The sequence below is a fragment of the Thrips palmi genome, unplaced genomic scaffold, assembly GCF_012932325.1.
Source record: "Thrips palmi isolate BJ-2018 unplaced genomic scaffold, TpBJ-2018v1 HiC_scaffold_17, whole genome shotgun sequence".
NCBI lineage: Eukaryota > Metazoa > Arthropoda > Insecta > Thysanoptera > Thripidae > Thrips > Thrips palmi.
In genome coordinates this window covers 12,055,619-12,199,797 of record NW_023144626.1, presented here as the reverse complement: position 1 = coordinate 12,199,797, position 144,179 = coordinate 12,055,619, and the positions used below count along the sequence as shown (strand labels likewise).

Below are 144,179 nucleotides of genomic sequence, written 5' to 3'. Positions count from 1 at the left end.
TGAACTGCACATTCAGAACATGCTGGTTGTGATTGAAGTACAGCGTTGTGACATTTCTGTGAGTTTTTATGCTGCAACCTTTTGTTGTATTAACTGTGTCCTGGTCAATTAGCCGAAGACAATGCACATAGACGTCTATGTCAGTAGCAGTCGACGTTAGTCCTGCTAGATATGCTGCATAGCCTCCTGTAAATGAATATGAAACGAGTGAATAGTGTATTTAATCACTATTAATTTGAAAACTGTTATGTTTATTTTTATGGTGAGTGCATGGAAAGATATAATGAGGGATTAAGTGGATGTAAAAACTCACCGGCGATGAAATGTTGATGTGATCCTTTGCATTCGGGGCATTTGAATTTGTTGAAAAGTTAGAGGCTTCTATTAATGTGGATGGGAAATAGCTTCTTTGTAAGAGGGATTTCATGGAAATCGCCTAGTTTCGTCTTGTTATTCTGGCTGAGAAACGTCTTCAGCATTGCTGCGAGTTGTGGTTTTGGCGGAGGGTATAGGTCGTTATAGTTGGGGTTTTCTGGTGGTCCCTCAATCTCTTGCATGTCTTGTTCCATTGTGAGCTTGAAGTACTTTACGTGGACTTGGGTGGACTGGATTGAACTGCACGTGAAGACTGGCGAGGAATGGAGGGGAAGTACTTTACGTGGACTTTGGTGGACTGGATTGAACTGAACGTTCGTTTGGGTGTGAATTGGCCAAAAATCAGCTTGTTCACATTCAAACGAACGTGACATTTTGTCACGTTCGTTTCAACGCACTGTGGGAAAAAATCAGAGTAAATCCTGTAGTGATTAGTACAGCTGTCACTGTAGTTCAGAGTACAGGATTTACTGTACTTTTTTAACAGGATCTACTGTACTTTGTACGGGATTTACTGTACCACAGGAGTGGAGTACGGAATATCCTGTACCAGGTACAGTAGATACTGTAGCCAGGCACGGTAAATCCTGTGTTCTGAACTACGGTAAATCCCGGCAAAAAAATTAACGGGATTCGCTGTGGTTTTTTCGCACAGTGCGTGACGTCACGTTCCTAGAATGAGAGTGTGGCGACGAATGGGTATCGGTGTGTTGGTGTTGATTGTTGGTCAGAGAATGGCGATCACATTTAGCGGTGGGCGGCGCGTCGTACCAACACAACATGTGAAATTTTTAATGTACATAAAGGAAGGAGAGATGAAATGGGAATTCAAAAAAATGAGTTTGTTATGTTGAAAGGGTATTTTTTATTGAGTAGAATAGGCGGTGACGGTTATTTGAAAGGAGTAGTGTGATAATAGGACATGTAGTTTTTGTTGTGGTTATGGTTGGAGGTTGGTCATGATTTGTCGGTTGGTCATACCAACTGAATGAAAGTAAATTTCGTGTGGAAAGGGAAATTAGTTGTGGAACATGTTTAAAAGGAATGTTAAAAGTGTGTAGAAACGATATCAAAGAAGAAGTATTATTGTTTGCAGTGCGCTTATGTTGTTTAAGATATTCATTATCGGAGAAAGTTGTGTTGCTTGGGAAGTTGGTGGTGTGGTTGGTTTATGACAAATGAAGAGTGGAATTTGGGGGAATACCTTAGGCCATTAAACTGTATGGAAGCCTCTGTTTGGCGGAAAAACTTATTCGAGTCGGAAGAGTAATTTGTTGAAAGAAGTTGGTGTAGTGTCTGTTGTTGATTAAAAGTGAGTATGTGAATGTGGAATGTTTGTTTGGTTGTGTTGCGATATGTCATTTTGTGGTTATAGAATTTTGTATAAGAGGTTTGAAGGTTAAGGGCGCTGTTTGTGATGTTTTGTGGGATGTGTAATCATTACCTTGTTGTTTGATTTATTGAGAAGATATATGTGGTCGTGGAAGTAATTTGTGTTGTTTTGTTTCTCTGTGTGTTTAGATGTCGGGAGAGGAATTCAAGGTTGGGTTCAGTTCATTGGTGAGGGGTGATCTGTACCCCATTGTCAAATTGCAAAAAAACTGAAGCAACTTTTCATGGTCGTATTGTGAAGGGCATGAAAGCATTTGTATTAGATGATGATCTGGAATTGGTAACTCATCTGCCAAAAAAAATGGTGGATACCATTGATTTTAACATGCTTACTTCCATTAACACTAATGGTGGTGGTCCGACAAAATATTCCCTTTGCTATTATGGGACTATTGGGAACAAGGAGTATACCGAATACGTTCTTATAATTTCGAGTTTATTTCGAAAGTTAATGATGCAAATCATCACAGGTGAAAAGTACAACTTCCCCCTACACTGCGGGCTTGGGCACGACGTGGCATTCCACCATGAAGCAAGCCTCGGGTGTTGACCCACGGTAACCCGACGCCAGCCGTAAGCGGTAGTGTCCGTAAATCATGGTAGGCACGTTGGGGAACAGATAACTTACGGGCTTGTCATTCACCTCGTAAAAGGCCTGCAGAAAAAAAGACCTATGAAGAGAACCGAGCTGACGACGTAGGGAAGTGACAACCATTTTTACCCAGCCAACCCGAGGCCAAAATCGTACGAAATTTAAGAATTTTTGGCTGAACGATAGCGAACCCCACTCCGGTGATGTCGGAAAATTTTGTCTGTCCGCATTTCTTCTCCTAAACGGCTCGGCCGATTCTGTTAGGATTTTGCAGGGTCATTCGGTATGTCCTTGGCGCGCCACACACCAAAATTCAGCTTCCTATCTCATTTCATGCTCATTACCACCACAAACGACTCACTTGTAGAACGGCAGAAAAAAGGCAAGATTGACACATGTGTGGTGCTTGCACGGCATGTACGGTTATTTTTGGAATCGGGGCGACCAGACGAAATCAATGGACCTGGTTCCGACAATATTGGCCGCTCCTACGAGTTAGCGAAAACACGATATTGGAAAAAGGGAGTCGACTGGACTGACTTCAAAAATTAATGGGGGTTTCCTAGAGGTCTCGCCACGACCTTTTCAACGAAGGGTCGGAAGGGGGGGGGGGGGGTCCAGGAGCTCTGCAAACTGAAGTGTCACCTTCCGTAATTTTGAGAAGAATAAGTCATGGAAGAGAAAGAAATAGCCCGTTTTCTTTTGATGTGGTTGAGTCACTCACTGTGCACTCGGGCGCGCTCGAGTGCCGAGTGCGCGCGACTCGGGCGCCAAGTCTGCCGCTCAGGCGCCCGCCCGAGCGCGCCCGAACCCCAGCCAGGCCGGACGCCAGCTTGCCCAGACCGTAGCCCGGCAGCCGCGACGCGGAGCCCCTCGGACTGTGAGCGCTGTTTATCTCGCCCTAGATTCGTCAGGATTTAACATTTGCGAAAACAAACTGTATCAGTGCACTCATTGAACCTTTCCGAATCCATTGGTGCTAACCAAATTGGCGTCCGGTAAAAACTGCGGCTGCAAAGTGGTGTATGAGTGGCCAAGGCGGCATTGTCGGCCGCCGCCGACGGCACTTCCAGAGTGCTCTCCTCTCAAGGTCTGCCGCACACTTACCTCGTTACACTGTGGCAAAAAGGTACGGAAAATTCTGTTAATTTTTTTGCTAGGATTCTCCGTAGCCCTCTTATCAATATTATCCATAGGCTTTTACAGTACACTGTTAAAAATCCACTGTAATATTACAACACAATCACCTACAGTAATGCTGTTAAATAACAACAGTATTGTTTTGTGCCTGAACGGAAAACCTATCCAGAAACAGCACTGTCGTTTCATAACAATTTCCTTGTCAAATAACAACAATGTAATCGTCATTCAAAATAGTTGTGTTGTCGTTGAACAGGTTTCATGTTTAGAAACAGCCTTTTGGAATCTTAAAACATATATTGTTGTCAGGTTACTACAAGGGTCTTGTTTAGTAACAGCACGATGAAATCAACACAAATGTTGGGAAGACATCGTCGAAGACTCCAAAGAAGTATTGTTTTATTACAATGGAACTGTCAGATAACAGCACCGAGGGCTACAACATGCTTGTAATAAAACAAGTCGTGCTGCTATCAAACTTAATAGCATAAGTGCTGTTAATTTACAGCACTCTTTTTAACAGTGTATTCTCCGTAGGACCGCACAGTCTTCTCCGTAGGACCTGGAGATCACTGTGAAGTCGTACGGAGAATACTGTGCGGTCCTTCCGAAAATACTGTAAGAGCCTACGGAGAATACTGACAAGGGGGCCACAGAGAATTACCACAAGCTGTTCACAGAATTTTCCGTAGCTTTTTGCCACAGTGTTGAGATGTAAAGAACGTGCTTAAGTTACCGGTACTTCGGTTGTTCTCCATGCCTTACCGCCGGTATGAGGCAGGGTGTACGTGGCTTATAGCTGAAAACTTGGCGGGAAAAATCCGGGATGTTCTTTACGAGCATTGTGCAGCCGTGGTCCGGGAACTTGAAGACAAATGCGTTTTCCTTCCACATATTGTTGTTCCAAATATCCAGTGTAACATGCAGCTCAAATGAAAAAACACGATTTTGTTAGACCATTCTTTTACGTGCGTTAAATAATCGCCCTCATTCTGACATCTACCGACGAATGAGCCAAAATATCACTTTCCTTTCAGCTTTGTGCCACATTCGTTTGGCTGCAAAGGGTTCCCAACCAGCGAAAATCAGTGTACGCGCGTGAAAGAGTCGTGGCAAAAGTCACTGATAGTCGCAAAAGTCCGAAATTGACATAAAAAACACCTTTAAGGTTCTCAACAGCATCTAAGAATTTTAAGTCAGTGAACGCTAGTGAAAAAGCAATTTTGAAAGTTAAAAAAAACCGTTAAAAGGTCAAGAAGTGTTAGGGCAAAACAGTCTCAAAAAGTCTCGAAGAGTAAAAAAAACACTTTTGACTGATAGTGTACGCTCGCGGGCTCGGTTTGGCTTGTTTGGCTGTCAATCAGCAATAAATTAGCTTATTCGCATTCAAACGAATGGGGCACAATATTCAAAGGTACGTGACATTTTATCGTATTCCTTTCTACGTGGTGTCGTGTTATGCGCCAACTTGCGCGTAACTGAGCATGGATGTGGGCGTTGTCGCATATGGATTTGTGCGTTTCAGGAACTTGCTCAATTACTTGCCCAAGCTATGGCCAGGGGATGGTTTCAGGGATGCCCGTATCGAAGCGGGAACCAAATTGTTGCAAGTTGGAAAATGTGAAGTGTCAATTAGTCATTTATCTCCTTTCGAGCTTTTACTGCCCGAAGAGGTTCCCGATGGTCTTAAATTGTGTAAAGCATGACAAGACGATTTCATTATGGCAGCGTCTGAAGCTTAAGAAATGCGAAAGTTTTCGAATTATCAACGTTGCTTTTTGTTACAGAAGTAGCACAGGTCGCGTTTAGTCTCTAATTGCATGAATTGGCACTACGTGTGCAATATCGAACAAGCTATGGTCGGACCCTCTCTCGAACCGGCCAGCTCCTCACAAAGGCAAATGCATACGCCCGCCCCATATCTCTTTAAACTGTCTTCTTGAAGCAAAACTATCACGTGACGTTGTCAAGCGGTCTGTAAATGGGACATTTCTGACCGGATGCATCGCCGTAGTTTGCAGGTCCATAGATAGTCCAGGCAAACTGTTGAACAGATATATTCCGCACTCTAGCTGACGTTTTACTCCCAGTGTGAACGGATCTTTAAGTGACTAATAGATATGCTCGAATAATCGTGATAACTTACAAACGTTTGATCCGTCATTGGGGTAGTGGCGTTGGCCCACCCAGTTAAGCGTTGCACGTCCAGTGGCCGTGCTGGGTTAAAATGAGTCGGTTTTAAACTCCAGGACCAATGATAGTCCCCTTCGCACATATAGTACTTGTCGGCGTAAGCAATCCACGGTCCCTTGAGAAATAGAACATGATCAAAACACAAACAATGTCAGTGGTATTAAAGCAGGTGCACTCGTGTCAGTCAATTCTACCACATTTCGAGAAGAATAAACACTAAGAGAGATCCCAAAATTATCAGGCTGATCGAATAACGACGACATAGACTTTATATCCAGGAAAGGATTATATCATCGCGCAAACCACGTCTCTCTGAACGTAGACCGACACTGTTACAAAATTCTGAAAATTCAGACCAATTTTCTCGGACAAGAGAGAAGACAGAAGAGAAAATTGGACAACTTTCTTCCCGCCTAACATGGGGTTAACTGAGTTATAGCAGTCAAATTAATCCAACTCCGTTTCGAGGACTTCAGACTGAACGAAGGGACATTCCAGGGCCGATTGACAGTGACCGAAGTTGACCTTAGACGATTTTGCTCATTTTTGGCTCAAATGGTACCTACCCGTAGGTGAACATCCCCACAGAATTTCAGCCCTCTAGGTCAGTTAGAATGGAAACTGTGAGCAATCAAAGTTTTTGGCTATTTTGCTTAAGTCGTTTTTGACCAAATTGAACTTTTTAACTGACATGCTCCGGAATTCTTTTCTTTTCGGCCCTGAGGTATGAAAATTGGTACCCGCGAGTGAGGAATCCGAATCTGCTCGCAGAATCGACTCCTAAGCAGTCCATCGTTGATAAAAACGCACCCAAAGCCAAAAAATAACTTTTTCTTAGTGTTTTACAACCTTCAATTTTCTCCCCATCCCGGAATCCAAACTGGACCCGTTCTAGGCGGGAAATCATTCCTCAGACGACTACCTAAAAACAAGCGGCTCGAGTTACCGAGGGTATGGGTATGGTTTGTGCGCTGCAGTGCTCGCAACTTTGACAACTGCTGCATGTTCAATCCAATGAGATCTAATTAATAGGTGCGTCTGGCAGTCAGACAGACAAACTTTTTTTTGTTCAAAATTTGATTTCTGACAAGTTGTTCTCAGGACGTTTAGCTCTCTCTCTTGCGGTTCGTGAAATATGAGGCTAAGATGGTTTGGGACCGAAAAATATGTCTCTGGAGTACTATCTAGTTTTGATCGGCGCCTCTTGAAACGCCTTTTTAACATCGTCCCTCGAGACATTTTTCGAAGACTGAAAGTCGAAAGTGCAAAGGCCACGACCATCGGTCTCCGAAAAAAAGGTTACCAAGGGGTCGTCAACTTGCATAACTTCGTACACAAGCTATATATTACTTGTATATTGCTCTTATTACTGCTAATAGTCCACAAAAATTTACCAAATAGACTACTTAAATCATGGGTAGTATGAAAAATCGGCCTAAAAACGGTAATATGGGATATATATTACCATATATTACTATATTACTTCGTACACGCGCGTTGTGACTTGACGACCCCTCGTAGGTTACAGATAGTTTTGTGCAGCCATATTACGGATCGGATTTTGTTAGTAATACGGATGTTTTTGTCCGTAATTTACAGATTATTTTGTTGTAACATACGGATTCCTAAATCTTTGTAGTACGGACAAAAACATCCGTATTACAATCAAAATTCGATCCGTATATGGCTGCACAAAACTATCCGTAACCTACAAACACGCTATCCGTAAGGACTTAAGCGTGCAGGGGTATCGAATTCCGTACCGCGAAAGAGTTGAGTTGCTTCACTGCTCCAGCGATGTTCAACCCCACAAGTAATACGCAAATTACATTCAAATGTTTCAGTGATAAGCCTTTCATCGTGGTTTTCCGTTCACTTGCGCAGCCCTCTGCTCGACCTGTCACGACGCGTGCGTCAGAATGATATCAGTTGAAGCACCATGCGAATTCTACACGAAAGTCCGCAGCCAATGAGATCACATCCTGTTGTTTATTACCCTTCCGTGACATGCGGACACTGGAAGCCAAGGAATGTGACGTCACGTTCGTTTTTACGTGAAAACGGCGATGTTAGTTTGAGCGTGAGTAACGGTGAAAATTTACAGTCAAATGAATGTGACACACTAGACCAGCTCTTATTTTGCGAAAGTGAGAATTCCGCTGGGTTCCCTGACTCAAAATGACCGAAATGGTGAGAAAACTCTTAATTCGAAAGCCCAAGGTCGTCAGACTTGCCAAAGCCGTGCCCCAAAACCCTATATAAAGGCAAAACGCCAATTATTTTTTTTTTTTGATTTTCACCAAACTAAGTTTGACTCTAGGGTAAACAGGCCATAATACGGTCCTTTGGACGAAAATATCGTCCGTTTTGCGATATCTCGACTCCTTCATGCCCAAACGGCCTCCCCAACCGCCCGCGCGGCGTCTTTTTTATGCTCGCGGTTGGGGAGGCCGTTTGGGCATGAAGGAGTCGAGATATCGCAAAACGGACGAAATTTTCATCCGAAGAACCGTATTATGGCCTGTTTACCCTAGAGTCAAACTTAATTTGGTAAAAGTCCGAAAAAAAAAATTGGCTTTCTGCCTTTATACAGGGTCTTGGGGCACGGCTTTGGTAAGTCTGACGACCTTGGGCTTTCAAATTAAGAGTTTTCTAACCATTTCGGTCATTTTGAGTCGGGGAACCCAGCGGAATTCTCACTTTCGCAAAATAAGAGCTGGTCTAGTGACACACCCCACCGCATTGTCACACTTCGGGTGTGACACGCAATCAGCTGTCGAGCTGTCACATTACAACGAATGTGACCCATGGTACCCAAGAACACATGTCGTGTCACATCCACGTGAATGTGACATCCATGTACTGTCACATTCGTTTGAATGTGACGACATGCCCACTTTGTCACATTAAAACGAACGTGACAAAGTGGTGAATCAATTGTAGTACGACAAAACTTCCGAAATTTCTTAATTTTTTAATCCACATTTTAGTTGGTGACATTGAGCCCCAGCATAAAAGTTGGAACCGAATGCTGCTTTGATGTGCGATCAGGTCTCTCTGTGAGGCGATGTGTGGCGAGAGAGTCTGTCGAAGGCAGGCCAGCGCCGCAGGCCACGGTAGTTGTTAACGCCAGGCGTGGATTGTCGGAACTGGCGCAGCATCGCGAAGCCTGTTACGACAAGCCACTGTCTGGCGTACACCTACCTTGTTCTTAAGGTAGCCGCGTCCCAACTAAATCACTGCCGCCGTCGCCATGGAAAATGGCATGGGCTCTTAAGTGGCACAGAGCTTAAGAGGATATGGTACACCTCCCCAGAAGCGGCATTTCCAGGGACGCGCAGGGACCTCTTTCTAACGCCGTCCTGGCCACACCGTTTGAGGTATCGATATGAAACTTGACACACGGGCTCAGAAGGGATCAATCTCAATGACGGTGCGTCCAAAAAATTTTTTTAACGCCTAAGTTAGGCCCCAGGGCAGTCCAGTTCTGGTCCAACTTTCGTTCACAACAAGTCCTAAGAAAATAGGAATATCCAAAAAAAGGGCCACGGCACGTTGTAGCTGCAACTTTGCTCTATCCAGAGAACTTGTCCCCATCTGCGTGCGGTCAAAAATAGAGGTCAAAACCTGGTAGACGGCGGACCTCTGCACGGCGGGTTTGGAGCTAGTCGGAGAGAGGAGGTGCAATATTTGTGCCGACGAGCTGTACCGTCTCCAAGCCCCGCACATGTTGTCGCCGACTTTGTTTCACTGAATGGGGACTGTCGGGCTGCCCACCCTCACCCGAGAGGTTCGGCACCGTGACAGGTCGATTTATGGCTCTAGGCTGTACGGCCAAACTTGTAAAAGGGGACATTTTCTAGTTTTGAAACTTGTACGAAGAGGTTTGGCGGGCTATTCTGGTGACAGGCAACTAAAATTTCCGTTTCTACGACCATTTGACCCGGACCTGTTGAAACAATGACAAAGGTCAAAATTATCGTAGAAAATTAAAATTTGATTCGCCTGGCACAAGGAACACGCGCTGAGTGCAATGGTTCATGTCCTGAGAGTCTAGAGTCATCCGTTCAAAAATTTAACTCTCGGAGTACAAGGCCATAAATCGAGGCCGTCACGCTGCCGACCCTCGGCTCCGGCGCGTGAATGAGGAGGGGGCCAGCGGGGGGGCCGGCGCAGAGACAAAGCAGCGGGCTGCAGGCGGGCCGCCCGGAGGGGTGGGCGGGGGGAGGCGGGGTTAGTAGAGCTCGTCTGCGACAGTGCCTTTTCAAAACTTCGCAAGATGTTCAAATCCGCCGTGCAGAGGTCCGCCGTCTACCTGGTTTTGATCTCTATTTTTGACCGCACGCAGATGAGGACAAGTTCTCTGGATAGAGCAAAGTTGCAGCTACAACGTGCCGTGGCCCTTTTTTGGATATTCCTATTTTCTTAGGACTTGTTGTGAACGAAAGTTGGACCAGAACTGGACTGCCCTGGGGCCTAACTTAGGCGTTCAAAAAAATTTTTTGGACGCACCGTCATTGAGATTGATCCCTTCTGAGCCCGTGTGTCAAGTTTCATATCGATACCTCAAACGGTGTGGCCAGGACGGCGTTAGAAAGAGGTCCCTGCGCGTCCCTGGAAACGCTGCTTCTGGGGAGGTGTACCATATCCTCTTAACGTCTGGCCATCAAAGAGACGACCGGAGCGATGAGACAACGCGAAAAGCAGGTGAGACCGCTCACTGTCAGAAATTTCGGAAAATAAAATTGAAAAATCATGGAATTTTTCCGAAACCTCTGGATGGACCTCTCTGTAAAGCCGAACTCTGGGCTTTCTCCGGAAAGTCTACCTCAATAATCTTTGTCAATAAAAACTGTTTTGATGTTCGAAGCACAATCAGCACCAATTGACATTTCGAATGTCTCGAACACATTGGCGATGGTCTCAGATCCATCATTAGGGCCTGCCATCACCATGCCCATCCATTGTCATGAACACACAACAGGCATACGCCTGGAGTTTATTTTGTAAGTGTGATCCATAAGGAAAACACTGCCAAACTCTTGCATTGACTTGCGCATGCCTGATGTCTGGATGAACAGAAAGTTCATGCCGTAGTCTCCCCCTTTCCTCCTCGAATATGAGCATTAGGATCAGTGTCAAGAAGCTGTTAAAGAGTGTCACGGAGCAGTTCATCAGGTGTCTTCCCTTTACGACGCTCTTTCTTTAAATTGTGCTCTGAAAAATGAAACAAAGAAAAGAAAACATAAGGCAAATTCAAATTTTAGTCACAAGTCCAATCTCATAGCTGGTATTGAGTACCTCATATTTGCTAAGTCTCGTTGAGTTACTTCAGCACGACCACGTCCCAGGTCCCTCACTATTGATCGCACGACAGAAGGTTTGACCCCACCTTCGGAGGATAGCTTTGCTAAAGATAAAGCCTTATCATCGTTTTAATTAAAACGCCTAGTTTTGGGCAAAGCTTTAAAATAGGCTTGGTCACATTATGCTGAGTTATAATTTTGACGATTAAAGCCGTCTTGTTCGCAATGAGTTGTACCATTACAGGACAATCGACTTTCCAGGTTCTTCAAAAGGAAGATGAAGATTGTCAACTGTATACACAAGGTAGGTGACCGTGTGTTGTCGTAACAGGCTTCGCGATGCTGTGCCAGTTACTACAAAAGGCCATTCCGTTGGAAGGCCAGAATGACCTCCTTCGGTCGGGTGGAGGGGGCGGGGGAAGGGCGGAGAAGGGTGCCTCGCTATTGAGAGGGGGTTATATAAAAGTACAGGGCGGGGTCCATCAACATCTTGGCGTCGAGGCGGCCGTGTATGTTAGCAATGTCCATGGTTGTTTGTATTACCTCAAGCACACTGTTAAAAAAGTTATGAATTTTCAAAGCAATTTTGATGACAATTTTACGAATACGGATGTGAATTTTACAAACATTGCAATTTTCATAACTTGATGCGAAAATTCGAAACAATTTCGTAAAATTGACAATTGTTGGTAATTTTAAAACCATGTTCTGAAAATTGCGAATCTTAAATGTTGATTTTGAGCACACAATAGTAATTTTCCGAATCCGATTGTAAATTTCATAACTAGCTCAAGAGGCGTGGCCAAGGGGCGCTGGTAGAGTCATCAGTAGCTGACCCTCCGCCTCCCGTGGGACGTGGTAGCACAGCGGTAAAGAGCGTGCACCACAAGTCAAAGATCCCGGGTTCGAAACCCACTGATCAAAAGCAGATTCGGTTCAATAAATGGCATAAGGCCGCTTGGGTGTTCATATACATGAACACTTAGTTGTCCTTTTGCTCAACTGCTCTAAAATGACCTCGCAAACGCGAATATGAATTTTCATAACATGATATGAATTTTCATAACGTGATTGTGAAACAATTTACAATCATTTGTGATTTTAATTTTCATAACAATTGTTTGTGAAAAAAAATGCCAACCAATGTTATGAAAATTACAACTGATTTTTTTAACAGTGCACTGTTAAAAAAATCAGTTGTAATTTTCATAACATTGGTTGGCATTTTTTTTTCACAAACAATTGTTATGAAAATTAAAATCACAAATGATTGTAAATTGTTTTACAATCACGTTATGAAAATTCATATTCGCGTTTGCGAGGTCATTTTAGAGCAGTTAAGCAAAAGGACAACTAAGTGTTCATGTATATGAACACCCAAGCGGCCTTATGCCATTTATTGAACCGAATCTGCTTTTGATCAGCGGGTTTCGAACCCGGGATCTTTAACTTGTGGTGCACGCTCTTTACCGCTGTGCTACCACGTCCCACGGGAGGCGGAGGGTCAGCTACTGATGACTCTACCAGCGCCCCTTGGCCACGCCTCTTTTTTTTTTTAAAAAAAAAAAACAGCTTTAATAAAAATAAATAATTTACATATACACTTCAAAACACAGCTTGCTCATAAGCGGCTAATATAGACAACAGGATACGTGGACATAAAACAAAAAAACTGGTCGCTAAATTTAGGCGTAGAGAGAAGTACAATTTTAAAAAGGAGTACAGAGAAAACAAGAGAAGCACTAAAGGGAAAACACGTGCTGTATATTGTTTTGACTATGCCCTAAGGAAATTTATTGCGAGAAAACTAAACGAAGGTAGGACCAGCATAGGTAAAATAAATAGAAACAACAGGACGCCACAACAGAAGAAAAAAAAAAGGGGTGAAAAAATGCGACGGGGACAAATGAACGTTTACAAACATTAGCACAGTGACACAAGCATTAAGAAGAAACGGAGAACAAAATTGAAAGGGGATTGAAAACGGAGACATAAAACATGTGTTTGTACAACAAATATTTACAGAAATTTACAGGTTTGTTGAAAGAGAAATACCACGAGAGCTAAAACAGCATTGAGAACCAAATTAAAAGGGGGATTGAAGACGGAGACATAAACCATGTATTTGTAACACAAATATTTACAGAGATTTACAGGTTGGTTGAAAGAGAAAAACCAAGGGAGCTGAAACAGCATGAGAGAAGCCGCGTTACCAAATCAACCAGATCACAGAATTACATAGGAGAAAAAAAAGAAAAAAAACAAGGACAAAGGAAATTACAAGATTACAAAACATTTAGTTCACTTGATGTGCATGTGTAGCGCTGCTGCGAAGTCGGGTGGCCACCGGTGTGGAGCGGCCTGCACTTCCCGTTTGCCCCGCAGCAGGCATGCCGCGAAGCCCGCCGCGGTGGGGCGCTCAGCCGACAGCACAAAGTGCTCTTGAGCTAGTTATGAAATTTACAATCGGATTCGGAAAATTACTATTGTGTGCTCAAAATCAACATTTAAGATTCGCAATTTTCAGAACATGGTTTTAAAATTACCAACAATTGTCAATTTTACGAAATTGTTTCGAATTTTCGCATCAAGTTATGAAAATTGCAATGTTTGTAAAATTCACATCCGTATTCGTAAAATTGTCATCAAAATTGCTTTGAAAATTCATAACTTTTTTAACAGTGAAACCATTCTGAACGGCGTCATTTTCCCCAAGAAACTGCATTTTACTACATTGCCAATAAAATTCAATGTTCAACGAAATTGTCGTACAAATAAGTCTTATTTATGTTTCGTTCTGTGACAATCGGTGACAATTTACTTCGCGGTTGTCAAATCGATGTTTTGAAACGTTAAAATCGTTGAAATACGGTAAATAGTGTGTGTCTGTCACTACCTGCACCGGGGGCTCATTTTCGTTCAAAATTTGATGTCAAGGAAATGAAATCATATGTTTGAGCTGGTTCAGCGAAAACAACTTACTAAAGGTCCTTATTATTGATTAAAAGTGCCAGAACGATCGGCAGTGCCGTTTACTGGAAGAATGGCGAGAAAACATTTCGTAAAGAAAGTCGTAAAATCTGTGATTTTGGGTAATTATTTTCTTTGATTTTATTCTAGGTGCTAAAATATTTTGTTCAAAGTCTCACTCTCACTTGAACGTGATTCCACAGCACAAGACCTTTAGATTAGCCACCTCAAGATGTCTGAAAGTGCCATAGGGTGGCCAGGGCACCTCTGTGTCACTAGGTGCCCCTGTCACTAGGTGCCCCACCCTCCCTTACCGTTCGAATGATTGAGTTAGCAGGGAATGAACTGTAGGTACCAGCCCTACAGAAAAGACAAAACCAGCCGGCGGCAGAGAAAATTTTCGTTTCAATTACATTTATGAATACTAGTAAGAGTCACGGACTCCTGGGCCGAGCTTCCGCCTAATTTATGAGGACGATGTGAAGGTCCTAGAGTAATTACAATATCATAATAAGTACTATTAAATTCTGTTTAGGTCAAACTTTTTAAATTTATTATAAGCACTATTCAATTCTGTTCCAGTCAAACTAACTCAACTTAATTAACATGGTTTTCGGAAAAGTGTACTACCATGCCGAGAGAAATTGGTGTGTTCTTTAGTTGAACAAAATTCTGAGTGCACTCATAAAGGAATGTTGTGGACAAGGGCATATTTTCGACAACGTTTCAACAAGAATGAAGAATACATTATCAAAACCACAACAAAACACTAGTTAAAGAAATTCCAGCAGATCCGGTACAGCAATTCCGACCACAATGTAACAAATAAGATTTGAATAAACTAAAAAAAGGAAAACTGTTTTTATTTGCGCCTTATGCCTCACCTATTCTTTCTTGACTTTTGTACCAGGCCCATCCCATAACCGACCTTGAGCCTTTTCGAACACTCGTTCGCGCTAGTTGAAGCACTTGAAGCAATAGTAGACATCTCAGCTAACTTCTGAACTTTCTTATAGAACGCCATGTCAATGTCTGCAACAATAAAAGCACAAGATAATATTAACTAAAACGCAAAATCTTAATGCAATCCACATTACATGAAAAAGTAACAGGAAAAGTAGCGATATACACCGGCAACTTTGGCCCGTCCCGTACATTAGTGAGTTTCGCTAATGTTTAACCCTAACCGGCTTTGAACCTCAGTCTGGGGTCCAAATTTGTGTTATTTTCGTCATCAGCACCCTCAAAAACATCAGAAACAATGCAAAAACTCGAGTAAAAAGAATGTTCAAAATCTACCCCACTGGGATTTGAACCCGGGTCCAAACTTCTCCGATTCACTTGAAACTGGCACCGTTGGTTTTTTCTCGTCGCCCTGATTCCAAAAACACCCCTACATGGCCTCCTTGCTGTATCCGTTGCCGAAATCCCCTTCGAACCCATGTGGTAACACGACGGTTCACACAAATTTTTTCACATATTGAAGTTATACCTAATGTAATTTCGCATAGACAGTTTCACACAAAGTTTTTCACACAAATCTCTTTTTGGCTGAGCGATAGCGAAGCCTGTTACTCCAGTGCGGTTGAAAAGTTTTGTCTGTCTGTCCGTGTGTCTGTCTGTCTGTCTGTGTGTGTACACTACTCCTCCTGAACGGCTCGGCCGATCTGGCTGAGATTTCGCAGGGTTATTAGGTATGTTCTTGGCTCGGCACACGCGAAATTTCACCATCCTAGCTCAAGTGGTTCAGTTTTTATAGCCGAAAAACACCTAAAAAACGGCGAAAATCGAGTTTTCTGTCGGTAGACCTCTCCTGTCTGGATGAAAGGGGGGTCTGGGGGGGCGGAGCCCCCCAGCCACGACAAGTTGCAAAGTTACAAGGGTCAAGATCGTGGAATTTGTAGATGAAGCACCTCTATCTAGAATGAAGGGGGGTCTGGGGGCCCCCAGCATACAACAGTTCTGAAGTAACTGATGATGGACAAGCATTGTCTGCCGAAGGCAGCCTAGCGCCGCAGACGGGTATGTTGTTGGCCACAAAATTTTGGCCACAAAAGGGTCATCTTAAATGAACGAGCTATAGAAAACAAAAAGTTCTAAAAAATGGGCAAAATATTAAAATTATGAGCTCCGCGCTGACCCAAAGTGAAAAGAGGGAAAAGGGGAAGTGCCTACAGTCCAAAAAAGTCTAGTAAAGAGGCCCAAAGGAGAGAAAAACAAACCATTAAGAAGACCGAAAAAAAGACCTGTTGCTCACATGCGTTGAAGTCTCCAGAGCATCGGGATGCGAACCAAAGCGATCGGACGACTTTGGGCGGCTATTCCTCGGCTGTCTTGCAGCACAAAATTCCGAATTGAACGCCAACGAGTAATTTAGTACCCAAATTGATGAAATTTTACAAGCCCCGAGTTTTGTGCAGCAAGAAATTCCGTGTGGCTGGCCCCGAACTTGCGACATTTGCAAATCACAAAGCACGATCCAGCGACATTCACTTATTTTGCAGCACGATCCAGCGAGTTTGAGCGGCTATTCCTCAGCCGTCTAGCTGCACAAAATTCCGAATTCAATGCCAATGAGTACTTTAGCACCCAAATTGACGAAATTTTACCATCCCCGAGTTTTGTGCAGCAAGAAATTCGGTGTGGCTGGCCCCAAACTTGCGACATACGCACGTCACGCAGCGCGATGCAGCGACTTTGGGCGGCTATTCCTCAGCTGTCTTGCTGCACAAAATTCCAAATTGAACGCTAACAAGTAGTTTAGCACCCAAATTGATGAAATTTTACCATCCCCGAGTTTTGTGCAGCAAGAAATTCTGAGTGGCTAGCCCCAAACTTGCGACATATGCACATCACGCAGCGCGATGCAGCGACATTAAGCGGCTATTCCTCAGCTGTCTTGCTGCACAAAATTCCAAATTGAACGCTAACGAGAAGTTTAGCACCCAAATTGATGAAATATTACCATCCCCGAGTTTTGTGCAGCAAGAAATTCTGTGTGGCTGGCCACAAACTTGCGACATTTGCACATCACGAAGCACGATCCAGCGACATTCACTTATTTTGCAGCACGATCCAGCGACTTTGGGCGCCTATTCCTCAGCCGTCTAGCTGCACAAAATTCCGAATTGAATGCCAACGAGTAGTTTAGCACCCAAATTGATGAAATATTACCTGCCCCGAGTTTTGTGCAGCAAGAAATTCTGAGTGGCTAGCCCCGAACTTGCGACATATGCACATCACGCAGTGCGATGCAGCGACTTTGGGCGGCTATTCCTCAGCTGTCTTGCTGCACAAAATTCCGAATTGAACGCCAACGAGTAATTAAGTACCCAAATTGATAAAAATTTACCAACCCCGAGTTTTGTGCAGCAAGAAATTCTGTGTGGCTAGCCCCGAACTTGCGACATATGCACATCACGAAGCATTATCCAGCGACATTTATTTATTTTGCAGTTGCAGCACGATCCAGCGAATTTGTGCGGCTATTTCTCGTGTCTTGCTGCACAAAATTCCGAATTAAACGATACCGAGTGCTATGCCACCCAAATTGATGAAATATTACCTGCTCCGAGTTTTGTGCAGCAAAAAATTCTGTGTGGCTGGCCCCGAACTTGCGACATTTGCACATCACGAAGCACGATCCAGCGACATTCACTTATTTTGCAGCACGATCCAGCGATTTTGGGCGGCTATTCCTCAGCCGTCTTGCTGCACAAATTTCCGAATTGAACGCCAATGAGTACTTTACCACCCAAATTGATGAAATTTCACCATCCCCGAGTTTTGTGCAGCAAGAAATTCTGTGTGGCTAGCCCCGAACTTGCGACATTCACACGCACGTCACGCAGCGCGATGCAGCGACTTTGTGCGGCTATTCCTCAGCTGTCTTGCTGCACAAAATTCTAAATTAAACGCTCACGAGTAGTTAAGAACCCTGATTAATGAAATTTTACCAGCCCCGAGTTTTGTGCAGCAAGAAATTCTGTGTGGCTAGCCCCGAACTTGCCACATATGCACATCACGAAGCACAATCCAGCGACTTTGGGCGGCTATTCCTTAGCTGTTTTGCTGCACAAAATTCCAAATTGAACGCCAACGAGTAGTTTAGCCCCCAAATTGATGAAATTTTACTAGCCCCGAGTTTTGTGCAGCAAGAAATTCTGTTTGGCTAGCCCCAAACGTGCGACATATGCACATCACGCAGCGCGATGCAGCGACTTTGGGCGGCTATTCCTCAGCCGTCTCGCTGCACAAAATTCTAAATTGAACGCCAACGAGTAGTTTAGAACCCTGAGTAATGAAATTTTACCAGCCCCGAATTTTGTGCAGCAAGAAATTCTGTGTGGCTAGCCCCGAACTTGCCACATATGCACATCACGAAGCACAATCCAGCGACTTTGGGCGGCTGTTCCTCAGCTGTCTTGCTGCACAAAATTCTAAATTGAACGCCAACGAGTAGTTTAGAACCCTGATTAATGAAATTTTACCAGCCCCGAGTTTTGTGCAGCAAGAAATTCTGTGTGGCTAGCCCCGAACTTGCCACATATGCACATCACGAAGCACAATCCAGCGACTTTGGGCGGCTATTCCTTAGCTGTTTTGCTGCACAAAATTCCAAATTGAACGCCAACGAGTAGTTTAGCATCCAAATTGATGAAATATTACCAGCCCCGAGTTTTGTGCAGCAAGAAATTCTGTGTGGCTAGCCCCAAACTTGCGACATATGCACATCACGCAGCGCGATGCAGCGACTTTGAGCGGCTATTCCTCAGCTGTCTTGCTGCACAAAATTCCAAATTGAACGCTAACAAGTAGTTTAGCACCCAAATTGATGAAATTTTACCATCCCCGAGTTTTGTGCAGCAAGAAATTCTGAGTGGCTAGCCCCAAACTTGCGACATATGCACATCACGCAGCGCGATGCAGCGACTTTGGGCGGCTATTCCTCAGCTGTCTTGCTGCACAAAATTCCGAATTGAACGCCAACGAGTAATTTAGTACTCAAATTGATGAAATATTACCTGCCCCGAGTTTTGTGCAGCAAGAAATTCTGAGTGGCTAGCCCCGAACTTGCGACATATGCACATCACGCAGTGCGATGCAGCGACTTTGGGCGGCTATTCCTCAGCTGTCTTGCTGCACAAAATTCCGAATTGAACGATACCGAGTGCTATGCCACCCAAATTGATGAAATATTACCTGCTCCGAGTTTTGTGCAGCAAAAATTCTGTGTGGCTAGCCCCGAACTTGCGACATATGCACATCACGAAGCATTATCCAGCGACATTCATTTATTTTGCAGTTGCAGCACGATCCAGCGAATTTGTGCGGCTATTTCTCAGCTGTCTTGCTGCACAAAATTCCGAATTGAACGATACCGAGTGCTATGCCACCCAAATTGATGAAATATTACCTGCTCCGAGTTTTGTGCAGCAAAAATTCTGTGTGGCTGGCCCCGAACTTGCGACATTTGCACATCACGAAGCACGATCCAGCGACATTCACTTATTTTGCAGCACGATCCAGCGATTTTGGGCGGCTATTCCTCAGCCGTCTTGCTGCACAAATTTCCGAATTGAACGCCAATGAGTACTTTACCACCCAAATTGATGAAATTTTACCATCCCCGAGTTTTGTGCAGCAAGAAATTCTGTGTGGCTGGCCCCGAACTTGCGACATTTGCACATCACGAAGCACGATCCAGCGACATTCACTTACTTTGCAGCACAATCTAGCGACTTTGGGCGGCTATTCCTCAGCCGTCTTGCTGCACAAAATTCCAAATTGAACGCCAACGAGTTTTGCACCCAAATAATGAAATATTACCTGCCCCGAGTTTTGTGCAGCAAGAAATTCTGTGTGGCTAGCCCCGAACTTGCGACATTCGCACGCACATCACGCAGCGCGATGCAGCGACTTTGTGCGGCTATTCCTCAGCTGTCTTGCTGCACAAAATTCTAAATTGAACGCCAACGAGTAGTTAAGAACCCTGATTAATGAAATTTAACGCCCCCGAGTTTTGTGCAGCAAGAAATTCTGTGTGGCTAGCCCCGAACTTGCCACATATGCACATCACGAAGCACAATCCAGCGACTTTGAGCGGCTATTCCTTAGCTGTTTTGCTGCACAAAATTCCAAATTGAACGCCAACAAGTAGTTTAGCCCCAAATAGATGAAATTTTAGTAGCCCCGAGTTTTGTGGAGCAAGAAATTCTGTTTGGCTAGCCCCAAACTTGCGACATATGCACATCACGCAGCGCGATGCAGCGACTTTGGGCGGCTATTCCTCAGCTGTCTTGCTGCACAAAATTCCGAATTGAACGCCAACGAGTAATTTAGTACTCAAATTGATGAAATATTACCTGCCCCGAGTTTTGTGCAGCAAGAAATTCTGAGTGGCTAGCCCCGAACTTGCGACATATGCACATCACGCAGTGCGATGCAGCGACTTTGGGCGGCTATTCCTCAGCTGTCTTGCTGCACAAAATTCCGAATTGAACGCCAACGAGTAATTAAGTACCCAAATTGATAAAAATTTACCAACCCCGAGTTTTGTGCAGCAAGAAATTCTGTGTGGCTAGCCCCGAACTTGCGCCATAAGCACATCACGAAGCATTATCCAGCGACATTCATTTATTTTGCAGTTGCAGCACGATCCAGCGAATTTGTGCGGCTATTTCTCTGCTGTCTTGCTGCACAAAATTCCGAATTGCACGATACCGAGTGCTATGCCACCCAAATTGATGAATATTACCTGCTCCGAGTTTTGTGCAGCAAGAAATTCTGTGTGGCTGGCCCCGAACTTGCGACATTTGCACATCACGAAGCACGATCCAGCGACATTCACTTATTTTGCAGCACGATCCAGCGATTTTGGGCGGCTCTTCCTCAGCCGTCTTGCTGCACAAATTTCCGAATTGAACGCCAATGAGTACTTTACCACAAAAATTGATGAAATTTTACCATCCCCAAGTTTTGTGCAGCAAGAAATTCTGTGTGGCTGGCCCCGAACTTGCGACATTTGCACATCACGAAGCACGATCCAGCGACATTCACTTACTTTGCAGCACAATCTAGCGACTTTGGGCGGCTATTCCTCAGCCGTCTTGCTGCACAAAATTCCAAATTGAACGCCAACGAGTAGTTTAGCACCCAAATTGATGAAATATTACCTGCCCCGAGTTTGTGCAGCAAGAAATTCTGTGTGGCTAGCCCCGAACTTGCGACATTCGCACGCACATCACGCAGCGCGATGCAGCGACTTTGTGCGGCTATTCCTCAGCTGTCTTGCTGCACAAAATTCTAAATTGAACGCCAACGAGTAGTTAAGAACCCTCATTAATGAAATTTTACCAGCCCCGAGTTTTGTGCAGCAAGAAATTCTGTGTGGCTAGCCCCGAACTTGCCACATATGCACATCACGAAGCACAATCCAGCGACTTTGGGCGGCTATTCCTTAGCTGTTTTGCTGCACAAAATTCCAAATTGAACGCCAACGAGTAGTTTAGCCCCCAAATTGATGAAATTTTACTAGCCCCGAGTTTTGTGCAGCAAGAAATTCTGTTTGGCTAGCCCCAAACTTGCGACATATGCACATCACGCAGCGCGATGCAGCGACTTTGGGCGGCTATTCCTCAGCCGTCTTGCTGCACAAAATTCTAAATTGAACGCCAACGAGTAGTTTAGAACCCTGAGTAATGAAATTTTACCAGCCCCGAGTTTTGTGCAGCAAGAAATTCTGTGTGGCTAGCCCCGAACTTGCCACATATGCACATCACGAAGCACAATCCAGCGACTTTGGGCGGCTATTCCTCAGCTGTCTTGCTGCACAAAATTCTAAATTGAACGCCAACGAGTAGTTTAGAACCCTGATTAATGAAATTTTACCAGCCCCGAGTTTTGTGCAGCAAGAAATTCTGTGTGGCTGGCCCCGAACTTGCCACATATGCACATCACGAAGCACAATCCAGCGACTTTGGGCGGCTATTTCTTAGCTGTTTTGCTGCACAAAATTCCAAATTGAACGCCAACGAGTAGTTTAGCACCCAAATTGATGAAATATTACTAGCCCCGAGTTTTGTGCAGCAAGAAATTCTGTGTGGCTAGCCCCAAACTTGCGACATATGCACATCACGCAGCGCGATGCAGCGACTTTGGGCGGCTATTCCTCAGCTGTCTTGCTGCACAAAATTCCAAATTGAACGCTAACAAGTAGTTTAGCAAACAAATTGATGAAATTTTACCATCCCCGAGTTTTGTGCAGCAAGAAATTCTGAGTGGCTAGCCCCAAACTTGCGACATTTGCACATCACGCAGCGCGATGCAGCGACTTTGGGCGGCTATTCTTCAGCTGTCTTGCTGCACAAAATTCCGAATTGAACGCCAACGAGTAATTTAGTACTCAAATTGATAAAATTTTACCAACCCCGAGTTTTGTGCAGCAAGAAATTCTGTGTGGCTAGCCCCGAACTTGCGGCATATGCACATCACGAAGCATTATCCAGCGACATTCATTTATTTTGCAGCACGACCCAGCGAATTTGTGCGGCTATTTCTCAGCCGTCTTGCTGCACAAAATTCCAAATTGTACGGCAACGAGCAATTTAGCACCCAAATTGATGAAATTTTACTAGCCCCGAGTTTTGTGCAGCAAGAAATTCTGTGTGGCTGGCCACAAACTTGCAACATATGCACATCACGCAGCACAATCCAGCGACTTTGGGCGGCTATTCCTTAGCCGTTGCTGTTCATCCACATCAACCTCCACACCTCTAATTCGTTCTTTCAGTTGTTGAAGCAAGGTTGAGAATTCCACATCAGGGTCACCAACACATGGTGCACTTGCTACAATGCACACATCTTCAAAGAACTTTCTGAAGCCATTCGCAGTTGTTTCTTGAGCTAGCATTCCCATGCACTTGAATTACCCCAGCCTGGGGTAATTCCGGACGACCTATGGGGCAATTCCGGACGACCTATGGGGCAATTCCGGACGACCTATGGGGCAATTCCGGACGACCTTAAAATTTGACACCACCCGAGCTTACTTTCGCTTGTTTTGATGTCAGGCATGCTTTTAGAAGGCGTACAAGGACATTTGCTGCGAACTGAAGTGTTTGATTATTACTCAAAGCATATTATAAGGAATAGTTTCTATCAAAACCCCTAAATTGACAACACTGTTTTGAGTAAAGCTCTTAAACATAGCTGCAATACTATTTTTCGTTCTTTCTTTATCCTTCTTAACGGTGGGGATGCACGTCCACAATTTTGAACCCACTACCTTAACATTATGCGGGAAATTGAAGAAAATAATCGTTATTGTCCGGATTTACCCCACAGGTAGTGTAAACCTTTGATGTTCAACTGTAAGAAAACGGCGAGCCATACGAGCACTCCCGAAACGCCAAAGTAAAGTCCAATGACAATTTAATATGATAAAATTTTAGTCATGGGGCTGAACTTGATGGCAAGGTACGATAAGTACAGAGAAATACGGGGGAAAGATGCAGCTTTTGCCTATTTTTGATGGTACTCAAAATTCGTGAAGCGACCACAGCCAAACGGTTTGACCTCCTACCTTGGCGATTTGGAATTATCATTTTTAACTGATTATCTTCCTCTGTTAGGCGGGCTTTTGAGTTATCTTCACTCAAACCCAGTGAAAATCGAAGGGTCCGGAACTACCCCGTGTCCGGAATTACCCCACTCTCCCTTATTCCTCAGCAGTAACATTATCAAAGACAACAGACATTAACTGACCAGTTCCTCTTCCCTTTTTTTGCTGTTTCTCCTGGTGACGCCTTCTGTTGAGGAACGCCTTTTCGTCTCTTGTCTCTTAAAAGTTGGTTAATCCTCAAGCAGTGAGTCTTCATCAAAAATGTTGCTATTATAGTCACTAATTCTTTTTAAAAATCATGAATTGGACATAATTTTTCACTTTGAATGGTTTGATTGCAGATTTCTTCAGTCTATTTATAAGGGTCCAGATGTATTTGCTTGTTTATCCCATGCACAAATTGTCTCTGAATGTTTAAAAATGTTTTGACCAACTGTGGAGATGCATACTTTAAAGCTTTGGAACCATCATCATTGCTATACATGGCAAGAGGGCTTCTCTAAATTCTTCTCTTTTGTTATTGTTTGATCTGCGATACTTCTTGAACTCTCTTGCTGAGGTGAGTACATGGTCACTATTTTTCTCATCTGTTGTCAAGTAATTTTCACACAGTCTGCAATTTTTGCACTCTTTCTTTCCCAAAATTTTTCTAGCAAAGTAATCACAAATATAAGCAGGTGCTTGACGTTTGGTCTTGCAGCCTATAATTTTGTATTCAGGGAAACTGTTGTCTTCCCCCCTTACCAGAATGGGATCTGATGGCGGCTCAATATCCACCACAGTTGGCTCAGCTTCTGGCTCTCCTGTCTCTGGTAACAGAAATGCCTCATCATCAAGGCAGTTTTGTGCCTAGATCCTGATGAAGTGAGCTTATTAGCAATGGCTGTCCTGCAAGCCGACTGGCATTGCTGACACGTGGGATTCTTATTACATCCATTATTTTGTCTTATAGTGGAAAAAAATGTTCAAGAAAGTCTTGGTTTAACTGTCTCAAATTTAGATATTTGAATCCCAACTTTTCTACCGTACTCCACAGCCTCTGAAAGACTTTTATATCTTCTATCCAGCCGGAGATAGATGGTCGTAAGGGAAGGTGGGGCACCATGACCACTGGGGCACCATGACCAACCCCCTCGCTCTCGGGAACTACATTGGAACTACACGCAGCGTGTCTGCAATTCCAGTTTTATTATTTACACGCAGGAAAAGTTTTGCTGCGTGCAAATAATATTTTGGCTTTTATTTAAACGCTGCGTGTCTCCAAGACACCAAAAAATTATTGGCACGCAGGATTGTAAAAAGTCTTCCGACCAGCGACTGAGTCCGGCATGGCGGCTTGGTGGATGAGTGGGTCCGTGCTTGTACGGGAATTTTTTGGCCCGGGTTCGAGACTTCGCCTTTTTCTCAAAAAATTTCTGCGTGTAAATAATAAAACTGGGTCTTGCAGACACGCTGCGTGTAAATTACATGTGAATTTATTATAAACACGCAGCGTTGAAACAACACCGGTTTTCATTATTGACACGCAGAATTTTTTTGAGAAAAAGAAGAAGTCTCGAACCCGGGCCAAAAAATCCCCGTACAAGCACGGACCCACTCATCCACCAAGCCGCCATGCCGGACTCAGTCGCTGGTCGGAAGACTTTTTACAATCCTGCGTGCCAATAATTTTTTGGTGTCTTGGAGACACGCAGCGTTTAAATAAAAGCCAAAATATTATTTGCACGCAGCAAAACTTTTCCTGCGTGTAAATAACAAGGTAGGTTTACGCCAGACCGCGTCTTGTCTTAACAGGCTTCGCGATGTCTCGCTGCCTGTTCCTCCAATCCGCGCCTGGCGTACCTACCTCGGCCTGCGGCGCTAGCCTGCCATCGGCAGGCAATGGCTTCTCCGTCGTCGGTTACGTCTAATTTGTTGCGTGCTGGGGGGCTCCGCCCCCCAGACCCCCTTTATTCTAGATAGAGTTGCTTCATCAACAGATAACTCGACCTTGACCCTTGTAACTTTTTCACTTGTCCAGGCTGGGGGCTCCGCCCCCAGATCCCCCTTTCTTCAAGACAGAATTGATCTGCCTGCAGAAAACTCGATTTTTCGCCGTTTTTTGTGTTTTTTGGCTATAAAATCTGATCCAGTTGAGCTAGGATAAGGGAGAGTGGGGTAATTCCGGACGCTTTTTTTCTTTTTGGTCTTTGAGCTTGAATATGCTTCTTGGGTCAAATGTTATTGCAGGAGAGTAAAGTATGGACCTTTACCTTCAAAATGATATACATGAAAGCCAAATCTCAGCACCGGTTAGGGAGATATAGGCGCCTAACCAAAGCCCTGCACGTGTCCGGAATTACCCCAGGCTGGGGTAATTCCGGACGACCTATGGGGCAATTCCGGACGACCTTAAAATTTGACACTACTTGATCTTACTTTCGCTTGTTTTGATGTGAGGCATGCTTTTAGAAGGCGTTCAAGGACATTTGCTGCGAACTGAAGTGTTTGATCATTACTCAGAGCATATTATAAGGAACAGTTTCTATGCAAACCCCTAAATTGACAACAGTGTCTTGAGTAAAGCTCTTCAACATAGCTGCAATGCTATTTTTCGTTCTTTCTTTATCCTTCTGAACGGTGGGCATGCATTTGCACAATTTTGAACCCACTACCTTAACATTATCCTGGAAATTGAAGAAAATACCCCTCTTGTCCGGATTTACCCACAGGTAGTGAAAACCTTTGATGTTCAATTGTAAGAAAACGGCGAGCCATACGAGCACTCCCGAAACGCCAAAGTAAAGTCCAATGACCATATAATATGATAAAATTTTAGTCATGGGACTGAACTTGACGGTAAGGTACGATAAGTACATGGAAATACGAGGGAAAGGTGCAGCTTTTGCCTATTTTTGATGGTACTTAAATTTCGTGAAGCGACCACAGCCAAACGGTTTGACCTCTTACCTTGGCGATTTTGGAATTATCATTTTTATCTGATTATCTTCCTTTGTTAGGCGGGCTTTTGAGTTGTCTTCCCTCAAACCCAGTGAAAATCGAAGTGTCCGGAATTACCCCGTGTCCGGAATTACCCCACTCTCCCTTAACAGGCATTTGAACTTTTCCAGCTTTGACGACACCTTCATAAAGAAAAATGTGGCATGTGCGGCCTATTGGTGTGAGTAATCTTTGCACAACACCACCTGTGGCATCGATGGCCAGGACCACATACTCCTGACCACACAGTTTCCTGTAGATGTGGATTTGAGAAGGCGCACACTCTCAGCCGTTTACTGACTATTTCTCATTAGCAGACGTATTTCTGTAAGCAACCATTATACTTAGTATTTAGTTCTTAAATACTTAAAAATTTCTTTGTAATTTACTAAGAAAACGGTAATATCAGTACAGTAATTAGCAATTGCTAAGTAATACTGACCAAAAATACTAAGTATTATGGTTGCTTACAGAAATGCGTAAGCTAATGAGAAAAAGTCAGTAAAAGGCTGAGAGTGCATGGTAATAAACAAAAAACGAGACCTGCCCAATCTGATGTATGCTACCTGCATACGGTTGGGTGTGCCTCATTTTCTGAAGACTCTTCAGAGGGTCTGAGCCAGCACCAGAAAGTTGTAGTTCCTTGTCATTGGTGTTCTGTTTTGCTTTCCTCAGAACATCAGTTGAAAACAAATCAGGGGGTTCCAGGTCACCTTGGGGTCATTCCACGCCAAGTCGTCACGGTTTTGAGGGACATGTCGGCCGAACCCAGCAGTATTTTCAGGGATTGTTGGCCCTATGGGCCCATTGAAGGCCCGGTACTTTTTTCCCCGGAAAGTCGACAGGGGTCCTGTACACTGTGGCAAAAAGGTATGGAAAATTCTGTTATTTTTTTTGCCAGAATTCTCCGTAGCCCTCTTATCAATATTCTCCGTAGGCTCTCCGTAGGGCCGCACAGTATTCTCTGTAAGTCCGCACAGTCTTCTCCGTAGGACATGGAAGACTGTATAGTCCTACGGAGATCACTGTAAGGTCGTACGGAGAATACTGTGCGGTCCTACAGAAAATACTGTAAGAGCCTACGGAGAATATTGATAAGGGGGCTACGGAGAATTACCACAAGCTGTTAACAGAATATTCCGTAGCTTTTTGCCACAGTGATAGCCAGCGGATGATTGGCCCTGCAAGTCAGTACCAACTGCATCTCTTAGGTAGTTAGAAACCTTTTTTTGGTGTGTGGAACAGTCAGGGTGTTATTGGCTCGCCAATGTATTACGGCATCTTCACCCTCCTGTGGCTCCATAAAAATGGTGCCCACGCCTTTCGCCCCACACTCAGGACAGGATGCCTCCATCTTCACGTAGGCATCCCTTGTCACCTTCCTGTAGACTCGGCTGTTTGAAAACGAGTAAGGACAAGGAAGTTTGGTCTGCAGACTTATCTGTCTTATGACTATGGGCTCCCTTTTGAAAGCAGGCAGGACGTGGCGGTTCCTTCTTAAAGGCCTGCTGCTACGTGGATACTGTTAAACGATGGGTTTCATTTCATTCCACAGTTTAGAAGGAATAATGACTTTAAAAGATCTAGATGGATTAATTACTTTCTTTCTTCTTCTAGAATATGTCGCAAGTTCGGGGCTAGCCACGCAGAATTTCTTGCTGCACAAAACTCGGGGCTAGTAAAATTTCGTCAATTTTGGTGCTAAATTACTCGTTGGCGTTCAATTAGGAACTTTTTGCAGCAAGACAGCTGAGGAATAGCCGCCAAAAGTCGCTGCATCGCGCTGCGTGATGTGCAAATGTCGCAGGTTCGGGGCCAGCCACACAAAATTTCTTGCTGCACAAAACTCGGGGCTGGTAAAATTTTATCAATTTGGGTACTAAATTACGCGTTGGCGTTCAATTTGGAATTTTGTGCAGCAAAACAACCGAGGAATAGCCGCACAAAGTCGCTGGATCGTGCTGCAAAATAAGTGAATGTCGCTGGATCGTGCTTCGTGATGTGCAAAAGTCGCAAGTTTGGGGCTAGCCACTCAGAATTTCTTGCTGCACAAAACTCGAATATGGTAAAATTTCATCAATTTGGGTACTAAATTACTCGTTGGCGTTCAATTCGGAATTTTGTGCAGCAAGACAGCTGAGGAATAGCCGCCCAAAGTCGCTGCATCGCGGTGCGTGATGTGCATATGTGGCAAGTTCGGGGCCAGCCACGCGGAATTTGTTGCTGCACAAAACTCGGGGCTTGTAAAATTTCTTTAATTTGGGTGCTAAACTACTCGTTGGCGTTCAATTTAGAATTTTGTGCAGCAAGACGGCTGAGGAATAGCCGCACAAAGTCGCTGCATCGCGCTGCGTGATGTCCATATGTCGCAGGTCAGGGCCAGCCACACGGAATTTCTCGCTGCACAAAACTCGGGGAAGGTAATATTTCATCAATTTGGGTGGTATAGCACTCGTTGTCGTTCCATTCGGAATTGTGTGCAGCAAGACGGCTGAGAAATTGCCGCTCAAAGTCGCTGGACTGTGCTGCAAAATAAATGAATGTGGCTGGATAGTGCTTCGTGATGTGCATATGTCGCAAGTTCGGGGCCAGCCACACAGAATTTCTTGCTTCACAAAACTCGGGGCTGGTAAAATTTCATTAATTTGGGTACTAAACTACTCGTTGGCGTTCAATTTGGAATTTTGTGCAGCAAGACAGCTGAGGAATAGCCGCCCAAAGTCGCTGCATCGCGCTGCGTGATGTGCATATGTCGCAAGTTTGGGGCTAGCCACTTAGAATTTTTTGCTGCACAAAACTCGGGGATGGTAAAATTTCGTCAATTTGGGTGCTAAAGTACTCATTGGCATTCAATTCGGAATTTTGTGCAGCTAGACGGCTGAGGAATAGGCGCCCAAAGTCGCTGGATCGTGCTGCAAAATAAGTGAATGTCGCTGGATCGTGCTTCGTGATGTGCATATGTCGCAAGTTCCGGGCCAGCCACACAGAATTTCTTGCTGCACAAAACTCGGGGCAGGTAATATTTCATCAATTTAGGTGCTAAACTACTCGTTGGCGTTCAATTTGGAATTTTGTGCAGCAAGACGGATGAGGAATAGCCGCCCAAAGTCGCTAGATCGTGCTGCAAAGTAAGTGAATGTCGCTGGATCGTGCTTCGTGATGTGCAAATGTCGCAAGTTCGGGGCCAGCCACACAGAATTTCTTGCTGCACAAAACTCGGGGATGGTAAAATTTCATCAATTTGGGTGGTAAAGTACTCATTGGCGTTCAATTCGGAATTTTGTGCAGCAAGACGGCTGAGGAATAGCCGCCCAAAGTCGCTGGATCGTGCTGCAAAATAAGTGAATGTCGCTGGATCGTGCTTCGTGATGTGCAAATGTCGCAAGTTCGGGGCCAGCCACACAGAATTTTTGCTACACAAAACTCGGAGCAGGTAACATTTATTTTAATTTAGGTGGCATAGCACTCGTTATCGTTCAATTCGGAATTTTGTGCAGCAAGACAGCTGAGAAATAGCCGCACAAATTCGCTGGTTCGTGCTGCAAAATAAATGAATGTCGCTGGATAATGCTTCGTGATGTGCATATGTCGCAAGTTCGGGGCTAGCCACACAGAATTTTTCCTGCACAAAACTCGGAGCAGGGTAATATTTCATCAATTTGGGTGGCATAGCACTCGTTCGTTCAATTCGGAATTTTGTGCAGCAAGACAGCTGAGGAATAGCCGCCCAAAGTCGCTGCATCGCGCTGCGTGATGTGCATATGTCGCAAGTTCGGGGCTAGCCACTCAGAATTTCTTGCTGCACAAAACTCGGGGCAGGTAATATTTCATCAATTTGAGTACTAAATTACTCGTTGGCGTTCAATTCGGAATTTTGTGCAGCAAGACAGCTGAGGAATAGCCGCCCAAAGTCGCTGCATCGCGCTGCGTGATGTGCATATGTCGCAAGTTTGGGGCTAGCCACACAGAATTTCTTGCTGCACAAAACTCGGGGATGGTAAAATTTCATCAATTTGGGTGCTAAATACTCGTTGCGTTCAATTTGGAATTTTGTGCAGCAAGACGGCTGAGAATAGCCGCTCAAAGTCGCTGCATCGCGCTGCGTGATGTGCATATGTCGCAAGTTGGGGCTAGCCACACAGAATTTCTTGCTGCACAAAACTCGGGCTGGTAATATTTCATCAATTTGGTGCTAAACTACTCGTTGGCGTTCAATTTGGAATTTTGTGCAGCAAGACAGCTGAGGAATAGCCGCCCAAAGTCGCTGGATTGTGCTTCGTGATGTGCATATGTGGCAAGTTCGGGGCTAGCCACACAGAATTTCTTGCTGCACAAAACTCGGGGCTGGTAAAATTTCATTACTCAGGGTTCTAAACTACTCATTGGCGTTCAATTAGAATTTTGTGCAGCAAGACAGCTGAGGAACAGCCGCCCAAAGTCGCTGGATTGTGCTTCGTGATGTGCATATGTGCAAGTTCGGGGCAGCCACACAGAATTTCTTGCTGCACAAAACTCGGGGCTGGTAAAATTTTATCAATTTGGGTTCAAACTACTCGTTGGCGTTCAATTCGGAATTTTGTGCAGCAAGACGGCTGAGGAATAGCCGCCCAAAGTCGCTGCATCGCGCTGCGTGATGTGCATATGTGCACGTTGGGCTAGCCAAACAGAATTTCTTGCTGCACAAAACTCGGGGCTAGTAAAATTTTTCATCAATTTGGGGGCTAAACTACTCGTTGGTTCAATTTGGAATTTTGTGCAGCAAACAGCTGAGGAATAGCCGCCCAAAGTCGCTGGATTGTGCTTCGTGGATGTGCATATGTGCAAGTTCGGGGCTAGCCACACAGAATTTCTTGCTGCACAAAACTCGGGGATGGTAAAATTTCATTAATCAGGTTCTAAACTACTCGTGGCGTTTAATTTAGAATTTTGTGCAGCAAGACAGCTGAGGAATAGCCGCACAAAGTCGCTGCATCGCGCTGCGTGACGTGCGTGTGAATGTCGCAAGTTCGGGGCTAGCCACACAGAATTTCTTGCTGCACAAAACTCGGGGATGGTGAAATTTCATCAATTTGGGTGGTAAAGTACTCGTTGGCGTTCAATTCGGAAATTTGTGCAGCAAGACGCTGAGGATAGCCGCCCAAAATCGCTGGATCGTGCTGCAAATAAGTGAATGTCGCTGGATCGTGCTTCGTGATGTGCAAATGTCGCAAGTTCGGGGCCAGCACACAGAATTTTTTGCTGCACAAAACTCGGAGATGGTAAATTCATCAATTTGGGTGCATAGCACTCGGTATCGTTTTATTCGGAATTTTGTGCAGCAAGACAGGTTTCACACAAAGTTTTTCACACAAATCTCTTTTTGGCTGAGCGATAGCGAAGCCTGTTACTCCAGTGCGGTTGAAAAGTTTTGTCTGTCTGTCCGTGTGTCTGTCTGTCTGTCTGTGTGTGTACACTACTCCTCCTGAACGGCTCGGCCGATCTGGCTGAGATTTCGCAGGGTTATTAGGTATGTTCTTGGCTCGGCACACGCGAAATTTCACCATCCTAGCTCAAGTGGTTCAGTTTTTATAGCCGAAAAACACCTAAAAACGGCGAAAATCGAGTTTTCTGTCGGTAGACCCTCCCTGTCTGGATGAAAGGGGGGTCTGGGGGGGGAGCCCCCCAGCCACGACAAGTTGCAAAGTTACAAGGTCAAGATCGTGGAATTTGTAGATGAAGCACCTCTATCTAGAATGAAGGGGGTCTGGGGGCCCCCAGCATACAACAGTTCTGAAGTAACTGATGATGGACAAGCATTGTCTGCCGAAGGCAGCCTAGCGCCGCAGACGGGTATGTTGTTGGCCACAAAATTTTGGCCACAAAAGGGTCATCTTAAATGAACGAGCTATAGAAAACAAAAAGTTCTAAAAAATGGGCAAAATATTAAAATTATGAGCTCCGCGCTGACCCAAAGTGAAAGAGGGAAAAGGGGAAGTGCCTACAGTCCAAAAAAGTCTAGTAAGAGCCCAAAGGAGAGAAAAACAAACCATTAAGAAGACCGAAAAAAAGACCTGTTGCTCACATGCGTTGAAGTCTCCAGAGCATCGGGATGCGAACCAAAGCGATCGGACGACTTTGGGCGGCTATTCCTCGGCTGTCTTGCAGCACAAAATTCCGAATTGAACGCCAACGAGTAATTTAGTACCCAAATTGATGAAATTTTACAAGCCCCGAGTTTTGTGCAGCAAGAATTCCGTGTGGCTGGCCCCGAACTTGCGACATTTGCAAATCACAAAGCACGATCCAGCGACATTCACTTATTTTGCAGCACGATCCAGCGAGTTTGAGCGGCTATTCCTCAGCCGTCTAGCTGCACAAAATTCCGAATTCAATGCCAATGAGTACTTTAGCACCCAAATTGACGAAATTTTACCATCCCCGAGTTTTGTGCAGCAAGAAATTCGGTGTGGCTGGCCCCAAACTTGCGACATACGCACGTCACGCAGCGCGATGCAGCGACTTTGGGCGGCTATTCCTCAGCTGTCTTGCTGCACAAAATTCCAAATTGAACGCTAACAAGTAGTTTAGCACCCAAATTGATGAAATTTTACCATCCCCGAGTTTTGTGCAGCAAGAAATTCTGAGTGGCTAGCCCCAAACTTGCGACATATGCACATCACGCAGCGCGATGCAGCGACATTAAGCGGCTATTCCTCAGCTGTCTTGCTGCACAAAATTCCAAATTGAACGCTAACGAGAAGTTTAGCACCCAAATTGATGAAATATTACCATCCCCGAGTTTTGTGCAGCAAGAAATTCTGTGTGGCTGGCCACAAACTTGCGACATTTGCACATCACGAAGCACGATCCAGCGACATTCACTTATTTTGCAGCACGATCCAGCGACTTTGGGCGCCTATTCCTCAGCCGTCTAGCTGCACAAAATTCCGAATTGAATGCCAACGAGTAGTTTAGCACCCAAATTGATGAAATATTACCTGCCCCGAGTTTTGTGCAGCAAGAAATTCTGAGTGGCTAGCCCCGAACTTGCGACATATGCACATCACGCAGTGCGATGCAGCGACTTTGGGCGGCTATTCCTCAGCTGTCTTGCTGCACAAAATTCCGAATTGAACGCCAACGAGTAATTAAGTACCCAAATTGATAAAAATTTACCAACCCCGAGTTTTGTGCAGCAAGAAATCTGTGTGGCTAGCCCCGAACTTGCGACATATGCACATCACGAAGCATTATCCAGCGACATTTATTTATTTTGCAGTTGCAGCACGATCCAGCGAATTTGTGCGGCTATTTCTCGTGTCTTGCTGCACAAAATTCCGAATTAAACGATACCGAGTGCTATGCCACCCAAATTGATGAAATATTACCTGCTCCGAGTTTTGTGCAGCAAAAAATTCTGTGTGGCTGGCCCCGAACTTGCGACATTTGCACATCACGAAGCACGATCCAGCGACATTCACTTATTTTGCAGCACGATCCAGCGATTTTGGGCGGCTATTCCTCAGCCGTCTTGCTGCACAAATTTCCGAATTGAACGCCAATGAGTACTTTACCACCCAAATTGATGAAATTTCACCATCCCCGAGTTTTGTGCAGCAAGAAATTCTGTGTGGCTAGCCCCGAACTTGCGACATTCACACGCACGTCACGCAGCGCGATGCAGCGACTTTGTGCGGCTATTCCTCAGCTGTCTTGCTGCACAAAATTCTAAATTAAACGCTCACGAGTAGTTAAGAACCCTGATTAATGAAATTTTACCAGCCCCGAGTTTTGTGCAGCAAGAAATTCTGTGTGGCTAGCCCCGAACTTGCCACATATGCACATCACGAAGCACAATCCAGCGACTTTGGGCGGCTATTCCTTAGCTGTTTTGCTGCACAAAATTCCAAATTGAACGCCAACGAGTAGTTTAGCCCCCAAATTGATGAAATTTTACTAGCCCCGAGTTTTGTGCAGCAAGAAATTCTGTTTGGCTAGCCCCAAACGTGCGACATATGCACATCACGCAGCGCGATGCAGCGACTTTGGGCGGCTATTCCTCAGCCGTCTCGCTGCACAAAATTCTAAATTGAACGCCAACGAGTAGTTTAGAACCCTGAGTAATGAAATTTTACCAGCCCCGAATTTTGTGCAGCAAGAAATTCTGTGTGGCTAGCCCCGAACTTGCCACATATGCACATCACGAAGCACAATCCAGCGACTTTGGGCGGCTGTTCCTCAGCTGTCTTGCTGCACAAAATTCTAAATTGAACGCCAACGAGTAGTTTAGAACCCTGATTAATGAAATTTTACCAGCCCCGAGTTTTGTGCAGCAAGAAATTCTGTGTGGCTAGCCCCGAACTTGCCACATATGCACATCACGAAGCACAATCCAGCGACTTTGGGCGGCTATTCCTTAGCTGTTTTGCTGCACAAAATTCCAAATTGAACGCCAACGAGTAGTTTAGCATCCAAATTGATGAAATATTACCAGCCCGAGTTTTGTGCAGCAAGAAATTCTGTGTGGCTAGCCCCAAACTTGCGACATATGCACATCACGCAGCGCGATGCAGCGACTTTGAGCGGCTATTCCTCAGCTGTCTTGCTGCACAAAATTCCAAATTGAACGCTAACAAGTAGTTTAGCACCCAAATTGATGAAATTTTACCATCCCCGAGTTTTGTGCAGCAAGAAATTCTGAGTGGCTAGCCCCAAACTTGCGACATATGCACATCACGCAGCGCGATGCAGCGACTTTGGGCGGCTATTCCTCAGCTGTCTTGCTGCACAAAATTCCGAATTGAACGCCAACGAGTAATTTAGTACTCAAATTGATGAAATATTACCTGCCCCGAGTTTTGTGCAGCAAGAAATTCTGAGTGGCTAGCCCCGAACTTGCGACATATGCACATCACGCAGTGCGATGCAGCGACTTTGGGCGGCTATTCCTCAGCTGTCTTGCTGCACAAAATTCCGAATTGAACGATACCGAGTGCTATGCCACCCAAATTGATGAAATATTACCTGCTCCGAGTTTTGTGCAGCAAAAATTCTGTGTGGCTAGCCCCGAACTTGCGACATATGCACATCACGAAGCATTATCCAGCGACATTCATTTATTTTGCAGTTGCAGCACGATCCAGCGAATTTGTGCGGCTATTTCTCAGCTGTCTTGCTGCACAAAATTCCGAATTGAACGATACCGAGTGCTATGCCACCCAAATTGATGAAATATTACCTGCTCCGAGTTTTGTGCAGCAAAAATTCTGTGTGGCTGGCCCCGAACTTGCGACATTTGCACATCACGAAGCACGATCCAGCGACATTCACTTATTTTGCAGCACGATCCAGCGATTTTGGGCGGCTATTCCTCAGCCGTCTTGCTGCACAAATTTCCGAATTGAACGCCAATGAGTACTTTACCACCCAAATTGATGAAATTTTACCATCCCCGAGTTTTGTGCAGCAAGAAATTCTGTGTGGCTGGCCCCGAACTTGCGACATTTGCACATCACGAAGCACGATCCAGCGACATTCACTTACTTTGCAGCACAATCTAGCGACTTTGGGCGGCTATTCCTCAGCCGTCTTGCTGCACAAAATTCCAAATTGAACGCCAACGAGTTTTGCACCCAAATAATGAAATATTACCTGCCCCGAGTTTTGTGCAGCAAGAAATTCTGTGTGGCTAGCCCCGAACTTGCGACATTCGCACGCACATCACGCAGCGCGATGCAGCGACTTTGTGCGGCTATTCCTCAGCTGTCTTGCTGCACAAAATTCTAAATTGAACGCCAACGAGTAGTTAAGAACCCTGATTAATGAAATTTAACGCCCCCGAGTTTTGTGCAGCAAGAAATTCTGTGTGGCTAGCCCCGAACTTGCCACATATGCACATCACGAAGCACAATCCAGCGACTTTGAGCGGCTATTCCTTAGCTGTTTTGCTGCACAAAATTCCAAATTGAACGCCAACAAGTAGTTTAGCCCCAAATAGATGAAATTTTAGTAGCCCCGAGTTTTGTGGAGCAAGAAATTCTGTTTGGCTAGCCCCAAACTTGCGACATATGCACATCACGCAGCGCGATGCAGCGACTTTGGGCGGCTATTCCTCAGCTGTCTTGCTGCACAAAATTCCGAATTGAACGCCAACGAGTAATTTAGTACTCAAATTGATGAAATATTACCTGCCCCGAGTTTTGTGCAGCAAGAAATTCTGAGTGGCTAGCCCCGAACTTGCGACATATGCACATCACGCAGTGCGATGCAGCGACTTTGGGCGGCTATTCCTCAGCTGTCTTGCTGCACAAAATTCCGAATTGAACGCCAACGAGTAATTAAGTACCCAAATTGATAAAAATTTACCAACCCCGAGTTTTGTGCAGCAAGAAATTCTGTGTGGCTAGCCCCGAACTTGCGCCATAAGCACATCACGAAGCATTATCCAGCGACATTCATTTATTTTGCAGTTGCAGCACGATCCAGCGAATTTGTGCGGCTATTTCTCTGCTGTCTTGCTGCACAAAATTCCGAATTGCACGATACCGAGTGCTATGCCACCCAAATTGATGAATATTACCTGCTCCGAGTTTTGTGCAGCAAGAAATTCTGTGTGGCTGGCCCCGAACTTGCGACATTTGCACATCACGAAGCACGATCCAGCGACATTCACTTATTTTGCAGCACGATCCAGCGATTTTGGGCGGCTCTTCCTCAGCCGTCTTGCTGCACAAATTTCCGAATTGAACGCCAATGAGTACTTTACCACAAAAATTGATGAAATTTTACCATCCCCAAGTTTTGTGCAGCAAGAAATTCTGTGTGGCTGGCCCCGAACTTGCGACATTTGCACATCACGAAGCACGATCCAGCGACATTCACTTACTTTGCAGCACAATCTAGCGACTTTGGGCGGCTATTCCTCAGCCGTCTTGCTGCACAAAATTCCAAATTGAACGCCAACGAGTAGTTTAGCACCCAAATTGATGAAATATTACCTGCCCCGAGTTTGTGCAGCAAGAAATTCTGTGTGGCTAGCCCCGAACTTGCGACATTCGCACGCACATCACGCAGCGCGATGCAGCGACTTTGTGCGGCTATTCCTCAGCTGTCTTGCTGCACAAAATTCTAAATTGAACGCCAACGAGTAGTTAAGAACCCTCATTAATGAAATTTTACCAGCCCCGAGTTTTGTGCAGCAAGAAATTCTGTGTGGCTAGCCCCGAACTTGCCACATATGCACATCACGAAGCACAATCCAGCGACTTTGGGCGGCTATTCCTTAGCTGTTTTGCTGCACAAAATTCCAAATTGAACGCCAACGAGTAGTTTAGCCCCCAAATTGATGAAATTTTACTAGCCCCGAGTTTTGTGCAGCAAGAAATTCTGTTTGGCTAGCCCCAAACTTGCGACATATGCACATCACGCAGCGCGATGCAGCGACTTTGGGCGGCTATTCCTCAGCCGTCTTGCTGCACAAAATTCTAAATTGAACGCCAACGAGTAGTTTAGAACCCTGAGTAATGAAATTTTACCAGCCCCGAGTTTTGTGCAGCAAGAAATTCTGTGTGGCTAGCCCCGAACTTGCCACATATGCACATCACGAAGCACAATCCAGCGACTTTGGGCGGCTATTCCTCAGCTGTCTTGCTGCACAAAATTCTAAATTGAACGCCAACGAGTAGTTTAGAACCCTGATTAATGAAATTTTACCAGCCCCGAGTTTTGTGCAGCAAGAAATTCTGTGTGGCTGGCCCCGAACTTGCCACATATGCACATCACGAAGCACAATCCAGCGACTTTGGGCGGCTATTTCTTAGCTGTTTTGCTGCACAAAATTCCAAATTGAACGCCAACGAGTAGTTTAGCACCCAAATTGATGAAATATTACTAGCCCCGAGTTTTGTGCAGCAAGAAATTCTGTGTGGCTAGCCCCAAACTTGCGACATATGCACATCACGCAGCGCGATGCAGCGACTTTGGGCGGCTATTCCTCAGCTGTCTTGCTGCACAAAATTCCAAATTGAACGCTAACAAGTAGTTTAGCAAACAAATTGATGAAATTTTACCATCCCCGAGTTTTGTGCAGCAAGAAATTCTGAGTGGCTAGCCCCAAACTTGCGACATTTGCACATCACGCAGCGCGATGCAGCGACTTTGGGCGGCTATTCTTCAGCTGTCTTGCTGCACAAAATTCCGAATTGAACGCCAACGAGTAATTTAGTACTCAAATTGATAAAATTTTACCAACCCCGAGTTTTGTGCAGCAAGAAATTCTGTGTGGCTAGCCCCGAACTTGCGGCATATGCACATCACGAAGCATTATCCAGCGACATTCATTTATTTTGCAGCACGACCCAGCGAATTTGTGCGGCTATTTCTCAGCCGTCTTGCTGCACAAAATTCCAAATTGTACGGCAACGAGCAATTTAGCACCCAAATTGATGAAATTTTACTAGCCCCGAGTTTTGTGCAGCAAGAAATTCTGTGTGGCTGGCCACAAACTTGCAACATATGCACATCACGCAGCACAATCCAGCGACTTTGGGCGGCTATTCCTTAGCCGTTGCTGTTCATCCACATCAACCTCCACACCTCTAATTCGTTCTTTCAGTTGTTGAAGCAAGGTTGAGAATTCCACATCAGGGTCACCAACACATGGTGCACTTGCTACAATGCACACATCTTCAAAGAACTTTCTGAAGCCATTCGCAGTTGTTTCTTGAGCTAGCATTCCCATGCACTTGAATTACCCCAGCCTGGGGTAATTCCGGACGACCTATGGGGCAATTCCGGACGACCTATGGGGCAATTCCGGACGACCTATGGGGCAATTCCGGACGACCTTAAAATTTGACACCACCCGAGCTTACTTTCGCTTGTTTTGATGTCAGGCATGCTTTTAGAAGGCGTACAAGGACATTTGCTGCGAACTGAAGTGTTTGATTATTACTCAAAGCATATTATAAGGAATAGTTTCTATCAAAACCCCTAAATTGACAACACTGTTTTGAGTAAAGCTCTTAAACATAGCTGCAATACTATTTTTCGTTCTTTCTTTATCCTTCTTAACGGTGGGGATGCACGTCCACAATTTTGAACCCACTACCTTAACATTATGCGGGAAATTGAAGAAAATAATCGTTATTGTCCGGATTTACCCCACAGGTAGTGTAAACCTTTGATGTTCAACTGTAAGAAAACGGCGAGCCATACGAGCACTCCCGAAACGCCAAAGTAAAGTCCAATGACAATTTAATATGATAAAATTTTAGTCATGGGGCTGAACTTGATGGCAAGGTACGATAAGTACAGAGAAATACGGGGGAAAGATGCAGCTTTTGCCTATTTTTGATGGTACTCAAAATTCGTGAAGCGACCACAGCCAAACGGTTTGACCTCCTACCTTGGCGATTTGGAATTATCATTTTTAACTGATTATCTTCCTCTGTTAGGCGGGCTTTTGAGTTATCTTCACTCAAACCCAGTGAAAATCGAAGGGTCCGGAACTACCCCGTGTCCGGAATTACCCCACTCTCCCTTATTCCTCAGCAGTAACATTATCAAAGACAACAGACATTAACTGACCAGTTCCTCTTCCCTTTTTTTGCTGTTTCTCCTGGTGACGCCTTCTGTTGAGGAACGCCTTTTCGTCTCTTGTCTCTTAAAAGTTGGTTAATCCTCAAGCAGTGAGTCTTCATCAAAAATGTTGCTATTATAGTCACTAATTCTTTTTAAAAATCATGAATTGGACATAATTTTTCACTTTGAATGGTTTGATTGCAGATTTCTTCAGTCTATTTATAAGGGTCCAGATGTATTTGCTTGTTTATCCCATGCACAAATTGTCTCTGAATGTTTAAAAATGTTTTGACCAACTGTGGAGATGCATACTTTAAAGCTTTGGAACCATCATCATTGCTATACATGGCAAGAGGGCTTCTCTAAATTCTTCTCTTTTGTTATTGTTTGATCTGCGATACTTCTTGAACTCTCTTGCTGAGGTGAGTACATGGTCACTATTTTTCTCATCTGTTGTCAAGTAATTTTCACACAGTCTGCAATTTTTGCACTCTTTCTTTCCCAAAATTTTTCTAGCAAAGTAATCACAATATAAGCAGGTGCTTGACGTTTGGTCTTGCAGCCTATAATTTTGTATTCAGGGAAACTGTTGTCTTCCCCCCTTACCAGAATGGGATCTGATGGCGGCTCAATATCCACCACAGTTGGCTCAGCTTCTGGCTCTCCTGTCTCTGGTAACAGAAATGCCTCATCATCAAGGCAGTTTTGTGCCTAGATCCTGATGAAGTGAGCTTATTAGCAATGGCTGTCCTGCAAGCCGACTGGCATTGCTGACACGTGGGATTCTTATTACATCCATTATTTTGTCTTATAGTGGAAAAAAATGTTCAAGAAAGTCTTGGTTTAACTGTCTCAAATTTAGATATTTGAATCCCAACTTTTCTACCGTACTCCACAGCCTCTGAAAGACTTTTATATCTTCTATCCAGCCGGAGATAGATGGTCGTAAGGGAAGGTGGGGCACCATGACCACTGGGGCACCATGACAGTTCCTTTCTGCAGTTCTTTTCTGCCCTTAAATTGCATTTAAAGTGCCATCAGTTCTGTATTGCTGGCTGCAGTCAATTTTGTGCTTTAAAGTGCACAGAAACTGTCCTTCAACTGCATTTTTGTTGCCAGATCCAACTGCAGTCTGCTTTGGCAGTCCAGAATGTAGTTCAAACGACAGTCAAAGTTCAACTTATCTCCAAATCCAAATGCCGTGACAAATATACTTCTAATTTGCTCTTTGCTTACACATGGAGAGTAAAAAAAAGTGTATGACATATGCATTCCCGGGCTCAAATGGGAATGCAGTCAAAAACTACAATTAAAGTTTATTGCTGTAGAAGTCAAAGAGTACTTCCAACTTCACTCTGAATGCCCTTTCACGTCACGGCCTTGGAATGATTCTAATGTTCTAAATTTCGCCGAGTGAAGCTCGGCACTGCTTCCAGATCAGCTTGTCTCGGCAAATGACGGGAAAATTCCTCGTGGAGTGGAGCGCGCCGAGCGCGGAGTGGCGGTAATCCCTCGTCTACCTGAGCGCGCGGGCATGGCCAGTGGCATCGCCCGCGCTGGCGCCAGACCCTCACACGTCTCCGTAGCGCAGTTGGCAGCGTTGCGGTCTGACAACCCAGAGGCCCGGGTTCGACTACTGACTGACAAACGTCAACAACGACTAAAAAAAAAAAAGAGGGAGAGAGAGTGGGAGGGAGGGAGGCAACATAAGGCTGGAAATCGAAAATTTTGAATTTTTATGGCAAAACCGTATTTTTGTCAAAACTGTCGTGAACTGTCCGCAAAACTGCAGTTGAAACTGAAAAGGTCCTAAAAAACTACTAGTTTTTCGGCAGTTAGAGCACAGTTCAAGTACAGTTAAGTGTACTTAAACTGTATTTTAACCGTACTCGAACTGCAGCCGGTCATCTGCAGTTAGACTATGCCCGATGCATACTTCATTCTACACACAAAATAGCACATCTGTGAACACTTTCAGAACAATTGAGCCACACTACAACTACCCTCCTTATTCACTTAAAAGCATAGTGTAACATCAGTTCCTGGGTACAATTCAGACTGCAGATTCTCCCGCGCGGGGTACTCATTGGCATTGAATTCGGAATTTTGTGCAGCTAGACGGCTGAGGAATAGCCGCTCAAACTCGCTGGATCGTGCTGCAAAATAAGTGAATGTCGCTGGATCGTGCTTTGTGATTTGCAAATGTCGCAAGTTCGGGGCCAGCCACACGGAATTTCTTGCTGCACAAAACTCGGGGCTTGTAAAATTTCATCAATTTGGGTACTAAATTACTCGTTGGCGTTCAATTCGGAATTTTGTGCTGCAAGACAGCCGAGGAATAGCCGCCCAAAGTCGTCCGATCGCTTTGGTTCGCATCCCGATGCTCTGGAGACTTCAACGCATGTGAGCAACAGGTCTTTTTTTCGGTCTTCTTAATGGTTTGTTTTTCTCTCCTTTGGGCCTCTTTACTAGACTTTTTTGGACTGTAGGCACTTCCCCTTTTCCCTCTTTTCACTTTGGGTCAGCGCGGAGCTCATAATTTTAATATTTTGCCCATTTTTTAGAACTTTTTGTTTTCTATAGCTCGTTCATTTAAGATGACCCTTTTGTGGCCAAAATTTTGTGGCCAACAACATACCCGTCAACTTTGGCCCGTACCGTATTTTAAGGAATGTGTGGATTTGGCCTATGTTTAACCCTGACGGGATTCGAACCTGAGTCTGGGGTCCAAATAAATGTTATCTTCACCATCAGCACCCTCATAAACATAAGAAACAATGCAAAAACTCGAACAACAGGAAAAGAAGCGATATACATCGGCAACTTTGGCCCGTTCCGTACATTAAACAAGGTAGGTTTACGCCAGACCGCGTCTTGTCGTAACAGGCTTCGCGATGTCTCGCTGCCTGTTCCTCCAATCCGCGCCTGGCGTACCTACCTTGGCCTGCGGCGCTAGCCTGCCTTCGGCAGGCAATGGCTTGTCCATCGTCGGTTACTTCTAACTTGATGCATGCTGGGGGGCTCCGCCCCCCAGACCCCCCTTCGTTCTAGATCCCTTGTAACTCTTTAACTCTTCGGGGCTGGGGGGCTCAGCCCCCCAGACCTCCCTTCTTCAAGGCAGAAGTGATCTGTCTGCAGAAAAACTCGATTTTTCGCCGTTTTTAGGTGTTTTTCGGCTATAAAAACTGAACCAGTTGAGCTAGGATAGTGAAATTTCGCGTGTGCCGAGCCAAGGACATGCCCAAAAAAGGACATGCCCAAAAAGTGTGCAAAATCTCACCGAGATCGGCCGAGCCGTTCAGGAGGAGTAGTGCGGACACACACACACACAGACAGACGGACAGGCAGGAAAAACTTTTCAACCCCAATGGAGTAACAGGCTTCGCTATCGCTCAGCCAACAAAAGCCAAAATGAAATCAGAATCAAAAATCAAATAAGACACAAACGTTAATCACTACTGGATCCTTCTTCTTTCTTGGACGCGTCGGCATCGCTTGTTCCGCTTGCATTGCTTGTGTCTAGGGACGTGTCTTCCTTTCTAGTGTCTCCTGTCTTTCTCTGCATCTTCTTCCGATTCTGGGCCACTTTCGCCACTCTCCTCTGCTTCAGCTTCGACTTCATCATCCTCAGCCTCATCTTCTGACAAGCCTTCGTCATCAAATATTTGGCATGGGTCCAAAGCTTCTTCATTTCTTAAGGAAAAAATAAAAATCAAAAGTTAACAAAAATGCCTCATTTACTCAAGTGTCTTATACAAGGTAGGTGTACGCCAGACCGTGTCTTGTCGTAACAGGCTTCGTGATGCTGCGCCAGTTATGACAATCCACGCCTGGCGTTACACCTACCTTGGCCTGCGGCGCTTGCCTGCCTTCGGCAGGCTAGGTTTCTTTTCCAGGCATCCGCATACCAATTTGCGTGATTGAAGGTCAAAACAGCATTTGATTTCGTGCCTAGGGCTGCATTGGCCTGACTTTTCAACTTGTCGAGGCTGGGGGGCTCCGCCCCCCAGACCCCCCTTTCCTCAAGACAGAAGTGATCTGCCTGCAGAAAACTCGATTTTTCGCGGTTTTTTAGGTGTTTTTCGGCTTTAAAAACCGAATTAGTTGAGCTGGGATAGTGAAATTTCGCGTGTGCTGAGCCAAGGACATACCCAAAAAGTGTGCAAAATCTCACCGAGATCGGCCGAGCCGTTCAGGAGGAGTAGCGCGGACACACACACACACGCACGTCAACCCCACCTGAGTAACAGGCTTCGCTATCGCTCAGCCAAAAGTGTGTGAATCTAGCCCATGTTTAACCCTGACGGAATTTGAACTATGCAAAAACTCGAATAAAAAGAATGTTTAAAATATACCCCACTGGGATTTGAACCCGGGTTCTTACTTCTCCGATTCGCTTGAAACTGGCACCGTTGGTTTTGTGTAGTCGCCCTGATCCCAAAAATACCCCTACATGCCCTGCTAGTTGTATCCGTTGCCGAAATCCTCCTCGACCGCATGAAGACCATGATGCACCTGCAGCAGCGCCCCTGGGGCTCGGATCGGATTTGCTGCCACGGGGCGGTTCTTAGGGTCACCCAAGGAGGCTGCATACCATATTTGGTCAAGATCGGACCACGGGAAGTCCTCGGACGGACGGCCGGACGCACAGCATGCATCATAATATATGCCCGTTCCTGCTATATTTTTTTTATTACAATAAAATACACGGGACGGGCCAAAAACACTTTTTTTTCGTTCTCTCACAATCTCGATTCTCCTGAACCTCTGCAAACGCCTATGGTGGCGGGGTGGGGTGGGCCGTTCCGCCAGGGTGGCAACGGCCTAGGCGGCGCGTGAAACGATGCTCCCCGCTCGGGCCGGCGAGCGTCGAGACGATTGTTGGCCTCCACTTCCCCTGTTGCGCAAGCATACTAGAATGCTGATACGACATCTGTGACGGTCACGGTGGTCCACAATGTAGCTAATTTGCAAAATTAGACCAAAAGCAGTTAGACTGACTTTGGGAATACTTTTCGTAGCTCTTTCGCAATTGTTTATCGTTCTGCATAAGCCTATACCACGCAGAATTTCATTTTCTATCGTCCTGTGGTAACGGTTTTTCAAACAGACGTTTCAGTTTTCACATTTCGAATTAGTTTTTAAACACTGCAAACTACACACTAAATGCTATGTACAATTTTGAACGATACATCACAGTTTTTTGTGCACACGAACTTTTCGTACAATTTTTGTACGAAAAAACTGCACGGAATTCCCCATTTTGTGCAAAATTTCGTACAAATCTGTACGAAAAGTTCGTGTACACAACAAACTGCGATGTCTCGTACAAAATTTGTACATAAACATTTAGTGTGTAATCCTAAGAGTACACGTATTTGGTAAAGCTTCACTTGAAGAAATTAGTAGTCGTATCGCAAATCTGACTTCACCACGTTGTAGAGCGGACAATTCTTCATGCCCCCGTCAAGTTTCATCTCAATCGATTGATTAGTTTGATGACAGCGTTCAATTTTCGGTGACTATGACGACATAACCGCCGCAGCGATTTCTCATACTTGTGCCGCGTGGCCCGCCTCGTCGCCAAGCCCAAGCGTCGTCTGCCTTTTGAAATACCTTTGAAGCATTCAAACCAATCAACCGATTGTGATGAAACTTGACGGGGTGATTAGAAACTAGCTGTGATTAGAACAAAACTTGGAGAAAAAGACAAGTTTGACCTCGAAAAAAATGTTTTGAGGCACCATGTTAAAAAGACGTTTCAAGAGATGCTGATCAAATAGAGATAGTTGAAAAAAATAAATAACACTGACAGTTAAGGTAAAAAATCAATTGTGGGTCACATTTTTGAAAATTAGAAATTAAGGCCTTTAATTCTGACCTGGTGACAAAAGTGCATGTGCGGCCTTAAACTATGGTCCTTGGACTAAGTTTTGCAGCATAGTAGCCCCGTCTATCATCCTTATCTACTAAGCTGTGACTGTTTTAAAAATAGTCTGTTTTGGCCCACAATTGATTTTTGGAACCAGTTGTGGGTCAGCATTGTAGGAAGCTCAAATTTGGATATGATTTGCTTAAATACGAGAGAAATTCACTTCTGGATTTATTTTTCGGAATCGTGAAAACTGCAGGATCTGTAGCACAATGAATCAATTGTGGGTCACATCAATTGTGGGCCATTTCGTCTTTTTGCTTGTAAATTGACCACCTTTGCAAGATATTTTCTTATTTTCATTAATTTAAGGTCCCTGGTTCTCAATAAACCAAGCAGACACGTTTTTCACTCAAAGAGGAAAAATACGTAAACATGCTAATTTCACTGTGAGACAGATGTGAGTTAACACTAGAAGCGCCGGGTTTTCGGATTACCGTAAAGCGCCGAGCGGGCCAATTTGACCCAAGGGCATTTTCGTCGTACAAGTCAACTCTTGAACCGTCATTTTGACTCAAAGGGAACCTAAAACCGATTGGTAGACCCTTAGCAAGTCAAAGGATAAAATTTGGTGCACAGGGGTCACAGGCGACAAGGTAGGCAACCCGCAAACCATGATTTGCTGTTCTTAGTGTTTTCTATAGTGCCTCGTTGCCGAAACGTTTTTGATGATAATAGATGGCAGAATTCTAATCGCCTTGTGATCGAGATAGTGATTTTTATTAAAACTACTGAACCGTCGACCATTAAGACCTGGCCAAACCCTCAAAGCATAGCTGCAAGGCAAGCCCGGAAACCAGGATTCATAGCAACGGAGAAGCTCATTGTAAGGAGGATTGAGTGCTCGATTGAGTGTGTGCTTAAAAGGCTGGAATGTAAGAGACATGTGTAAACACTCTCGGGTACTCAATAAACTCGCCATAACCAGCAAGGCGCGTAGTGGTTTCTAATTTGCGTCCGTTCGTCAACTAGCATTCAGTGATCTGTCCCAACCAGTTTTGCTCCTGCTGTATCCCTGAGATAGGTTTCCGTGTCGCCCATCGTCCTGACCGGCTTGTTCAGACATCTAGGGAATGAATAGTTGCCGAAGTAGTTAAAATTTATGGAGGCAAGTGAATTACCTTGAAACACTAGACACGAGAGCAACGAAGTGGACATCGGCATTTTATTCATCTCTTTACGCATGAGTAAGTGATGGAGTCCTTTGTCCCAAGGATTCGGGCTGAGCGTGCTATGAGTGCCACTGAAGGTAGACTAGTGGCTCAGTGTTCGAGACCTTAGGGCGTTTAGAAGTCAATCGGGTCACCCAAAATGCCCAAGACATTGGCAGTTTACGTCAAAGGAAGCTGCACGATGTCTTCAGCCAGGAAATGTATTGCGGGCTGCCTACTTCGTTATAAACGCGGACCTAACGCATTCCTCATATGACGTAAGTCATGTTTAGTGGTGAAGAGTCAGTTTATAGCTCGTTACGTTGTGTAGAAACGCGAAAATGTGGTCAAAATGCCGTGTGGGTCAATTTGGCCCGCTTGGCGCTTTACGGTAAAAGTCCTTTTATCTCGGTCAAATATGGTCCGAGAACGTCCAGATTTCGAATTTAGACGCATTTCGTCATTCTAGGAAAAGTCAGAAATTAGGGGGCTGCCACTTTCATTTTCAAAAGTGGAAATTTCAGTTCAAAACTCAAAATGGGTCAAATTGGCCCGTTCGGCGCTTCTAGTGTTAAACGTCCTGGATTAGAGACGAAACTTTTAAAGTGCATATTGCAGGGCCGCCGGTGTGGTAGACAATCCAACAACACACCCTGTCATGAGGTATTGCTACAATTTATTATCTATTTCAGTCAGAATATTTATTCTGTAGGGATTAATTTGACTCGTTTTAACAGGGCCGGACTGGCCTCGGGTGTCTAGCCAGCAGTTGGAGAGCGGTCCCCTTCCGGGCGCTATGTAAGCCCCGCAATGCGTCCCCCCCCAACAAAAAAGCCTTATAGAATTGCAGACTGGAAGAGCTAGCGTTGTCATCCGGGGCTGTAGCCTAAGCTTAAGGGGAGGTTCTACTGAAAATATTGCATTTTTCAAATTGAGACCCAGTGTAAAAATTTGTTGCAGATGTATAGTAATACATAGTTAATGGTCAAACATGAAATTTAGAGCCCAATACCTCCCTCCAAATCCAGTCGAAGAGGTTTTTTCAGCCTATTGTAGCAATATCTTAAAAAATTCTCCTACGCAAAGCATTTCGACGTAAACTGATGTTCTGGACATTTTTCACTTCTTTGGCTCATATGCAATAAAGCATGGCATCACCAAGACATGGGACCCAACAAATTTATTTTGGCGTTGCTTTTCAGAAAAAAAGTCACTAAAATATCAGAAATTTTAACATTTTCTTGAAATTTTATTGACATGCTGTCTTAAAAACACAGCTTATGCTTTTGTAATGGTCCCAGTATCTTACTAATGCCACGGTTTATCAATTATGAAGCAAAGAAGTGAAAAATGCCCAGAACATCGGTTTACGTTGAAATACTTTGCGTAGGAGAATTTTTCAAGTTACGACTGGAAATAGCAGAAAATTCCTCTTCGACTGGGTTGGGGGCTAGGTATTGCTCTCCAAACTTCAAATTTAACTATTTACTGTGAAATACTTTAAATTTACAATGAATATTGATAATGGGACTCAATTTGAAGAAAGTAAGATTTTCAGTAGAACCTCCCCTTAACATAACCTTCGTATCGTAGTACTAAATGTGACAGCAGAAAAATGGAATTTACTGTGATACATCAGTCATCCAGAAGCGCAGAAAACAAAAAATAGCAGGAAAACTACCGTAAAATTCGTCTAAAATAATGGGTTTGACATGGTAGCGAACGCTACTTTGCCAGCACCCGCGCACCATGGCATCGAATGATTTCGGCCGTACTATGGTAAATTTATGTTCCCTGACCTATTATGAACCTAAATCAGCAAGGGCGTCCCATTTTATCTCGTAATAGCTTCACGGTGGCAATTTGAAAAACACACGATTTTTCGCCTCGTAGGATGGGCGCCATTTTCACGACTTTTTGAAGGGCCTTCCTTTGAAGCCTGATAGGAGCCGTTACAGTCGTCGCTCGGACATACACGCTATTTGGGGAGACAGAGAAAGGTTGGAGGAAGGTCTACCGCGAAATTCAAATCGATTCAATCACTGTCGGGTCTGCGGTGACCCGTCGAAAAAAATGACCCACAATTGATTCGTGACCCACAATTGATTTTTTACCTTAGGATTGTTCTATTAGGATGCATCAAAGTCTTTATCCAATTTGCCGTGAAGGACTGATGTGGACATTTGTATCCATGGCGAGATCTAAGTGTTAACTACTATCTAACTGGACCCTCCCCTCTAAAATCTCCTCCCTCTCCTATCTTAATGCTGACTGCTGCCAGCATAACATTCCAGCCGACATCCTGAAGACCACTGAAAGTGTACTTTTCCGATAGCGTCCGTTGTTCGTCGGAACATGCTGCGAATCGATTGCTATCTGCCGCTTTCCCTGTTCCACGTCCAAAATGGATGTCGCTTTGGCACATGCGGCGTGAAATAGCGACCTGCTTGCTCGTTGCGTGCTGGAGCAACGCCTCTCGTTTGGGTGCTATTTCTCGCCGCCTACGCTGCTATTAGTCACGCTTAGTCGCACTTAGTCACGCGGCAACCTGTATCGCCCTCGCGACCTGGCTGCATGGGAGGGGAGGAACTACAGTGGACATTGAAGCATCAGGGGGCAGCAACGCTAATGGCAAGCAGGGTTGTTAACGCTAACTTAGCGACTAGCGTTGCTAACTTAGCGCGCTAACGCTAATTTAGCGATTAGCGTTAGGCGCTAAACATTTTGGGAGGCGTTAGCTTTAGCGTTAGTACGCTAACATGCCCCTTAGCGATTTAGCGGTGCTAACGCTAATTCGGCTCTTGCAACCGGTCAAAGCTTACTTGATTCTTGCCGAGATACCCGCTTTTTTCTCCCCTCTGGGCGAGCTTCCCGGGGCCGGGCGGGTGTATTCCCCGTATTCCCCCTCTCCGCTCGCCCACCCGGCGTCGTGTTTCAGCTTCAGAGTATTAGAGCTGAATACAAGTTGAAATATATAAAGAATAAATGAAAACATAAGTTGTTTATATGGGGACTAAGACTGATTTAACTGTGCCATTGCATATTAATTGTTTTATTTGCCTGCCTTTTAAGCCTGAGAAAGTTTTCTAGCGTTAGCATCGCTTAATAGCGTTAGGGCTGCTAAATCGCTTTTTAGCGTTAGGGCCGCTAATTCGCTAGTTAGCGTTAGCGCGCTAAAACTTCTCTTAGCGGCAGATTTAGCGCGCTAAATTTTTCGAACAGCGCTAATAGCGTTAGCGTTAGCGCGCTTAAGTTTCAAATTAGCGTTAACAACCATGATGGCAAGGCTGGGGGCCATGCGCGAGACCGGTACATTGTCAATCGGGGGGCCTTAATTCTCGAAAACCGTCGCGTATGACTTCGATTTCTCAAAGCAAACCTAAAGTTAAGGCATTTTTCGGTGCAGTAGGCTACATGAGATCATGATAAGACTGCTAGTCTCTTAGAAAGAACCCATTGTCAAAACTCCAAAATTCAAATTTAGAAATGGCGGGAAAACTTCTGAAAATGGACTACTTGACTGCTCCCCATTAATATACGGTGCAACGAATCGGTGTGCCACATGTCCTAATACACAAAATTAAGGGGGGACCCTGGTGAAAAAATCGCCAAAATTGACAAAAATAGTATTTCCAAAGTTCATAGATAAAAATGTGCTTAGAAGGTTTCAGATTCAACAGGTTGAACACCTTTAAGCTAAGTGGGTAGTTTCTTTATCATTTGGAAGGAAATAACATTGAGATCAGTTGTCGTTGGCTTCTACGCTCAACTTCACAGCTTTGCTCAGTCGACAAAAAATTTTGTCGTAGAAAGACTTCCTGCGTTCCTGGTTGACACCTACATGAATCGTCTTGCATGGACTCTATTCATTGATGACTTGTCGACAAATTTTAGTGACGGAATCTTGATATCAGTCTTACTTTTTTTAAAACACACCTAAAAGCTTGAAAAAAGGGAAAAAAAATCATTTTTTTTTAATGTTAAAATTTGAAAACTGATATCTTAGGACAGAAGTTGAATTTGATGATTCCGTCACTAAAATCTCTTCTATACATCTTAAGGATAACCCAAAAAAATTTTCAAGACTTTCCGTCCCAATGAAAGACGCAGGAAGATTTTTCCCCAACGCTCTAAAACACACTAAAAAGCCACTTTTCTCAGAGACCGTTCAACATTTTGGATTGAATTTTGTTTTGGGAACTCACCATAATAAACCTCATAATTAAGCAAAGTTTCAACTTTCTGGGATTATTTTGAAGCCTACTTGAAAGTTTCACCAGGGTCCCCCCTTAACCTTTATTTCTAAGACCGCGTGACCGGAGGTTGAAGGAAAGCGACCGTCATTGAGCATTAGGGCCCCCTCGGCCCCCCGATTTCCTTGTTTTGCGTGGTCTCGCGGATCACTCCCACACCAGCTATTGGCGTTGCAGCCCCCTGGAAGCATCGTTGTAGCAACAGCGGGAAGATGTGGGCTCACAGAGCTGCTGAAGCGTGTACTGAGTCCACAACGTCGGTCCATTCCTAGAACACGCCCAGTGTCCTATTAGTCGCGAATGCGCACCTAACCAGCACTGCAAAGTAGTTACTGGACCAGATCTTCGTAAGGATATGTAAGAAAAACAATATTGACAAATAGAACCCCTCATACGAGTTGTAACGCACTTCTATGTTCTATTTTGAAGGGCCCTGTTTCAGCCCCGAAAATCACCATTGTTTTCGGTGCGTTCGAGGGGCTCCGAATAGCGCCGATTGCTAACCAGAACGACACGTCACGTCTGGTTTTCAGCAGATATACAAACGATGCATATGACAGTTGTCGTACACAGATTACCACTCCGAATTTGACGACGGTTTCATCCACTCTGGCATGTTTTGGTTGGATTAAGAACAAGCGAAAAGCCGGTGATGCAGGTACGGGAGCAGGTCGGAACTTTCCTTTATCAGGTCCAATTAGGTCCAAATCAGGACTCTCACCAGTCTAGCTCAGTTCACTCCACGAGCCATGTCTAAAAAGGAAGTGAAACTGGACTCGTATTTTAAAACGGGCAAGTTGGGTGCGGTGTATGCCATGCACAGCCCCAAGTCGGGGTCGTGGCCGCTGGCTTCGGCGCACCGGGACTCGTTCCACGGCGCCATGCTGTTCCCACTGCTGGCGGCGCAGTGCTTCGGGCTGATGCCCGTGGTGGGCGTCTCCCGCCGCCAGCCTCGCTTGCCTGTCTTCCGCTGGCTCTCCTTCCGCGCCCTCTACACCGTCACTGTGCTGACGGCCACAAGCTTCCTGACGCTACTCACTGTCTACAGCGTGCTCAGTGCTGGCCTGTCCTTCGACGGTATAGGTTGGTACATTGCTTTCACTGCTAATCCAAGTGTAGGGTAGTTTCGTGCTGTTTGCCCTGAACCAAAATGACTAGCGCTTCCTCTTGAGGACCAGGGTTTTCTCACGCTTGCAAGTGCTCATTGGGCCCATACTATTTCTGGTTCAGTGCCACGCGTTCGACGATTACAAAGGTGGGACAAACCGCGTGTCACACTTTCAAGCAGAAGAGAGTTGCACACTATTAAAGTTATTGTACAGTGAAAAATGTTGCTATTTGGCATTTTGAAAATACTTGTGTCAGATGTCTCAATTTCTGAGTAAGAGGCCGAAGGCAGCTTAGCGCGACATTCTAAGGCGCCGCCAGTGGCTTATTCAGTTAACGAGTTCCGATATCCCACCGACTTCCGACCGACGTAGGACCGACTTCGTGCCGACTTTCAGCTGGGGTCGCCCGCTGGATTTCCTGTTTTTGCCATCCTTGTTTTCGGTGCTTACTTCCTTTTACTTGGATTGATTGTTTTTAAGGTCGCCCTTCAGTGTGAAAACTCATAAATACCCATTACTTTGAATATATAAAGATTGCCCCCTCCACGAGAGGCAGCTGAAAGTCGGTACAAAGTCGGTCCTACGTCGGTCGTAAGTCGGTGGGATGTCGGACTCGTTAACTGAATAAGCCACAGGCGCGGATCGGCGCAACAGGCGTAACACCGCTTAGTTTGGGAATTGTGGGTGCGTGCAACCCAAGTAACGAATGAGTAACCGCTCGCGGTTGTTGCAGAGTCGGTGGCGTTCTACGGCGTCTCGGTGTCCGCCATGGCGTTGTCTCTGCAGCTCGCCACGCAGTGGCCCGGCCTGGCGATGGCGTGGGCTCGCATGGAATACAACATGCGTGACTACGGCTACCCGCGACATCTGGGCAGGAACATCACCATCTTGACGGTCGCAACCCTGCTGGTGGCGTCAGGTAGGAGGGTCATTGCTGTTGCTAGCCTTTCAGGCCCATCCGGTCTTCTACCGAACAGGCTACACTGAGACTCCAACCCCTGTATAAGTTTAGTGTCACATGGTGCCATGGATTTGTACACTCTCATCTTTCAATCGACATTTTATCAGTATTCATCGACGTTTGTGCGCATTAATATAGTTTTGATAAGAATTTGTTACGACGAAATTGATAATAATGTTAGTCAAACGGACAAAAATGTCAATACGCTTACACTGTGGCAAAAAGCTACGGAAAATTCCGTAAACAGCTTGTGGTAATCCTCCGTAGCCCCCTTATCAATATTCTCTGTAAGGCTCTTACAGCATTTTCCGTTGACCGCACAGTATTCTCCGTAGGACCTTACAGTGATCTCCGTAGGACTATACAGTCTTCCAGGTCCTACGGAGAAGACTGTGTGGACTTACAGAGAATTCTGTACGGCCCTACGGAGAATACTGTAAGAGCCTACGGAGAATATTGATAAGAGGGTTACGGAGAATCCTGGCAAAAAAAAAATAACAGAATTTTCCGTACTTTTTTGCCACAGTGTAGTAATGCGCACAACCGTCAATAAGTTATTAAAGAAAAACTCAGTATGAGACCATCCTAGTTTTCTCTACACCAATTAGTGCAATGATTTTGCATGGCACGTGAGTTTCAATGCCGGCAATGCCCTCCCATGCATAGTGGCTCAGGGCATTTTCGGGACGCATCGGGACGTGTGATGCAACCATATGTCAAAAGTTCAGTACTTATGTCTTCCAGTGCAGCACACATTGTACGTCATGGCAACGGGGTTCATCTCCTGGACGTGTTTTGAGGAAACTGGCTTCGCCGGACTAATCCGCGGCTACAGCATCAACAACTTTGGCGTGGTAGGCGACCGGCAAAGCATGTCCCTCGACCAAGTGTTGAAAATTGGTGTGGTTTTCGTTTGAGTGTGACGCACGAGGGTGACTTGTGACGGTGACGCACACGTAAAACTAGTAGAAGATATTTTCATTACCGTGAAACGGGGTAATTTCGGACACTCGGTGTAATTTCGGACAACTCTGCCCGGAAGCATGGCGATGATGCTCCCATCTAACGGCCAACTTCGAGGCTTGTCCCGTTGCGCGCATCGCATCGGCCACACTTAAAACCATCTGATCAATCACCCGGAGGCCAAATCAGGGGCAAACTTCAGGAGAAAGAGTGGTTTTTGTATTTAACCATTTTTACCTAAATTCGCTTTATGCGTAAAAACTTTGACTGGCAAGCCGAAACTGTTCATGGCCGGTTCATGAGGTGATTGTTTATCGATTCAATCATGTTAAGAGCTTACTGCAAATTTTCAATCACCTAGGTTTATATGGGCTCAAAACTAAAAAAATGTTACTTTACGGGGTAATTTCGGACACACAAACGTCACGCCAGGGAGAGTGGGTATGTCCGAAACACTTTCAATTTCGCAAGGTTTGAGTGGTGGAAGCTGAAGAGCTCTTCTGAAAATTGAAGATAATCCAATAACAACGATAATCCCTAATTGTTACTGCGGTTGCTTTGTAAACTTCGAATTTCATAAAAATGGGGCAAAGCTACATCAATAATACTTGGTTTTATGTGCATGTCCTACCTTAGGTCAACGACTGTTTTGCGATTAATTTTCTTTCAAGTGACATGAGAGTTGGACTTGGCGAATGGCTGCATAGCTCGCCAGTTTACTACAATTGAAATGCAAAGCTGTCCACTGAGCCCCTGTATCTTCCTAACCGTACATACGACACGACTACTTGCCCTTCATATGCATGTATGTGATCGTATGTAATCTTGTAGAGGAAGATTTAAGATTCACTTTCGCGCAATAAAGTATGGCCCGCCCGAGTTGCCTATGAAAGCTAATCGGTCAAAAATTAAAAAATAGAAGCGTTCTAAATGGATCTACTAGTTCCACCCACTATTCCTGAAATCGAACTACATATGAGTGCAAAAACATGACTTCAAATTATGTATGAATGACCACCCCTACCTTACCTTTACATCTAAACCCTTGCGAATTTCTCATATAATCATATTAGCACTTTAGAAAGAGACAGTGATCGATTTTGGGACCAAAATCAGAACGAAAAGTCGTTTTTTCCAGGGGTGTCCGAAATTACCCCAAAACACGGGGTAATTTCGGACACTGCTTCGGACCCTCCACTGGAAAAACGGTGAGGTGCAGATATTTGAAATAAGCGCCAAAACGAAGCTAAAGGTGGGTGGATGATACATTTTAACCCTCAAGTCCATGACAGCACCACAACTTTCCCAATTTCAAAAAAACCTATCAAAAGTGTCCGAAGTTACCCCGTTTCACGGTACTTAAAGGGAAATTTCATCACAATGTGATAACATTTTTTTTAAAGCTAGTATTGACATCGCATCACTGCAAAAAATTACCGTACATTTGTACGGAACATGTACGGAAGAATTTTGTACAGAATATCCGTCCTTGTTCCATGTGAACTCATGCAATCGGGTACGGAAAAGGGGTACAGAAGGTCCGTGCTGTGGTAGGTACTCTACAAACTAAAGTGTGTTTAAAGTATGCGTCTGTAGACGCATACTTTAATGAGTACACATCTACAGATGCATACTCAGATGAGTACACGTCTGCAGATGCATACTTGGATGAGTTAGGTATGCGTTTGTAGGTGTGTACTCAGCCAAGTATGAATCTGTAGATGTGTACTCAGCTAAGTGTGCATCTGTAGATGTGTACTCACTTAAGTACGCATCTGTCGCATCTATAGGTGTGTACTTCCAAGTATGCATCTGTACACGCATAGAGTTTGTAGAGTACAGACGTTCCAGGCCAATTATTGGCTAGACCTGTTTCGTACATTCTTGTCTACCAGTGATGGGGGTGACAACAATGTCCTTAACGGGAGACTTGAAACCGTTTTAATGTGACAACCACAATGTTCTCAGTGGTGCGGATACGTTTGAGTCGAAGGCAATTCCATTCAACGTGAGGTCACGTGTAGTATTGTGGTGGACCATGATAATAAAACATAGCACTCGGAAACTGCGAGCTACGAAGTGGTCACTCTTTTCCTGAGTTCATGTTGTGTTTTTCGTTACTCCTTACCGATGCGTTGCATTCAGATGCTACCCGTGGCAGAGTATGGACCGTGGAACGCGGCGTTCGTCCCCTTGATGAACATTTTCTGCACGGTTGCCTGGAACTTCGGGGATCTGTTCGTCATTGTGCTCAGCCTTTCCTTGGTGGAGCGCTTCAGGCAGCTTAACCGCAACCTGCAAGCAGTCGAGAACAAGGTGGGGTACACTTCTTTATGTTCTGCACAGGTCTAAATGTATGCATGTGTTACGGTTAATGTCGACAGTCGGTTCATGTGGACAATCGCCGGTCAGTGTTGACATTGTCCGGGGAATGTCTTCCGGAGTTTTAAAATGACGACATTATAATAGGTTGATGATGACATTTGCCGCACAAGTTTCCGATAATGTTGTCAATGGTATGTGTGAAGGTGGTAGAGGGCTGTTAACATCACTTATTTGAGCACGGGTTGCTGTGATGGCATCGCGGGCACATACGGGCAAATGCGACTGGATCCGGAGCGCCTTGAGGTTTGTGCCCGAAACCCATTTGTGGACGAGCTCGGAAAAGCTAAACACGAGTAATAGAAGCCCGGAGCAGTGCGTGCAGCACTGGAAGATATGAACCATCTCGTGCCGGGTGAGCCTGGAGGTAGTTTGGGTTGCCTTAGGTACCGGGTGATACGGCTTGCTTAGGCAACCCAAACTACCTCCATGCTCACCCGGCACGAGATGGTTCATATCTTCCAGTGCTCCACGCACTGCTCCAGGCTTCTATTACTCGTGTTTAGCTTTTCCGAGCTCGTCCACGAATGGGTCTCGGGCACAAACCTCAAGGCGCTCCGGATGTAGCCGCATCTGTGTCCGTGCCTGCCCGCATCCGCCCGCGTCTGCCCGTACTTGCCCGCATTTGCCCGCATACGGGTTCGAGCCTCGACCCGCCTTCGGATGATGCGCCCGTACCTGCCCGTGCTGTGCCCAGATTTGCTCAGGCTGTGCCCGTAACGGGCGCGAAATCTTTTTGTCTGGGACGGCCGGCAGCTCGGCAGCCGCACCGGTTGTTCAAACATTTCTGCAAGCAATTGCATTTTTGGACTCCCTGCACCCCCTGAGGTCCGCCACAGCCTGCCAGTCGGCGAAGTGATGTTTTGATGTCACTTCACTACAAACCTAACTGCCTACTAAGTACACACTTATAAATGCATGCTTGCAAGTATACACTTACAAACGCATGCTTCACGCATGGAGTTATACGGCGTCAAGCATACGTTTGTAAGTGTGTACTTGCAAGGTTGCATTTGGAAGTGTGTACTTAGTAGACAGGTTTGGAGTGGAACTTTATCTATGTCCAATATGTTTTCCGGAGCCTTAGTGAACTGATTTCTAGCCATGAGTCCCTCGATGGTGCCGTCACTGTTGCCAACTCGGTATAGGTCGTCGTCCGTGACCTCAGTGACAACGGCTATAATATTTTTGGGATTTCCCTTGGCCCTGTCCACGTCTGGAACGGGGATAAAGACTGTCGCCAACAGACACTGGTGGAATGCTGCTGTTGGATTTAGCTAACTTCCTATCTGCCTGTCTCAGCAGTTTTCTTCTGCCATCTTGTTCCACTCGCCGTGGCCGCTAGCCTTTTGGATCTCGTACAGCTCTCGGTAGAGGTCTTCGTTTTTGACGTACCGTATTATCTTGTCGCGCGTTCACTGCAAATGCAAAGGCGATACTTAAGTACATTTTTTGGTGTTACAATTGAGTATCGCCCACAAACGGCATTACGGAAATGTATTGCCCTCTGAACGGCGATACACAGAAGTATCGCCAAAATTTGGTGATACCCTTGGGTATTGCCAAAACCGCGGCATTGAACTAAGGACTTGTCCCCTTGATTTGTTCAACGTTAAATGCCAAATCGTGGCCGAGGGGTCGACAACTCCCATATTACCTCATACGCAGAGCTTATATTACCTCTAAATTACCTTATATTACCGTATATTACCGTATATTACCCTATATTACCGTATATTACCTCTATATTACCACTATATTACCACTATATTACCACATATTTCTGTGATTTGCTTGTTTCTAACCTAAACTAACGTTAAACTTGCCGTACTGAACCTTGGTATCAAGGTGTTAAAGCTATTAGGCTTCTCCTTGCGACAGGAAGAAATTCGGATTTGATGTCCGTGTTCAATCTGACTTGAAGCTACGCGCCATACTTTTGTCAGATAGGTTGCATCGGGTTGCATACCTTTTATCTGACAGGGGGCGCTGTCATGAAACGAGGGTAAGGTCTGCATAATACCAAAATTCTAGCCAGAACTCCTGATTTTAGCCTTAGTCAAGGATACTGTGTCACGTTCTCATCTTCTTTTATCATATATTACCGTTGTTTTATTTCCGTATATTACCTTATATTACCCTATATTACTTATATTACCGGTAATATATACCACCTCGTACACGGCTCGAGGTAGTTGTCGACCCCTCGATCGTGGCAATACTCCGAAGTATCGCCAAATTTTGGCGATACTTTTGTGTATCGCCGGTTTGAAGGCAATACCTTTCCGTAAGGCCGTTTATTGGCGATACTCAATTGTATCGCCAAAAAAGGTACCAAAAGTATTGCCTTTGGCTTTGCAGTGATTCCAGCCATCGGTAGAATTAGGGTGTCCTTCCCCGCCATGTTGATTACAGCACATTTTGCCAGTCGCCACTTCTTTCACAATTTCGGTGTATTTTTCTTCGGTGAGGAAAGAACTTTTGTCCGCCCGCTTAGAATTTAAAACTTCGTTCGATTTTTCGTAGAATTTGTCTTGGTCGGGATACGGGAGGTCGATTGTGATTCGAAATTGCCTAAATGTAGTATTGGGAAAGTATTCCGGAAGTGAGTGGCGGCACCCCAGCAACGAGTATCACAACAATACCACTGTGCCAGCCACAGTGCCATGGCACAGATTATTGATACACTCTCAGCACGTTTCTGACTTTTTCCTCATTTATTACGTATTCGTATAAACAGCAATAATGCCTAGTATTTCCTAAGTAAGTATGAATCATTTCCTTTGTAAAATTATGTACACTGCAAGAAAAAGTGTGAATAGTACAACAAATGTACAACAAAAACTGTACAATGAAAGTACAACAGGGATTGTAGAAAGTACAACGAGAATTGTACAAACCACAACGAGGCCGGGACTGCCCAGCACTCGTCATGCCGGTTCCATTGTACTTTGTACAACAATTGTTGTACTTAGAAAGTACAATAAAAACCTGATAAAAAATTTGCCAGAAATTTGTGTACTTTTGTTGTGGTTATTTCCTGCAGTGTACAGAACGGAATTCCCAGTACATTATTTTATATTTCCTAAGTAGTCCTCTATAAAACGAAAAGTACGTGTTATGGTTGCTCAAATTACTTGCATAAGTACTGACAATATGAGCAAAAAGTCAATAACGTGCAGAGAGTGTAACATTATCCGAACCTGCACGGTGATTGTCGTCTTTAGCCGACGATGTTGGGGTTAATGTCGACATAATCACGAGTAAGGATTGCAAGTAGTACTTAATAGTATTTACAGTGTCTCACATTAGTGTTAGAGAGAAACCGTTACTTGGAGATAGTTACAGCCCCAAGCGTTTAACAGCGTATTAGAGATTGTTCGTCAAATTATGATTACAACATGTTTAACGGCTGTATTTGAGCCTCAAATTTTGGGGTAATGAAATTTAAATAGTTGAGCGATTCTCACGTTTCGGGGTAGTTTTGGCGTCTCTGATTTGCCGAAAGTGAGAAATATCCAATTCAGTTTTTCTGATTATTGGGGTCCTGGATGATACTAGAGTTATGGCAATGGTATTTATAGTAAAGACCTTGTACTACCTTCCTAAAAACATGAGCCATAAGGTATTCCCATACGTTTTAGTGGGTGTTTTGATCACGGAAATTACGTTATCACGGAAGTTACAAAGTGTGAAAATCGGCTTTAACGGCTGACTCGGGCTTGCTGTGGCTTAAAAGTCGTTCCAGGGTCAAATGATACTCTGAGCCCGACATTAAAGCGGAAAATTTTTTCACCTAGTGCTGCTGCAACATTGGGTAAAGGGTGCCACGGAAGTTACAGGTAATTGTTGATACACGCCATTTTATAATGCTCTAGCCCGCTTTGAGACCGTGTACAGCATCTTAGATTTCCGCGACCCATGCAATTATATCCCAGGGACTCCACTTTGATGGCTTGTGGTATGGAAAGTTAAAAGTTTGGCTTGGGGAGAAGTCCAGAGCTGCCTTTTCGAAATTTGTGTAGTGAAATTGAATATACGGAGGACATTTTTCGTTACAGCATAAGTACCTTTGAAAGAAGTCTGGCGTATTGGTCTTCGGTTGAAATCAGCTCGAGACATGCCAAGCTTCGAATCCCCATCGACAGTTGGCAGCATTTTCGAACCCCACCGCCACACTGGGGGCGGGAAGTTCGAGTATGTTCTCTTTGGACAATCACGGAAGTTACATTTGGGGTATTCTAAACGCTACGTAGACCAATCCAACGAACGTGAACTTTTCGAAATGTGTGCGTTTAGTGGGCAATGGCCCCCCCTAACATCAGAAACAAACCCCATGTCGATATCTGCGCTCGTTTGGGCACAGGAGTCAGAAGAAACGAAACTACCCCGAAACGTGAGAATCGCTCAGTTGTTGCCTCGAGAATACATACCGTGCACACTATGAGCCAGGTGACCCACTGATCCCAGGACAAATCGTTGCTATGCAATCTGCATAGAGCCTTGCGCGCGGGCGTGCCCCTGTCAGTCGGCGCACTGTTAAAAAAATTCTGAAAATTCAGACCGAAAGTGTCAGACTTGTCCGTCTGAATCTCGTTTTCAGACTGGAGTCCGAATATTTGGACCGCAGGTCTAAAAATACGGACCTTGTGGTCTGAAAACAATTTCAGACGCGGTGGTCTGAAAATTCAGACTTGGCAAGGTTTAATAATTTTCCCCGCGAGTCTGAAAGTAGAATTCAGCGTCCGGTCTTAATTTTCTGCCCGACTCGTCTGACTCCCGCCCTCTCTCTCCACATACGCTGCCTTAATCGGACTGCCCCTTACGAAGCACCTTGAGCCCCAGAGTAGCCCTCTTTATAGTGCTCTGGGAGCACCTTGACCAGCTAAGGTAGTAGGCCCGAAAGCGATCTAATTTGTCTCGGACTTGCCCGGCTGAGTCCGTTCGGCACCGAGCAGGGCCGAGCTCCGAGCCGAGCCCAGTGTGGCGGACTCAGGACTGCCGGTGCATTCTCGGAAAGTCCGGCGAGGCAGGGCCGGCTGGAGGCGCCCTCTGATTGGCTCGGCAAGGAGGGGAGCGTTAATCCGTCGGCAACTCGGAAAGTTTTGGCCGACCCGGCCCGGGCCCGGCGCCCTGCACGGCGCACGCAAAACGTCAGTCTCCAGCAGTCTTCCAAGGTGCACACATCGCGTATTACTTGCGTCAGGTCCACTCGCTCGGCGCGCTGAAGTAATCGACGGAAAGAAGTGCATTTTAGTTCGAAGTGTTTTCTGCTGATGACCCTTCTTGACGCTGTAGTGACTGCGCTCGCTGTGCGCATCTCCCGAAACTGAAGGGGCGGGCGGTGAGAGGGCGAGAGGTGTTCTAAGTTATTCGCCTCTCCCCGTTCACACTCGTCCCCAAAGTACCTTCATCGGATATTAGTTCAAACTTCTGGTTGGACGAATCTGATACGTTCACTTCGTGTGCACCGGTGCGTGTTGGATGTATGCTTGCCACAGTGAGTTTGTTACTACCAAGGTTTAAGTTGATTTTGCGATGATAAGCAAAGAAATTTATGGTTATGATGACTTAAGTGACCAAAGTCACTCTAAAAAAAATTATGAAATTTCATATCCAAAGGAGTCTAAAATTTCATAATCACGTTCTAAACCTCAATTTTTATAACCTTCGTATGAAATTTAAGATCGTGTTATGAAACCTAAGATTTGGGTTATGGATTTTAAGATTAACTGGTTATAAACTTTTAGAACAGAGTGACTTATAACTCCGGTTCTTAAAATCTAGATTTTCGCTTTGAAAGTTTATAACGCTAGCCGATTTTAGAGCAAGGTTCTGAAATTTTTAACCGTTTAGTCCTGCTGCCTAGTCCTTTATTCATGGTTAAATTAATAAAGAGGTGAAGTTTTCATTTTTATCGGCATGTGTTAACATTTTCCGAACCGCTAAGGTAGGGGTCCTAGGGGCGGTCTACAAACTGAAAAACGTACATTTTATGCACTAACTGGAGCAAGCACGCTTTTGCTAGCGTATGCCTACTACTTTTTAGTGCATACAGTTATTACATTAATGAGAGGTATGGAGAGCTGTCTGCTTCAGTTCGCGTGTACATGGCATGATGCACTAGTTAGTGCATGCTTGGCGGGCATGCGCTTGTTGGAGCGTACTTGCAGGCATGCTCCAGTTAATGCATGTTCAAAATTTGTGTGTAGTATTTCCCAAGAGGCTGCAAATCGCGTCCCTTGCAATGCCTGACCGGCCACCGTCCTCCGGGCCGAGCCGAGCCGAGCCGGCCGAGCCGAGCCGAGCCGAGCCGAGCCGAGCCGAGCCGGCCGAGCCGAGCCGCCCCGAGCCGAGCCGTAGGGTGCCGAGTCGGCAGCGCTGCCTCCACGGAAAATCACCGCTCGCCGGCCGGCCGGCCGAAGCTACCTGTGCCCGGCGAGGGGTCGCGTAATCCCTCGGCCACACGGGATTTCGGCGACACTGCGTCACTTTTAGTGTGTCTTTGTCTCCAGTGCTGTGCACATCGTATCCAGTTCGCGTCCGCGTCACCGCAAATTCGCGTCATCAATTTTGTTTCGCTGTACCGTTAGTGCGCGTGGTGCGTAGAGTGCAGTTAAAGTGTTGCTTGTGGTGCCGAACAGCCACCACTCGTGTTCAAGAGTTACAAGCTATTTTGGCGACCCTCGGAAAAAGGACGTGTTTTCGCCAAAAGCGGTGTTACTGAGTGCTGTTATTCCATCTTCTTAACTGTAGGGACGGGCGATGAACGTGTGGGTGGCGTATTATATCAATTCGCTTCTCCTCTTTCATCCTCGTCCCCAAAGTAGTTTCTGCGTGTCGACCGAGTTTCCCTAAAGTGCATCTGGATCTTATGCACTGCTGCGCCTCTGACTGTTAACAGCGTCGACTGCACTACAGTACAATGCTTATTTCCGTTGGCCAGCTGCAACGATTTGCGATAATACTGAGTGTGAAAAGAAATCATACCTTTCTTAGATTTCATCATTTGTAACATATTCATTAAGAAAGGGATAAAGGTTTTATTTATTATTATTTTTTATTTATACATCTTGTGGGCAGTAATGAAACTATTATCATGTTTCATAATATTGGTTGTAGAGATTCAGAACCAAATGTGAATTTTCAAAACCAATTGATTCTAAAAAATTAATAAACTAGTTCTTACATTTCATAAACCACTTCTGAAAGTTTAGAACAGCAAGTTATGAAATTTAAGAACTTTTTGGATATGAAATTTAAGATCCATTGTTCTACAAATAACTTCAAATCCAGATTATGAAATTTAAGAAGCATTTTTTTTAGAGTGGTGACTTTATAACTTTTTTTAAGATACTTGTCCAGATATCTCAATTCCTGGAGTAAAGTTCCTTTCAATTGCATTAACTCATGCACTAAGAGTTGTACACCACCTCATTTTAGTTTCTGAGTTATGGATGTTTACGTTAACTTTGAGTCGTTTCTCTCAAATTCTCCTCACAACAAAGGATTAGCTACCCAGTCTTCATATACTTGTAATTAAATCTATTTTTGCAAAAGAAATAGATGGTGTTGCTTTTTTTAAAAAATATCTCCCTAAGTTTTCCTGAAAAGCCAAAAACCAATAATAAGGCAAAATCTTTTAAATTTGAAGAAAAATAGAAGTGGGCATGGTAAGTTATCTTTTACAGCCTCTTCTGGACTTTTATTTTCAAATTTGACAACACTATCTTTTTCATATGCAAAAATAGACATAGCTGCCAGAATCTGAAGACTGGGTAGCTAATCCTTTGTCGTGAGAAGAATTTGGAGGAAACGACTAAAAGTTTACGTAAACCTCCATAACTCAGAAACTAATTTGAGTTGGAGTCCCCAACTTTGAGAATAAATTCATCTAATAGTGGTGGAATTTTGACCAGAAAATGAACTTCCTAAGACAAATATTTCTAGGACATGCAAGTTTTACTTGACAGTATCCTTAAGGTTACAAAATTGACTTTTACTAACCACAGCAATTTTCATCCTTCTTAAAGCATTGGTTGGATCAACTTTATTACCTCGCCCGCACTGCGCACAAAGAGGGAGGCGAGGGGTATGGGAGTGAACTGCTGAAAGCAAATTCAGACCAGGAAGACCTTTTTTAAGAAATAAGACATCTCAATTTTAAGCTCACCAAATTCCTAAATTTCAGAGTCCAGCGGTCTTAATACCAATTCAGACTTGAGGTCTTAATACATATTCAGACTAGTGGTCTGAATTCACAGGTCTGAATTTTCAGACCGCGTGTTTCTGAAAAAGTTGGTCTGAAAATTAGGAGTGCCTTTTGCGAAATTTTCTTCAGTTCATTTAGTCTGAATTTTCAGAATTTTTTTTTAACAGTGCGGGCGGGCGGAGGTGCGATCTGGGGTGGCATCTCCTCTAGTTAAGTGTCCCCCGTGCCCTCCCCGGCCGAGTTCCATTTTGGTTTGCGTTCAGACCCTTTTTTAAAAAAAACTTCGAGGAGGATCTCGGCAACGGATGCAGCCTCAGGTGCAGCTAGGAGGGCATGTAGGGGTATTTTTGGAATCGGGGCGACGAGAAAAAAAAAACAATGGTGCCAGTTTCGAGCGAATCGGAGAAGTTCGGACCTGGGTTCCAATCCCAGCGGGGTATTTTTTAACATTCTTTTTATTCGAGTTTTTGCATTGTTTCTGATGTTTTTAAGGCGCTTGCCCCCCTACCGGTCCCCGGCTACGGCTAAAGGAACTTATTTCGTGTATTGACAGAGAGTCTTTTTCGCGAATACTCCATGCATTTTCGTTCAGATAGTGTAGCCTTTTCCCGAGAGATGGCACCACAGTCAGGTACTTCCAAAAAATAAAAAGGTCCTCGTTCTGGGTGGAAAGCCCCATACTTGCCGTGCATTCTGGCCAGTGACGGACAGCGCGGTGCGTTTTGGCAGTGTCGATGGCCAGACAGTGCGGCGACAGTGCGGCGCGGCCGGTGCAGCCCGGGCCACGTCGTGCGCTCCAGCAGATGTCATTGTCCGTCTCTGTCTCACCCGCACAGTGCAAGCGAGACGGCCGAGGCGGGCATGGAGGGGGAAGCAGCGGCCGACTGGCAAGGCGCGCGGCTCACCCTGGAGTCCGACGCGCACCAGTTTCAAAATTTAAAATTTGAATGTGAGTTCTGAGTTGTGGCGGTTGGGTACTAACAATTTCCTTTTCCTTTTCCGGTCATTTTGATACCAGTTCAACAACGAATTGCAATCGGAGTTAAAATTACCCCTACGACCTTTAAATCCTCGCATCTGACAGCTTAGATGAAATGCCCTCGTAAAAAACTTTTATTAACATTTAATAAATTTTGATAAATTCTTAATTAATTTTTTATTAGGGGCTGTGTTTTAATTAATTTTATCACGGGTGCTTATTGACTTTAATTAATTTTAACAAGTACCGTTTATAAAAGGTTTTAAATGTTGATTAAAACTTGTTAACAAAGAGGGTTTAATAAACATTTATTAGCTTTTATTATCATTTTTAATAAAGACTTTATGTAGTTAATGTTAAGTGTGATTTCGCCAAAGGTTTCTTTGAAAAGTCCGGTGACAAACAAGAGTGTCGAGTCATATTCGTCGTTAAATCCTCTCTCGAGTAAGTAGGTGTTGCCATATGTTAAGGAACTTGGTGTTATCCCCTGCAAGATTTAATTAAGTTTAGTAAAAGTCTGTCCGCCGCTAGATGGCGCTGAGGTCTACTTTAGTCCCTTAGCTCGCGGTGTTGACTCACATCGCCACATGCACTAGTCGCGCAGGCTATTCACTCTCCTCCATCGCGCTCAAGGAAGTGTGATGTGATTTTTAGACTTGCCTCTGACACACAAGTGTTGGAGAATGGGTCGGCCATGGAGAATGCCGTCTCACACTCAAATAACAGATTTAAACACTTATTATCTTACTGGTATGCAACATTTTCATTAACGTGGGTAGGGATTTAATTAAATCATATGTGTTTTAATTAAACTACAGCTTAATAAAGCTCTAATTAGCGCTTATAAATTTAATTAAATATAATTAAAACTTATTATTTACATATTAAAAATAATTAAATTTCATTTCAGCCTGACCTATTAATTAGTCTATTCGTGTTCATAGATAGCTCTATTCTTGGCCACTAACAAGATTTAATTAGCATTTAACAAAATTTAATTAAAGTCAACTCTAATAAAAAATTAATTAATTACAAATTAATTATTTATTAAATTTAATATGCGCCTTTTTGCCAGGGTGTGACGCCCCTTTCCCCTAACGCGGCCCTTTTCGCCAAATTCTGGCCAGTGCCACGCGTTCAAATCGTGGGGAGCTCGTTCGTGGCCTGGCTGGATGGGACTCCGAGGCGGCCCGGCTCGCTGGGCAGGTCCTCGTCTGCTGCTCCGGCTTAGCGCGGGGGGAGCGGGGGAGGGGGGAGGCGGCACAGACAATGCCCGGCTGCAGGTCAGCTGTCAATCATAAATGCGTCGCGCCGCACCGACCGGCCTGCACGGAGTTACAATACCTGCCACCGCGCCACCTTCCAGAGCGCTGCCAGACGACCGCCAAATTCAAAAGGAGGAAAAGAACGGCGAAGTCGTCATGTTTTCTTGCAACGTTCTCTCAAAAAGTACGAACAGCAGAACAAATCGGAAGGCAGATTTGTAAAGGGGATAGAGAGGCGCGTTCAATGGTTTCCTGACTTTCCAAAACTTTTGTGATCATGTCGCTAAAATTTGGAGTTTACCATTTTCGGTGGCCTTTTTGGACCAAAAAATATTTGCGCACCACTTTTAGCTGGAAACCATTGAATAGGCACACATTTTATCTTTTAGAATCCGTAGTCAGATTTGATCTAAGTCTCTTCCTTCGGCCGTGAACGTTGCAAGAGTAGACCTAAATTTCGTACTTTTGAAGGTTCAAAATCATGGTTCAAAATTGAACCACCTAAATAAAAATTTAGGGAGTGCATCATGATTGTGTTCCAAACAAGTGTACCAAATTTGAGCCCAATCCGATGACTTGAAATTAGGGGGGCAATCGCCTTAAGGGTGCTGATGGCGAAAACGACATTAATTTTAACCACAGACTCAGGTTTAAATCCCGTCAGGGTCAAACATAGGCGAAATTCGTACGTTTCTTAATGTACGGGACGGGACAAAGTTGCCGATGTGCATCGCTACTTTTCCTGTTATCTTCTACGGGGTAGTATGGGCTCATTCCAAAGATTGTATTGGAAAACTGAGTCCTTTGTCCCGTGGCCTGCACCGCCGCGCCGTGCCCGTTGGAATGCGAGCACCCGGTGCCTCTGCGCTGAAGCGGGGAGGAATTGTCAATGTTGCGCGCAGGCCGTCGCGCGCGAGGAGGGAGTGCCATTGTTTATGCCCGCTAGCGCTGTACCGGGGAGTGCTTGTTGAATTCCGCGCAGGCTGCGCCGCACCACTGACGCACCAGCCCGCCCCGGCAGCCAGCCCCTATTACTATATTGTTAGGATACGCACTTCGTTTTTGGACTCTCGTAAAAGGTAGCTGACACCTTTATGTGTCTTGTAGTTTTAGGTATGTTTTTAAGTAAAGGTACCATCTGCTAAAAATGCGAGAGTAGAACATGCGTCTTTCGGAAAAGCAATTGAGTTCAGATGGATCTCGTATCGAGAACATTGCGCTCGAACCGAGTACATCTCGGGATCGAATTTTCTGAGAGCGAATTGCTCTCGTATCGAGTGAGAGCAAAAAGTTCTTCTTTCGAGAGTAAGTGTTGCTCTCGTGCTGAAAAATAATTTTTGTGGGTGTAGGGAAGGGAGACGATTGCCGACATTCACCTGATGTTCAGCCCAGTCTTACGTTTTATATTGGAAGGGGAAATAAAAGGGCGATTTATTGGGTCAACCACTGGCCATCTTTGGGTACACGGGGGTTTCTACTGATATGAGATTTCCACGGATTTTGTGGAGATTTCGTCTGGTAAGTTTTTACAAACTTTTATGTGATTTCACAAAATCAGGCAGGGTTCGCCAACTTAACGAAAATGGCTTTGACATTTTCAAAGATATTTCTTCAGTGCGCGGTCCTATTGATCCAGGACTTTCTTTGCAAGACGGTAAACTGCATTCCTGAATTTCGCTCCCTACAAGCACATTCACCTATTTCGACTCCTTGGCCCCAATTTCAAATTACGTTACATTTTTATTTCGTCACGTTATTTTTGTCTTGAAATTCAAAATTGGGGTCAAGGAGTCGAAAAAGGTGATAGTGTTTGAAGGGAACGAAATTCAGGAATGCTGTTATTTAAGATGGCAGACCAGTGAAAATTTTCTCTGATATTTAATGAGATTTTTCAGTTGAATGTCCGACGATTTCATCGAAATTTCCGACGATTTCATTGAGTTTTCTCGGGATATTTCTCGAGCGGCTGGCCCCTTGGATTTATTACTGACGCCGAACTAGACTAAACAGAGTCCTCGACCACAGCCTTCACGAGAGGTTCATACAGTGACTCTCGCGCATTTCGACCAAACATGACGTCAACGTGTGTCAGGCCAGCGACTTTGACGGCGCGCTTGACATTCGGGAGATCTTCAATTAACTGCTCGGCACTCTGGAAACAAAGAGATCAGTGCAAGTATTAGAGTGACGTACCCAGGAGAACAGAAACGCTTCTGTAAATTTTCTCGCTCTCTTGAGAGCGATATCTGCTTTCCACACTTGCTGAGATCGTTATTTTTAAAAGCCGCACCTCATTTAGGTGTAAATTTGGAAACATTGATCTTTCCGAGTGAGAGGTCCTAATCTGAAGGTCCTAATCTGAAGGTCCTAATCTTAAGACCTGTCCCACTCTGAATCTTACTCTGTCAAACCAAGTGTGCAACTGCCTAACACTTGTATGTTCAACTCCAGTCTCACACATACGTCGTACAAGTGTGCCAGCAGTTCTCCTATTGTAAGTCCAACTCACCATTTCTACCCTTGAAAGTGTTTAAGGTGCGGGGCACACGTGTCAAAACGAATTACCTTAACTCCTACAAGAATGTCGTCAGCCCCGTAAAACACTGAGGTGGGAACAGTTGCACTGCTGAGGGGATAACTTGGTGGCGTGATAGACCCGTAGACTTGAAGGTTGGTTAATATGCCGTTGTCAAACTGCCGAAACCATCGTTCTGAAAGCAATTATAAAAATACGATTTCAAGAAATCCTAGGAGTCACGAAGTCAATATGGTTATTGTGTAGGAGTGTGGAGAGAGGAAAAAAGCTGTGTAAAAGGGGTAGGGGATGGTTTGGGTACGAATGGCAGCGGTACCAATGTGGTCGATGTGGCACCCGTCAAAATTTAAACTTGGTAACAAAAAGAAATCAAAATGCCGTAAAATTCGAAAATTCCAATGCTAATGTATTCCACAGTGGAACATCTTTGAAGTCAATCATTATTAAAATGTTCGTGGGGGAAAGGAGGCAGTAAATTAATTTTCGCGGGTCATCAACAATCTTCTCGGCGTCTGCGCCCTTGCAAAAATAGCGAAGCCGAAAACACGAGTAGTCGCGCATTAAAACTGCCCCTCCATTGTTGCTGACGTTGAATTGTTTGGCTTGTTTCAAAAGGCTACGGTTCTCTAGTCATGTTTTCTTCAATTCTGTGTTATAGTTGTCACTCACAACGTAACAACACCATGACGGTTGGTTTGACAAACTTTACAAACTCAGGAGGGATGGTTTCGAATCGTAGGTGAGTCTTGTTCGAGGAACATGAGCACTGAAAGTCGCGAGGTGGAGCGATGTGGTCATCGTGCTAACTGAATGAAAAGAACCATCAAACAAAAACTAGAGCTAAGACAAATGTAAGAAATACAATTTTGTTTTATTGATTCAGTAAAAAGTTGATAAATGAAAAAATTGTTCTATTCTTTCAATATTTTTAAATCTTTTCTTCAACATGTGTCCTCAAAATATATTCAGATATATGTCATAATTTGTACAGATTAATTTTGTGGTAGAAAATACACATTGAAAATGAAACAAACACAAAACTCACAATGAGTGTAGGTTTCCATGTTGGTAAGACTGTGTACTGTTCCGCGCATGAGCAAAGACATTCCCATTAAAAATTTTCATCAGGCAGTGCCAACGAAAAGACTGCGTTCAAAAAACCCTCTTGTGCTATTGTTACATCTGTTCTATCACGGTCGCAGAAAGTTTTTTATTCGAACGTCCTTTTTCAAAGAAGCGACCGTTTTTGGGGTAACCTGTACACAAGCGAAAAGGAGCCATGCTATTGGTTGGGTTTGGCTCGGCTCCCCCCTCTCTCTTCCCTTTTCGTTGACGAGTCGAGCTTTGCTATGGAAACCGTGATTTTGACGGCAATTTTCTCAAAATTTATCACTAAGATTTCAACCATATTCCAGAATTGAAATCACGTCTCAGAATTGTACCAGTTTGCAAAATCTCATCAAAATCGTACAGAGAGGTTTTGACTTGCATAAGGGGCCACGCGATCAAATCCCAGCGAGGCTGAATCCTGGGGGATACTATAAGGCTACTTCGTGCCTAAAAAGCAAGTCTTAAACGATTTCAATGCCTTTGGTGTGTGTTGCAATGGGGGATAGGGGACGTCTATGGAGAGGCGCAACGCGAGGTGCATCTGGTCCTAGTCAGCCGAATATGCGTCGCATTTAGCGCCCACTCTCCTGAACTCAATAACATTTTCAAGACCTCAAAAGGAAAAATTCTAGTACCAATTACCTTTTTATAGGTTTACCTTTGTATTGGCCCTGGCTGTAATGCAGGAGTGTCTTGGCTGATGTCGCATCTGGGAAGTACTGATAGTTGAACTTGACTTGTTCCTGAAATGATAAAACAATAATGTTTGGTATCAATGAATATTCAAGTATAAGGCCGTTTTTGTTTCTCTAAACATTAAAGCTTTCTGCACTGGAATACTTATGTGACATGCGTGTCGCAATTGAAAGTGTTACGCCTGAAAATGTTGAATTATGAAGTGTGACCGCAGTTTTGGTCCTTATACCCTGGAGCTGGCGTCGCATCATATCGTGTGACCTAAATTTCGGTCGCATGACTGGTCAAACCAATTGACATGACTTACGCCACGTTTGTTTTTCCAGTGTGCCTAAGTCATGCATAAACATGATGCATAAATTATCATGCTAAACTTTGTGAATATGACTCTTGCATAACGGGTCTTTGTTCGACTTATTTTTGTATAAAAATTTGTGCACATAATGCTATGTTTTCTTATATTCCTTTAAAACTGTGGAAAGTGGTCTTACGCGAAGACGTTGTTGCTTACCTCTGACTGATCTGGTGCACGAGTCCCCAGCAGAGCTGCGCAGACTGCGTCAGTCAGTTGGCCGGAGCATACTTCCTCAAGAAGTTTACGTACCACCGGATTTTCGAAACTTAGCCCACCAGGTGTCAGCAGATAGTCTAATGCCTGGCCAGATCATAGAAAAATAATTGAAAGTAAACATTATTGTACGATATGATTTGACCCAGGAACCGGAAGAAGGGAATAACTGGCCTTATCCTCAATTTGAGTTTTTATTTTATTATTGTGTCTCAGAATGGTTAACATCATCACACCAAATTATTTGACTGAATTCCAAGCAGTTTAGGAGAAAATCCACATGGGAAAGGGTTTAACTCAACTTAACCCCTTTTACGGTCTAAATTTCATTGGAAAATGGAGATAACTCAAGCGAAGTCCACATGAGTCCGTTTGATAAATTGGCAAAAGGATATAACTCAATTTGTATTTTTATGAATCTAGTGTAAAAAGAATCAACTCACCCCCCCCCCCTCAATTTTGAATTTCAATTTGAAAAAAAAGAGCTAAGTCCAAAAAATACACCACAGTAACATACACATTATGCAGACTATTGTTCCACTTGACTTGTCTCCAAATTCCTCTTTGTTTAGGAAATAGAAAGTGAGCTGGCTCTGTTTTCCATTAGCGGAAAGTGATAAGTCGCAGAAATCCTTAAACTTTTGATTGTTTTTTCTTCAAAATTTTACTAATGCTTTTTGAAATTATTTACATCTGCAACATTCATTTGTTTTGTTTTAGTTTTCCCCGCTAACAGTTTTTGGTTTCTCCTGTATAGTGGCCAAAATTTAGTTATCCCCTTCTTCCGCTTCCTGGATCAATTTGGTTGTTGATTTCTGGACAGTGGAGCATCTAGACTGAATCCGAATAAGCCTCTCTGACGTGTCTTTAGCGTCATTCTACCTCACATGGAGACAAGGCCTTCGGGCCTGGTCAGCGAACCTGTCCAATATTTTGTGGGGGAGTCCACTATAATTGTAAAAATAACATTTAGCGCCTGAGCTGACTAGCGCTCAAAGAACATTAAAAAGTGTTGTCAACTGAAATGACTCAAAATATGTCGTATCTGGTATTTTTAAAAGCGCTGAATTGCTCATGTTCAATAAAATGACTAAAAGAGTCATACGCATTCCTTAAAAATGTTGGTAGGATGACTTTCAGGGCGATCTTAATCTATTTCTCTCTAAGACACACAAGACCAGGGAGCGAGTTCTTCGCTTTTCACACTGGAAAAACTAATGTGACGTTATGTAATGCACTCCTGGTTGAAACGCTCTTTCTTGGTGAAAACGTTTTGTTGCTGCACTTTGCGCCATGCAGGGACATAAAGAGGCATGCCGCACGACAAAACGTTCTCTGTCCAGAGAGTGCATAAGAAACGTTTTCTGGGGAGAGTGCGTCAAGAAACGTGGCACACATCACACTAGTTTTTCCAGTGCAGCATCTTGCCTACTCACAAGGTGTACCAAACATTGTATAGCTGTATAGTGTATAATGTCCGGAGACAGCGGATCCCATGCACAAGGATTTGAGATCCTTTAGGTTTCAGGCATACTTCTACTCTTACCCCGAGTACAGGGAACGACCTGACGAGGGGGCTGGTGGAGTAAGTCAGGTAGACGGCAGGTGCCACCAGATATGCGTGGCTCACACGGTCCCGGTAGGCCTGCAGTTGGGTTGTGGCCACGAGGAACATGGCGGCCCCCATGGAGTAGCCGACAAACTGCAGTTTAGGTCTTTGTGTGTGCTCAAGGACGTAGTCGATTAGCGCTGGGACATCATACAGCCCTTGTTCGTGGAAGCTGAAAGTAAAGCAGAGTCAACAAGAAGCAAGGGTCGTTATGCTCATCGCTCATCTCATGTGCATCGTGCCCATTTGCAGTTTCAATTGATTTCATAGTTAAAAATTAACCATTATGATAGAACTGACAAAATTGAAATTTTTGCACACTGAAAAAAGTCTTGTCAGAGCAATCACCTGACTCATACCTATAATCCCAGTAATCTCGTGAGGTGTTGGTGAGTGAAGTGTGCGTGCGGGCGTATCTTACTCCACGGCCGGCAGCAACCCAAACGTCAAAGCCCTCATTCGCAAGAAGGTACGCTGTTGGAACCCAATGCTGAATTTTAGTAGAATTCGTACACACTGCGCTACTGTGCTCAAAGGAATGCGGTGTGTGCGCAAACAACTGGAGACCGGACTTTGCGTAGCATGAACGAATGCAAAACACATAAGCCTAGCCTTTGTGCAAGCCTTCACTGCAAATGCAACGGCGATACTTAAGTACATTTTTTGGCGATACAATTGAGTATCGCCAATAAACGGCCTTACGGAAAAGTAATGACTTCAGAACGGCGATACCAAAAAGTATCGCCAAAATTTGGCAATACTTTTGGATATTGCCAAAACCACGGCATTAAACCAAGGTCTTGCCCCTTGATTTGTTCGACGTTTATTGCCAAATCGTGGCAATGCTCCAAAGTATCGCCAAATTTTGGCGATACTTTTGTGTATTGCCGCTTTGAAGGCAATACTTTTCCGTAAGGCCGTTTATTGGCGATACTCAATTGTATCGCCAAAAAAGGTACTAAAAGTATTGCCTTTGGATTTACAGTGTTGCAAGGGTAGCTTAACACATCGAAGTTCGTATAGCAGGAGTGGAAGACATCCTATACCACGCTGTTTGGTCTGTGGCATCGATTTGCTTACTTTCCCAAGACTCCCCTAAAACTATATTCGTAGATTTACGATTTCATTTTCTGAAATTTGTTATTTACTTATGATGTGAATTTACGGTCAGTCACTCTTAAAACCCTTGAGAAGTAGACAAGTAACGTTAAAATATAGAAAAGGTCTTTTAAAATTCTAATTTTCTCACAACTATATTGTTTAATGCACAATAAAAACGGTTCCTGGTTTTCCCAGAAAGTCCCTGGAAATCGCCTATGCCTTCACTATTGGTTTCCTGGGAAAACTAGGTTCCGTTTTAACTGTGTGGTGCAAAAATCCCTTGCGCATTGGTGCTGAAATTGGTGTTACGAAAAGAGGGTATCATGCAGTAAAGTGTGCTCCATAAATCCCACATTTCTTTGCATATTCTAAGAGAGGAAAAAATATACAGGTTAAGCCATTTCCCAAAGAACAGAAAAAAGTCACATTGACATCAAGTGACTAGAAAATGTCAAAATTTAGGCACCCTCCTGAATGATGACATCAGGATGATGTAAATTTAACTCACTACAACTACAAGCAAAATAACTAAAATTGCATTATTTCTTTTAATATATCTCACGCCATTCGGTGAAGGGCTGAACTGACGACGAAACAATGAAGTTAAGATTGTGAAGCACACGAAGTCACGATGACGTCCATTTGATGTCACCCACGAACGCATGCCACGCGCATTGCCTCTTAGTTAGCAGCTACGGTGAAGAATTCAGAATTTTCTTCTTATTCTTTTGCCTATATTGCGTTCGGATGATGATTTGGATAAATTCTTTCAACTCGTTTTAGACTTGTGCTGTCTAACGTTTTCAATATCCTGGTCTTAATTTTCAGAATCAGTTAGCTAAAGAGAACCAGACACACACGGTTTGACTCTTCACTTCAAAACCTTTACATGAAAAATCACGTACACGGTTTTCTGGGTGTAGGTCCTATAGGACGAAAGGTATATCTTCGTTTTTCCAGTGTGGAACTTTGTCTGGTATCGAAAAGAAGTCTAATTTCTCCGAAGGATCTGATCAAGGCAAAATTGTACTATCCTCATCCCGTAGCACCTTTTGCGAACTTTTCCGGGCGAATTAGTTGCGGAATCACTCTTTCATTTTTCTCGCCTTGCACTGTGCGAAAAAACTACAGTAAATCCTGTAACGACTAGTACATCTGCCACTGTTGTTCAAAGTACAGGATTTACTGTACTCTTTTAACAGGATCTACTGTATTTCTACGGGATTGACAGTGCAACAGAGGTGCAGTACGGAAAATCTTGTACAAATTACAGTAAATCCTGTAGCCAGGTACAGTAAATCCTGTGTTCTGAACTACAGTAAATCGTGGCAAAAAATAACCAGGATTCACTGTGGTTTTTTCGCACAGTGTGCATTTTATGGAGTTCTTAAGTAGTCACTGACGATTTTTTTCGTCCTGCACTTGCAAGTGGCAAACTGTTCCACACACAGATAAAGCAGAGTGCTTCCGCCATAAATTTGAATCACCTCTCACAAAAGGGTTTAGATTATACTTTGCAACTTACGCATAGATTTGTCATTGTTAAGAAACCATGTTGCGGCGTTGCACAAAATTCCTGGAACTAAGAGAACTGCGGGGCGTGAATTGGTTTCCTCGGTATCGTTGGCAGGAAGTCTGAAGAGATCAAGGATAAAGCCATCTTCAGTGGTCACTGAATGACGCTCAGTTGAGAAACCGTGTAGCTGAGCAATGACATCCTGGGAAGCAAAATTAAACTTTTAGTTGTGTTTAATCATCAAAATACCTCTCACTTAAAATATCAGTGATTGATACCCCTCACTGCAAGTCAAGATAGTCAAAGTTTTGTAAAATTTACGTGGAGGAAGCCTCAAACACTGATTTCTGCCACACTGTAAAATAAAACCAACAGTAGTGAAAACAGTAAACCGTCAATACCGTCATAGTCCTTGGAAAGACACGGTAAAGGTACGACGATTCAACGTCCCGTAGCATACAATTTACAATAGAATTACGGTTTATTATTGTGTTAACAAATAACAGGTTTTAACTGTTTTGACAACGGTAAATTTTTAAACAGTGCACCTTCCTTTCACGCACCTTCCGCACACTGTGAATGCTACGGCCTCTTTGAATGCGGAGTTCGGCATACTTCTAGGTGAAAATACCAATTAACACTCTAAATGACAAGAGCCATTTTTTATCCATTGCAAAAGTGACTTCTGTGAGCACATCCTGAAAGATGCATATAATAATAGCCTGAAACGTGAAAAATTGTATCTCACCCCTGGACGAAAATAAAATTTGTCCTGTGGCAGATGCAATTTTGTTACGTTTCAGGCTGAATTTTTGCATCTTTCAGGATGTGCTCTCAAGAGTCACTTGCAGTGGACTGAAATTGCCCTTCGTCATTGAGAAAGCAGAAGAATGACGAAATTTTGGTATGCATACAAAGAGGCCGTAGCATTTACAGTGTACAGAAATGCGATAAGTATGATGAACTCACAGACCGCCTTAAGGAATATAAGAGCACTAACTTCCTCAGTCCACACTCTCCATGGGAGCGGGCAATATTGCATCCAGCGCAGTTGGGTCTTTACGCACATCCAGAGTAGATTCAAACTTGTCTCCAATCTAGGAACATAATAGCCTATTTTGAGCGTTGACTGGAGATAATTTGGCATGCAGTATAGAAGTGCACAAAGACACAACTAGGCTGTATACAATTTTGTCCTTTCCCACTTAGAGTTCACTCTTCTTTCGCCTTCTCTCTCCCTTTTCTTCTTTTGCGGTTTTGGGAGAGTGACAGAGAGAGACACACAGCGGGCAGTGGAGGGAGAGGCCGGAGCCTCTGAACTTCACTTCCTAATCGCATTCGTAGCTTACGAACGAAAAGTCGTGCGCACACTAAATGCTTATGGACTTTATGTCGCTTTATGTCCATAACTATGGCCGTATTTGTGCATACTGAAGTTATGTACAAATTTGTACATAAATTAGGTACAATTTTTTACATACTTAAGCACAATATGGAAATATTGTTCCTAATTTATGTACAAATTTGTACATAAGTTCTGTATGTACAAAAACGGCCATAGCTATGGACAATAAACTACATAAGACATTTAGTGTGCGGCCGTGATTCAAATTTGGTTCAACTAATAGTCATCTCTTTTAACATATACTCTGCCAATCCAATTGTGAGACAGTTTCACACTTGTAGTTGTGAGACATTTTGTCTCACGCTTAGAACACTGTAAAAAATTCCGTACTTACGCACGGAAATGGAACAGAAAAATATAGAACGGAGGTACGGAGAAAAGTACGGGACGTTCCGTACTTGCCAACTACGGAACGTTCCGTTCTTTTTTCCCGTACCCATTTACATGGGTTCATATGGAGAAAGTACGGAACGTTCCGTACTTTTCTCCGTACCTCCGTACTATATTTCTGTACCATTTCCGTTCAAAAGTACGGAATTTTTTGCAGTGAAAATGGTGGCAGTTTCAAAGGGAGTGGTCTGATTCCGCACCGCAAACGAAAAATGTTTACTGAAAGAGGGCAGAACTGTTTGCCGACTGCCGAGCAAGAATTTCAATAGGGTACTTTCGTAGATCCCTGTACCGGAAGCACACAGACGCCATGTTGGCGGAAGTAGATCCAAACTTGACATGGGAAAGAGACGTTCGTCGATCGTATCGGCCACACTTGAACATAAACAGTTGTTTGATACTTGTTAGCAGTGCACATGTGTTTCGCGAGCAATATTTGTACAGCTCGGCTATAGGTTTGGATCCGAAGATAGGTTAGTTTCCGGCCAATTTGGCGTCTGCTGGTCTGCTTGCTTCCGGTTCAGGATTCTACGAAAGTACCCTATTCAATAAAGGTGCGATTTAAGTTTTCAGTGGTTGGTAGAATGACGGCCTCCTCTAAACTTACATTTTAGATTAGCAAGAAAAACACAAGAAATGACACATTTTTGCGAAAAATGTTACTGCGTTTATGGACACTGAACTTGTGCGGTACCAACACGTCAATTTTAGAAATGACACCAATAGTTACGCCTAAGTACAAAATTTTACAACCGTTCTGCGTTATTTTGATTGTAGTCTTTGACAGTCTCTAAACCAGAAAAGTTTGGTGGAACTTTTTTCCGTTAACTTACAATTTTTTCAGTGTACATTCACACCTTTATGGACACGGAAAGCCTCTTTTTCATCGCTTTGCTATCGTTCAGCCAATGATGTAAGCTTATGTGGCATGTAACATTACCGGTGGAGACCCACGGACGCCGGTCTCGTCGATATCAGCATTAATGTCTTGCGGGAAATGAAGAAGGATTGCCGCTATACAGCTCCAGTGGAGAACGCCATGCAGAACTGTCGAAGAATGCAAAATTTACGCCACACAGTAAAAACAAATATTCGCCAGCCTGCTTGTTTTCTCTGGCGGTGATTCTCCGTTAGCATTTGAAGCTCGTCAACCCTATGTTTTCTATTTCCCTCAGCGCCCTAAAAATAGAGGTATCCCAACGTTACTGATATTTTAAATGTTTTTCATACAATTAGCAGTGATAAAAAGGAAAACGCAATTCCTTTAAATTATCGTATCTGTGGCAGCAATGAAAAAACATCGCGCCAAATATGCAATTGGTTTTTTACGATATGGCCGGTTTTGGCCGAGATTATCACATCTTGATGTGATAAAGACATAACATTCGTTCGAGCAACAGAATATTTATGCCACTTGCGATGCAATAACTTTTACATTGCAATAACAATGCAACAAAAATTGTATTGCTTTCGAAATGAGCTCATTATCACACTGAGGATAACAGTGATCTTGCGGTTTAAAGTGCAAGACGAGAGTTTTGCAGTTTAAACTGTCATGTAGTAGTTTTGATGAGTGTTCGGCAATCAACATTTATCGCCAAATTTCGGCAATGGCTGTTAAATTTCCACGTTTCAGAATGACAGATTCGCCTATTTTGGTATTATTATTACTTTGACACGATAAACGAAGCCGACTCATTGCCTCTTGAGACAGTGAAAAACTGACTCTTGCCACTGGAGACGCAATAAAAATCGCTTATCCCTAAAGCCTGTCATTGCCGCAAGGTCTTACTTTCACTGTCATTTGAAAAACAATGGTGTCACATACCTGCCGTATTTCGACGGACAGTCGGTCTGGTATTCATCTTAGATACAAAAAACCAACCTCAGCCTGAGAACGCCTGACTCACACCTGCATCGCTCTAGGTTACTTACGTTCTTTGAGGCCTTATGAAACAGCAGTGTTCGCGGACATTGCAGAGACAGACATCTGAACCAACAACACCTGTCCAAACACATGGCATTACTCTACTTGGAAGGGAGTTGTTTTCTGCAAAAAGGTCGCTTTTGTTCTTGCTTTTGTTTCCACACCTTGAAATACCTTAATCGAAACCCATTCGAAAAGACTTCTTTCGGGTTCCATGACCATTCTCAGAGCAGAGCAATCCCGTCTACTGAGGAAGCTGTGGTGTTCCATGACATCACTGGGGCAGCCTCCGGTTCTACCAACGCAACTGCGCGACACACGTTAAGGGGGGAGGGGGCATAACCTGTTGATTCAAGTCATGCGAAGTAATTCAAAAACTGAAAATTAAAAGAACACGTGACCATAAAAATGTGAATTCAGTGTTCGAACACTCATTGCATAACAAGCGTTACAGATCAAAAATCGAGCTGATCGGACAATTCCTTACTTAGAACCTAACCTCTATAATCTACAAATCGAAGAGCGTACATTGTATGCTTTAACTAGAGCATGCCTGCTAGTAGCACGCTCTAGCTAGCGCATGCCTGGCAAGCAAGCACTTAGAAGTGCATACATGCCATGTGAGCAGTTCTCGCGAAATGGTTAATTTTGGGCCCTGAAACTTTTTGAAAAAAAGTTCAATTGAAACCGGGTTTTTTGCATTTATCTTGTTAAGAACATCACTAGGGATCATGGATTCATCGGGGCGAGCTATCACCCCAATAATATAGGAAATATCGCAATTTTAATTTTTTTGCCGTCCACGGAAATTACACAGCCTCAGAAACTGTCCACGGAAATTACATTTTAATGGGCCCTTAGAATAGGTGCGATACGAACGCAAACGCCTCGCAGTTTAGGCAGCTCCCTGCACATCTGTGTATTCTGGTTCCATGTTGCGTACCTCACAATAAAATTTCGGGCTAGACCACAATTTGATCGTATGCCGTTTCGGGCCCGACACATGCCCGCGTGCACTGCCAAACGGGACACGGCCGTCCTTACTGGGGTGCCACGTTATACTGGCGGAGAAGAACCTCGTGCGGCTACAAGGTCCCACTCGTAGTGTGACCAGTATGAGACGAGGTGTACATTCCCCCCCCCCCCCCCCCATGGGGGGGCACCCTAGTACAGCCTCTTTGAGCAGGACTGGGTCCGGTGTCCACCTCTCCCGGCTTAATTCCCTTGTCTCGGGAACAACTGTGAATTCATTTTCTTCTGACCACGGTTGCATAGTGTTTACCTCCCAGGCGGTACCTCTCACACTTGGCAAATGATGGGCCCTAGAGTGGACAACGGAGGAAAGTTTCTCTTGATCAGTTCCTGCGTGTCTATGTTCGGAAAATATTAAATAATGGGTGCGATCAGTTGAGGAAAAGTTGATCGGCGGGTCGAGACAGCGGCCCGCTCGCGGTGCGGTCTATTTAGCCCTCCTGGAAGCATATCTGGCACCCACGTTTACTAACCTATTCGGAAAGATTTCTTTTTGAGTTTGAGGAACAGATTGCTGCAATTTATTTGATAAACTGGGTCTTAGCATTCGAACGGAAAGCTTAGGAAAAACGTCATGTTGCTTAACATATCGGTCAGGTTAAGTCCACCGCAAGTCTTAAATGGTCAGGTAGATCCCAAAATACAGCGAGCCTATTTTTCGCAAGACATTAAGCTTTCGGTTAAGCTTTCCGATCTGAATAATCAACGTTGAACGGTTTCACTGACTCGCAGTCACAACTGTCAAGGCAGTATGCCGGCCGCGCCGAACAAAGCAGCATAAAACCGCTTGGTTGTCCAGAAAATACATTGTTTGACCAATCTGATGAGTGGAGTCGAAAGCTTAGACTCTTGCAAAAAGTCGGCTCGCTGCTCGTTTGGGTCCATTTTGTGACTTGCGGCGGGTTTAACCTGATGGATGTTGTGTTAAACTACGCCACGACTTTCCTCAGCTTGCCTTCCCATTCCCCATGCCCATTTCCCTCCAGGATGGCATTCCCTCCATAAGAGAGGTTTAAAACAGAAAAATATCGACATACTTTAGAGCTGAGGCCCCTTGCGAGGCCAAAATCACGTGAAACGCAACGAAAACCTCATTTTGTCCACGGAAATTACAGTCCACGGAAATTACATTATTGCATAAAATGGGGTGTACAAGCCAAACCAGAAGTGCCACCGGAACCAAAATTTTACTGGAACAACTTGTTCACAAGGCAAACACACAAGGATTGGTTCGCAATCAAAACTTTGAATGGTCTGCAAGCAATGGGTGGAACGGAAATTACACTTATTGCTTGCTAGGCCAATTTTTTCGCCGCTTTGGAACTTATTTAACTTTATATTTTCCGTTCTAATGGTGCCACATTACTCCGCCACTTTGCAAATTGTGTAGAAAGAATGCACCAACAATATGAGAAAAGTTTCAGAACGGTCGCACATAAGGTAGAAAAACCGTCCCAAAAAAACCGATTTTAGACTTTTTGAATTTTAGTTGTGGAAGACAATTTTCGGAATCATCTTGTGTCTGCAAATTTTACCCGAGAGATACGTTCTACACGTCAAAACGTAGCCTCACTTGCGTAGAACAAAATGCACTTAGCGAAAGTGATTTCTCATACTCCCTTGGGCTGTAGTAAAGGCGGGAAGCCCCAAATCTGGAGCGTAGGACATCAAAAAGTGTCCACGGAAATTACATTCTAGGGTAAAACTTGCAATTTAACGGTGGAAGGAGGCAAAATTTCATCTTGATGAGAGTTGTACCTTGTCCGCAAGGTCAAAAAACATAAAGGTAGGAAAAGACCCGGTTAAAATCGACTTTAGGTTGGAAGAACCAGAGAGAGGACACGAAATTATCACATCTCGCGAGAACTGCTCACGTACACGCTAACTGAAGCATGCATCTAGTGCATACGGGATAGGGAGTTGCCTGCATCAGGAAGCGTGCAGGGATCCTTAACTTACCCCATAAGGGCATCATAACGTTATCATAAGAGTTAAAGTTATTACCCTTAACTTCTAACATCTTTCCAAAAGGGTAAGTTATTTTTTTAAGTCCGTACCCTTCAGGTAGTTCGAGCGACCATGCTATAGTGTATAGAAAGAGTTGAAAATTTGAGAGTAGGCTCCTAGGATAGTGAGTGATCTAACCACCTGCAAAGTTTCAAACCCGGACACCGGGCAAAATCAGTGTTAATCCGCGATTGAAAGTAGCCGAAAATAGCATTGCCGCTTATGGGAGTAGGGTTATGTTGCCCATCCGAACCTGGTATATTTCGTTTTTAAAATGCTTGGAGTAAAGGCAAACCGATAAAAAGCATACATATCGTATTCCCAGTTACTTAATGAAATGAAAGAGAGAAAATAGCGCGTCACTGGACTTATTTGAGAGAAAAGACATAAAAACGCGGTTTTAGCAGCCGACACTGGAGTCAAGTGCACAACTAAATTAAAAGCTTAAAATCATTTCTTCGCTTTGCCGCTGCCTAGATGGTCCCCAAAGAATTGATTTCTAAGTTAAAAATAGATGGGGCCTTTATATAATTTTTTTATGGTCTGGAAACCAAATTTTAAAATTTCAACTCTCGCTTGACTAGTATGCCCCGCGCGAACTACCTTAACCTTTAGCGGACATTGTCTTATGTTACGTTATGAAAGCAGTGTTAGTTAAATGTTAAGTTAAGGATCCCTGGTTCATGGCATGTATGCACTAATAAGTGCATGCTTGGCAGGCATGCGCTAGCTAGAGCGTGCTTGCAGGCATGCTCCAGTTAGAGCATACAATGAACGCTCTTCGATTTGTAGAGTACTTGCGCACGAACTCGTGCATTGTCGCGCACTAACTCGTGCGTTACGAAGTGCATGTTTAATTTCGTGCATTAGCGCGCAGAAAAACCTACATTGTAATTTAGTGTGCAGGGGACAGTGAACGCCCCCTGTCAACTTAATCGCCGCTAGGACGGGAACGGCGCGTGGCTACGAAACCAGACGAAGTGCCACCTGTAGACTGAACTGTTTACTATTGCTGCGCGACGCCGACACCCCGTTTGGTTCACTCACTCTGAGAAAAAATGACGGTAAATCCTGGATAATTTTTTTGCCAAACTTTACCGTACTTCAAAAACCAGTATCCACCGTACAGTCTACAGAATTTACCGTACTTGTTTTACAAAATATTCCGAAGTCTTTCAACAGTAGTTACCGTTCTTCCGTACAGTCCATGCCGTAGGAAGGACCAGATCTGGTCCCAACAAAGGCCCCTTCCAAGAATTGTCCACATCAGGATCTTGAAGAAAGGGGGTCGACCGACTGAAAAATTTTATTGAACCTTTCGATAGGTCTCGTCAAGACCTTTCTAACGAGTGGTCGGGAGGGGGGTCCATGAGCCCGACTTCAGCAGTTGCGTACATCAGGAACTTGGAAAAAGAGGATCAACCGACTAAACAAAATTATAGCAGTTTTTAATTGGTATTAAAAGTACGGGATCGCCGGGTAAAAAAGTACGGGATTCCCTGTAAAAAAAAGTACGGCGTGGCCTGTAAAAAAAAGTACGGTATTGCCTGTAAAAAAAAACCACGGTATTGCCTGTTAAAAAAGTACGGTGAAGTCTGGAGTAATCAGTACAGGATTTACCGTGATCTTTTCTCGCAGTGCTCTCGGGTGAGCAGCAGCCACACTGAAAAACCAAACGTGGTCTAGACCGCACCAACTGGTGTGGTCAAATGGATGCCATTTTGACCGCATCAGTTGGTGTGGTCTAGACCACGTTTGAGGCGTTTGGTGTGGTCTAGACCACACCAAACGTGGCCAAACGTGGTCTAGACCACACCAACTGATGCGGTCAAAATGGCATCCATTTGACCACACCAATGATGCGGTCTAGACCACGTTTGGTTTTTCAGTGCAGTCACGTGTCGGGGGACAAAATCAGCGCCTGTCGGCCTGAGTTACGTAGCGCTTGGGCTAAGAGCGGCGGCTTAGAGAAGGGCGATTTTCAGGCACTTACCGTCGGTTCCTTCAAAAAACCTTTTCGCAGATATGTCGGGGAATAGGTTTGCCACATAATGTAGAGACGCGGGTATTGCAAAATTTTGACCGCTGTTGACTGTGGGATGGGAGGCGATCACTGGTGCTCAAAATACCAAGGCGACAGTGATTGCCTCTTCGCCCAAGGCGCAAGTCTGAGTAACTATCGCTTGTTCTTCCCTCTGCGGCGTCTCTTGTAAGGGAGAGTGGGGCACCTCGGGACGTTCGTTTTCACGTGAAAACGGCGATGTTAGTTTGAGCGTGACAAACGGCGAAAATTTACAGTTAAACAAATGTGACACACCGCACCGCTTGGTCACATTACCCCAAGTCTGACACGCAATCAGCAGGCGCACTGTTACATTCAAACGAATGTGACACGTGGTACGGACACATGTCATGTCACATTCAAACGAATGTGACACATTCATTTGAATGTTACATGCCGCATTTGTCACGTTCGTTTGAATGCAACACACCATGATTTTCGGAATATGGGGTGTCACGTTCATTTTAATGTGACCGGGCATGTCACATTCAAACGAACGTGACAGTCCATGGGTGTCACATTTGTTTGGATGTGACAGTACATGGGTGTCACATTTGTTTGGATGTGACACGACATGTGTCCTTGGGTACCGAGATGGGTACCATTGTCACATTCGTTTGAATGTGACAGTTCTTACCGCTGTTGGATAGCAAGCCGTTTGGGAGAAAAAGCCAAAGTCACATGGTACCCTACCTTCCCTTACTATGTCGACGCTTGAGTTGACAGTGTTTGCGACTTAACTTGTAACTCCTCGACCTCCGTCTTATCACATTATTTGTGCTTCTGATTTATCTTATATAACGTTGAACACGGTGCGGTCTACATTTGATTTTAGAATCTTCCGAATGTTGTATGGCGTCAACTGCGGGAAACGTACAACTCGCTAGCCGACTTGACCAGGACACTGGACGAAGCCATCACCAAATTTGTCCTCCTGTCCTTCGCCGGAAATCTTTACTTCATCTGCATCCACCTTCTGCAGGGCATGAGGTTGCGTACCGCTGAGTGGCCTACATACTTTGAAAACTGCACGGCAAAAGCACCGCCTGGGATTCCCAGGCGGTGCCTGGAAAGTAGGCCCTTTTTTCCATGATCACTGAAAATTGAATGGCCAGACTGATGACCAAAATTTGGTGAGACAAAAGAGTCTCGCTATTTTTTGGCGAGAAACAAAAGTCTCGCCATTTTTTTGGCGAGAAACAAAAGTCTCACCTTTTCTTGGCGAGAAACAAATGTCTCGCCAAAATATGGCAATAATTGCAGCCCCACTCTATTTGATGCTGGGAAATATATCCCAGTCAAGATCACTCCGGTAAACACATCACTAACTGCAGTCTTTCAATTACTCAAGTCGAAAATAATACAAGAAGCTATCACTTTCAGTTATGAAAATATTAATGTAAGGTTATATGATGTGAATTTGGTTTGCGTCAGCAAAGCGTTGCCCAACTATTTACTCTTTTTGTCATCGTTTAAAAAGACATTGGTCCAGTGAGTCAGATCCTAAAAGGTCTCTTTCACACTGTTAGAAATTAGCTCCGAAATTTTATGGAGAAAAACCCTATAATCACGTACATGGAGACTCCATTCATTTTCCATTTTTTTCGGAGGGATTTTATCAGGGCTTATACAGATGTTCTTCGGAGCATTCCTTGGGTCCAAATGGAAGGTAAAATGCAAGTCTTTTGTCACATATATTAAAGAGGATTTCGCTGAAGCATTTTTTGGTCTGAAATGGTCAAAGAAGGGACAATCTCATTCGAGCTCACTTGACTTATATCCTGTAGCTTTCTCTTTATATTATGAAAACGGAGCTCAAGCAGTAGGGTTCACCTTTTCCTCAAATTTTAACTCGTTGCAAACCTTTTTTTCGTGTTTTTGTTATAGTGAAGCATGCAATTTTGATCAAAATTCCGAAATTTTTCGGAGAAAGCCCAGAATTTGCATTTATGGAGAGCTCCATGCAGAAGTTTCGGAAAAACTCCATGATTTTTCCATTTTTTTTCGGAATTTTCTGACAGTGCAGTGTCCATGTAGTTAAAGATAATGTCTTTAATAAGAGGCATAAACAAAGCGAGATCCATGATGACACAAGTTCTTACTCACTCCTTTGACTTATTCCAATCCCCAGCTAACCTTGCTGCACTTGGGCATTGTTGGAAGTTCCATGGACAGAACTCTGTTAATAAACTCGAGGGAAGAAAGTTCCGTGCACTATCTAGCACTCTCTGTTTCGCCGTCTCCACTGGACAAAATGCCAAAGTACAGCAGCACCACTTTAAATCGCGAACACAGATATAATAAAGAAAACATTTTAGTGAACAGACAAGCAACACAGCAACAAGACTGCCATGTTGAATTTCATTTGTTGTCCTCGTTGTGTCGTCTGCTACATACAGTAGCATTTGTTTTGCGGTAGTGCCAACCTATAATTTTTTTTCTTTTTTTGTAAAATTACTTCTGGAAGGCAGTGCAGGTTGGCACTACCGCAAAACAAATGCTACTGTAGCAGACGACACAACGAGGACAACAAATGAAATTCAACATGGCAGTCTTGTTGCTGTGTTGCTTGTCTGTTCACTAAAATGTTTTCTTTATTATATCTGTGTTCGCGATTTAAAGTGGTGCTGCTGTGTTTTGGCGTTTTGTCCAGTGGAGACGGCGAAACGGAGAGTGCTAGATAGTGCACGGAACTTTCTTACCTCGAGTTTATTAACAGAGTTCTGTCCATGGAACTTCCAACAATGCCCAAGTGCAGCAAGGTTAGCTGGGGATTGGAATAAGTCAAAGGAGTGAGTAAGAACTTGTGTCATCATGGATCTCGCTTTGTTTATGCCTCTTATTAAAGACATTATCTTTAACTACATGGACACTGAAAGAGACCTTTTAGGATCTGACTCACTGGACCAATGTCTTTTTAAACGATGACAAAAAGAGTAAATAGTTGGGCAACGCTTTGCTGACGCAAACCAAATTCACATCATATAACCTTACATTAATATTTTCATAACTGAAAGTGATAGCTTCCTGTATTATTTTCGACTTGAGTAATTGAAAGACTGCAGTTAGTGATGTGTTTACCGGAGTGATCTTGACTGGGATATATTTCCCAGTATCAAATAGAGTGGGGCTGCAATTATTGCCATATTTTGGCGAGACATTTGATTCTCGCCAAGAAATGGTGAGACTTTTGTTTCTCGCCAAAAAAATGGCGAGACTTTTGTTTCTCGCCAAAAATTGGCGAGACTTTTTTTCTTTCCCCTAGGATGGAATGAATTCCGTCCTTTGACTTTTCAGTGATGCGCCTGGGAATCCCAGGCGGTACTTTTGCCGTGTGAAGAGTTGTACGTGGTTCACTCCTAGACACTCTCAGCCTGATATTGACCTTTGTCTCTTGCTTGTTAACTTTTTAGAGACATAAACTCGAGGGGTCCTATTCAAAAGATCTTATCTGGGCGTTCCCCCCAACAGAATCTTATCTTAAACGCACGCAAATTTCACTCTTCTTGATCATTTGGGATAAATACGACAGAAAGCGGAAGTTATTTCTACAGGCTTTTTTGGTTTCATGGATCAGATTTACGTGAACTAAACTACAAATAATATTGATATGTAGCTGTATCAGATGATCAAACTAAGAGAAATTCGCCTGCGTTTAAGAAAAGTTCCTCTTGGGGGGAATGCCCAGATAAGATCTTTTGAATAGGACCCCTCAAACTGCGCTATTTTCCGTTTAGCTCTACATAATTTTGATCGTATTATGGTACGTGCTTTCAGTTGGTGGCAATGTCTAAGCGAGGCTGAAAGTGTAAAGATTCAACCTGAAGGTTGGCACTAATTTTTGTCTTCTTGACAGCAACAGGTATGCTGTAAAAAAAAGTGTACATGGAATGTTCACGTTAATGCGCATGTGTTACTGTATGGAGCAGGATGGCCAAATATTAGACTATACTTCCCATGTACGCACTCATTCAATTAATGTCAAATAAACGATAAAAATCGCTAAGGGAGGCTTGGGGCAGTTACTGGCACGAGGCAGTTACTTGTGCTTTCCATCACGCCCTTGAGATGTCCCGTTGGATGCAGACGGACGATGAGCATATCAATTGGACTGCAAAGAAAAAATTGGAGATCTTAGAGCGGTGCCACCTGCTGATGCTAAGTTTGATGCCTCCGAAACGGCTTAAGGGGGGACCCTGGTGAAAAAATCGCCAAAATTCCAAAAAACAGTATTTTCAAAGTTCATAGATAAAAATGTGCATAGAAGGTTTCAGATTCAACAGGTTGAACCCCTTTAAGCTAAGTGGGTAGTTTCTTTATCATTTCGAAGGAAATAACATTGAGATCAGTTGTCGTTGGCTTCTACACTCAACTTCACAGCTTTGTTTAGTCGACAAAAAATTTTGTCGTAGAAAGACTTCCTGCGTTCCTGGTTGACACCTACATGAGTCGTCTTGCATGGACTCTATTCAATGATGACTTGTCGACAAATTTTAGTGACGGAATCTTGATATCAGCTCTACCTTTTTTTAAAATACACCTAAAAGTTTGAAAAAAGGGAAAAAATCATTTTTTTTTAAATGTTGAAATTTGAAAACTCATATCTCAGGACAGAAGTTGAATTTGAAAATTCCGTCACTAAAATCTCTTCTATACATCTTTAGGATAACCCAAAAAAAATTTCAAGACTTTCCGTCCCAATGAAAGACGCAGGAAGATTTTTCCCCAACGCTCCAAAAAACACTAAAAAGCCAATTTTCTCAGAGACCGTTCAACATTTTGGATTGAATTTTATTTTGGGAACTCACCATAATGAACCTCATAACTAAGCAAAGTTTCAACTTCCTGGGATTATTTTGAAGCCTACTTGAAAGTTTCACCAGGGTCCCCCCTTAAGCCCTCAGACTATCGTCCTTGATTTAGAAGCCCCGACGCTTTGCCAATGTAGCAGCTTCATAAAAAAAGTTAATTGAAGTTGAAGACTCAATGAAGTCTAAACGTCAAAACATTTTAAGAATACTGATTTTACCTCTTGCTGTGATAAATGATAATTTAGTGCCTAGGGCACTTCCTGACACATGCATTCATGATAACTTCCTTGGTGACGAGGAGTCTAATAATAGTTTCGGAATTCAAAAGAAAATTCGTGCAGCGAAGCACGCTTCTCATGAATGCGCATTAATGTGAATACGAGACTTATTGTTAGGTATAAGTCAGAGAACATTGAAAACTGCTGAAATCGTAAAGTAACGTTCCTCCGCGTTAAAATTCGCGTCATCGAATTTGACCAAGGTGACGACGAGCCTGAAAGAAATACAACATGATAACGAGACTAAGCCCATAAATTGACTTCAGATCGGAAATTCGCCCAATCGCTTGTTCACAAAAGTATGGTTCCAAGGCTGAAACTGATTTTTATAACTCAATTTTCCAGGCATCTGAGAGCATCCAAGAAAGCGTCAGTCCCCACCCGCTTAACCTTACTCTCTTGTACGCGGTAAAAATGGTTCCTGGTTTTCCCAGGAAGCCCCTGGAAATCGCCCGGAAAATGTCTTCGCCATAGGGCTCCTGGGAAAGCCAGGTATCGTTTTTACCGTGTAAGGAACGTGACGAAGTGTCACGTTCCCTTGAGAAATGTGTTACACTGCAAATTAGATGGAAGGACTTCATACCTGAAAGTCTCGCCAAAATGTGGTCAGACATAAAAGTCTCGCCACAAAACGGTCAGACACAAAAGTCTCACCACAAAATGGCGAGACTTTTGTGTCTGCCCGTCACATAAAGGCCGCAATGCGCCGGACGGTTACGGCCTTAAAGCCGTAGTCAGACACAAAAGTCTCGGCATTTTGTGGTGAGACTTTTGTGTCTGACCGTTTTGTGGCGATACTTTTATGTCTGACCAAATTTTGGCGAGGCTTTTAGATCTGACCAAAACTTGGCGAGACTTCCATATCTCGCCTCTGGAGTGGCGAGAAGTCTGACCTTTGGATTTGTAGTGTACATTTGTTAAAATGTGCACTGTGAAAACCTTACAACCTATTTTAGGCCTTACAAAGAAAAGCAGTTTGTTAATATTTTGAGCATACGTAAGCTTACAAAGAAAAATACTTTCTTTGTGTAACAAAGAAAATTGGTTTCTATTATGTATGCTCAAAATACTTTGTAAGGTTTTAAGCGCAAGAATAGGCTTAGTTATAGCCGATTCACTTGCAAACGAACAACCTAACTGTCTATTGAGCGATTCTCACGTTTCGGGGTAGTTTTGGCGTCTCTGATTTGCCGAAAGTGAGAAATATCCAATTCAGTTTTTCTGATTATTGGGGTCCTGGATGATACTAGAGTTATGGCAATGGTATTTATAGTAAAGACCTTGTACTACCTTCCTAAAAACATGAGCCATAAGGTATTCCCATACGTTTTAGTGGGTGTTTTGATCACGGAAATAACGTTATCACGGAAGTTACAAAGTGTGAAAATCGGCTTTAACGGCTGACTCGGGCTTGCTGGGGCGTAAAAGTCGTTCCAGGGTCAAATGATACTCTGAGCCCGACATTTAAGCGGAAAATTTTTTCACCTAGTGCTGCTGCAACATTGGGTAAAGGGTGCCACGGAAGTTACAGGTAATTGTTGATACACGCCATTTTATAATGCTCTAGCCCGCTTTGAGACCGTGTACAGCATCTTAGATTTCCGCGACCCATGCAATTATATCCCAGGGACTCCACTTTGATGGCTTGTGGTATGGAAAGTTAAAAGTTTGGCTTGGGGAGAAGTCCAGAGCTGCCTTTTCGAAATTTGTGTAGTGAAATTGAATATACGGAGGACATTTTTCGTTGCAGCATAAGTACCTTTGAAAGAAGTCTGGCGTATTGGTCTTCGGTTGAAATCAGCTCGAGACATGCCAAGCTTCGAATCCGCATCGACAGTTGGCAGCATTTTCGAACCCCACCGCCACACTGGGGGTGGGAAGTTCGAGTATGTTCTCTTTGGACAATCCCGGAAGTTACATTTGGGGTATTCTAAACGCTACGTAGACCAATCCAACGAACGTGAACTTTTCGAAATGTGTGCGTTTAGTGGGCAATGGCCCCCCCTAACATCAGAAACAAACCCCATGTCGATATCTGCGCTCGTTTGGGCACAGGAGTCAGAAGAAACGAAACTACCCCGAAACGTGAGAATCGCTCTACTAAGTACCGTGAAACGGGGTAACTTCGGACACTTTTGAGAGGTTTTTTTGAAATTGTGAAAGTTGTGGTGCTGTCATGGACTTGAGGGTTAAAATTTATCATCTACGCACCTTTAGCTTCGATTTGGCGCTTATTTCAAATATTTGCACCTCACCGTTTTTACGGTGGAGGGTCCGAAGCAGTGTCCGAAATTACCCCGTGTTTTGGGGTAATTTCGGACACCCTTGGAAAAAACGACTTTTCGTTCTGATTTTGGTCCCAAAATCGATCACTGTCTCTTTCTAAAGTGCTAATATGATTATGTGAGAAATTCGTAAGGGTTTAGATGTAAAAGTAAGGTAGGGGTGGTCATTCATACATAATTTTAAGTCATGTTTTGCACTCATATGTAGTTCGATTTCAGAAATAGTGGGTTGAACTAGTAGAGCCATTTAGAACGTTTCTATTTGTTAGTTTTTGACCGATTAGCTTTCACAGGCAACTCGGGCCATACTTTCCCGCGTGGAAGGATCTGTAGTGAAACTACAGTTTAAACTACAGTGCTAAAACTGCAGTTGCTGACTGCAGTTTTTTGTAAGAACAAACTTCAGAACTTGTACAGTTGTACAGTTTGCTCCTGGAACTGAAGGTTGCTGTGCTTTAAAACTGCACTCTATCTGAACTGTTATTTGTTAACTAGGTATTGAGTACGGTCTGTACTTTAAAGGGAAGTTATTAATTCTTTAATTCTGTAGTCTACTACTGAAGATCTGCCTACACTTGTATCTTCAGCACAATCCACAAAGCAAATGTAGTTTCTGGTCACATTTTTATACACAATGACAAGCAAGTTGAATGTTTACTACAATTTGCAGTAATTTCGCATTTCAGGCATGGTTTAAAGATAAGTCAAGCACTGCAATTTGATATGAAGACACAGAAACAATTATAAAATGTAACTAAAATATAGAATATTAGGATGGGAATAGATATATTTTTTAGAAATTTTAGTAATTTTTTTAAAAAATTTTCAAGCTATAAAGGTTGGTTTTAGTCTCTATAATGTATGAGCCTCGGAAGTTATAAGTGCGCAGACCAACAGTTTACGTTGAAATACTGGACATTGGAGACTTTTAGAAGACACAACTAAACTAAAATTTAAAAAAAAGCAAAAACAAAAACACATGACTGAATGTAACCAAATCTTTAAAACACCATCTGGTAATCTGTTTGATTATTTTATAACGTTCCATATTGGTCAGGTATTATGTGACAAGGAATCGTGGAAATCAACAAACCACAATGTGTCACTAGTTTGACAAAGATGACAAACAAGTTCTAGTTAAGAAGCATCAAACTCATTATAACCAGGTGTTTGAATGTTAAACGCAACAAAAATTAGGAAGCGTCTTGACCCAGAACGTCTCAGAAGTTAAAAAGGTAACGACTCCTGTCGTTGAAAAATAAGACTGAAAAGGCACTCTAAATTAAATCACTTCATGGTCTTTTTGTTTCAGAGGCAAACTTAATACAAATTACTTCTTGGATTTGCAAAATTTACTTATAGTACAGAGCAGTTTACAGTAAAACTGTATTTTTCTTGCAGTTGCACTCTAGTTCCTGGGGATAGCAGGCCTTTCCATGTGGTCGAGTGGCCAAGCCCTGTCCCACATGGAAGCTCAGTGGAGCAGTGGTCAAGGCCTCTGCTTCGCAACTGAAGTGTCCGAGGTTCAACTCCCGGCAACATTCACCCAAGAAACACAATCAGCACAACTTCAGTTACCCATGGGGTGGGAGGGAGGAAGAGTTTCCTCAAAACAGGGCTCGAAAATTACTATTTTTGAATTTTGACCGCAAAATTCAAATTGCAGTCTCTTTTCTTTTTTAAACCAAGTCTACCTGTGTAAATAAACTACAGTAAAACTGTACTTTGAACTATATAGTCAAGTGGGACAAACTGGGGTCAAAAACTATAGTTGTCCGAAATAACTGGTAGTTTTTATACAGTTTAACTATAGTTTTCTATACTTTATCTTTACTTTGACTACATTTTTATGTACTCAATTAACAGTTTAATTGTATTTAAAGTACAGAAATCTCTCTTTTAAATCTAAATAGACAATTACAAAAAAAATTATATTTTTCCAGTGTAGCCTAAACTACAGATCCTTCCACGCGGGTTATTACGCGAAAGTGAATCTTAAATCTGCCTCTACAAGATTACATACGATCACATACATGCATATGAAAGGCAAGTAGTCGTGTCGTGCGTACGGTTAGGAAGATACAGGGGCTCAGTGGAAAGCGTTGCATAGTAAGCCGGCGAGCTATGCAGCCATTCGCCAAGGGCTACTCTCATGTCACATGAAAGAAAATTAATCACAAAACAGTCGTTGACACTAAGGTAGAACACGCACTTAAAAAAACTAAGTATTAAAGATGTAGCTTTGCCCCATTTTCATGAAATTCGAAGTTTACAAAGAAACCGCTGTAACAATTGAGGATTATCGTTGTTATTGGATTATCTTCAACTTTCAGAAGAGCTCTTCAGCTTCCGCCACTGAAACCCTGCGAAATTGGAAGTGTTCAGGACATACCCACTCTCCCTGGCGTGACGTTTGTATGTCCGAAATTACCCCGTAAAGTAGCATTTTTTTAGTTTTAAGCCCATATAAACCATACTATTTGACCCAGGTGATTGAAAATTTGACACAGTATGCTCTTAACATGATTGAATCGACAAACAATCCCCTCATGAACCGGCCATGAACAGTTTCGGCTTGCCAGTCAAAGTTTTTACGCATACAGCGAATTTAGGTAAAAATGGTTAAATACAAAAACCACTATTTCTCCTGGAGTTTGCCCCTGATTTGGCCTCCGGGTGATTGATCAGATGGTTTTAAGTGTGGCCGATGCGATGCGCGCAACGGGACAAGCCTCCAAGTAGGCCGTTAGATGGGAGCATCATCGCAATGCTTCCGGGCAGAGTTGTCCGAAATTACACCGAGTGTCCGAAATTACCCCGTTTCACGGTACACACTTACAAATGCATGCTTGCAAGTACACACGTACAAACGCATGCTTGTCCAAGTAAACACTTACAAATGCATGCTTGGCCAAGTACACACTTACAAACGCATGATTGGCGCCGTCTAACTCCATGCTAAGCATGTGCGTTTGTGTGTACTTGCCAAGCCTGAAGTTAAGGGTGTGCGAATTGTTCGAAATCGAATCGAATCTGCATAGATTCGATTCGCTCACGGACTCGCCGATTCGATACCGAAAGGTTCGAAAAATCGAATCAACACGTTTCGTCGCCGCTAGCTTTCTTATACCTAGCCCGCGTTTTGGCATTCCACCTTCCCTCCCCTCTCCCATCCTCTGTACTAAACTGACAAAAAACCATCCCCAGCAGGCATTACGCCACATTTTAGAGAAGCTTTTAAAATTTGGCAATATTCGGATTCGATTCGAAAATTTCGTGCAGAAGTTCGGATTCGATTCGATTCGGGGAAAAATTGCGGATTCGATTCGATTCGGGACATTTAGAGAGAGATTCGATTCGAAGACAAAATTCACGATTCGCACACCCCTACCTGTAGTAAGTGTGTACTTGGCCAAACATGCGTTTGTAAGTGTGTACTTGCAAGCATGCATTTATAAGTGTGTACTTAGTAGACAGTTAGGTTTGTAGTGAATTTGAAACACACAATGACGACAGACCGTAACCTCTTGCTACAATCGTTCCAACGTGTGCCTCGTTCCTAGGATGAAGTGCGTCAGATTGACTCGTTAGAGTCAACCATTTCTTCAGTTGCCGGAGTCTCAACGCGAAAACTAACAAATGTTCAACTTATGATGTTTGTGTATAGGTTGATCATGGACGCCTACCATTATGTATATTTCTTCTACTCTTTTGGCATCTTGCTGCTACGTTCTTGCACGGTCCTCCTGTGCTCATCCGCGATCCACGACGAGAGCAAGAAGCCACGGAGAGTGCTGCACGCCGTACCCTCTGAGAGTTACTGTTCCGAGGTAAACATTTATTCCTGATGTCATTGTTGCGTGTAGAGCCGTGCAGAACTCCACTGCATTCGGCAAATCGGAAGTGCATGCTTTACTTTAACCAAACGTAAAGAAATCTCAGAAGTGAACTCTAACTCAGAACACAACAGAGAAAAGATTAAAAATATAGGTTATTATTGGAAACAAACGTGGCAGTTACGTTTCTTGAATGATCTTTCAGCTTCGGGATCCTGCTAAGTGAAATTTTGATATTCGAGATGAATGAGGCAGACAATTCATTTCATGTTTCAAATTCAATCACCAATAGATGAAACCATTTCCGGACTATCTTTAACCGTACGAAGCTCGTTACGTCTTGTTTTTTTTTTTTTAATTTTGGTAGTTAAACTCTGTGAATCCAAACGCTGTCTGTATAACGTCAATCGTTGCAATGCTTTTGAATTTCTATTCCCGTAGGAATGCATAGGGCATTTTCGGGACGCATTGCACGTTAGGATAATATGGCATTATACGTATGTTGCGACGTCTCAATGCATTGCACAATACGTGCTATGTGCATAACGTTTCAAATCTCAGTGTAGAAGGAGAAGATGCCCACTCTGCAAACTGAAGTGTGTACATAGTACACTCTTATTGGAGCATACTTCCAAGTACACTCTTATTTACAGCATACTTGCTAGGCACACGCTAAAATAGAGTGTACATTGCATGTACACGCTAAATAAGAGTGTACCTGGAAAGTACACTTAAACTAGCCCATGCTTTTAGATAGGGCTAATCGACTGTATTTTAGCGTGTACTTGCAAGGTACACACTTATTTAGCGTGTACATGCCAGGCACACTCTATTTTAGCGTGTGCCTAGCATGTATGCTGTAAATAAGAGTGTACTTGGAAGTATGCTCTTATAAGAGTGTACTATGTACACACTTCAGTTTGCAGAGCATCAATGAAGTAAAGTTTATTTGAATGCAAGTCGTGCCACATTCGTTCTTATTTCGTGTCAAGTTCATATAGACTGGCATCCTCGAAACTTAACTTGCCCCACGTTACGTTGCGACCAATACACTAACAACAGACACTTCCACGAAAGCGCAAATTGAAGAAGAAGAATATCGAAAGCCGGAAACAGTCACCGATAAATAAATATTATAGGTTCATTTGTTCTAAAAATTGTTTTACATGATGTGTTCTATGATTTCTAAACGTCAAAACCTCCAAATACGGTAAGACGATTTTGGGAGCTGGTTCCGGTGCTTCGGTGATGTAACTTTAGAGCCTAATTTTGGGTGACGAAAAAATTATCACCCAAAGATTATCACTCGTTTCGTTGCCTAAATTTGAATGACGTCACCGGCTACGTTGTGAGGTCCCCGATGACGTTCTTCCGGGGCCATGACCCCCATGAGCGATTCTCACGTTTCGGGGTAGTTTTGACGTCTCTGATTTGCCGAAAGTGAGAAATATCCAATTAAGTTTTTCTGATTATTGGGGTCCTGGATGATAGAGTTATGGCAATGGTATTTATAGTTAAGACCTTGTACTATCTTCCTTAAAACATGAGCCATAAGGTATTCCCATACGTTTTAGTGGGTGTTTTGATCACGGAAATTACGTTATCACGGAAGTTACAAAGTGTCAAAATCAGCTTTAACGGCTGACTCGGGCTTGCTGTGGCTTAAAAGTCGTTCCAGGGTCAATTGATACTCTCAGCCCGACATTTCAGTGGAAAATTTTTTCACCTAGTGCTGCTGCAACATTGGGTAAAGGGTGCCACGGAAGTTACAGGTAATTGTTGATACACGCCATTTTATAATGCTGTAGCCCGCTTTGAGACCGTATACAGCATCTTAGATTTCCGCGACCCATGCAACTATTTCCCAGGGACTCCACTTTGATGGCTTGTGTCATGGAAAGTTAAAAGTTTGGCTTGGGGAGAAGTCCAGAGCTGCCTTTTCGAAATTTGTGTAGTTAAATTGAATATACGGAGGACATTTTTCGTTGCAGCATAAGTACCTTTGAAAGAAGTCTGGCGTATTGGTCTTCGGTTGAAATTAGCTCGAGACATGCCAAGCTTCGAATCCCCATCGACAGTTGGCAGCATTTTCGACCCACACCGCCACACTGTGGGTGGAAAGTTCGAGTATGTTCTCTTTGGACAATCACGGAAGTTACATTTAGGGTATTCCAAACGCTACGTAGACCAATCCAACGAACGTGAACTTTTCGAAATGTGTGCGTTTAGTGGGATATGGCCCTCCCTAACGTCAGAAACAAACCCCATGTCGATATCTGCGCTCGTTTGGGCACAGGAGTCAGAAGAAACGAAACTACCCCGAAACGTGAGAATCGCTCATCCAGATTTTGGGCGAAAATGGTTAGTGAACCGTCATAGAACCGCGTGCGTCACCCAATAAGGGCAATGGTGGCGACTTTTTCGTTCTCAGTGTGACGGGAGTGTGAAAAGAAAGAGTATTGCAGTATTACTTTTCTCAATGGCTGAGCCTGGTCGTCGAATGGGTTCCAGGTTCGCCGGTTCCTCGCTCAGGTCAACACGGACCACGTTGCTCTGACCGGATACAACTTCTTCTACGTGACAAGATCACTAATGCTGACGGTAGGCTCTCAAGGAGTTCACAAGCTTAAAATTTTCCAAGGAGTGACGGCAAACTTCCTTTTTTTAAAAAGTTGTTTCCTGTGATTTGTCTGAATGAGCTTCAAATCGTTCAAAGTAGAAAAGAAAAGTGTTCTTTGCAGCTGAAGGACACGTTCTTGTGTGCGTTCCGACTTGGCCTTCTGCGCACCGCTGCAGATGCATCGCCTCTCACGGGTGATGCGTATCCAAGAGTCCGTTGCAAATGATCCAAGGACCAGTGCGCTTCACGGGCAATCGAAAAGAATTGACGCTTGCATTCCCAATAACTTCAATGTAGCGGGGGAAGACACTGGAACTCACCTACTCCAGTAAAAGAGAGACAGTGTAGGATGGAAAACCCCCTTCGATTTAACTTGCGAAAATCGTACACACATTACGTATCTAAGGACAATTAAGTGTTCATAGAATCAGGAATAAGTGGAATGTCCATAACAGGCTCAGAGCAAGTATTATGAATACTGATGCACTTAAAGTGCATCAACAAATAATTTTGTTCAAAACTGGACGCAACAATTCCTATTGACCAATTCCAGAGACAAGATTGCAACCAAAGAGGAAACGTTTTTAAGGGGGCAATACACTGAAAATGGCCAAAAACTGAGTTGTGTGATTGCTTCCAAACGCGTTGTTCAGCGTTGTTCAAACTTTTCATGTGTCAAAACCTTACAAAAAGAAGCATTTTAAGCCCAGAATGGCGTCGATCGGACGTCAGGGAGCGGAGCAGCGCCCAATCAAATTTTCGTCAAAAATCGAACTGGCGGGCGTCCTTCAGTCCGCAAAAATGAAGATATCTCGACCCCGTTTGCGCCAAAATGTAGGTAATTGAAGCGGCTATAGCGCAAACTAGGATTATGAACATCGAACAAGCAAAAGTACAAAATTTCACGAAAAAACCTGTTTTGATCATTTTTGCAAAATCCTCAAAAAGTGTTTTTGGATGAAATTTTGTACTTTCGGTTGCTCGATGTACAGAATCCTAGTTTGCGCTATAGCCGCTTCAATTACCTACATTTTGGCGCAAACGGGGTCGAGATATCTTCATTTTTGCGGACTGAGGGACGCCCGCCAGTTCAACTTTTGACGAAAATTTGATTGGGCGCTGCTCCGCTCCCTGACGTCCGATCGACGCCATTCTGGGCTTAAAATGCTTCTTTTTGTAAGGTTTTGACACATGAAAAGATTGGACAATGCTCAACAACGCGTATGGAAGCAATCGCACAAGTTAGTTTTTGGCCATTTTCAGTGTATTGCCCCCTTAAGCGTTACCAAATGTACACAGAATTGTACATGGCTTGTACGCAATACTAGGTAAAGCTGTCTATTTGCCTACAGACAGACCTCGGGAACTACATAAGTGTATGGCTTATGGACATATTTGTTGCCTTAATAACGTACTTTTTATGAACTTTCTGATAATCCTTGTTACGGAGATATTTGTCGACATCTGTGAGCAATTTGGGGCTTTGATAATATACTATAATGTTCCCAAAAGTGTTTGGACAGATTTGTCTATGGTTTGTGTTAGAATACGTCACCATTTAGTAACGAATGAAAACGTTTCCGCCATGGACTCAAAATCGTTCGGTAACTGGTAACAGAAATGTCCACAGCTATTTGGTGTGCAGAAATATTTGATACTGTTACGTCACATTCCAGATGGCGGGGACTATTGTCACGTATGAAGTTTTATTAATTCAGTTTCAAGGCGTCAGAGGAAGCTCTAGTAGCCCGCCGGCAGCCAAAGAATTTAACATAACACATGTATGTCCGTGACCAAAAATCAAAACTGCCAAGTAGCTTTTGTTCTACTCATTTCGTATCAATAAAATACTTTTTTTTAAAGGCTGAATCTTATGTTATTTATTCTTGACACTAACCGAAACCAACTCGTTCAACACACTATCTAACTGGCTCCCACTTCGATACCCCGAGGTATCAGGGCGGTTCAACCAATTCCTTACACCGAAAGAGGGATGCACACACATGTTTTGCCTACCAGTTTTACACCCACTTCACTTGGCCCAACCCACTCTGCAAGAAAAAGTGTGAATAGTGCAACGAGCCCTGTACAATGTAAGTGCAACAGGAATTGTATAAAGTTCAACGAGAATTGTATAATCCATATACTGCAAGAAAAAGCCACAACAAAAGTACACAAATTCCTGACAATTTTTTTTTACCAGGAATTTATTGTACTTTCAAAGTACAACAATTGCTGTACAATACAATGGGGCCGGCATGGCGAGTGCTAGGCAGTCCAGGCCTTGTTGTGGTTTGTACAATTCTCGTTGTACTTCAGAGAAACCATTTTGTACTTTTAAAGGACAGTTTTTGTTGTACGTTTGTTGAATTATTCACACTTTTTCTTGCAGTGCAACCACGCCTGGACTGTACAGCACTCGTCATGCCGGTCTCATTGTACTCAGTACATCAATTAATGTACTTCGAAAATACAAAAAATTCCTGATAAAATAGTTGCGAGGAGTTTATGTGTAATTTTGTTGTGACTTTTTCTTGCAGTGCAGTATAGCCCGCCAGCGTTTAGTCAAGTATACTACTCCTCCCGCTTGTGTAACCCGCCGAGAAAAAGGGGTTAGTAAATTTTACTAAACCTGGATAGTAAGCCAATATGCAGAAGAGGTGACTATGCGAACAGTACATTGCACTACATAATAACAAGGTAGGTGTACGCCAGACCGTGTCTTGACGTAACAGGCTTCGCTATGCTGCGCCAGTTTCGACCATCCACGCCTGGCGTATACACCTACCTTGGCCTGCGGCGCTTACACTGAGAAAATTTGAGTCGTCAATTGATGACAATTCCAAGGCTAATTTTCCTTACAACAATGTCATCAAAACAATTTATGACATGGTTGTCACGCCCATGCAATAAGTATAGGAGCTTTAATGAAAATGTCATCAATTTCTGACGAGGTTGTCATAATTCCGAACGAGTTCACTGTGGGAAAAAATCACAGTAAATCCTGTAGTGGTTAGTACAGCTGTCACTGTAGTTCAGAGTACAGGATTTACTGTACTTTTTTTACAGGATCTACTGTATTTCTACGGGATTTACTGTTACCACAGGAGTGAAGCACGGAATATCCTGTACCAGGTACAGTAAATGCTGTAACCAGGCACAGTAAATACTGTGTCCTGAGCTACAGTAAATCCCGGCAAAAAAGTTAACGGGATTTACTGTGTTTTTTTCGCACAGTGTTCTATTTTCGTTATCAGCAGCCTCTAAAACATATGAAACGATATGAAACTTGACACAAAGTTGAAAGTACTTAAAAAATTGTCTTTTTTCTGCCGTTTTTTATGCGTTTTTTGGCTCGAATATCCGAATGGATTGAGATAGTAAGCTGAATTTTGGGGTGTGGCGAGCCAAGGACATACCTAATGACCCTGCAAAATCTCAGTCAGATCGGCCGAGCCGTTCAGGAGGAGAAGTGCACACACACACGCAGACAGACAGACAGACAGACAGACAGAAAAACTTTTCAACCCCACTGAAGTAACGGGCCTCGCTATGGCTCAGCCATAAAAGAAATAACAAAATGAACAAATGAAAATGTTTTGAAAATCCTCCAAATGTTGCCTACAAGTCTGTTCACCTCCTCAGCCAAACTCTTAACCACTTTGTTCAAAGTTAAAAGTGACAAGGTAGGTGTACGCCAGACCGTGTCTTGTCGTAAAAGGCTTCGCGATGCTGCGCCAGTTTCGACCATCCACGCCTGGCGTACCTACCTTGGCCTGCGGCGCTAACCTGCCTTCGGCAGGCTGCTTTCCTAGGCAGGCCGTGGAAATGGGCGTGATCCCCTCAAAAATAGCATTTGGTCATCAAAATCTACACCAATCGGATTCAACTTTCAGTCGGGGGTCTGAACGGGTTCTATTTTCGTCATCAGCAGCCTCAAAAACATATGAAACGATATGAAACTTGACACAAAGTTGAAAGTACCCAAAAAGTTGTCTTTTTTCTGCCGTTTTTAAGTGTTTTTTGGCTAATATGACCGAATGGATTGAGATAGAAAGCTGAATTTTGGTGTGTGGCGAGCCAAGGACATATCTAATGACCCTGCAAAATCTCAGCCAGATCGGCCGAGCCGTTCAGGAGGAGTAGTGCACACACACACACACACACGCACGCAGACAGACAGACGGACGGACAGACAGACAGACAAACAGACAGACAAAACTTTTCAACCCCACTGAAGTAACGTGCTTCGCTATCGCTCAGCCAATCACACTCTTAAAACCTTACAAAGTATTTTGAGCATACATATAACAAACTAAAATACTTTGTTATACGAAGAAATAGTTCGTAAATTACGAAGTATTTTCTTTGTAAGCTTACGTATGCTCAAAATACTTTGTTATACAAACTACTTTTCTTTGTAAGGCCCAAAATAGTTTGTAAGGTTTTCTCAGTGGCAATTTCACGAAACGCTATAATGTGGATTTTACTAAACGATTGAGTGAGCCATTTATAGTAACTGGTACTACCCCATAGTAGGTTCTCCCATCCGGCATCGTCGCACCCCCCCTACCCCTGCCTCCTTGCCCCCGCCGAGGCCCATCCCCTCCCTGTCGCGCGGCGGAAGAGAGGAGGGGCGGACACGGCGCGGCCGTGCATGTGCTCCGCTGCTGGAGACAGCCCTATCAGCGCGCAGGCACAGCCGAGTGGTAAGGCGATGGCACTGTGATCGGACGGCCCAGGTTCAACTCCTGGTCGCTGCCGTTACAGGTGGAGCGGAGCAAGTCACACGACATATCGACGCAATGAAACAGTGCAAAGGGAAGGCCGATGTGGTGTAGCCGCAGCCTCCTGATGCGACTGTGTGCACTCAAAAGGCATTCGAACACTGGTAGTCTATTTTAGACAAGCAGCCGTTTTACTATGCAGCTGAGTGTCATTTACTAAACGTACCAGTACTCTCCACTATGCTGGTTGGGTGCCAATAACCAAACGGAGCAGTGGAATCCACAATGCGTTGTAGTCTATGTCACAAAACACGGTGTTTAGTAAAAAGTACTATCGCTTCAGTGCGTCGAAAAATGACTATCCAGGGTAGTCAAATGTACTAACACAGTAGTAAAATGCACTATCCCCTTCTTATTCCCATTTTCTGCCGTGTTCAGGTGCTTTTTTGCTTTCTTTAAATGAAGGAATTGAGATAAGAAGCTGAATTTTGATGTGGGGCGAGCCAAGGACATACCTAATGGCCATACAATAACTCAGCCAGATCGGCCGAGCCGTTCAGAAGGAGTAATGTACGGTAATGTACACACAAGTGTTAACGATCTACAAAGCGGAAGAACAGAATAAGTTTATTTTCATCATTTTCCGAGAGAAAAAAAAGGTCATTTAAATGAATGTGAAAATTCCAAACGTGTAGTATCACTTTCAAGACGGTTAAAATGATTCAAAATATAATGTTTTTGTTGACTTCGGAACCATGTTCACTTTTCATAAACAAGGGCACATTCACAAGGCGAAAATAACTCAATTTTGAGATGAGCTGACTTATTCACTTTCTCCGCTTCCAGGACCAAACATTAAATAAATACGAACCATGTTGCATGCGCAATATCAAGCAAAGTAGAATCAACAATGTTTGTAACTCTAATGGGTCTTTGTGCACCTCCTGCTCCACCACGAATCGGGCGCCCTTGGAACGCTCCATCTGGGATGAAAAATGCGATTTTCGTGGTTTCCCCAACACGTGAAATCCCATTGTAAAGCATTCCGTGGGCAAACACGGACGTTTTAAGGTAAAATCCACAGTACTCAAATGTTCTGGCTTGCGACCTATAAAAAAAATGAAAAATTTCAAGTTAAATTCAAAGTTAGTTTAGAAACGAAAGAAAACGTTTTACAAACATATCACTTGGTAAAATTGCAAAAAGTTAATTCTAACGTTTTGATCAACTTTGCAGCAATGCTGTTTTTAAACATCCGAAGTGATCGCAGTCCGTCAAAAATGGTGTTCTGAAAAAGGCCGAGGGGCCGCTTAACCGTTACAAAAAATCGAATGCGCGCCTAACATGTGACGCAGAAGCTGCCTTAGGTCAGCCAATCAATGATTTCTACACATTTGTCGTTTTAGAGTTATTTGCGGACTGTTAATTTCAATTAAATTTTTTTAAAGTTCCCGAGAACAATGCAATACCAGAGTCTGCTTTAATGACCGTATTTACCGTACTTCACGTCTTTTTGACAGAGAAACTACTGATTTTTACATTCTTACCTATGAACAGTGAGGCTGTAGGCCAGTCGAAGTGGAAATTGAACACGTGTGAGAACCATCCTCTTCACTTCTTCATCATCACGACGACAGAGGCGTGGAAGCCATACTTCCCGATCAGTCATCGGGCCAGTAAGAACCTTCACTTAAACCAGATGCGTTCCGCATGCGGTCACTATCATCCTTGTTCCATTAACAAGCCCCAAGTGGTGATTCAAAGTAAAAGGTAAAAATACAACGCAACCAACTTTAAGTTTGAGTGCGTGGAATGGCATGCCACTGGGTGTTAGTGATTGAGCTCTGTCTCTGGTTTCGATGAGGAGGAAATCGTTTACCTCATTGTCATTTTCCGTGGAATCTACGTTTTCTAATAGTGACATACTAAGGTAATTAAAACCTTGACCACTTATTGAACAAGTAACAATATCGTTGACTTCACAGCACTTCTTGTTAGTGTTTGCAATGATTGCTCTTTTGTGGTTATGGAAGTCACCCTTAAAAACTGTTTCAATTAAAGATGGCAAATTCTTGGTAAATGTAACTATTTCCTGGCCAATTTTTAGAGGGAACATCGTAAATCCTGGTTCCACATTGGCAGTGCCATCGCCGATCGAAAGGCACCACTTGGTGTATTCAGGATCGTTGACAGCACGCATGTTTTCAGTTAATTGCAGAATCTGGAAATGTTCCCAGAGAGGGTTTGAGAAGACGCAATTTGAAAGAATGTCCCCTTCTTCCTTTTTGCAGGTGGGAAGTGTCTGTCTAAAATCTCCTCCCACTACAATAACTTTTCCTCCAAAAATTCTCGTGGTTCCGGTAACATGCTGTTAAAAAAAAAGTTAAAGATACAAAAATCTCAGTGCATGGCAAGTAAAACGTCAAATTTCGCTGAAAATTCCAAAAAAAATGTATAATTTTTATATTTCCATAACTTACGTGACAGAGAGTTTCAATGACAGACAACTGCCAGCATTTCATCATTGAAATTTCGTCGATAAAGACCAGTGAGGCCTTAGCCAATGCCACAGCTTGCGGATGTTGCATGTTAAGATAGGATGTGGGGAACATGTTTCCGTCAGGCATCTTAAGCGGAATACCAAAAGCGGAATGGCATGTCAACGCTCCTGGAAGTTCTTGGGCTGCTGTTGCAGTGTAGGCACTGAAGACTGCTGTTCGACCTTGGCTCTGCAGTTGAAATCCTAATTTGCGATACACAAAAGTTTTGCCAGTACCCGCACAGCCGCTTACGAAGAAACATGTGTTTCCACCATACGACTTATCATGAGAGTTTTCAACAGCTGTCATAATGGACCTGAAGGCTTCCTCTTGACCCTCGTTGAGCACTCCTTCAGGATCAATCAAAACATTGCGTCTGTTTACAACTTGTGGACGTTCAAACGGTAGAGGACAAGAGGCGGGATCGACTTTTCCAGCTAAAAGGATTGACCAAATATGTTGCAGAGCAAGCACGTATCAATCATCTGGCTCAAGATCTGGTTGACTTGGGTCGTTAATTATGTCTCCAATCATGAAATCTTTCAAAATTTCCCAGCAATCAGTAACCAACTCAGACGGATCAAAGGTATTATGCTGCAACATAAATGCAAATGCAATCCTGATTTGAAACGGATCTCCAACAGCCTGCCATTCACGCACTGTCTGCATAACTGCTTCTCCTCCGTATGTCAATCCAAGTGCAACAGTTGCTTCCTCAAAGGTGTTATACACGACTCCACGATGTCTTCGTAAATCCTGAAAACTCGTTGGTCTCGGGACATTTAAAAGTAGCTGCGAGGGGGCAAAACTCGGGATTTTCGTGTACACATGAATCGGAAAACGCAATGATTGCGCATGGTTTTAATTGATTTCATGGCTGATTTTGCCTTATTTCGCGACGCACCAGGGTGATGTTGAGCGTGATTGCGTGTGATTGTGTTCGGAAAGAAATGATTTCGGACTGATTTGGCCTGGTTTCGTGCACTGTTAAAAAAAAATTCTGAAAATTCAGACTAAATGAACTGAAGAAAATTTCGCAAAAGGCACTCCTAATTTTCAGACCAACTTTTTCAGAAACATGCGGTCTGAAAATTCAGACCTGTGAATTCAGAGCACAAGTCTGAATATGGATTAAGACCTCTAGTCTGAATTGGTATTAAGACCGCTGGACTTTGAAATTTAGGAATTTGGTGAGCTTAAAATTGAGATGTCTTATTTCTTAAAAAAGGGCTTCCTGGTCTGAATTTGCTTTCAGCAGTTCACTCCCATACCCCTCGCCTCCCTCTTTGTGCGCAGTGCGGGCAAGGTAATATATGAAAGTTGATCCAACCAATGCTTTAAGAAGGATGAAAATTGCTGAGGCTAGTAAAAGTCAATTTTGTAACCTTAAGGATACTGTCAAGTGAAACTTGCATGTCCTAGAAATATTTGTCACAGGAAGTTCATTTTGAGGTCAAAATTCCACCACTATTAGATAAATTTATTCTCAAAGTTGGGGACTCCAACTCTAATTAGTTTCTGAGTTATGGAGGTTTACGTAAACTTTTAGTCGTTTCCTCCAAATTCTTCTCACGACAAAGGATTAGCTACCCAGCCTTCAGATTCTTGCAATTATATCTATTTTTGCATATGAAAAAGAAAGCGTTGTCAAATTTGAAAATACAAGTCCAGAAGAGGCTGTATTAGCTTTTAAAAAGCTAACTTATCAGGCCCACTTTTATTTTTCTTCAAATTTAAAAGATTTTGCCTTATTATTGGTTTATGGTGTTTCAGGAAAACTAAGGGAGATATTTTTTTATAAAAGCTATCTATTTCCTTTGCAAAAATAGATATAATTACAATAATATGAAGACTGGGTAGCTAATCCTTTGTCGTGAGGAAAATTTGAGAGAAACGACTAAAAGTTAACGTAAACATCCATAACTCAGAAACTAAAATAAGGTGGTGTACAACTCTTAGTGCATGAGTTAATGCAATGGAAAGGAACTTTTATCCAGGTTATGAGACAAGTATTTTTTTCAAAAAAAGTTATAAAGTCACTTTGGTCACTTTAGTCATCATAACCATAAATTTCTTTGCTTATCATTGCAAAATGAACTCAAACCTTGGTTGTAACAATTAACTCACTGTGGCAAGCACACGATCCAACACGCACCGGTGCACACGAAGTGAACGTATCAGATTCGTCCAACCAGAAGTTTGAACTAATATCCGATGAAGGCACTTTGGGGACGAGTGTGAACGGGGAGAGGCGAATAACTTAGAACACCTCTCGCCCTCTCACCGCCCGCCCCTTCAGTTTCGGGAGATGCGTACAGCGAGCGCAGAGTCACTACAGCGTCAAGAAGGGTCATCAGCAGAAAACACTTCGAACTAAAATGCGCTTCTTTCCGTCGACATGACTTCAGCGCGCCGAGCGAGTGGACCTGACGCAAAATACACGCGATGTGTGCACCTTGGAAGACTGCTGGAGACTGACGTTTTGCGTGCAGGGCGCCGGGTCGGCCAAAACATTCCGAGTTGCCGACGGATTAACGCTCCCCTCCTTGCCGAGCCAATCAGAGGGCGCCTCCAGCCGGCCCTGCCTCGCCGGACTTTCCGAGAATGCACCGGCGGGGACAGTCCTGCGGCCGCCACACTGGGCTCGGCTCGGTGCTCGGCCCTGCTCGGTGCCGAACGGACTCAGCCGAACAAGTCCGAGACAAACTAGATCGCTTTCGGGCCTACTAGCTTAGCTGGTCAAGGTGCTCCCAGAGCGCTATAAAGAGGGCTACTCTGGGGCTCAAGGTGCTACCTTCGGGGCAGTCCGATTAAGGCAGCGTGTGTAGAGAGAGAGGGCGGGAGTCAGACGAGTCGGGCAGAAAATTTAGACCGGGCGCTGAATTCTACTTTTAGACTCGCAGGGCAAATTATTAAACCTTGTTAAGTCTGAATTTTCAGACCGCCGCGTCTGAAATTTTTTTCAGACTACAAGGTCCGTATTTTTAGACCTGCGGTCCAAATATTAGGACTCTAGTCTGAAAACGAAATTCAGACGGACAAGTCTGACACTTTCGGTCTGAATTTTCAGAATTTTTTTAACAGTGTGTGATTCTGCCTAATTTCGGTCGAATTTAGTGATTTTGGTTGATTTCGGATTGCTTGATTTCGCGTGATTCTCAATGATTCGCGTGTGATTTCGGGGGCCGTGTACTACACATGATTGCGCGAGTTTTTGCCCCCTCGAGTAGCTGGCAAAGGGCATATTTTTCCCTGTTTCCAAATACAGATGGGGGCATTACCACGCCAAGACAATTTGTTCCACGTTCCCGATGTCGCCATTGGTTTCCTTCCCAGGTGAACGACCTTGGAATGTCTTGGTACTAAGTATCATGCAGATTATATTGTGCTACCACCTTGAAAAAACTCAGGAGCTTACTCCGAGTTGGCTGCTGCGGAGCCTTTTGCAGATCTTCATCAGACTCTCCAGGTAAAAGTACAAAATCTTCTCCGGGTAAGTGAACTGGGAGCTGTTCGAGGTCATGGCTAAAATAAACATTTCGAAGGAATCCATTTCTTCCAAGTGTGCCGAACAGCTGCAGGCCCAGACAATGATCTAAATTATTGGACATACCCCACTTCGTCCCAGTTCACTACGCCTGTTTCCAAGCCTTCCTCAATAGTGAACGTCCTGAAATTGGGTTGTCCTCTTTTACCAGTGACAGCATTTGTCATGTACCTACAAAAGAAAAAAATATGAAAAAGGTAGTTAAAAAAAACACAAAAAAACTAAAACTTTGCTTATTGTTAGGCTTAAACTGAAGAAACATTGGTGAATACCTAATTTCGGATTTTATTTAAGGGGGCTCATACATGTTAAAAGCACTTTGTAAATTTTTTTTTTATGTAGACGGATTAAGATTTTACAATTTCTGGGTTAAAACCCTTTTTGGCTGAGCGATAGCAAAGCCTGTTACTCCAGTGGGGTTGAAAAACTTTTTCTGTCTGTCTGTCTGTCTGTCTGTCTGTGTACACTACTCCTCCTGAACGGCTCGGCCGATCTGGCTGAGATTTTGCAGGCTTATTTGGGATGTTCTTGGCTCGGCACACGCGAAATTTCACTTCTCTAGCTCAACTGGTTCAGTTTTTATAGCCGAAAAACACCTAAAAAATGGCGAAAAATTGAGTTTCTTGCAGGTAGATCTCTCCTGTCTTGATGAAGGGGGGGTCTGGGGGGCGGAGCCCCCCAACCTGACAAGTTGAAAAGTTACAAGGCTCAAGGTAGTGTAATTTGTAGATGAAGCAACTCTATAAAGAGTGAAGGGGGTCTGGGGGCGGAGCCCTCTAGCATGCAACAAATCAGAAGTCACTGATGACGGGCAAACATTGCCTGCCGAAGGCAGGCTAGCGCCGCAGGCCAAGGTAGGTATGCCAGGCGCGGATTGGAGGAACAGGCCGCGAAACATCGCGAAGCCTGTTACGACAAGACGCGGTCTGGCGTAAACCTACCTTGTAAATAATTGAGTAAGCTTCATTTTGGCTTAAAGTAAAGTGACTTTGGACATTTTTTGGAGATTTAGTCGAATCGTTTAAAATTTAGGTTCTCGTAAGATTTTGTTCGCATACTTGCTCAGATCTGTGGGGGAAAAAATCAGGGAGACTCATCCCTAGAAGTGTCATAGAATTGACTACAATGGGCTTTATATCTGCAATAGTTTTCAAGAAAAAAAATAAAAACAATTTTTTACCATTTTTTAAACAAATTTTTTAACAGAAGTGATCTGCCTGCAGAAGATCGGATTTTTCGCCGTTTTCTAGGTGTTTTTCGGCTATAAAAACTGAACCAGTTCAGCTAGGATACTGAAATTTCGCGTGTGCCAAGCCAAGAACATACCTAATAAGCCTGCAAAATCTCAGCCAGATCGGCCGAGCCGTTCAGGAGAAGTAGTGTACACAGACAGACAGACAGACAAAACTTTTCAACCGCACTGGAGAAACGGGCTTCGCTATCGCTCAGCCAAAAAACTTCAGAACGCTTCATCAGTATTTTCAGAATTTTTTTAAGTGCAAAAGATACAGGACGAGCCGACGAGGCAAAGTTGATGATTTAATCGCCACTTATTATGTACTCTGCAAATCTAAAAGCGTACACTGTGTGTTATTGTATGTTACATTTGTAGCATGCCTGCAAGCACGCTCGAGCTAGCGCATGCCTGCCAAGGACTTACTAATGCACACATGCTAACTGGAGCATATATCTAGTGCATAAGGGATAGCTAGTTGCCTGCATGAGGAAGCGTGTACGTAGCATGTGTGCACTAGGAAGTCCATACGCTATCTAGAGCGTGCCTGCAAGCATGCTCCAGGGAGAGCATACAATGTACGCTTTTGGGTTTGCAGAGTATTTCGTTTTCCTCTTTCACTCAGTTCCCATTCTCTCCTGCCTTACATTTTTGAATGCTTTGTATGACTTCTGATAGCAATCATTGCGAGCTGCTGTTGTTAGGAACGGAACAGGCTTTTACGATTCAAGGATGAATGAACACCACCCACACCAGGCAGATGTGATATGACATCTTCACTTATGAAGTTACACAAAGTGCTCGTCGATTGGCCAGCGGGCCATGGGCATGTACATTTTGTCGCAGTGGGAGACGCTTCGCACCTTCTACACTGCACACTGCCACCTGTTTTATGAGGGCGCATACACTCGCTTAAAAGTCGCGTCACTCTGCCCAAAAGCACGTGTAAGTTGGCGCTACAGGAGCGTAAGAGCCGAAATTCCTCCATTATTCCCCGGTTTTGGGTTGTTTGGGGCTGCGTTTTTAGCCCAATGCCGATGATTTCGAGGCGTAATCTAGCGAAATAGTCTGGTCACACTTGCGTACGCCCTTTGATACCCTCTCGTGTATTTTGATGCAGCATGTTAAAGACACAGCGTGTTCCTGGCGTACGTCTCAAGTCAAAAGTTTATGAGGATTGACCGTCCATTTCACTCATTGTTAGGTGCGTCCGACTATGTCCAGCGGTCAGGCGAGGGCGGAACGCGACACACAGTGCAAGCTCAGCACGTGTCGCGAGCCTTCCGCGGGCCCTGGAGCTGGCCGGACGTTTGATCGCGTTCTGAGCTAGCACTTGGTGTCGCGTTCCGTCCGCGCCTGGCCACTGGGCGGACATAGTTCGACGCATCAAACGTTCTGTCGCCAAATTATTATGACACGTTTTTTCCAAGGTGTAACTCACTGCTAAAGTCGATGTACAAGGATTGTCCCGTTTTTATTTGTGCTGAAAGTTAACATTTATTTCCTATCTTGTAGGGTAAGATGAGGTGGAGCTCCTTGGCTCTAGCAGTTGCTATGAGTTCCCACAATTCTTTTTCCATCCGTTGCAGGGCTAAACCCTGTGGGATTGTATACGGACGCAGAATGAAACTACTGTTCTCATCGATTGCAATGTTGTTTGTCCTACTGGTTCAGGAAACACTCTGCGGATCTATCAACGCCTTTGCCGTACGTAGTTGCTAGTGCTAGTGGCATTGATAGCTTCTTGCGCTGGGTTATTTGGGTTACGACCATTATCCTTGTGGGTTTTCGACATTGGGGTGTCAGTGTGCTCGTGGAAGGCTTCATTATCTACTACAAGGTAGGTGATCGCCAGACAGTGGCTTGTCGTAACAGGCTTCGCGACGCTGCGCCAGTCCCGACAATCCATGCCTGGCGTTTACACATACCTTGGCCTGCGGCGCTGGTCCTGCCTTTGGCGGACTCTCGCCACACATCGCCACTCAAGGAGACCTGATCGCTCATCAAAGCAGCACTGCGTTCAAACTTTTATGCTGGAATCCCCTTTCATGTAAGGGGCGATGTGATTGGTTCGCTGGTCAAACTGCATGACAGTTTTGGTTTGACTCCCCTTAAATTCTGGCTAACTTTTGTCGCATTAGGTCTCGAACCTGGGTCGGATGTTGGAATTGTTTCTATTTTCATTTCCAGCACCCTCCAAAACACATGAAATGATGTAAAACCAAGCATGACAACAAATGTCAGTGAAAAGATAATTTTTTTGCCGTTTTTGAAGTGTTTTTTGGCTCTAATGACCACACGGATTGAGGTGGAAAAGTTGAATTTTGGTGTGTGGCGAGCCAAGGACATACCTAATGACGGTGCAAAATCTCAGCCGAATCGGCCGAGCCCTTCAGGAGGAGTAATGTACACAGACACGCACAGACAGACATGAAAAACTTATCAACCCCACTGGAGTAACAGGCTTCGCTATCGCTCAGCGAATGAACAAGTTTGTTATTAGCCACGGACTTATTTTAACTGCTGAAGAGAATCGACCTCTGCATCGAAAGTAGGACCGTGTCCTTGAATATCTTGAACTGAGATTGTTGATTCTTGGGCATGTGGCAAACTTGCCAGGTTGTAACCACAATCTCGCTTAAAATAAATGCAATAAATGATCCTTCACTTTCTAATCTTTGAAAAAAATTCATATTTCTATGTTAACATGTCCGAAATATCTTTATAGATGACGGAGGAGCCGTCGGCAACATTTCTGCCATAGATACCTTCGTGAATCCCCAGTGTATACACTAAATGTTTTATGTACTTTATTGTCCATAACTATGGCCGTTTTTGTGCATAGAGAACTTACGTACAAATTTTTACATAAATTAGGAACAATATTTCCATATTGTGCTTAAGTATGTAAAACATTGTACCTAATTTATGTACAAATTTGTACATAACTTCAGTATGCACAAACACGGCCATAGTTATGGACATAAAGTCCATAAGCATTTAGTGTGTATTTCTTATACAGTGCGCAAAGTGCACGGAATGAAGATATTATTTTATGTTATCAGGGACCCTTTCGCGTTATTCCGGACCACTTCGAAAAATGCCCGCTGGATATGCAGCCCAAGAAGATATTCTTGAAGATGCATTATGTCGGTTGGAGAGACAGAAAGAATCCAGACTTATGGTTTTACTCGTGGAACGGCACATCGTTCTTTGTGGCAAATGACGAGCTTTCGGTTAGTGGAATTCTCTGGAGAATCATTTTCGTCATCCTTCATTTAATAGTTCAGAATTTTCGAACTACTGCAGTGCGGCAAATTCAAGCAAACTCCCATCGTCATTGGTGGTAGGGTCTGTTGCGGTAATTATGGGACACGGGGTAAAATGGGACAGTTGAACTTTAGTCTCTGAGGGCTGATACAGAACGCGAAAGGGTGGCTCTTTTGTGTGTCACAGTGAACGGATGATATTTGCGGCCCGGAAAACACGGACTAATTTTCACTTATGTCTGACGTTTTTTCGGTGATGCATTGGAGTCTCGCTCTCTCCGGGGCTGCCTCGAGTCACGGAATATTGGTGGCATGATTCTCTCTTCGAATTTCAGTGTCCGCGGCTTGGCTTTTCCTTCTCACGAATCAATTATCTGTGGTTTTCGAAATCAGGTCAATATCAACCTTGCATCGTGGAGTGCTCGGGGCGGCTGGAAGGACAACGCGTTCATTGCCACGGTGCCCAGGGTTTGTTCGACGGGCCGCGCTTCGATACCCTCTCTGTGGCGGAAGATGATGGTGGCAGTCTTCAATGACCCGGATGCCGACTGCCCTTTTCAACCGGTTCGTTTTTTCCCGCCACGGAATATGCAGCCCTTGTGTTCTTATGACCGATCTTGCCTCAAGTCATTTCAATATAAAGTATCCCAATGCTATATGTTAACGCACTCTGTTGAATTAAAATGTTACCGACTGCAACTTTGTTAATTCACAAAGATTTTCGGTGTTTTACGAAGATTCTGAGAGAAAGAATGTGTAGGCACGGGCAATAGTTGCTGTTCACGTCAAAAAAAATGTTGTGGCAACGAAAAAGTATGTTGATTTTGGGAAATTAAAAAAAAGTTAAATGGCGCACTAATTTTTTGTCAGAACAAATCATTTTGTTAACGATCGATATCGTCGAGAGGACTCAATATAATCTTTTTTAAAAAAAAGTTTGCACTCCTCACGAATTATTTATCGTGGGAGCAAAATGTTCGTTTTGTCAACAAATCGATAGTACGCCAAACAACTTTTTTTTTTGCTATCCCAAAAACAACATACATATTCGTCGCCACAACAATTTTTTCGTGTTTATCATCGTTTGGCTCTCACTGAGAATCCAAACGCTATGAGGATAGCATAGCGTCAATTCGTGCAATGTCTTGCATTGCACATCCCGTATCCCGTTCCTTATGCATTAGCATAGGGCCATTTCGGGAAGCATTGCACCTAAGGTGCAATAATGACTATGGCACGTATGGTGCGATACCTTTTTGCACTGCATTGCACCTTACACACAAAATTACTTTGTAGGTTTTTCTGCGCGCCAATGCACGAAATTAAACATGCACTTCGTTACGCACGAATTTGTCCGCAACAATGCACGATTTCGTGCGCAAGTATGCAGAAAATCGTGCATTTTCGCGCACAAATTCGTGCGTTACGAAGTGCATGTTTAATTTCGTGCATTGGCGCGCAGGAAAACCTACATAGGAATTTAGTGTGTACGTGGGTGATTCCGTGCGTATGGGCGAATTCTGTGTCCTCGCCATCCTGGCTCGAAGGAGTGCATTGCATTGCTGCAGTTGCATAGCAAAATGAAGAATCGCATTGAGATTGATTATCGAGATACGAAAAATACTCCTCACTGTCAGAAAACTCCAAAAAGGAAAATGGAAAAATCATGGAGTTTTCCCGTAACTTCTGCATGGAGCCTCCATAAATGCAAATTCTGGGCTTTCTCCGAAAAGTTTCGGAATTTTCAACAAAAATGCATGCTTTACTATCACGAAAACACGAAAAAAAGGGTTTGCAACCAGTTAAAAAATGAGGGAAAGGTGAACCTCTACTTGTTGAGCTCCGTTTTCATAATATTTAGGGAAAGCTACAGGATATAAGTCAAATGAGCTCGAAGGAGATTGTCCCTTCTTTGACCATTTCAGACTAAAAGATGCTTCAGCAAAGTCCTCTTTAACATATCTAAGAAAAGGCATGCAGTTTACCTCCCATCAGGACCCAAGCAATGCTCCGAAGAACATCTGTTTGAGCCCTGAGAAAATCTCTCCGAATAAAAATGGAAGATGAATGGAGTCTCCATGAACGTGATTAAATGGTTTTTCTCCATAAAATTTCGGAGCTAATTTCAAACAGTGTAGGATGAGAAACTTGTGGATATCACAGCTTTCAATTGGGTGCGAAGGGCGGGGTGGGGTGGTCTACGTCCAAAAACAGGTGCATATTTTTATTGACGCAAGTTCCGCCATCCCCTTTGTCTACTAAACGCGAAGTGTTGAAAGCTTGCCTTACACGGGAAACTTTAGGGCTGTAGAACGAAAGGAGAGGCCGAAACACGAGGAAGTTGGATTGGTAGTTCTCGCACAGCGACCGAAACATGAAATTTCCGTCATCTCTAATCTGTAAGATCCGTCATTATTTCCATGTTTTTATAAGGGTGAAAATGAACTTGACGCGCGTCCAAGCTTAGAGGGTCATTGGGGCACTCCAGATGCTATACGAACCGAAATTGGCTTCGAAATGAAAGTTTCATTTTTCAAATTTGTGGCACTCAGAATTCGCCCTTACGCACGGAATCAGCCACATGATATATTCATTCATAACTGTTGGAATCTCAGTGCTGCCCCTTGCCCCTTTCTTTCGTGTACAGTGAGAGTGGTGTTGCATAACATGATATCGGTCTGGCAGGGATCTTACTCCTTCAGCAATTTTTCTACCGACTTCGACATTGAAGCAGTACCGTCCTTCTTCTACGGCAAATGGCGCGCCACGGGAAAACTGTTTCGGACTTCGTCGCGGGAACTGCTGGCGTGCGCCCGAGCTTACGGTTCCACAGTGCCGAAACTTAGCAAGCGGAACAGTTCCGTGCACGTCAGCCCACATCGCATTGAGTCTCAGGATTAAACAGAGACCGGAAAATCTGGGCTTTGCTGGAAAACAAGTGCCTTTGGAAAGTGTAACCGACCTTTCTCCTACACTTTGCTCCATTCGTGTAAGTCATCTCTGTCATTGATATAGCAGTTTCTCTTTACAATGTTTGTGTTTTACTCATGACTGTCTTTTAAGGTTGCAGAATGGACGTCATGACTCCCTCAATTTTGGTCTTGACACAATGTTCTCTGATTGTCATTTACTGTTTTGACTCAGTAAATTCAGCCGAATACAAGCGTTTTGTTTCCAATATGCTGCGAAGATTGCATAGAATTATTTTCAAACCAGCCGTTAAAAATGAGACAATTGCTCTGTGGGTGGTCTACTGCTGAGTCCACTACCCTGAATTGTTTTTGGGTTTGGCCAATGGGAAACTGAATAAGAACTGCGCTTTTTCGCACTCAGTGGCGCACAGTATTCTGCGCGTTGATTTTGTGAGAGTCGGGTTTACCAAAGACGAATCTTGACTCGGAAATTGTATTAATGCAAGAGTTTTAATGCACGAAATAAAAACGGAGACTTATTTGGAACACTGAGTTAAACAAAACTAGAAATTATCAAAGCCACGCTCTCTGCGAGTCGCTGTATTGCAAAACGGGACTGCTGAAGACGAATCTGGACCAGGAAATAGCGATTGTGGCCTGGATAACGAACTCAGTCTTTTCCATACACGAATGGGAACGCTCAGTTGAACAACACGTGGCTTACGTATGACATGCTTTTGAATGGATTACGCCATTGTATTCTGGTCACCCATTTCAGACCGATCGCTTTTCACAGGGCTTTCTTCTAACGTAATATCGTATTTAGAACTTCCTGCGGTTTTGCGGACTTGCCGCTGTCGGTTGTGAACTGCACAACTTGGCCACAGGAGCTCTGTGACGAAGACGCACGTCGAAGCAGCTAGCCCAGTCACAAGAAGAGCGAATGGGCCCATGGTTCTAGCTAAGTCCAATCTAGGAGGCCATTTGGAGTGCCGTCGGTTTATCCTCACGACCTGAAAGCCAAAAAGCAGGAGAAACGGCGCTCGATTTTGATCCAGGATAGCAATTAGTCTGTTTTGTTAATTTAGGTTATTCGTTGATCAAGGTTACCACGGCCCATTGGACCAATTTTTATATTTTTATCTCACAGGCAAGGTAAAAGAAGAACCGACATGTCTGGAGAACCTCTTCGGCAGGTACGGATCAAGTATTTTCACTAAGCTCCTATCGGTTCCTGTGGATGTTTTAGGCCGGTCTTCTATTCAAAGAGAAGGGGGAGGGTGCGCTTTTCAAGGATAGGTAAAGAGTTCACTTGGGGTCATTGTGCCGGCACAATCGGATTCCTTGTCTCAAATTACGCTTAGAGATCCTAGGACGCAACGATCGGACTTCTTTAAAAAATGCCTCTTACCGATTCGCACCATGGCTATGTATTCAAGGTTGGAGTGAATTTTCAAAGTGGCCCAAGTTGAGGTCTTAACTTTGCAGAAATTGATTCGTCATAATGACTCAGACATACAAAAGGTCAACAAATATTATAGGTTCAGATAAGAAATAAAAACGTTGAATGGTAAAAAAAAATTGCCTAAACGACTTTAAGAATGAATGTCTTTATCATTTTTCTGTCGTTCCTCCCAAGTTTTCCTTGCAACAAGAAAAAGGTTCCAAATTGTAAAGAGAATTTATTTTACATTATGCAAGCAAGTACTGATTAATAGGATGTCGACGCGTCCTATTGGAATAATCCTAACTGCCAGAGTAGATCCAAGACAATCCTGTCAGAGGAGATGGATATTGTATTTCAGATATATCGAGATTCTCTGATTTGCAGTGAAGAAACGAATGCAGTTAAAGTGTAGTGTTAAAAGTACGTGTTTAAAAAATGAATTTGAACGTTCAATTTTCCTACTTCTGTTGCATTCTGTTGCCCCCTTCGACTTTTCATGGTCAACTTCTTTCTCGTCTGGTGATGAAATCAGATACTGTGCGGGGAATCGAACCTCGCATCTTTTGGTTGCGGACCAAGTGCCTTATCCACTGGTCTACGCCACCTGCCTGGGAAGACCATCCACCCAACGTGATCACATAATAAGGCCTGGTGCGCTGGCATTAGCAGGGAAACTCAGTTAAAACTGCAGTTTTTCTTCAGATTCTTCTGCACTCTCTAACCACGACACTACCATGCAGTCTAACTGCCTAAGAACTAGTCATCAACTGCACTTACTTCTGTACTTCTTATCTATTGTAGTGACTATAATTTAAACTAAGTCAAAACTGAAATCTTTCTGTAGAGGCGCTCTGTAATAAGGCTGAAGACCAGGAGAGCAATTTATTATTAGTTAAAAGTCAGTGATAAATGCACATAAATAGAAGTTTTCAACTCTAATACTTTTGCAGTTACTTTTGAATCCATAGTACTGTTCCAATACTGCAGTTTTTCCACTGAGTTCAAACTACACTTTAACTGCAGATCCTTCCACCCGGGCTGGCAGTTAGGATTGTCTTGGATCAGCTCTGACGGTTAGGATTATTCTATGAGGACGCGTCGATGTGAGGTTGATTACTCACCTGTCGCTGGACCATTGCGTCCATTCTCGACAGCCACGCCCTGTAAAAGCCCCCTCCTCGGATGGCGGCCACGACGTGGTTGACAACAGGGAGCAGTGGAGAGTCGCGTTCCAGCAAGGCACCCATGTAGAACGTGTACAATGTCTCTGGGAGTGGTTTCACCAAAGGGCGTTGGCGCTCGTCCAGGAAGTACTCGGGACTCATAAACCACATGTTGCGACTACTAACGACCATGGCTGAGCTGCGAAGTCAAAAACGGGCTGTAAGAAACTGACAATTCAATTTGGACAACTAGAGTCAGGAAGAATGGGAGAGTGAGGATCAACGAGGCAGCGGGTATTACTTCGTAGAAATTCGCACCCTCACTGCAAGATTCAAGTGTCGGACAGTATCTTACTACCCGACGTGAGCCAAAGTCTCGCGAATTCGATTGCGATCATAGTTTCTTGTAAATAACTTGTACCCATGAGTACACGAGTACACTCTCTACAGCGTGTACTTACGAGTACACTCCCACGAACGTGTACTCAGCTGCGTATATTTTCATGGGAACTGGGGTCTTTACACAGTTAAAAATAGTCGTAAATTTACGACATTTTGTAGAACAATTATGTCGTTTTAAAACGACATATTTTGTTACGACTCAAGTCGTAAATATACGACTTGAGTCGTAAATTTACGACATATTTGTCGCTAATTTTGATAGCGAGACGTTCCGTTTTGAAACGAATTAAGTCGTAAATTTACAACTTAATCGTAAGCTTACGAACGATCGTAATTTATCTATTGAGTATGTCGTGCAGTTATGACTTCAGTCGTACATTTACGAATCTTGTCGTAAATTTGTGTAATGAATCGTAAATGAACGACACAAATCGTAAATAAGCGAGCAAAATTGCAACTTTTCATCAACTTTTCGGGGATTTCAGATTTCAAAATATGTAATCGCGATTACGACATTGTCGTAGAGAAATGATAATTTTGTCGTTCAGTTACCGTAGAACAGGGTAATATGAGACATGAAGGAAAATCGAGACAGAGCGCACTTTTTTCGGTTTTTGTCGTGTTGCTCTCTAGCGGTTGTTCAGAAGACTACCGTGAATTTTTACTCGTTCTTTACACCCTCATTTCAAAATTTAGGTTAATGTGAAGAGAACGAGTATTGTGCTCAAAATCGGTTTTTGTTAGCTACATGATTCAACTCGCTATGCACACAAGGAAAACCATATGTAATGTACTCATTTGAAAGATCAAAGCCTCATCTTTAAGGCGTAAATGAAGTATTTTTCATTTCACTATGAAAGTTTTTGAGCAAATGAAGATTGAAAATGTTTATTAAAACTGGCTGGTGTCTAGAAATGAGAGGTTATAACACTTCGTTTTTTCGTGATTCATATCGACTTTGCATGTGCCATAGCAAAAATCCATCTCCCTGTGCTTTGTTTAACATTTTTCATTTGAGGATTATCTCTCTTAGCAAACAAACATTTAAAATATCTGCAGTTTTTCAACCTTCCTTTGGACGGCCTGCCGCTAACATCGGCGACCCGTGGCGCCACCACGCGGATTTCAAACGAACTACTGTAATGGCGGTACATTTTGAACGTACTTTCATTTCGAGCTTAACAATTATTCAACCACCTGGCCACTTTTGATAACCACTAGAGATCCTTCATTCACAAAAAAATGTGTAAAGAACGAGTCATTTATTTAATATCAATTCATTGATATTTCGCACCATTCCTTTAAACTTTTTTTCTTTACTTCTTGTTTGTCGTGATCTAGGAGGCCGTGGCAGCTCACAGAAAACGCACGGAGGCTATCAGAGACTCGCCAGGGCTATTTAGAACCAAAGGTAAAAACTCTTAATTTTAACAAGTTTCATAAAGTTCGTAAAAACCTCCCCAGAAACCTCGGTTAGAACTTGGGTTCTCGTCCGAACGAGGTTTAAATCTGTAGGCAATTATGTCAACATAATCAGGACAAAATTTGGTTCCGTCATGTCTACTCTCGGGCTGCCTGTTCCAGATGGAATACAATTTTGTTACCTTGCAGGGAAAATATAGACACCTCTTTTCGCTTGAAATATGAGGCCAAACATACTCCACTGTTAATAATTTCAAGTAATAATGATTTTAACACGAATTTGTTTTACTACCTGACCGGCATCTAAGCTCTTCGTTTAGTATTTTCATGTGACAGGCACAACTCATGACTTCTTATACATTTTTGAGCTCTCTTTAGTGACACCCATCTTTCTCCCCTCCAGATTTTATATCGTCTCCATTATAGGTTCCAATCATCTTTAAAATGAATGAAAAGAACTTAAAAAGCTCCAAACCCGCCTAAATGATTTAATTATCCATACTTCTTTAACATTTCTTTCTTTTGTCTCATGTTACCCCACATTGCAGGGAAATATGGGACGGCATTCCGAGAGTAATTGAAAGGTCCCTACTGCACCTAAAAATCTGAAATTTGGTGGGAGAGTAGCCAAAGGGTCAATGAACAAGTGATGAACACCTCAGTACCTCAAAATGAAATTAAAAGGGGGAAATCCACGAAAAACCTCGAAATTTGTCTCATATTACCCCGTTCTACGGTACGACCAAGTAGTTTCAGAACGATTTCTGTCGCTATCAAAATAAGCGACGTTTTTGTCGCTAATTTACGACAAAATTTCTGACAGTGTATACTAAGCCAAGTACACTCGTTGGAGTGTTCTCAGCTAAGCGCACTTTCGTTAAAGTGTACTCAGCTAAGCACACTCTCGCAGGAGTAAACTGGTGAGTACACGTCAAATAGAGTGTACTCACTGGTGAAACAAAGGCATTAAAATTATGCCCTTTAAGGGCGTGAACGATTTAAGCCCCTGGAGCGGCCTGAATCGTTAATGCCATTTGGAAGGACATTAAAATTTTGCTACTAAGTCCTATGCCTCATGCCCATCCCAAGGGCATAAGGGAAGTTGCCAAAATTGTCGGTCCTTTTGTGTCTTTGGGCCACAGTTTCCTTATTTTTCGACGTATCGACCTGCGGTTTGATTCCCATGACTGCACTGTGGGAAAAAATCACAGGAAATCCTGTAGTGATTAGTACAGCTGTGACTGTAGTTCAGAGTACAGGATTTACTGTACTTTTTTACATGATCTACTGTACTTTGTACGGGATTTACTGTATCACAGGAGTGGAGTACGGAATATCCTGTACCAGGTACAGTAAATACTGTAGCCAGGCACAGTAAATCCTGTGTTCTGAACCACAGTAAATCCCGGCATGAAAATTAACGGGATTCACTGTGGTTTTTTCGCACAGTGTGGGCTACATCTCCCCTGATATGCCACACACTAACTGAACATGCAGTTCAAGCATTTCCCTGTCAAAACAGGCTAAAAGTCCGTGTTTCGGGGCGAAAATCTCCTGAACTATTTGTCGGAGAGCAAATCCACGAACTGCCTTTTGTTCCGTTGGCAATCTTTTATGACACCCTTGAACAGCAATTTATTCCAGTGACTCACACCTCCTGCTTTATTGGATGAAAAAATGTCAACCGTGTACTGGTTTTCATACATCGTCAACTTTAGTTTCGCGCCTCAGCGCCGAACCTGTAGCGAGAAAAGTTCGGCTCAGCGTCTAGAATGAGCAGCACGGTTTCCTCTTTCCGGCACGGTAGGCGGATTTTCGCTGGAGGGCTCCATTCCGGCTGGCTGGACCATCAAACGTAAAAATCCGGTATGTGGCAGGTTTGTGTGTAACATTCCGTGTCATCAATAGCAAGCGTGCTACTCGGCCTATCGATTTCGGTCCACCTGGCCATTTTGAGCTTTCACGTCTTTTCAACTTTAGGCGAGACACCTGTGCGATTTAGTGAACGGGTTGGTCTGTTTTCACGGTTTGTTTGATCAGGGGTTGGCAACGGCCTAGGGAGAGCGTGAAGCGATGCTCGCGCCGTCAGTGCAGAGAGGTTGCGCACTTGTTCCAGATCATGAAAACTAGACAGTGTTTTTCAAAACGCTTTGCACCGATGGAAAGGGCTTGAAATTGAGGGTGCAATAGGCTAATTGCTCTTCTCGAAACTCTCCCCTGACTTTATGTTAAGGTGCAGTAAAAACACCAAAAAACACGAGAAATCATAAAATTCAGGAAAAACTCGAATGCGCCATAATGATGTAAATGATTCCGCCCTTAAGTTTGGTTGAATTGGTAGTATTGGGCAGTCGACTCGGCCTAATGCACCTTAATTTTGGTGCTCTTTTGATCTGCGCAAAGCGTTTTGCAATCAACGAGCTAGATCTTCCAATCGAAGCAAAATAAGTAACCCCTGCACCTCCCTTGCGCATGGCTTCACGCGCTTCCTAGGCCGTTGCTGCCCCCTGGTTTGTTGATGTAACTTCCGTGCCATGCTCATTTTCGGTAACTTCCGTGCCCTTCCCCCATGTAAAGTATAGGGGAAAATTAAAGTGCGAGAAAATCCTGGTCTCCATCGGAAACGTGTTTAGAATGACCCCAAGAATACAGGAAAAATGGTGAAAAAAATTAGAACAAGATATTTTTCTTATTTTTTTCAGGAGCCAAAAGGACCCACAATTTTGGCAACTTCCCATAACACGATTTACGCCCTTGAAAGACGTAACAGAGTATTTTTGCCCTAAAGGGCGTAATTTTCATGCCTTTGTTTCACCAGTGCTGAGCACACACACTGTTGAGTTTGCAGAGTATGCATACATATTACGACATCAGTAAGTCGGTTCACGGTCATTTTTCCCAATCCTTTTTTCCCAACAGAAATTTTTCCCTAAAACTGTAATGCCCAAAAAAAAGTTGTCCAAAATATTCATTCCTATTTTCCAAATTTTCCAAATGTATTGAAGTTCAAAATAAATTCCCAAAGGAAAAAAAAACAATTTATAGCTGGAAGTGGTGGCCCAGGGTTCGGAGGTAGTCCAGGACTCGGTGCTCATCCTTGCAGGTCTGGTAGTCTCCAACGATGGTGCGGATGCGGGTTTGAAGGTCACGCCACTTCTTCTTCGGGGCCAGCTTCACCTTCCTTCCCATCCTGACCTCCATGAGGATGGTCTCCGTGTCCCCCTGCTCCTTCTTCAGTTCGCTGAGGCAGGAGAACAGCGAAGGGTGCCCTGCACTCCTTCTTCCTTATGCAGATCCAGTAAGTCCTCCCCTTCTTCACGTCCTTTCGGTAAAATATGTGTCCCTTGTACAGTAATTGTGTCCCCCCCTTTCGATTTGTCAAAATTTCGGCGTCCATCTCAGCCAACCCGCCACCAGTTTGTTCTGGCCCGCGACTAACAATCGAAAGTACTGCGAAGGCAGAGGTACACTCTAAATGTCTTACAATGAAATTTGACCTATGTTATTCGTATGTTACAGTGGATTCGGCGCAAGCATAATACGAAGCAATATTTCTTCGTAATACGAATCTTTTCTGCTTTTTCATTGTAAGATACAAAGAAAAACCTTCGTAATACGAAGAAAAAACACCTTCGTATTATGCTTGCGCCATTTTCTTCGTATTATGGGAAATTTCTTCGTAAGACATTTATGGTACCAACCATGCAACAATTCCACCGCCCTTTGGAAATCAGTTGATTCGGAGGGAAAATAAATATTGGGAAATAGATCTTTTGGAACAAATAAGACTTTGGCAAAACACAAATTGGAAATGTCCACTTTGGAACTTTTATATTTTGGGACTTAATTTTTTGGGAATCTGGTTTTGGGAAAAATGGGCGGGAACGCAGTAAGTCAAATGTAATTAATGTCAAGTATCCCTAATCGCGTTTCAATTTCAATTCTTACCTGTCCTGATTCATACGAACTATTCTGGAACAGTTGTCAAGATTTCCGCATATTTCAACAGGACCGAGTATTTCTTCGACTTGGTTTGCGAGAATCGCCGACAACTTGAGAACACGCGCAGCCGATTCCTGGATGAAGAAACAATTGGTTTTCATGGTGATTTGCTTCTTACCTTACTCTCACAATATCCTACTGAGCTTTTTCTTCGCAATACGAAAAGAAATCTCAGTATTATGACTGCGCAGCGAAAGTAGTAATCTACGGTGAATAGTTCCCAGAAGTTATGACCAATTTCTTCATATTACTAACAAGTTTTTCTGTATCATGACAGATTTGTGTCGTAAAGTACTGAGAATTAACTCAGTATATTATGACTGCTCGTCATTTCTCAGCAAGGGAATTGAAAAATTATGTTTGAATTTGAAAGATTCTTTGGTCCCAGGTGCTTGTAGGTGAGGAAGGAGTCAAACCTCGCCTCCGTGTACAGGCTTTTAATTGCAAGCTTATCACCAGGGATCCTTAATTCACCTTGAAAAAGAGCATCGTAGAGTTATCGTAAGTATTTCAGTTGTAGTCTGTAGTCTGAGTTCGTTATTGATATACTTTTGACAGTCCATACCCTTCACCATTGGTGAACATGATCTTATGCCAATGATGAAATGTTAGCTGTGTTTAACAGTTCAAGGTAATAATACGTTATGGATCCCTGTTCTTCAACCGTATAAAATTTCTATTTCAAACACGTCAGTATCATCACTAACTCACTGAAAGCAATCAAGACTGTCTACCCATAGACCAAAGACAAGCCAATCGTCATAGGCATGAAAAAGAGTATCAGTAATAGGGGTTGGTAGTGGCCACTGGCCAGACAAGAGTTTATTTTTTTATCATTTCTTGAAACTCACCTTCACTTCCTCTAACGACGAAAATCCTCGAGTCACCAAACGGCCTACGTTGGCCGTGGACAGCACAGCGCGGTAGCCGGAGTTGAAGTGCATGGTGAACACCACCCAGAGTACGATGAGAGCGGAGCATTGCCGCGACTGACTCGAACGCGAAGCCCAACTGCCTTCCGTGAGCACGCCGAGAACCGTCATGGCGTTGGCCATCACGCCCTGCTCGTTCCCCAGTGACAGCACGGCTACTGCAGACACAAGGTTACATACGCGCTCTCTCAATTTCCTACTAAAAAAAAATGCCGGTCCAAAAAACAAAAAAAAATCCCATGCACTACAAACTGAACTGTCCACTAAGAATACTCACTTACAAATCCATGCCTGCAAGTACACTAACAAACGCATGCACTGGTAAAACTTAGGCGCAGTTTTACGCTTCATTCTTAGAACTACGCTTGAAGAGGACGACACTACGCCCTTCAGTATGCTAGTATGTGCCCCACCCTCCCTTACACTTCAAGCATACATGGCAAACACAACTGTATGCTTGGCGCCGTGTAACTCCATGCTACGAATATGCATTTGTAAGACTGCAATTGTGAAGCATTTGGAAGTGTGTGCTTCGTAGACAGTTAGGTTTCTAGTGTGGCTCCATTAGATCCAACAACTTTCACCTCATTCGATTTATGACTAATTCGATTCATTTCTCAAAAGGTTTCAATAAGGGGCCGTTCAAATTTGACGTCACTCTTTTCGGGCTCGTTGTTCGACCCCTTCCCCTCTATAGCATTCATCCATAGTCACAAATGGTCACGATTTTGATGACTCCTCCACGCCCCGTGACGTCATGCACATGTGTCCAAATCGTTGTTCTTAGTAACGGCCGGGATAGATACGCGACTAGATCGTCTGAATAAGTGAAATAGGTTTCTTTCGCGCGTCCCTGACCTTACTTTCCCTCAGTCTATGTTGCTCGGTGCTCCTGCTTTGTGATGCCTTGAAGCGTTACCTAGCGCCACCATCGCCATGACGAGGCACAGCCACACCTTGGGCTGCAACACGGCGTAGGGGTACTTCCAGCGAGGGATGCGGTGTTCTGGCACCACGTAGCACTGTATCGTGTCGTCGATGTAGCCGTCGCTAATGGCGAAGAAGCGAGCCCTGTCTACAGTGGGGTACACGCCCCCCACGACGAGGTCGGCGCCACCGTGTGCCAGCGTCTGCACTGGGCGAGGCTCGCCAGCCGCACGACGATTTCTCATCTAGAACGAGGCAAGAATCAGCTTGGCTCATTTGGGACACCGGGCGAAAATGGGACCGCTGTTTCTTGGGCACAATTTGATATTTCAGAACTTGTGTCATACCAAATGTTATTTTCACACACACACACACACACACACACACACACAAATAGAAAAACATCTGATCGTTAGTATTTATAAACGGGCTGCAGGCCACGTGCACATTTCTGAATCAGCTCAGCAAGGATAAAAACCTAAGGGGCTATTCTTCTGCCCTTAGCATATTTAAAAAAAAATAGAAAATGCTGGCATCAAAAAAACAATTTGTGCTCCGTCGATACGGAATAACCGACCACTCATTTCTGCTCACCGTAAAAACCTGGTTGTCCCCATACGGGTAACGCAGATTCGTGGCAACTTTGTTCACAGGAAGAACATGCAGAGAACAGTTCGCGGCGTACGAAAAGAAGTTTACGAAGTGTAAATCCAGACCTGCAGCTGCCGAAATGAAGATACAATCATTACTCAGCAGGGTGGGCCAACGTTTAAGGGTACACTGTAAAAATTAATGTTCGGGATGAACGACGGATCATTCGGCAAAAAAATTTACGAAGCTGTTTATATATTTAGAGAAACCTTCGTAAACTTTTGAACGACCTCTGTCGATTTTATAATTTCAATGGAAATTTACGAAGCACCTTCATAAATCTACGAACATCCTCCGTAAATTTACAGGGAACCTTCGTGAAACAGAGAACCTTCGTAATAAAAGTAATTCCTTGATTACGCTTCTGTATTTCCTGCAGTACTATAAACCGAGGTAACTTGAGACACTTTTGCTTTTCCACTTTTTTGGGGCTGCCACCTAGCTCGGCACATTCGGAGATCAAAATTGCCCTAGCACTTTTTATCATACTTGCTTGGGAAGAGAATTAAGCGTTTGAACGGGGAGTTAGGACCAAGCTGGTCAGTTCTATAACGATTTTTCAATTTTATTAAATTTAACAATTTTAGAGGAGTGTTACAAGTCTCCCTCGGTACTCGAAACACGTCTTGTTCAGACCCAAATGACTGTAGTACCTTTTAACCCTATTATTTCACCATTCTAAATGTGGCATTCACGGCAAAAGTACCGCCTGGGATTCCCAGGCGCATCATGGGGAAAAGGGCCTATTTTCCAGGCACCGCCTGGGAATCCCAGGCGGTACTTTTGCCGTGATTGGTTTTGAGGGAGACCCTTCATTCATCGGATAATACTCTCTTAAAGAAAATGGTAACTGTACGGGGTAACTTGAAACACCAAATTTCATTGAATTTGACCGAAGTTGAGTGGTGTAACTTGACACTGCACTACGGCAAAAAGGTACGGAAAATTCTGTTAATTTTTTTGCCAGGATTCTTCCTAGCCCTCTTATCAATATTCTCCGTAGGCTCTTACAGTATTCTCCGTGATACTACGATATAACAAATCTTGATATCTCAAAAGATGGGGAATTTAATTACCTATTCAACGAGCTAAATGTCATTGAAATCGGACAACTTTCAGCCCAAGAACCGTCGATTTTTAAAGAAAAACTACGGGGGGAAAAAAATAAGGATTTTGAATAAATTTTAAAAATTGACTATACCTTTGCAGGAATGGATTTGGGTACATGTGAAAAATGTCTTAACAGATGTCAGGGCTGGATGTGAAATGAGAGAATCGTTGTGCTTAGGTGACAGGGTTGGATGTGAAATGGGAGAATCGTTGTGCTTCTTAAGCCGTTATCCCTGAAACTCACAAATGTAACTTCAATGAAAAAATCTTAATATAAGCTTCAAAAATCTTTTAACATATTCCACAAGTGGTACTTTTTATTGAAAATGAGATAAATGTCTCAGATAATGAGAATGGACCGGCGAAACCCCCACTTCCATTGAAACGCAAAGTAAAAAGACGTGTGTCTCAAGTTACCCCGTTATTTGGGGTAACTTGAGACAACTTTAGAGGCCCATGACTCTCATTTTAGGTGACCTCCAAAAATTCATGTAGTCATGTGAAATTAAACTTAGCTAAGTTGCAGATAGAAGTTTTGTAGACACACGGTCCGAAAACCGTGAAATATTGTCTCAAGTTGCCCCGGTTTACGGTAGTACCTGTTCCATTTCTGTCATGAGCGTAGACGAAAGGTGGGTCCCACATTGGTGCTACGACAACCACGCATCCCTGCAGGTTCAGAGACTGCGTCCCGAAGAGGCTCAATGTCGTTTGACGAACGGATCTATCCCGACGACTCCACGTGACCTGCGGACACGCATTGAAATAAATGCACATGAACGGCTTCAAAACGCAGAGACACTGCTGCAACAAAGAACTGAAATATTCACTCTCATTCCAGGAACGTTACATCACGTTCAAACAAATGTGACAAAATGTCACGTTCCTTCAAGCATTGTGTCACATTCGTTTCTTCAGGACAGAGGCGATCTGCCTACAGAAAACTCGATTTTTCGCCCTTTTTTAAGTGTTTTTCGGCTGTAAAAACCAAACCAGTCAAGCTAGGATGGTGAAACTTCGCGTGTGCCGAGCCAAGGACATACCCAAAAAGTGTGCCAAATCTCACCGAGATCGGCCGAGCCGTTCAGGAGGAGTAGTGCGGACACACACACACACACACACACACACACAGACAGACAGACAGACGGACAGACAGACAGGAAAAATTTTTCAACCCCACCGGAGTAACAGGCTTCGCTATCGCTCAGCCAATCAAAGGATAGCAGCACACAGCGCAACATTTCGTTCGCGGTTTAGCTCACGGTGGCGGGTTTTTGCTACAAATGCGTTCAAAACATTAAAAAACACACTTTTGGAGTTTCGGACATCGATGGGGCCCGATGGGGCGGAGTTATTGGTGCGAGGCGCTTCCCTTACATGTATAATAAGATGACCCGATGATAACTTTTCCGCACTCGTCCGCAACACGAAACGCAAGGGGATCAACACTACAAAAACGTGCCAAATTGACTAGTTTTGGGGCTATTCGCTTCTGGTGTACACCATTCAAAATGAAAAAACATAAGCGGGATTGTTTTTCTTTTCAATTATTTTGTTTTTCTTAGTAACAAAATGATTTAATGCGGCTCAGAAGTTAAAACTAAGTATTTTGAGCATTTTTTGGTTTTGCTTTTTTTGTCAGTACTGTCATTTTTCTTCTAATTTTTCTATTTTTCTCATTATTTCAGCATTATAAATCCAATTTTTATCGGACCGCCTGTTCCTTTGAACCAGTCTTTGCCTATTGCCTACCGATGATTCAGTTCAATTCTGGTAGCATTTGGTCGCACGGGACGCTTGCTAGGACTTATTCCCCCGAAAATCACATTTTAAACCACTGTGGATAGCTGACACTTAAATTGCTGCGCGCGGCTTTTCTGTTTCGCTACATGAGGTGAAGGAAGGACGTGCACCTGTTGACACAAAATTTTTGTTTTCAGTGTTGTTGAAAATTTGGACCTAACTTGAATAATTGTTTAAATATATCTCAGCAGCAGCTTTTATGTGGACCATTGGTGTATTGTTATAGAGGAAGAGATTCTCAAAATGTAGTCACAATCTGGATATAACACCTGAGGCACTTCCCTTGTAAGCTCCTTCAGATTTTCACTGACGCACTCTTTGTTCACGGAGAAACCCCGCTCCCTACTGCCATTACCGTGAGTCGGAACAAGGATCTTCTTAACAAGCCTTAGGAGATCAGGGAGATCTCGGCCGGCGCCTGAAATGAGGTTTACCCAAAAGTCATCCAGACGAACGTTTTTTTCCCACTCTATTAGTAAAAGAGTGTCTTCGATGAGCGTACGTTGTATGCTCCAAGTGGAGCATGCCTGCAAGCACGCTCTAGCTAGCGTTTGCCTGCCAAGCATGCACTTACTAGGGCATACATGCCATGTACACGCTAACTCATGTATCTAGTGCACAAGGGATATGGGGTTGCCTGCATCAGGAAGCGTGTACATGTTATGTACACTGATAAAAATTTTGTAGTAACTTAGCGACACATTTGTCGCTAATTTTTTTAACGACAAGATTTGTTGTGGAACGAATAGCTTGTTAAACCATAGTCGTACAGGAACTAAAGGATAATTTTACAACGACTAACTTGTAATAACACATCAACAGTCCACTTTCAAAAACAAGTCGTCGACCATGTTGTAAGTCATCAACAAGTATTGTAAGTCGAAAAAGATTTGCGAACAAAATAGATGAATTTTCATAATTCTCTTTAATTGAGCAGATAATTGCAAAAGATGTTGTTTCCACACAAATTGTATCGTTAAGGGTGATAACAAGAATATTGTTCTTCAACGACAAATTGTCGCTGACATGAGTCAACGACATTTGTTTCGCTTTGGTTCATGATAAAATTCTAAGTTTTGGAACGACTAAATTTTCACTCATCTGATTGTTTCTGTACAACCATTTTTTAACAGTGTATGCACTAGTGGGTGCAAGCTTGGCAGGCATGCGCTAGCTAGAGCGTGCTTGCAGGCATGCTCCAGTTAGAGCATACAATGTACGCTCTTTGGAATATCACGCATCATAGTTTACTGTTCCTTTATTTTGTCAGCCAAGGGACCAGAAATGTGTTCCCTGTTCTGTTCACTAAGGTTTGACCGGGAGTCTTTTCTATTGGTTAGTTTGAATTAAGCGCATGCGCAGTTTGAAATTTTTCAATTTTCTCATAATTATTGAATAGAGTTGGTGTTGGCGCAGTCCAATTCATGGCTGTCAATCGGCTCTGGAATGCCCCTACCTCTAAAGATGCGGCGCTCCAGCGCTGGCCGCACCGCACTCCCGGCTCGTGAAGCGCGTGTGACTTATAGACGGAAACCTCTCCCTGAAAATTACGAAGCCTTCGCTGCCAGCACCGTCAAAAGAATTGGATACAGGATGACCATGCTAATTCGGTTAATATTGTCGGTACACTCTAAATATGGAGTGCCCAGAAACTGGGCGCCTTTGTCGTCCAGTCTTGGGGTGGACAAACCGTAAAGGAACCTGCTTTACAGAGATCCTTAACTTAACTTAACATTTAACTAACACTGCTTTCATAACGTAACATAAGACAATGTTCGCTAAAGGTTAAGGGTACGGACTTTTGGAAGTACTTCCAAAAGTATCTCTACACAAATTCAAAACAAAAAAATAACTTACCCTTTTTGAAAGGATGTCAGAAGTTAAGGTTAATAACTTTAACTCTTACGATAACGTTATGATGCCCTTATGAGGTAAGTTAAGGATCCCTGCTGCTTTAGCTCATGGCTCAGCAGCGCCTAAGATGCCAAAGGTGCCCAGAATCTGGGCTCCTTAGTCGCCCACGAACTAGGCTTTCCTATTCTTCTCCTCCTTTCCTCTTTCCCCGTTGTCCTTTCTCTTTTCCCCTTCCCCCACCCACCACCCATCCCAGACCTCAGTAACTAGAAAAACTGAATTTGATGTCACCTACTTTCAGCTAACCAGGATCGTCAAAACTACCTCGAAACGTGCTAATCGCTCTGTTACATTCGTGATTAAAAGGAAATCACTTTGGATTTCAGCGTACAAATCGAATGAATTTCAGTTGAAATTTGATGAATTTCAGGCAAAAACAAATGAATTTTTAGAAGAATATCAGTGAATTTCTATAAATTTTGACGAATTTCAATGAGTTTTACATGTTTGCTGAATTTAGGTGTACCGTACAAATTTAGCCGGAGTTATTTCCCCTGGTCTGTGACCATGGCCCCTTAAATGGGTCAACGCTCTTTGTATAATTTAACTACGGTCTGAAAGTCATAAAACCGAATCCCGTGCAATGCGTAGGGGTCATTCTACAGAAATGTTACAATTTGATGTCCCTGCCCCTTTGTGACGAAACGGTTCGTCCTAGAAAGACGCGGTTTGCGCGGTGAGATGGTGCTTTTTGTGCTTCAAAAGATCCACTATTGGGTTTGAAAGTTTCTGAGGTTTTCAGATGGCTGTGGCCTCCGGAAGGTGCAAAATGTAAACTCCGTGGCTGTCCCGATGCGTAGGTCACTAAGTTTGCGCCTCTCGTATGTTTAAACCAGACGCAGGACAATCATTCCCGACGGCTCTATTTGCTAAGGCACTTTTATACTTTAACTTAATCCCACTGACTGTAGTAAAAAGTTTGAAGCTTTGTGCCTGCACAGAATTAACTTTTGTCCCGAAGTTTTTACTTCCCTAAAATCCACATGTGCACTGTAACGAGTTTGGCACTACAGGAGACAAACGGGAAGTCGCAGCCTCAATCTGAAGACTGCAATGGATTCCGGATGAAAAAACACATCTAGCCACCAAGTTTGAAGGATATGAGTCCAATGGCTAGCATCTAATTGGTACCCAAAATTTCAAAAAGGGGGGTCGCGTATTTTTTTTGTATGTAAAACTCCGTACCCGATTTGTGCCACGGATCCCCTGTGCGTCAAACTTTCGAATTGTGGATAAAAACAATGCTTTGGTGGTCCTTTAGTCAGCTGTGTATGCGCGTTCTACTGTTCCAACTCATACGGCTGCAATCCAGGTATTTGCTTCAAAATGTAAACTCCGTAGGCGTCAATTTATGTAAACTCCGTAGACATTTCCCCTATGATTTCAGTGGAGAAAATTTTTTTTCTCGAAAAGTGTGACGCTTGATATCGTTTCGCATTATGCATGCCGAAACAAGAAAAACAAGCCCTATATGAATGAAATCGGACAACTTTTATTTTTTCACGGTTCTAACTGCGAAATTGTAACATTTCTGTAGAATGACCCGTAGGTAAAGTGGCGAACATGGATCGGGGTACTGAACATTGATCATTTCTGTTTGTGGGTCTATATCTTAAGAACAGGTGACCAGATTCTAAATTTCTGTCTTTCCTTGCTTGGACTGACCCTTTGACTGTTAGATGTGAAGCAGACAAGTTTGCAACTGCCTTTCTCTACTCTGCAGGGTTGCGTTTTGAAAGACACCTAAAACGCCCCCGAAAATCGATGGGAAAATGACGTTCAAAAAAGGGATTTTTGCACCCCTGATTCTGGGCCAAGGAATCACCGCAGTCACTTTGAAATTTTTCATCGTGCACGTGCACTTAAGACAGACTACTTTGATATTTTGGGACTACTGAATGCATACCTTGCTCAGTGTCCAGACGCAGGTGGGGTGATCCATGATTGGACTACCCTAACCTAACCTTAGCAAAAACAGCCATATTTTCTTGTCCTCACAACTTCCAAAGTATTCAAGTTACAGGTGGGTAATTCCACGCCAACTTGAACACTCATAAACCTGACGTCGTCCGATTTCAACCAAAATTGGTGAATCGCCCCTGGGTGAGGCGCCCATGGGCGACCAATGGTCCGTCCATACTGCAACCTTAGACACCCATGGTGAATCCATGGTGCCTATGGTCGTGAAGGGGTGACCATGGTCGATCCGTGGACAGGCCATGGACAATCCATGGTTGGCCCATGGGTCATCCATTACAATGGACAACCAAGGTCATCCTCAGACGGTCCATGGACGGCCAATGACAATGACTTCCTCGTGCATCTAAGTCTCCAAGTAATTTTCACAAAGTCCTTTTAACTTTTGAACCGTCAGTCCGAACAAAATCTGAATTTAGAATTGAGTGAAGCGCGAAAAGTTCATGTAGAGCCCCATGTTATTTTGACTTGGAAGATGCTGCTTAATAGTGGGACGACTTTGCCAGAGCCAATATGCAGCCAGTGTGGACCCTCCATGGGCCGTCCATGGGCCGTCCATGGACTGTCCATAGATATCCGCTTTCAATTTCCCAGGGACCGGCCATGATCGCCCATGGGCGCCTCACCCAGGGGCCACCAATTAGTGTCTAGAATGACCCCCTAAAATGGTTTTGGCCAATAGCCAATAGTTCCGGAGATATAGCACTTCACCATTTTCGGCCATTTCCAAGTTACAAAACAGTGTTTCACTTAAGTGCCATTATCTCAGCTCCTATTGGACTTACAGGTCTGATTCTGTGCTCATTGGAAAGGGAATGAAATTTTGCATCAAAATGAGGTACTCTTAGGTTGATAGGGCAAAAACTCAAATAAATGTCTTTTTCGATTAAATGTTTAACTTGAAAATGTCGTTTCCAAAATACGTCATCCTGAAAAAAAAATAAATTTTTCACCAAAAGGTCTCCTAAGGTGTCTACTTTAATGTCCTAAAGTGCTTCAAAAAGTATTTGAGTTTTGCAGTATTTGCAGGGGAAACCGTGATGAAATGTGCCCAAAAAGTGCACTTTTTTCACTCTTCGCCCAGCCTACGATGGTCCTGTTGCAGTCCCACTCCTTCACCACCCTCAAAACTGTTACTCCTATGCCCAGCATCGATTGGTATGTATCAAAGTAATTGTTTGAGTAAGTCTGAGCGCTCAGGAAAGGGGTCAGATCAAATTCCAGCTTAGAACTTTGCGGAACAAGACATCAAATCGACTACTGAGTAACTCCACCCCAAGGTGGACCGAGATCTGGGATTGGGTCACGGATTCGGTTCAAACTTTGTGGGTTCAATAGGTACCACTAGTACCTTTCAACCCTTAAAGGAAAGTTGGCTAGCTCAATTAGAACCTGAGATATTTACATTTTTCTAAATTTGACTAATTTAGCGGAAAAATGTCGCTTCCTGATTCTTTTAGGGTAAAAGTTGTTTTTTTAGTTCTGGCTTGTGATTCTTCTTTCTAGTCATAAATAATAGGAAAAGTAGCGATTTACATCGGCAACTTTGGCCCGTCCCGTACAGTAAGATACGTACGAATTTCGCCCATGTTTGACCCTGACGGGAATTAAACCTGAGTCTGGGGTTAAAATAAATGTCGTTTTCGTCATCAGCACCCTCAAAAACGTCAGAAACAATGCAAAAACTCGAATAAAAAGAATGTTCAAAAAATACCCCGCTGGGATTTGAACCCGGGTCCGAACTTCTCCGATTCTCTCGAAACTGGCACCATTGGTTTTTTCTCGTCGCCCCGATTCCAAAAATACCCCTACATGCCCTGCTAGCTGTATCCGTTGCCGAGATCCTTCTCGACCCCATGTAGACCATGATGCACCTGCAGCAGCGTCCCCGGGGCTCGGATCGGATTTGCTGCCACCGGGCGGTTCTTAGGGTCACCCAAGGAGGCTGCATACCAAATTTGGCCAAGATCGGACCACGGGAAGTCCTCGGACGAACGGGCGGACGGACGGACGGACGGACGGACGGACGGACGGACGGACGCACAGCAGGGATCATACTATATGCCCGTCCCTCCGTCATTTTTTTTACAAAAAATGAACGGGACGGGCCAAAAAAGAAAAAGAAAGGTGACTGATTCTCACGTTTCGGGGTAGTTTTGGCGTCTCTGATTTGCCGAAAGTGAGAAATATCCAATTAAGTTTTTCTGATTATTGGGGTCCTGGATGATACTAGAGTTATGGCAATGGTATTTTTAATAAAGACCTTGTACTATCTTCCTCAAAACATGAGCCATAAGGTATTCCCATACGTTTTAGTGGGTGTTTTGATCACGGAAATTACGTTATCACGGAAGTTACATAGTGTCAAAATCAGCTTTAACGGCTGACTCGGGCTTGCTGTGGCTTAAAAGTCGTTCCAGGGTCAATTGATACTCTAAGTCCGACATTTCAGCGGAAAATTTTTTCACCTAGTGCTGCTGCAACATTGGGCAAAGGGTGCCACGGAAGTTACAGGTAATTGTTGATACACGCCATTTTATTATGCTCTAGCCCGCTTTGAGACCGTATACAGCATCTTAGATTTCCGCGACCCATGCAATTATTTCCCAGGGACTCCACTTTGATGGCTTGTGTCATGGAAAGTTAAAAGTTTGGCTTGAGGAGAAGTCCAGAGCTGCCTTTTCGAAATTTGTGTAGTTAAATTGAATATACGGAGGACATTTTTCGTTGCAGCATAAGTACCTTTGAAAGAAGTCTGACGTATTGGTCTTCGGTTGAAATTAGCTCGAGACATGCCAAGCTTCGAATCCCCATCGACAGTTGGCAGCATTTTCGAACCACACCGCCACACTGGCGGTGGAAAGTTCGAGTATGTTCTCTTTGGACAATCACGGAAGTTACATTTAGGGTATTCCAAACGCTACGTAGACCAATCCAACGAACGTGAACTTTTCGAAATGTGTGCGTTTAGTGGGCAATGGCCCTCCCTAACATCAGAAACAAACCCCATGTCGATATCTGCGCTCGTTTGGGCACAGGAGTCAGAAGAAACGAAACTTCCCCGAAACGTGAGAATCGCTCAGGTGGTGGTAGGCCAAGTTTTGTACGTTGCTTGGTTTGGCCTACTTGAGCAATTTTGTCGAATTCATTGAAACTTTTATACCCAAAATACTCCACCTTGGATTAGAACCTGGTACTTCTCATTCCACTTCTTTTACTCTAATAACAGGAAAAGTAGCGATTTAAATCGGCAACTTTGGCCCGTCCCGTACATTAAGAAACGTACGTATTTCGCCCATAATTGACCCTGACGGGATTCAAACCTGAGTCTGAGGTTAAAATAAATGTCGTTTTCGTCATCAGCATCCTCAAAAACATAAGAAACAATGCAAAAATTCGAATAAAAAGAATGTTCAAAATATACGCCACTGGGATTTGAACCCGGGTCCGAACTTCTCCGATTCGCTCGAAACTGGCACCATTGGTTTTTTCTCGTCGCCCCGATTCCAAAAATACCCCTACATGCCCTCCTAGCTGCATCCGTTGCCGAAATCCTCCTCGACCCCATGCAGACCATGATGCACCTGCAGCAGCGCCCCCGGGGCTCGGATCGGATTTGCTGCCACCGGGCGGTTCTTAGGGTCACCCAAGGAGGCTGCATACCAAATTTGGTCAAGATCGGACCACGGGAAGTCCTCGGACGGACGAACGGACGAACGGACGAACGGACGGACGGACGCACAGCAGGCATCATACTATATGCCCGTCCCTCCGTCATTTTTTTACAAAAAAATGAACGGGACGGGCCAAAAAACATCTGCTATATAGTTCCTAGTACCAGCAATTCCATATAGGCCAGAAAAATAAAGAACAAATTTCTCAATTTTCTACTTTGACCTAATTTTAACGCTTTCATCAAGATTGGCGCTTCTACATGACCATGGGTGATAGGAAAGATCCTCCCTGCCCTCAATTTAGATAGTATCAACACAAACAAAGAAACCCAAACTCATGGTGCACTTAAACATTATAATGAAATTGTTTCGAGCAAATTTTACTAGTTTTCGAGGGGTGTGAGGAATTTAAATCGGAGGAAAATGTAATGTGTGTGCCAAAAGTTGATTTGTGGTTTATTGGTTAGCTTTCTCTAGTAGGTTGTGAGCCCTTTTAACTATGACTATAAAGGGACTATACCAGGGACCACCAGGGACTATAAAGCAATTGTTTATTACAGTAAAAGAAGTGGAATGAGACGTACCAGGTTCCAATCCAAGGTGGAGTATTTTGGGTATGAAAGTTTCAATGAATTCGACAAAATTGCTCAAGTAGGCCAAACCAAGCAACATACAAAACTTGGCCTACCACCACCTTTCTTTTTCTTTTTTTATGACTAGAAAGAAGAATCACAAGCCAGAACTAAAAAAACAACTTTTACCCTAAAGGAATCAGGAAGCGACATTTTTCCGCTAAATTAGTCAAATTTAGAAAAATGTAAATATCTCAGGTTCTAATTGAGCTAGCCAACTTTCCTTTAAGGGTTGAAAGGTACTAGCGGTACCTATTGAACCCACAAAGTTTGAACCGAATCCGTGACCCAATCCCAGATCTCGGTCCACCTTGGGGTGGAGTTACTCAGTAGTTGATTTGATGTCTTGTTACGCAAAGTTCTAAGCTGGAATTTGATCTGACCCCTTCCCTGAGCGCTCAGACTTACTCAAACAATTACTTTGATACATACCAATCGATGCTGGGCATAGGAGTAACAGTTTTGAGGGTGGTGAAGGAGTGGGACTGCAACAGGACCATCGTAGGCTGGGCGAAGAGTGAAAAAAGTGCACTTTTTGGGCACATTTCATCACGGTTTCCCCTGCAAATACTGCAAAACTCAAATACTTTTTGAAGCACTTTAGGACATTAAAGTAGACACCTTAGGAGACCTTTTGGTGAAAATTTATTTTTTTTCAGGATGACGTATTTTGGAAACGACATTTTCAAGTTAAACATTTAATCGAAAAAGACATTTATTTGAGTTTTTGCCCTATCAACCTAAGAGTACCTCATTTTGATGCAAAATTTCATTCCCTTTCCAATGAGCACAGAATCAGACCTGTAAGTCCAATAGGAGCTGAGATAATGGCACTTAAGTGAAACACTGTTTCTGTAACTTGGAAAATGGCCGAAAATGGTGAAGTGCTATATCTCCGGAACTATTGGCTATTGGCCAAAACCATTTTAGGGGGTCATTCTAGACACTAATTGGTGGCGATTCACCAATTTTGGTTGAAATCGGACGACGTCAGGTTTATGAGTGTTCAAGTTGGCGTGGAATTACCCATGTACCAGTTTTGGTAGCCACATGATCCGTAAGGTAAACATCAACATTAGATTCAAAAATAGTAGTCAACCCATGCTTAATTTCGATAGAGACAAGATTGTTTAAAAAGTGATCCATGTTTGGTAACCTTACCCTATGGCTCGTGTGGAACACTCATTTCAGGTCGCACGATCCTCTCACCTTTCACCCTGCCTAGCCGTGCCTGTCCCACGATACAAGGCACGTGGCTCAACTGCACAGTTGACGCAGCACTGCCGACTCCACCCACGCATCAAATGCGCCTTGATTGATTATTGCTTTCTTGCAGAGGGGATTGCTAATATCCCTAATGGAAGTCCGTGGCCTGCGTGGGCGGAATAGAGCAAAGCCACTCTTCAGAGCCGCTGCAATCCCAAAAGAGACTATCACTTGATTAAAAAAGCAATAACATTATGGGATTGCATTTTCAGCGACACAGGACGTGTACTGTACTATAAGCGCAAATGCACTAAGTTTCCTCTTTGCGCAGTAAACAGTTCTGGCTTTATAAGGTGATTGCAGCAGTAATGACTGTGATGAGCGCAAGACGTGCGTTCCGCAGCGCTCAGTTTGAAACCAAGCCAATCGTTCTGACGCTTTGGAGTTCGGTAAATCCTAACGGCGTTTCGTAGATGATGCATCCTCTTGAGGAACACCTGTGCTCCCATGCACATGTGAGCAAGAGTCATTTTCACCCTTCCTTGACTACTACAAAATTGTAGGTTTTACGGATTACCTCAAACTGTGTGCTTTGGCATTAAACGCTTGGTCGATCGCGGCCCCATCCTGACCCGACGGTTGTACTAACATTGAAAGGATAAACTCATCGCCTAGTATGCGCGAACCGCGGTCCGCGCAGTCTGCCAAAGGTCTCAATCCTTTTAGCGCAAGCGTCCGTTGCTGCGCCTGCCTTCATTCTCCGACCTCGCTGCTAACATGACGAGCCAAACTAGTCAAGTAAGAAGCACCCACACTGGTAAAACTGAAGCGTAGTTGAATGCTTGATTCCGGCATTCAACTACGCTTGAAGACTTTGACGTCAAGCGTAGAGAAGGAATTCTTTCGTGTATTTAGATAGGCGGGAGAGAGGCGAAATGGAGAACTGCTTGAAGCCGAGCACACTAGTTCTGTACAACTTTGTTTGCGACATCACAGTTTTTCGTGCGCATGTTCTTTTCTTAATTCTTGTACGAAAAGCTGCACATATTGTCCCGTCTTTTGTACAAAGTCGTATACAAATTAGTACGAAAACTTCGTGTGCAAAATTTGTACAAAAATATTTAGTGCGTGGCGAACAAGCGTTTTTCTTACGGGTCTAGGACAGGGTGATTCCGTGCGTAGAGGGTCATTTTGGATGTACCAAATGGTTTTTTTTTAGTTCAACTTTAGGGGCTAAATTTGGTGTAGATGGCATACATAGTACCCCACAGTACCCCTCTGAGCGTGGCAGCGCTACAAGCTGACTTTTAATTTCACCCCCTATGAAATACGGCGGAATTTACAGAAATAATGACGGAATTTACAGATTACGGAATTTACAAAGCGAAATGTTTAGTCTCCTGACCCGCTGGGTTACAAGATAGGTAGAAACTGTTAACGGTGTCATTTTGAGCATCCAAAATAGCATTTTTCAGCGAAGGTTGTGGGAACTTTCGCCCTCACAAGGGAAGTGCCCCAGGTGTTACATCCAGATTTTGATCATATTTTGGGGATCTCTTCTACTATACAATAGACTAATTTTCCGCGTAAAAGATTTTGCTGAGATATATTACAACGGGTTTTAAACCTAGGTCCAAATTTTCAAAATCACTCAAAAAATATTTTTTGACCAAAAAGTTTCTAAATGGCCTGAAACGTCCAAAAATATGATTTTTTTCGATTTTGGAGAAAAAAATTTTTTGTCCTCACTAAAGTCCAAAAACTTGAAAAAAATTCAAAATCACATTTTAGACCAAAAAGTATCCAAATGGTCTAAAACGTCCAAAAATATGATTTTTTTTTCGATTTTGGAGCAAAAAAATTTTTGTCCTCAGGGTCATTCCATGTCAACTCAACGAGGAGTTAGACATGAGGGTCTCCGAATTTAGTGATAATTGGTGAAAACATTGCAAATAGTGACTAGAACACTCCCCTTAAACGGTTTTGAGAAATTTTGATTTTTCGATTTTTTGAGGGTTTTTCAAGTTTTTGAGGTTTTGCGAACAGTGCTTTACTAAAACGATCATAGATCCTTGAGTTTTTGAGCTACAATAAACTTTTTTTTTTCAAAATGCTCAGAATGAAATGAGGAATCTGAAAAAAAAAACTTTGGAACCAATTTGGACAAAATTTGTCAAAAGTGCCAAATTTTGAAAAATTGGACATTGAACGGTTCAAAGAGGGCCATCCTCAAAAAATCTGGAAAAAATATATTTTGTACCTCAGACTATGCCTAAAACGTGTGCAAAGTTTGGTCGTGGGGTTTTGTGTCGTTTGGGAGCTACTGCGCCTACATTACAGTCATACACTAAGAGATATCGAAGAAAGTCCCCATAAACGGTGCAGCGGCACGCCAACAACCCAGGAGCCAGGCGCGGATCTAGTGGAGGGGTAGTGATGTGATCAACTACTACCCCACCCCCACCCCCGGGTTCTAGATAAGCCGCCTGGAAGGTGGGCAGTGGGCACTACTTGTACTTTGCTATTGCTCCTTGACTTCGGCCTGGAGCAGGGTGCTCTATAGAAAATACTGGATCCGCACCTACCCAGAAGTGGCATTTTGAGATGAAAACCAAACCGAACCGTACGAAGGCCCTGGGTGAACACTTAATCTAGGTTTTTGTGAAACCCTTCTAAAAACAGCATAAATCCGACTTCAGAGTTCACCAAGGGTTTTTGTACAGACAAAATCGGATTCCTTGTTCAAAATTACGCCTCATCTAAGCACACTCTCGTTGGAGTGTACTAGTGAAAACACGCTTTACTGAGTGTGCTGAGCCCCCACTGTTGAGTTTGCAGAGTAGTTTGGAAATGGCGGGATTCTTAAGGTTTGCAATCACGTAAGGTATTTATTTTAGGTTGCGGTAAATGTGAAGACCTGTCACAGATCGAGAAATGTGATAGATGGGTAGGTCAAAGTTTTCAAGGCGTAATTTTGGACAAGGAAACCGAGTTTGTCGGTACAAAGACCCTCAGTGAACTCTGAAGTCGGAGGCTATTTTTAAAAGGTTTTCACAAAAAACCTAGATTTTTCCAAAGTTTTTTGTTTATTTCTCATTTTACCCAGGGCCTTTGTACGGTTCGGTTCAGAAAGTTTGGTTTTCATCACAAAATGCCACTTCTGGGTAGGTGCGGATCCAGGATTTTCTATGGAGTACCCTGCTCCAGGCCGAAGTCAAGGAGCAAGAGCAAAGTACAAGTAGTGCCCACTGCCCACCTTCCAGGCGGCTTATCTAGAACCCGGGGGTGGGGGTGGGGTAGTAGTTGATCACATCACTACCCCTCCACTAGATCCGCGCCTGGCTCCTGGGTTGTTGGCGTGCCGCTGCACCGTTTATGGGGACTTTCTTCGATATCTCTTAGTGTATGACTGTAATGTAGGCGCAGTAGCTCCCAAACGACACAAAACCCCACGACCAAACTTTGCACACGTTTTAGGCATAGTCTGAGGTACAAAATATATTTTTTCCAGATTTTTTGAGGATGGCCCTCTTTGAACCGTTCAATGTCCAATTTTTCAAAAT

The 144,179-nt window shown here is 43.6% G+C and overlaps 6 protein-coding genes across 6 annotated transcripts in view; 2 read left to right on the top strand and 4 right to left on the bottom strand.

Annotated features, from left to right (window-relative positions):
- Positions 1–7,588, bottom strand: part of LOC117644072 — a 9,722-nt gene extending 2,134 nt beyond the window's left edge. The window contains exons 1-5 of the mRNA XM_034383257.1: positions 7,456–7,588; positions 5,646–5,807; positions 4,265–4,426; positions 2,262–2,422; positions 2,101–2,156 (exon numbers count right to left, since the gene is read on the bottom strand). Coding sequence (XP_034239148.1) covers positions 2,101–2,156; positions 2,262–2,422; positions 4,265–4,426; positions 5,646–5,807; positions 7,456–7,551 — 637 coding nt within the window. The 5' untranslated portion in view covers positions 7,552–7,588. The remainder of the gene's footprint in view (positions 1–2,100; positions 2,157–2,261; positions 2,423–4,264; positions 4,427–5,645; positions 5,808–7,455) is intronic.
- A 49,040-nt stretch (positions 7,589–56,628) lies between these two features.
- On the top strand, positions 56,629–101,015 carry LOC117644071 (gustatory receptor for sugar taste 64f-like). Its single transcript, XM_034383256.1, has 6 exons — positions 56,629–56,814; positions 86,131–86,285; positions 96,337–96,499; positions 99,017–99,106; positions 100,802–100,906; positions 100,989–101,015. The coding sequence occupies exons 1-6, from the start codon at positions 56,629–56,631 to the stop codon at positions 101,013–101,015; spliced, it is 726 nt and encodes a 241-aa protein (XP_034239147.1).
- On the bottom strand, positions 69,196–80,238 carry LOC117643705 (lipase 3-like). Its single transcript, XM_034382757.1, has 9 exons — positions 80,096–80,238; positions 79,208–79,314; positions 76,482–76,674; positions 74,215–74,329; positions 73,793–74,027; positions 72,190–72,333; positions 71,641–71,725; positions 69,902–70,047; positions 69,196–69,488 (listed from the first exon to the last, which is right to left on the bottom strand). Exons 1-9 carry the CDS (start codon positions 80,130–80,132, stop codon positions 69,339–69,341), a joined length of 1,212 nt encoding a protein of 403 aa, XP_034238648.1. The 5' UTR covers positions 80,133–80,238; the 3' UTR covers positions 69,196–69,338.
- A 142-nt stretch (positions 101,016–101,157) lies between the features above and the next one.
- On the bottom strand, positions 101,158–106,479 carry LOC117644069. The gene is made up of 3 exons (XM_034383255.1): positions 106,333–106,479; positions 105,732–106,220; positions 101,158–101,271 (listed from the first exon to the last, which is right to left on the bottom strand). Exons 1-3 carry the CDS (start codon positions 106,477–106,479, stop codon positions 101,158–101,160), a joined length of 750 nt encoding a protein of 249 aa, XP_034239146.1.
- A 7,807-nt stretch (positions 106,480–114,286) lies between these two features.
- On the top strand, positions 114,287–117,465 carry LOC117644068. The gene is made up of 3 exons (XM_034383254.1): positions 114,287–114,409; positions 114,836–115,006; positions 117,128–117,465. Exons 1-3 carry the CDS (start codon positions 114,287–114,289, stop codon positions 117,341–117,343), a joined length of 510 nt encoding a protein of 169 aa, XP_034239145.1. The 3' UTR covers positions 117,344–117,465.
- Positions 117,466–117,913: 448 nt separating this feature from the next.
- Positions 117,914–132,737, bottom strand: LOC117643704. Its single transcript, XM_034382756.1, has 8 exons — positions 132,670–132,737; positions 130,010–130,157; positions 128,244–128,371; positions 127,642–127,894; positions 126,642–126,880; positions 125,737–125,864; positions 119,923–120,163; positions 117,914–118,367 (listed from the first exon to the last, which is right to left on the bottom strand). The coding sequence occupies exons 2-8, from the start codon at positions 130,053–130,055 to the stop codon at positions 118,101–118,103; spliced, it is 1,302 nt and encodes a 433-aa protein (XP_034238647.1). The 5' UTR covers positions 130,056–130,157; positions 132,670–132,737; the 3' UTR covers positions 117,914–118,100.
- Positions 132,738–144,179: the final 11,442 nt, after the last annotated feature.

What these genes read in the sequence shown, in the direction of transcription:
- LOC117644071 (XM_034383256.1), top strand. Translation starts at nt 56,629, where the DNA reads ATGCGTTGCATTCAGATGCTACCCGTGGCAGAGTATGGACCGTGGAAC. An exon ending in CACCTTCTGCAGGGCATGAG is followed by an intron (nt 86,286 to 96,336) that starts GTTGCGTACCGC and finishes GTTTGTGTATAG; the next exon opens with GTTGATCATGGACGCCTACC. An exon ending in CTGAGAGTTACTGTTCCGAG is followed by an intron (nt 96,500 to 99,016) that starts GTAAACATTTAT and finishes AATGGGTTCCAG; the next exon opens with GTTCGCCGGTTCCTCGCTCA.
- LOC117643705 (XM_034382757.1), bottom strand. Translation starts at nt 80,132, where the DNA reads ATGAATACCAGACCGACTGTCCGTCGAAATACGGCAG. An exon ending in GCGTCCGTGGGTCTCCACCG is followed by an intron (nt 76,675 to 79,207) that starts GTAATGTTACAT and finishes TTTGCTTCCCAG; the next exon opens with GATGTCATTGCTCAGCTACA. An exon ending in TAACAATGACAAATCTATGC is followed by an intron (nt 74,330 to 76,481) that starts GTAAGTTGCAAA and finishes GGGTTCCAACAG; the next exon opens with CGTACCTTCTTGCGAATGAG.
- LOC117644069 (XM_034383255.1), bottom strand. Translation starts at nt 106,479, where the DNA reads ATGCCTGACGGAAACATGTTCCCCACATCCTATCTTAACATGCAACAT. An exon ending in TCATTGAAACTCTCTGTCAC is followed by an intron (nt 106,221 to 106,332) that starts GTAAGTTATGGA and finishes TTTTTTTAACAG; the next exon opens with CATGTTACCGGAACCACGAG. An exon ending in CCACGGAAAATGACAATGAG is followed by an intron (nt 101,272 to 105,731) that starts GTAAACGATTTC and finishes TTTTTCTTGCAG; the next exon opens with TATATGGATTATACAATTCT.
- LOC117644068 (XM_034383254.1), top strand. Translation starts at nt 114,287, where the DNA reads ATGCAGCCCAAGAAGATATTCTTGAAGATGCATTATGTCGGTTGGAGA. An exon ending in TGGCAAATGACGAGCTTTCG is followed by an intron (nt 114,410 to 114,835) that starts GTTAGTGGAATT and finishes TTTCGAAATCAG; the next exon opens with GTCAATATCAACCTTGCATC. An exon ending in CCGACTGCCCTTTTCAACCG is followed by an intron (nt 115,007 to 117,127) that starts GTTCGTTTTTTC and finishes TCGGTCTGGCAG; the next exon opens with GGATCTTACTCCTTCAGCAA.
- LOC117643704 (XM_034382756.1), bottom strand. Translation starts at nt 130,055, where the DNA reads ATGTGGGACCCACCTTTCGTCTACGCTCATGACAGAAATGGAACAG. An exon ending in TCATGACAGAAATGGAACAG is followed by an intron (nt 128,372 to 130,009) that starts GTACTACCGTAA and finishes TCATTTCGGCAG; the next exon opens with CTGCAGGTCTGGATTTACAC. An exon ending in CATGGCGATGGTGGCGCTAG is followed by an intron (nt 126,881 to 127,641) that starts GTAACGCTTCAA and finishes TTGTGTCTGCAG; the next exon opens with TAGCCGTGCTGTCACTGGGG.